This window comes from Paroedura picta, chromosome 10 (genome assembly GCF_049243985.1).
Source record: "Paroedura picta isolate Pp20150507F chromosome 10, Ppicta_v3.0, whole genome shotgun sequence".
NCBI classification, from domain to species: Eukaryota; Metazoa; Chordata; class Lepidosauria; order Squamata; family Gekkonidae; genus Paroedura; species Paroedura picta.
The window spans coordinates 30800717-30943949 of record NC_135378.1 but is presented as its reverse complement, the minus strand read 5'-3'; the positions used below and the strand labels follow the sequence as shown (position 1 = coordinate 30943949).

The window sequence follows — 143233 nt, the reverse complement described above, 5'->3', positions numbered from 1 at the left end:
CAAACAGGAAACCATTTCCTTGATGTGTTATTAAAATTTTCCATCTTCTTCCTTGCAGCCACTGATTGGATGATTAAACAGATTTGGAAATAGCCAGTTCTGATTCCGTTGCTGGCTTATATGTTAGAAATGAGTTAGTGCCTAGAGACTTTACAGTAAACATATAATTGTTGGGATTTAATGTTCTCTGTCCACAAGCAATGCATTTTAAATAAGTTAAAACAAATGCATATTGATTTTTGTGTACCTTATTCTCCAGTGAAGAAATAAAACGCTATAGAGAAGGTTCTTTTAGGATTGTTTGAGGTCCACCCCCACCTTCCTTTTCATTCACATTTTAAATCACTGGGCCTTTGTTGGGTGGTGTTATTTGTATTAAAGTGGTCTTTTGCATTTCACAGCTTTCCCTTTCCTGTAAAGGGCAATGATCTCAAAATACAGGCATAAACCACCAAAGCCACAAGCTATAAAGCAAATAAGCTTACACACATGAAGTCTCCAACAATGCCAGGGAGAAAAGCCAATTTAAAAGATGCACAACCCTAGTTCAACGAGACAAACACAGTTGCTTAAACGTCCCTTATTTCATTTTTCATTGCAAGTGTCAAGAGGTGCCGTGCCATACTGCAGGGCACAGTTTTTAGCGGTTCAGATTGCTCATAAACAGTACATACATTTGTCTCCTGCCATGAGTCAATTAGGTCCAAAGCCTGAACTCTTGTCTCTTTGGAGTGAAGAAGAAAAAATTAATGAAGGCCCTCCCAATCCTAACTGCTTTGAAAGATTCATGCACTACATCATGCATGCCTAGTTTCATGTATGATCCTCAGTGCATATTTATATCCCAGGAATACTGACTGTGTACACCAGTCCAACAGATAAGGGTTCTCCTGAAGAACAATGGGAATTGCCATTTGGAGAGGGGGATGAGAATTCTTTGATTCCAACCCCACTTACAGAATGGTGGGTTATTAGGAAGAATTTAAATTGGGTATAACTGGGCTCTCAGCAACAGACAACCCTGGGCAATAAACTGTTAACAACTGCAATGGGCATCCAACCAAATAAGCATGGACTTGTTTTGGGGGAAGATCAAGTAGTTGAGGAAACGATGCAGTTCATGATGTCATTTACACAGGGGAGAGAAGGAAATATAGCTGTTTTCTATGAATGAAACAAAGATGGATTCTGCCCTGGGAACAGGCTATCAAAACTATGTTTTACAGGGTTGGGGGGGGGGGGAAGAACTGAAATAACACAAGGTTTCCAGCTTCAAATATTTACATGAAAATGACAACTGTATTATATCAGTCAAATGCATTATTAGTCTAGGGGTAAATATAGGAATTTGTTTTAGTCTGTTCTTTGTCTCCTGTATTTTTAATATTGCAATCCTGTTGTGCTCATAGTTAAACAAGTGAGTGATACTTAACCATCACTGTGACATGGAGGAAAGTAGCTTCTATTCTCCCCTTGTTAGGAACATGATTTTGAATGAACATGCTTGTATTGTACAAATAATAAGATTCAGAGTGGATTTTGTATTTGCCTCTTTCTTCCTGCAGCCTGCTGCATCTCTCCACCCCCTTCCCTTAAGATATGTGTTGAAGGTGGCAGGGAGGACTGTGGGGGAAGAAGGAACTGGTGGAAATCACCACCTTCAGTCACACACATACCTCTTGGGTGAGTGGAGAAGGGGTAGTATCTCTGTTCTTCAGTTCTGGCTAAAATGTATACTAAAATCCGACTAGCACATGTAGCACATGCCATGGGCCCCGTGGCTCCAGGGGGCCCTTCACTCTGTGATTGTTACAAGGGATCATCATACTTATGCAGCTTGCAGACTACAAGAGCAATAATGCCAAACCATAAGATCTCTTATTATTCCCAGAAAAACTAGTCTTCTAAGGCAATGGAAATTTAGGGTTGTGAACAGCTGCTATGGATATTTTGAGGCAGGGGTGGGGTGGAAAGTTGTTTTGTTGTGTTTGTTTTTTTATGCTTCCTATCTTGGCTTCAGTCAGCCTTTCTCAACTTTTTTACCATTGAGAAACCTCTGAAACATTCTTCAGGCTTCAAGAAACCCCAGAACTGGTGCGATCGCACAGAATATGGTTGGGAAGCATAACTGTGTACACACCCATCTGGGTCTGCTCCCCTTCCCACCCTCTCCAGGCCCATCACTGGCTATTTTGGGAGGGGGTCAACATGACCATATATGGCCATATCACCTGATCAATGGTATATGGTCATATCACCTGACAAATTTTAAAAATATATTAAAAAGTAATTAATTCCTACCCATTCAGGAAACCCTTCCAGGGCTGTCAAGAAACCCCCGGGTTTCACAAAACCCTGGTTGAAAAAACCTGGCTGACTTTTTCCAGAAAATATTCTCAAGTGAATTGATACACTAGGTTATGAAGAAGAAGACAATCTCTATGGTGATTTGAGATTAGATTAGACACAGTACATTGATTATATGTGGTATTGTGTTCATATGGGTAACTGGGTAAGCAGTCTTCACAGGTGACTAACAGATAACTGAAATCCACAGAGCCTGATTCTGAAACTGGAGGATTATTACTCAAATACCAACCCAAAGAATATTTGTCCACCACTTCTTCCTCCTTTTGTGTGTGTGTGTGTGTGTGTGTGTGTGTGGTTTACCATTTATGTCCTGTGATCTCAAGAATACTGTTGCTTGAAGAGCTGATAAGCAGCACAGGAAGTCTAGGAGAGTTGGCTTGTATTGATTATTGTGACATTTGATCCTTGTGATAGTTACAGGAAGTCTGAACAGAATTTTCTGGACTGGAGATACTGAATCCACATAACTGTAGTGTTCTGAGCTGCCTGCTTTAATCTATAGGTTGATTTACGCTCATCTACTGTATTTGGAAACAATTACCTCAACTGATACGAATGCCCTGGGTGAAAGGTCTTCTGAAGAGATAAATGGTTTCGGTTGGAGCTTGTGACAAAAATCAGAAGACCAGTATTTCTCCACACAGCAGTTTTTCTTTTATAAGGACATGCACCCTGTTCATGAAAAGCAAGAGGGAAGATGCAAATTTAGAGAGAATATTTCCTAGCTGTCAATCTGAGCTTCGTAATTATGCAGGGTACAGTGTACTAAGGGCTGTTTTTACCTTGGTTCTATGCCAGAAGTTCCCTGTCTAAATATTATGTGATTACAATAAAAGCAACATGTAAAATCTGCTTTCTTTTGCTGCTGCTTCCTTACAATCACATACATTTGGCTGCTTTAAATATTTATGGCGGTTCTGTCATTTTAGGGTTGCCAGTCTCTGGGTAGTGACTGGAGAACTCCTGCTATTACAGCTTATCTTCAGGCAGCAGAAAACAGTTCACCTGGAGAATATGGGTGCCTTGGAAAATGCTAGGAACCTTGAAGATTGAGCAGCAGGATATGCTACATGTCAAAAGATAAATATTTATTCCTATTCATGTGCACACTGAAGATTTTCAAAACATCAATAATAGGAGTCTCAGAGCAGCTAAAACCTTGGCCAAAAATCTAGGGTGTGTTGAGTCTTCTGTCATCCCAGAACATGTCCCATTGCCATACAAATGGCAACAACAAATCTGGGAGCTCAATTCTGAACAGTGGAACTGAGCCATGGTTGAAGGCTTAATACCCTTCCTTGTATGACTCTGAGGCAGAATAAGGCCACACAAGTCTGGAATTTGTGTCTGATGAATAAAAAAGGCAACAGAGCCCAGATCATTCCTATATCACCAGAGCATGGGGGTGAGATGAGGCAGGGAGAGTTTGCCTAAATTTATGACAGAATATGGATCTCATACTCCAGGTGAGACCTGGGGGATCTACTGGAATTTTAGCTCATCCCAAGACTAAAGAGGTCAGTTCCCCTGGAGAAAATGGCCGCTTTTTGAGGGTGGACGCCATAGCATTATACCATACTGTGGTCCCTCCCTCCCCCAAATCTTGCCCACTCCCAGCTGTACCTCCAGTTCCTGACATATTTCCTAACCTAGAGCTGGTAACCCAATGACAGAAGCATGTTTGGACCAAGGACTTCACTGCTTGGACTTTTAGTCTCTCTCCTTCATCCTCTCTTGACCCAAGCTGCCTCTGAAGTGAAGTCCATACAGATAGCTCCAAACAGAACTCTCCATAAAAAGACAGTTCATTGGTGCTATGTTTTGTGGGAGAGCTAAATTTTTTTCTTTCAAAGACCCAGCAAGTCCTACATTAATGTCAAAAAACCCAAATTCTTCTACTTAAGTGACCAGAAAGCCAATGTGCTGCATTATATAATAATCCATCCATAGGCCCCAGAAGCAGGTGAAAAGGAAAATAAAGATGGGTTTTAAAATATCTCCCAAACTTCCTGAGCTTGTTTATATCAATTGTTTATATCTCACTTTAAGTATTTGGAAGGGGGGGGGGTGTTGTTTAAAAAAAATACACACACGTGTGTGAAACACCTTCGTCTATAATTTATGTGTATGGGAACATGGTTGAAACATGGCAGAATGCCAACTGGCAACAGTAAGATATGCTATTTTTAAAGTACTCTTGCAAGCGGAGGAAGATGCATGTCATTGTCTTCCAATATATCCATGAACTGTTGGTTGAAATTCATTTCCACAAATATATAGGCTGGCCCCATTCCAGAAACAGTTAATCATACCTATGGTTGTCCAGTTGATTTGAACAGAGTTTACAGTATGGTCCTCCAAAAAGAAATTACAAGCTTCTAAGTCCTTTGACTTCAATGGACCTGGAAGAATGTATCTCTGCTTGGTATTGCACCTTCAGAGATCAGACCGTTGTTGTACGTAAGAAGCTTACAGCCCAACTAAACCATGTTTCTTCATTTGTTTGCACCCATAGTCTAATGGTTAAGAGTGGTGGCATCTAATCTGAAGATCCGGGTTTGATTCTCCATTCCTCCACATGAGACCTGATGGGTGATCTTGGTCAGTGACAGTTCTCCCAGAGCTCTCTCAGTCCCACCTACCTCACAGGCTGTCTGTTGTGAGGAGAGGAAAGACAGGCAATTGTAAGCAGCTTTGAGACCTCTTGAGGCAGAGAAAACTGGAGTATAAAAACAAACATTTCTTTTTTCTTTCCTGTGTTCCACATAGCTACACAGCAGCTGTGGGAAACTGCTTCTGGGTAATTCTAATACAGATCTTACACAGAAGTTAAGAGGACGTACAAAACCTGAGCAGCTTTTCCGTCCTTTGCTCCCTTATTTAACAACCCAACCCACACTTTCCAGAGGAGGCCAGGAAGAGGCCCCTTTTGGCCCTAAATCGTTGCATGATTTCCAGTATGAAACCAAGGGAAGGAGGCCGTATCTCGGTGGACGCAGACTTTGGCTTTGGAGGAAAATGGATCAGAAAAAAGCTGTTCCAGCTAGGTCCTCCATGGCTTTTAGGCCCGTGAGCCATTGCCCCCGCAGGCTGCAACGGAGGAGTCCAGACCAATGGGCTAGAAGGTTAAAGGCTGTGATCTGAAAAGGCAGGCAAAGGAGACTGTAGCTGGCACGGTAGCCGGTTTCCTAAGGTCAGAAGGATGCTGGGACCGCAAGCACTTGCCGGTTGGCGTTTTGTACCCAGGAGGCTGCAAACACCTTCGTCACTTTGGAACTGATGCTGCCTTTCACCAAAGTCATCCTTGCCAGCCTTGGCATCACTTTGGGGGGTGCAGGCTTCTGAAAGAAGGGAGACGTTTTGGGTTTGTTTTGTAGGATCAAAAGAGCGAGGACAGCAGAGCCGCCGGAAGACTGAAGCTTCAACTCCACGGTGTGGTTCTCTGCTATTGTCATTCCAAACGGCCTTTCCTTTCCAAATGCAGCTTCCAGGAGTGCTTTTTCAAAGGGGGGAGAACAGCACGGACGAAGAGAGGCCATTTAAACCACTTCCTCTTTCTATTGTGCCAATTGAACAAGTCTCTACCCAACTAGCTTGCACTGGATAACAAAGACAGATTTCTGTACATTTACTCCAGAGGGGCTGTAAGTGGCTGTCGGATGGCCCCTCTAGCAGTGCCGTCCTGTCCCTTTAATAGACTCTCACCATGTGGGAATGCAGAGCTGAAGTTTTTCATGGCTGGATGTCAATTTCACCTGACATTTATTGCAGATCAAGCTGATGCAAAAGGATTAGTTAAGAGGGATCGGTTTTAATGTTGGCATCCCAACCCACTCCCTACAAACCATTCTCATCAACACAGTGAGTTTGGCTCATCACAAACTATGATCATGTTTGTTTGCTGCAAACTGTGGTCTGAGTAAGGGCTGCCAATCTCCAGCAGGTGTCTGAAGATCTTCTGCTATTACAACTAATCTCCAGTTCACCAGGAGAAAGGGGCAATTTTGAGGGTAGACTCTATGGAAGAGATGGCCAAACTGTGGCTCTCCAGATGTCTGTGGACTACACTTGCCATGAGTCCCTGCCACCGTGAGCCACAGTTTGGCCACCCCTGCTCTATATCATCACACCCCATTGAAGTCCCTCCTCAACCTCGACCCCACTCAGGCTCTGCCCCCCAAAATCTCTAGGTATTCAAACCCCTTTTAAGAGAGGAATACATATTTCAGAACAAATGAGCCTGGTTTGTTGGGCAGCCAACTCACGAAAGTTTCCGGACGGAAAGAAATTTTGATCCGTTCTGTAACATGTTCCCTGTTTTATAGTTTTGGCAGACAGATCCCTTCTGCTGTGTTGGATCTGGCTAGAAATATTGACCACACATACTTCCTTAAATTTTAGATCATAATGAATATAACAGAAAGTAATTTCCTGTATTTATTGGATGGATAATAGTTTGTTTAGATCAGGTGTATTGGAATCAAAAAAGATTATAAGATACAAACTATTAGATGGAACTCTTCCTGTTTTTATTTTTAATTGTCATTTTATATGTGTTTCATTTTTAGAGCTGATTTTTTAAACATTTTCGTTAACAGACTACCATCCTAAGAGCTCTAATTGGATGGAAAGGTGGGATAGACATCTTTCAAATAAATAAAACTTTGCATACATGTAGTTTGGTAAACTGGAACATAAATATTTCAAATAACTGTTCTAGCCATAACCCTTTATGAAGCCACTTTGTTCCACTGATAAATCACAAATTTATTCTCTATCCAGGGATGTTCTTTTGACCTCAGCATACCTACCTTGATATACCTTGACCTAACTCCATCCTGAAGCTCTTGTGAAAGGGAAAAACTCTGAACTTTGAAAGCCTTAGCTTCTGCCAAAGGCCGCTGCAACATCGTTTGCTGAGACATGGACCAAAGTAATGTTACTCATGGGCATCAGCATATATTTGGAATAACTGCCAATTTATCCACAATTTCCACATGCCATGTTATTGAGACAGAATATTTATTTGTTTGCTTAAGGAAATTTATATGCTGCCTCTCCAAAGAACTGGTAGAGATGGCTGACAGGTAACAACAAATATTAAACTATCAAAACAGTACAATTTATAGATATTAAATACTAACCACTACAACCAAGATAGAGGCATGAAAAAAGGATATAACAGCCACCAAGCAACCTACAAATATCTATGAAACAGTCCTCAGGGTAGAAGCAAACCATTAAATAGCTAAAAGGATTAAAGGATTAGAAGCCCCCCACTACCACCATCCCTGGTCAAAGTGGGGGATCTCCTGCCCTGACCTCCCATTGTCTTCCACACACTCAGTATCACTATGATGGCTCACTCTTGGTCAAGAAGGAACAATGGTAGCTCTAGGAATTCGCAGAAACAATATGTTGAACCCTTATGGTGAAAACTCCATAGTAAACCACAGAATTTCAGAAGATTCCTAGACCTTTTGCTGTTACTTATAGGTTTTCCCTGGAAGTGATGTCATCATGTTTGTGATCCTGCTTCCCACCCCCCACACACACAAGTTGCCAGGCTTGGGCCTGGCTATCCTAGTCAAAAGTCTACATCACTTTAAAAATATTTTTAAATTGTTCACCACCTTGATAGCAGACTCTGTGGCACTATCCCCTGCTGATGTCCCTCACCTCCCCCGTCTCCATCCTCAAATCCTCCAGGTATTTCCCAACCCCAAACGGTCAACCCTACCCATGTGGCAATTCTTAAAGAAAAACCACTGGCGTCACATTCCCATGGGTGTACGGTATAGTCTAATATGGCCCTTAGAGCTGCCAACTACTGATTATTTTTGCTTGTTTTGCAGGCATTAGTAGGTAATACTAATTTACATAAATGCTGTGAAAAGTCTAATTGGCCTGCTTCTGCACATCAAGCTGTTGTCAAAGGCACAAGAGAGGACAAACAGCATTGTTTCATGATCAGTTGGCAACCTCAAAATCAAGCCCAGTACCCTGATTTTCCAGCCCCAATTATAGTGGATTTGTTCCCAGAAATGGGGCATCCTCACTTGCCATACCTTTGATTCCCCCTCTCCCAATAGGTTTAACAGCTGTTGTGTGTATAGCTGAGTTCCCTTTAATAGCCATCAGCAGTTCCTGCAGTGGAGAAATGTCAAAGGCAAGACAAGCTGACGTGGTAAACCGCAGATGTGAGGCCTGGCTGTTTTCCCATGGGGCAACTTCCAGGTAGCAGCAGGAGCTCTGCCACTATTACAACTGATCTCTGGACAATAGAGATCAGTTCACCTGGAGAAAATGGCCCCTTGGAAGGTGGACTCTATGTCATTATACCCTATTGAAGCCCCCCCTTCCCAAACCCCACCCACTTCAAGCTCCACCCCTAAACTCTACGGGAATTTCCCAACCCGGAACTGGCAACCCTACACACAAGGTCACCCGCAGACTTGGCTGAAAAAGGACAGATGGCTCCAGTGTCAATCACACTTTATCTTGAAGCATTCATGGATTACTCTGTCTTAGTAATACCACAGAGTTCAATTGGACTTCCCTGGACATCAAAACAGGGGACAGAATTGCACCCTTTGGCTCTTCTTTGCCTTTACAACGAGATCAATGGGTCATCCTTTTTGCCCCCCACCCCTCATTCTAATGGCTCTTCGGTACCTCTCAAGTTCTCTTTGGGAGTGTTTCTTGCCAGGGTACAGCCTGAGGCCAGTTTTTTCCAAGCCACGTCTGTTTAAGAAACAGGTGGCAAGATGGCAGGCAGGTGGCAAAAAAAAAAGAAAAATTGTTTTGCACCACTCTTGAGCCAGTTCCACCACCCACCCAGCACTTGTGCACATTTTGCAAGTTGTTTACTGAACACATATGGCACAGGATTGCCCCCCAGGCGGCCCCTTCTGATTATCACCCTCTGTTGGGCTGAGTGGGAGCCAGCTGAATGCCACCCAAAAAGCACAGTGGAGACCAAGTCAAAGCCAAGCCGGCTTTCTGTCAGCTTTATCTCACTGATTCACATGATTTGGGGAAAATGCATGATTGCACGTATTGTAACCTATGGGTGTGAGGCTTGAATGACTAAAAGGAACAGGCCCCTAACTTGTGCTAAATGAGGACCACTACTTCAGGACAGAATCTAGCAAAGCATGTTAACCCTGAACGAATTACTTGTAGGGATATATTAATTGGGGTGATCTAACCTCAGTGGAGCTCCTCCCTTTGATTTTTGCATGAGCCACTGCACTTTGCTTGCCCCCTGATTGGAAGGAGGCAAACAGGAGCACAGACTCATGCAGAGATGCAGTTGGCAGCATCATCCTCAGAAATGACTGAATGACGTGATCTAATTTGACATGGAGACACAGAAAATTACCCCCAACAGAGGCAGATGGGCAAGGAGAAAGACCTGTGCACAGGGGCTGAATTCCCTCTGGCAAACCTACCTGCTTAGTTATTATCTTGGATCCTCCTTTAATTTTTTGCACGTGTTATGAAGGCAGTGTTTATCCTTTTTCTTTGTGTTTAGAAATATTAGGAAAATTAAATTTCATCGTATAGTTTTAATTTGACTTTTCAAAAAGATTTGTGCAACTGAAGTTATGGCCTCTGCACAAATTTCTAGTTCTTTTCCTGCTTGCTGTATGTTGCTCTTGTTGGAATTACCTCGTTTCACCTTTTGAGCAGTAACTTGTGCAGAGAGGTAGCAGACCATTTACTCTGTGGATGACTACCAGGGGCCCGTAGGAACCAACAGATAATTGATTAATGTCATTCTCGTGACACAACACCAGTGATGTTGACACATTCGGTACATTCACCTCCGTCGCACAACAGTGGATCCAGTCCATGTCCCATTGAAATCAGTGGCCAAACACACGAAATATTTGGAGGAGGTGGACTGCGTTGAACATTTTTCATCTCAGTCTTCAAAGGAGTCAGTAGGTACATGGAAAAGAATGAAAGAGACCAGGACATTTCAGGTGAATGATCTTAGAGTATCTCATAGCCCATCCGGCCATCCAATCCATAATGTTCTTCTACAAGGATGTCAGGGTCCAGTCTAATCAGTGTACCAATATCTGCAGCAGCAGAAGGGATCAGTTTCTGTTGCAGTAATCAATTTCAGGGACAGGGACAAACAGTGTCACATTCATTTTCCACATAAGGTTGTTGGTAATAGAGCACATCTCTTTGGGATCTAATTTGGCTGCTTTGCAGACTTTTACTAGCTCTTAGCAAGACAATTCCACACTCCTTTCTCCAAACAATTCTCTTAATGTGGGCATATTTGTTGAAACCAAGATGTTTGCCATGCAATTAAATCCCAAGTGAATGCAAAGAAATCCAAATTGCTGTACTTTTCCTATCTGTTAACCATTTTCATTATGCTGTGTTTTAATTTACCCTCCCACTTGCCTGTAAGTATGAACGGATTACTTCCATTCCGTGCCATTGTATCTGAAGAAGTGTGCATGCACACGAAAGCTCACACCTTGAATAAAAACTTAGTTGGTCTTAAAGGTGCCACTGGACTTTACATTTGTTCTGGCCAATTAACTGTTTCAGTTCCATCAGAACCATTATGGAGTTCAAATCTGGCAAATGGGCTTTGTAGGAAACGCTTAAAAATCTCTTGAATCTTTAGAACAACAAAGTCATCCTAGTGCTTCTGTGTGTGTCCCTTTATCTTCTGCAAATGAAAAAGAAACAGAACAAAGGGGAGTTTTCTTGGCTTGACTTTCATCATGGGTCAAGGACTGGGGATGGTAGGTGCAGACTTAAAGATCAGGGATCAGATTAGTAGTCTGCACATTCTTACCTAGGAAAGAGACTCACTTAACTCCACTGGGATTCCTTCCAAGGACACATTCTTAAGCACTAGCAGGATGACCTACAAATCTTTCAGGGGGTCAATTGTGGAACCATTGTTTAAGGGGATGTTTCATAGCCATTTTGCTTAGGGATATCATACATGTAAGCTCTTACAGGCCAATATTTGCTTGAACCAACTCCAACTGCTTTCCAGGGTTGCCAGCCTCCAGATGGGGCTGGGAATCACCTGGGTTTACAGGTGATCTCCAGCTCCCCTGCACTGGTGGTCTTAAAGCAGCGGCTTGGCAGTGGCTTATCATGGATGCTTTCGGCTGATCCTGCATTGAGAAGAAGGTTGGGCTAGATGGCCTATATGGCCCCTTCCAACTCTAGGATTCTATGATTACAATGGCTTATTCATTTATTATTTATTTATTGGATTTGTTAACTGCCGCTCTTTAGCCAGCTAACTCATAGCGGTTCACAACAAAGTAAAAACAGTAAAAAGACATAATAAAATTAACAGTTTCTAAATCTGATCCCCTAACATTCATAGTGAACTCAATAGACCAATTGTGGCCTAAAGTCTCAGGGCAGATGCTTGGATGAGCAACCTAACCTGCCCTGGCCTCGACCCTGGCCTCAACCAAATGCCTGGCAAAAGAGCTCTGTATTTAAAACATTTATTCCACTTCTGGAAAAAATGGCTGCTTGGAAAAGTAGGCTATATGGCATTATACTAGAGTTGCCAGCTCTGGGTTGGGAACTGCCTGGTCATTTTGGGGGAAGAGCTTGGAGAAGGTGGAACTTTGGCAGGGGAGAGACCTCAGCAGGGTATTATGATAGAGAGGCCATGTTTCTATATTGATTTATGTCAGTGATATATATATTATATAATTTCAATATTTTGGGAGGCATTGGGTCTTTTGAGTGGGCACTTCTTTTTTTTTGGCTTTGTTTTGCAGTGAGGATATCTATCTATCTGTCCGTCTGTCCATCCGTCCGTCCAGCCATCCTTAAGTTTATATACTCCTGCTCTTAATTGTCTTGCAGCAGTTCACAATAAGACAACAAAAACACAATGAAACCCCTAAAATATCCTTTAAAACATTAACAAGATGGTGATCAATAAAGATACCAATCTTCCCCCCCCCCATTCAGCACATGGGTCAAATAAGCTCTCTCTCACTGGGAGCTAGGGTCCAACACATCTTAAGAAGGTCAAACACACATTTCTCCTTGGTTTTGGTTGTTTGTTAAGGAACCCTACATTATACCCTACCAAGGTCTCTCCATATCCTAAGAGTCGGCATAGTATAGTGGTTAAGAGTGGCAGCCTCTAATCTAGAGAACTGAGTTTGAGTCCCCCTTTCTTTTCTGCATGCTGCCAGTTGGGTGACCTGGGAATATTAACGGTTCTCTCAGAGCTCTCTCAGCCCCACCTACCTCTCAGGGTGTCTATTGTGGAGAGAGGAGGGGAAGGCAATGGTATGTTGCTTTGAGAATCCTTTAGGTGAAAAGCGGGGTACAAAATCCAACTCTTCTTCCAAATCTCACCTACCCAGGCTCTACCCTCAAATCCCCTCATTGCTTTCAGTTCTTGCATGTGTTTTTCATTCTCAGACTCCACGATCAAGTCAGCCATTTAACTTACATTATCCTGGAGGACCCCTGGCTGCCAAAAGCAATCAGAGCCTAGTCCCCACCCTTGTGAATGGGGCAGCATGTTGACATTGACCTCCCTTTACACACTGGGGAAATGGGCTCCAAAAAGGCCGCTTCTGCACACAAACCACAGCAAAGGTGCTCTAAAAATATCTGAAGTGTCCTGTGACTCATCCTTCAGAGGTTGAACAGCTGACAGATGGTAAAGTATGTCCACTTCCCTGTTATTATTTCTGCTGGCAACTTTTGTTGGTTCTGAACAGCTGACTTTCCAGCTGATGTTCTGATCAAGCTGCTCACATACCCTATTTAAATAAAATTACCCCTTTTTGCATCCCAGGCTGATGCGTTGCTTCAGAAACCACTCACAGAATTACTTCCCAGTATATACAGTCTTGTCTAGATTGTAGAGAAAACTGGGCTTTTTCCCTGCAAAGAACAGAGCAAGGGACCTGTAGAAAGGGTACGACCATTCTCCCCCGTAATAAATCAGTGCCATATATACATTAAAATAATATACATTTTATAGGTTGGATCCAGTCGTTTTTTTCACTGAATCCCACCTAATCCCCCACCTTACAGAGGTCAGCCTGCACAAGGAACAAAACTATATGCAAGGAAAAGAACAGGAAAGAATAACAAAACCATTAAATTAACGCCGCCTGTCTTGTGAAAAACCTTTCAAGTGTATGAAGCTCTTTTTCAGCCTTTAGATGCAAACAGATGATAATTTCAGCATAGCCAGTGCGGCGCTGATTTCATTACTGGCTTCTTTTGGACAGGGCAGTATAGCAGCAGAATCCCTGGCAAAAGTGTTAAGTATCGAAATGTGCCAAATGGCTTGAAGGATGGCAGTTTTTCTTACTCTAGAGATGTTCTTTCCTTAGCTGGGTAACTATACGTTGCTTTTCTACTGCAACTACACCTACAGCAGCTCCTGGTGATGGTGGAACATTCTGTCAAATCACAGCCAACTGATGGTAATCTAAATGCACTTCCAATTTTGTGTGGGCCCTGGATGATGGAGTAAAATGGCCCTCTTTTCCCTTAGAAGCACCCCCTGGCTTCTACCTACACACTTTATATTTGGCCCTTCCCCTTTAGGATGCTTAGGGCTGATCCTGCGTTGAGCAGGGGGTTGGACTAGATGGCCTGTATGGCCCCTTCCAACTCTATAATTCTATGATTCTATGACCTTTTCTTCTTCAGCAACTCGTGTTTCCATTTCAGTTTGCTTATTCTAATAATACGATTTAGATTTCTTAGTTATTTTTATTACTTTGTATAAAACCAGAGAGAGGAAAATATGCCTTCTGTGGTTTTATTGGCATCATTTGTGTAAAAGAAATGCAAACATTTTTCTGGAGGAGCCTTGGTCCAAGGTTCTGCAGAAATGTTCCCCCTCTCTCATCCCTGAAAGGGAAAAGGCCAACCCATATCCCTCCAACATGCATAAACATCTTGAAGAACCATCTAACAGAGAAAAAGGAATTTAATTTTATCATTCAACATAAGATCACAGGGGCCATAGCTAATACAAGAAGAATATTTATTTTTAATACTGAGAAATGTATCACTCTGTTTTTATAAACCAAGAGTAACATCTCTGATGATGCTAATTTAATTCTCCAACACATATCACAATTCATATATTTAAGTGTTGGTTTTTTACATATGTTTTTTAAAAAATGTTTGATTGTCTTTTTTGAACAGTTTGTTCCCTTGAGGGCCCTAATTGAGAACAAAGATGACTGAATATCTATGTACCTCTATGTACCTCTAATTATCAAAGTGTGTAGCATGAGAAATAATTTCCAATGCATCTCAAAGTAGTTGTAGTAGTAACTGTAGCAAAACCAATTTGACAGCATGAACTCCAAGCTGTAGCATCCCAAGATGTCTGAGATAGCACTTTCAGGGTCAGTTTTGGCAAATGCTGTGAGACCCCTTTCAGCACATTGTTATTCCAGAAAAAAATAATGAACAAAGGTGATGGGATATTACAAAACATTTCTTTGCCTCACTAGAAGTGTTTGTAGTATGCACCAAAATAAGAGTCCAGCTGTGGGGAGATTAAGGTACAAAGAAAGCCTGAGGATTTTTTTTTTAGAACAATGGTTTGCACTCCCGTGAGGGACAGCATTTTAAAGGAAAGCCTCATGGTGTGGAATATCAGGAAACCAGGAAATGAAGGGTTAATTCTTCACTGAAGCAGAGAGCTTGAGTGACAGGCTGCTCCAAGCAGGCTGATTAACCAGCAACATCTGTTAGAAAAGTGATAAGAGAACTCTGTACTGAGGGAAGTTCTTCAGATTCTCCCTGTGTGGAGAGAAGATCAATCTGTGTCTTAGCTGTAAAACACCTACTCTGAGGAGATTTTGGTCAGAGAACACAGTCTTGACTAAATTGTCTGGATTCAGCAGAAGTTCTACACAGTTGGGAGAACTGGGAATGATATTTGGCAGAGTGATTTGTGTAGTGCTATGAGACTTCCAAATCAGGCCAAAGGAAAGGAGAGAAATCTTCCAGGGAGAGAATATGGATGCCTAAAAGGGGAACTATGCCATGAGGATTTCCTTAGTTTTTTGTGAGAATAACTTGTTTTGGACACCTCAGGAGTTAGAGGCAAACTGATGATTCTAAGGAAGGGAAATTGGAGGTACTAACAGAAGGTACCAGCCTTCAAGAGTTTATGCCAATAAAGGTTCTCTGAAATCCAAAATCAGTTTTCAAGAAAACAAGGGGAATTCAAAGGAACTCGAAGAAAATATTGTTTAGGTAATCACAGAAACAAATGCCTTTCAGTCTGAAGAACTCAAAAATTAAGAAAAGCATCTAAACTGCTCAAAAACCTGTATTTAAGATCTGAAAAACCGTACAACTGATTTTTATGTCAGAGTTTCAACTCAATCCATCCAAACTATTCCTGTACGTTAAATACAATTGTTTTTTTTCTCTCAGACTTTAACATAATCCCAAGTGCCATTATCAAAGCATTATGCTAGAGGAGGCTCCTACACTTTCCCCTGTTGTTCCAGGGCTGAGCTAAAAGCTAGTGTATCTGTCAGTCACAGAGTAGGACAGCCAGCTTTATTATTTTAAAACAAAGAAACCAGGCTACTTGGGCAGCTCAGTAAGGAAGGGAACAGAACCTTATTTTGGGAGGGAAAATTTTTGCCTCAGGGTGGGGAAATGTGTAAGAGACGCATCATACACTCCTTGGACACTATGATCATAACATTGACCACAAAGATTAGACACCAACAATCCATAGTTTCCAGTTACCCTGTCCAACACAATGCTTGTAAGACTTTTTTCCTATTATATCTTTGACCTGCAGATATTCCAAAAAATTATCCTTGATGTCCACTGAATTGCTGTTGAACAAAAGAGGGGGAAAGTGAGTGTCACTTGAATGGACAAAGTGTCCTGTGGCACCCTGGTGAGAGCTTAAAGGTAAAGGTAAAGGTATCCCCTGTGCAAGCACCGAGTCATGTCTGACCCTTGGGGTGACGCCCTCTAGCGTTTTCATGGCAGACTCAATACGGAGTGATTTGCCAGTGCCTTCCCCAGTCATTACCGTTTACCCCCCAGCAGCAAGCTGGGTACTCATTTTACCGACCTCGGAAGGATGGAAGGCTGAGTCAACCTTGAGCCGGCTGCTGGGATTGAACACCCAGCCTCATGGGTAAAGCTTTCAGATGGCTACCTTACCACTGCGCCACAAGAGGCTCTTTTGGTGAGAGCTTAGCATAATATAATAGTTGCCATTCTCCACATTACTGTGTTGTGGAGTTTGCAGTGTGAGAAAAACAAAACAGTTGTCTAAGATTAGGGACATGTGGCATGTACCCCATCCCACCCCACTGCACTGTGACCCCAGAGGTTTTTCAAGGCAATATTCAGAGGTCGTTTGCCATTGTCTGCCTCTGCAGACCAATCTGGACTTCCTTGGTGGTGTCCTATCTAAATAAGGACCAGGTCTCCATGATGCTTAGCTTTGGATATCTGATGTGATTGAGCTAGCCTGAGTCATCTATGCCAGATCAACCCATGTAGCATGTCATACAGGTACCTTGTGGAGTGGTAAAGAGGGTTTTGCAAGAGAACAGAAAAGGGGGGAGCCAATATAATTTGAACCTTGTCAGCAGGTCAATTGGAAGAACATTAAATAGTCCTGGCATCACTGTTGTCCAAGACGAACAATTGCAAAGGATTTTGTGACAGTTGCCCCCCCCCCCCCCCCGCCCCCAGCATTTCCTTGACATGAAATGGTTTGTAGAGTTGCTAGGAGAGCAAGAGATAAAGATGTGAGAGACGGCTGTCGAAATTCTACCTTACATCTGGCCAAGACTTCTGTTTTTAAAAACAGAGAACACTGAGGCCCTGGCACAAAAATTTCCAATGAATAATCTGGCAGGAGTAAATGAAATTGAAAGTACTTTGAGGAAAGGCCGGAAAAGAATTTCTTCACACAATAAATGATGTCATTACGAAATTCACTAGGTGCCACATGGTTTTATAAAAGGATTCAACACATTCCCAGAGGACAGGGCTGTTCATCATCACAGGTTCGTGAAATTTCCCGTTTATATCCTTCTGAAAACCATCAATACAGAACAAGACTAAATTGCGTACCAAGCATTGCCATCATTATGACCTCCCATCCAAAATCCACTGAAAGTACATAAGGGTTTTACTACAGAGAAGATGAATGATAGAGCAACCTGCTCTGTGTGTATCCAGACTAGTGGACAGCAGCCGCTTGGAGGCCAGAAATTCAGGCTGTGTGTCACTCTACATTTTCCAAGCAGGAAGCTGCTGAGTGTTGAATCTCATTTGTTGGGGCAGGGTGTTCCCATCAAGTCCTGCTTTCTCACTTCTCAGAAACATTTGGCTGACTATTGATGCTGGGTACAGAGATCTTGGACATCAGAGGTCCCCAATATTATTGATTCTGCGATAGTTAGATTAGGAACTTCCTGATGTTTTTCAAATAATCTCCTCCAGTGTCCTGATTGGCTCAATAGGAGACTTCCTGCTCCTTTGAGCATACTTCCTCCCTGCTTGCCTGCAGAACAGCAGAATGAATGCAGAACAACAGTTAGACAGTTAAGTTTCTCTCTCCTCTTTCTATTCAGAGTTGTTTCTCTTCTCAATAAAACTTTTATTCCTTAAAGCAGTTTTCCCCAACCCCCGGGATACGGACCGATACTGGGCTGTAGAGCCTTCGGTATTGGGCCACGGGGGGAGTGGCAGGCGCGGGGGCCGAGGGGCCAGTGGGTGCGGCTCCCTCCCCCCCTGCAGCATGGCGCTCACTGCGCCAGGAGCGGCCGATCGGCATGGCGCCAGTGCCGGCGGGTGCAAACACGCAGGCACGGAGCTGCTGTGCCTGTGTGTTTGCGCCCGACAGTGCGCCGGTGCCTGCTCCTCCCTTCCCCCCAGTCCCCGGGCCTCCCTCTCCCCCCACCCCGGTCCCTGGCCTGAAAAAGGTTGGGGACCACTGCCTTAAAGCATCTTGGTGCTGCACACGTGTTGCATATCCTGATCCTGCACTGAGCAGGGGGCTGGAATAGGCAGCCTGTATGGCCCCTTCCAAGTTTACAGTTCTATGTTTTATACTGTGCTAACAAATGCAGGGCCCAACTACATATGAAATTCAAGGCCCATGACTGGAATGCCAGATGTGGTTTTCAGGCCTGAAAAACAGCTGCACGGATGGCAAATAGGAATCAGGGCTGCAGTGACAAGGAAGGGAGGTTAACAGTTATGCTCAGGCTGTTTATCTGGTTAGAAATGGCCCAAGGAGGTTTTTAGGTACCTTTATTTGGCTGGGGAATATTTTAAAATGGGGAAACAGCATATGGGGGGGGAGTGGCATAGTAGGGTTGCCATGATCCCCTGGCCACTTATGGGGAATGGAGGGTAGGGTTGCTAGATCCAGTCTGGGACAGGCACCTCAGTGGGGTACAATGCTATAGAAACCACCCTCCAAAGCTTCCATTTTCTCCAGGGGAATGGATCCTTGGAGATGAGCTGTAATTCCAGGGGATCCCCAAGTCTCACCTATGTGAGAGATTTAAATGTATGCCTTCCCTGAGCTACAAGCCAATCCCTCCTCAACTGCTTTTGCATGGCAAGAACTATGTTGGGAGTTCCATCTATGGAACCACATTATGAGGAGGTGGACAAACTTTCTATAACTCTCAGGCCATTTTCTTGGGGTTGAAAGACAAAGAGGCATGGCCCGGTGTCTCTCTGTGGAAGCACAGGATGTTGCTATTAGGCCCCTTCATTATTGGCGATTGTGTTGGGTTACATGACAGCAGGCTTTGCTGTGCCCCTAGGATGGCCTATTTCCAGTAAGAGTTCTTATAAATGCATCCTATATGAGATTAACATCTGAGAAACTGAAATGCAATAGATTCCTTTTTGAAAGGCAGAGCAAGAGACAGAGAGAGGACAGTAACTTGATGCCCATGTGCCAATCTTTCGGGCTCTGCAGGGGTATTCCTAGTTGTGAAGCGCTACTTGTTTCGGCTGAGCAAACTGGGGATTGTTGCCGTTGTTAGAGCCGAGCGCTGTCTACAAATGAAGAATTTGGTTTTAGATTCAGATTTCTGGTTTAGGCTGTGCAATCCTGAGAGTGTTTCTTGGAGTGTTTCTTATTGAGTACAATAGGATTTACTCTCAAGTAAGTCTGCCTAGGATTGTAACATAAATCAAATTTCTAGCCTGGGGAAATCTCCAGATCCGGCTGAGTGGTTTGAACAGATTTCCCGTAAGTAGGGCTTTAGTGCTTTCTGTCTTTCTCTATGGCTCACAAAAGCAGGTGGGGGGATATGTAAATACATGCAAATGTGCTTAATTTGCATAACTGGCAATAGGAGCAAAGCTCAGCTTTTTGGTGCAGAATTTGGATTACGTTTTTCCAGGATTTCTTAAAAGTATAGACTAAAAGCAGAAATGACACACTGGGTCCCCTAAACATTTCTATCAAGAAGGCTGGCTGAAATAAACAGAAGCAGTAGGATGGCCTTGGATGCAGTGGGGCGCTGCCTCTGGAGCTCTTGCCACAAGAAATGCATCTGTGGCTATACGCAGCATTTGATTTTGAGAAAAGGCACTTAGTGGCATCTTTACTTATGATTTCTAGTACTTTGACTACCTCTAGAGAATTCTGGGAACTGTAGTTTGATGAGAGTCAAAGAATAAGCCCCCCAGGGGAGAAGGGCTCTGCTGGCTGCATGGATACCATGTGTTGGATGTAACCCCAAACTGAGAGAAGAAATTATTTAAACTTCTGTAATGCAGAAAAGCTGCTCTGTTTCAACTGTTCTCCTCATAAACTGGGAGTTAGTTTTTGCAGGGCTAAAGCCATCCTATCAGTGTATTTATTCCTGTGTGAAAACCTAAAACTAAATAACTGGAGGTCAACTGTTTTGCCATAGTATGTACTATAGCATCCCGTTGGACTGATTCCATTGAGATGATACCTTGAATTCTTCCTGAGGTCTTTCATCATATTAAAATCATGAATTTTGTACCCCAAACAATATGTTCACAATATTAAGCAAGTCAGGGTACTTTAGGGTAGGGAGGTATTAACTTGAGCAGAAAACTACCAGTTGTGTTTCATTTCTCAGCATTTGGAAAATGAAGGGGTGGGGGAAATCCCGTGTGTTAATTTATTCTTGAACAATACTTCCACCTTGTGGCTGATACAGAGAAAATCTAATTATTGTCTAAATCAGGCTTTCTCAACCAGGGTTTCATGAAATCCTGGCGTTTCTTGATGACCCTGGAAGGGTTTCTCAAATGGGCTTGAGTTCATTATTTTTTAATATATATATTTTTAAATGTGCTAAACATGTATTGGGTGATATGACCATATGTGGTCATGTCCCACCTACCTCCAATTACCAATGATGGGCCTGGAGGGGTTGGGGAGGGGATCCGGATGTGTCTGTACATATATATCCTTCCCAAATATATTCTGAAAAATCACTTCTGGAGTTTCTTGATGCCTAAAGCAGTGGTCTGCAACCTTACTAAGGCTGCGGACTGGTGGGGGGGAGGGCGATCCAGTGGCCGCGCATACGTGGCCGCTCTTGCACAAACGTGCATGCACGGCAGGTCTGTGCATGCGCGTTTGCACCATGCGCCACCGCAAATGAGCATGTATGCCAATTTCATGCATGCATGCAAGCATGCGGGTCCACACATATATGTCTGCACAATGCGCAGCTGCAAACTCGCATGCACAGCACTTCCGTACATGCACACATGTGCGAAACTGCCACACATGTACTTTTGCGGCCGCGCATTGCTCAAACGCACATGTGCAGACCTGCCGCACATGCGTGTTTGCGCCAGCGGCCCTGCTTCCCTCTCCCCCCCCCTCCCACAAAAAGAAGCTTGCCGGGCTGCAAGCTAATCGGCTGCTTTGGTGGCCGATTTGCTCGCAGCCTGGGAAGTTTCTCACTGCGGGGGGGGGGCGGGGAGAGGGAGCCGCGGCCCAGCGCCGGACTACGGTCCGGTGGTTGGGGACCACTGGCCTAAAGAATGCTTCAGGGATTTCTCAATGGTAAAAAAGTTGAAAAAGGCAGGTCTAAATAGTTGGGATATCTTCCCGTTTCAGGATAGCAAGAGCGAAATTTGCTCCCCAGTTAGTTGTACGACCTGAGTAGTCTGTTAAGTAGCAAGATAATGTCACACTGTTTAAGTTTGTCATTTCACACAACATAAATAAGCTCTGTGAGGCTTTGCTCTTTCTGGGGCTAGAAGAAGAAGAAGAAGAGTTGGTTCTTATATGCCGCTTTTCCCTACCCGAAGGAGGCTCAAAGCGGCTTACAGTCACCTTCCCATTCCTCTTCCCACAACAGACACCCTGTGAGGTGGGTGAGGCTGAGAGAGCCCTGATGTCACTGCCTGGTCAGAACAGTTTTATCAGTGCCGTGGCGAGCCCAAGGTCACCCAGCTGGTTACATGAGGGGGAGCGCAGAATCGAACCCGGCATGCCAGATTAGAAGTCCGCACTCCTAACCACTACATCAAACTAGTCAGGCTTTATTAGTCTGGAAAGGAATTTTCTCTCCATCTCATTGACACTTGGCGACATCACTCCTGCAGCCAGTGGGCTGCCAGCCTCCAAGTGGACACTGGAGATCTCCCAGAATTAAAAGTATCTCCAGCATAAAGGGAATGATTTAGGTGTATGAAATGGCAGCTTATGAGGGCAGAGGCAGACTCTATGGCACGGGTGGCCAAACTGTGGCTTCCCAGATGTCCATGGCCTAGAGTGACCATAAGCCCTTGCCAGCATTTTGCTGGCTGGGGCTCATGATAGCTGTAGTTCATGAACATCTGGAGAGCCACAGTCCCCTCCCCTGCTCTATGGATCACACCTCAACTGAGCTCTCTTTCCATCCTAATCCCCACCCTCCTCAGGCTGGGCCCCTATATCTACAGGAATTTCCCAACCTGGAGTTGGCAGTCCTGACAGGACACTGGTCATTTCTCTCCAACACTGTTATCTGTTTCTTTACCCAGCTTTCTCTTGCTCTGTGTCACAAAGGGTTCTCGTAAATGCATCCCAGCATGTTCACTTAACAGACCTCATCTCTCAAAAGTTAAACTGTCTGACTCCGTTATTAGTTCCAAATAGAAATACAAGAAGGTCTTCTCTTTTTCCTGTACCTCCCGTATTACATGGAAGAGATTTCCATGATCAAAGTATAGCCACATTAAGAAATATAGTAGAAGAAATATGGTAAAAGGTAGTCCACCAGGGTCATATGGAAGAAGATAATTCCATGATCAAAGAGGTACCTGCATTAAGAAATAAGATAAAATGCGGTGCCTGTGGTAAGGATTATAGTCAACCTTTATAGTTTAGGCCAGGGATACCCAAATAGGGGCCCGGGGAACCATAAGGTTATGCAAGAGCTCTCCAAGTGTTACACAGCATTTCCCAGAGGTTTGGTCAGCCTCTTAAGAAGAGTTGGTTTTTATACCTGCTTTTCACTACCAGATGGAGTCTCAAAGTGGTTTATATTTGCCTTGCCTTCCTCTGCCCTGTGAGGTAGGTGAGGCTGAGAGAGCGCTGGCAGAACTGCTTGATCAGAACAGCACTATCAGTGCTGTGAGGACCCCAAGGTCACCCACTTGGCTGCAGACTAAGAAGCCGGGAATCAAACCTGGCTTGCCAGATTAGAAGCCACTGCTCTTAATCACTACAGTACACTGGCTTTCAAAGGTTACCAGCTAAGTCTCCAGTGAAAACAATCAAGTACTAGCTAATCAGAAAGACCTCTACCCGAGACCATAGACAGTCTCTCCCAATTAGAGTAAACAATACTGACTTTGATAGTCTGATGCATGTGATGTACCTAGTAACATTTTCTCTTCTGCTCAACTGATGCCCACTAATGGAAATTATTAAAATACGGGCAGTATCCAATTGAGCCATTCAGGATACTGGAGGAGATTATTTGGAAAGCTCCTAATCTAATTATGCTAAATGTTTCCTCTGATGGCCCCTGCAGAATATTGTTCATATTCTATTCAATTATGCACACTGCAGATCTTGCCTATTTCAACCAGAAGAAGCTTTAACTCTTTCCTTGCTTGCTGTTTTCTCACAGGAAATCCCCCCCCCTCCTCCCTCACTGTTTTTACACTTTCTGGGGAAAATTTTCTGGTACATTTTTAAAAATTATAAGGTACCTCTTATTTTCCCCACAGGGATAAAAGCAGTCCAGTCCCCTCCCCCCATCCCCAAAAATGCTGTTCTTCTCCTTTATTCAATCTGGAAGGTGCGGTTTTTGTAACTAAAAACCCCTCTGTTTAGAACAACCACCAAAGAAGCCATAACATATAATTGAGCCTCGATGCTGCAGTTCTAATGCGCACTCACTGGGAAGATGTTGTTGGAAAAGATGTAAGTAAACATGTGCTGGAGCTCTTCGACGTACTCAACGAATGTGGTCTGATGGTTTTAAATAAACTGAACTGAAGCGCCTCCATTAGAGCCAGCTGTGCAGAACAGAATAAGCCACTTTGAATGAGAGAGTAAAGAACATCTGTATTATCTTTAAATTATATATCATTTATTGAAATATAAAGATCTTAATTTACATGTTTATAAAGACGAAAACAAGGACAGGGGCATTTGCATTACGCATTGTACCGACAATCGCTCCTTCTAGCTTGCTGTTCTCAAACATTTTTGCAACGCCACTTAAGTGGAGACTCTTGCATTCTTTTTTTTTAACATTCTAAAATATAAATTCCGGACATTTAAAAGTGCAACAGTTAGCGGCCTGTGGAATATATCACAGTTTTTTTTAAAAAAAAATTATAAACAAAGGCAGTGATACAGCTTGTCATACATGTTTTGGCAGTACTCTCAAAGTCGATATAAAAATACATATATACATATTGATCGATGTATAACATCACCTTATCTTTTGTCCCTCATTATACTGTAGGACCGTTTTGTACATTTTGCAGACCACGTTGTACAGAACAGGTCAGCCATCTGAAATGGGAAAGTTGTGTTTCACATGTAAGAATCGATTGTCATTCTACAAATACTGAACGGGCAGAAGTTGAACATTCCCATTACAAAGACTTCTCCATACCGAGCCACAAACAGAGAAAACAGTACACACTAAGAACATTCTCAGAAAACAAAACACAACACTACAATCCAGGTATTTTTTTTCAGATGAGTTATTTGTCAACAGGAACCCCCTTGCCCAGCTGTGTTGACGTCATAAAGTTGTCCAATGTGCAGTCTATTGCAGCATCAAGAATGAACATTTTCATAGGCTTATAAATCTGAGAATTGTTTTGGTCCTCTCCTGGAGCTTGGCTCCAGACTGAATAACCCCAGTCTAGCTCCTGCTAAACTGCGTTGCACACTTGTAACAGTGATGAGAGATGCTGGGAGAGAGTGGCTAGCAATATAGATCCCCCTCATTACAATGCAGGTGGGAATTCGCAAATGGATAGCATCCAGATGTGCCATGAGATGTGGGTGCATACATCATAAATGCAGGCATGATAAGCTGGCTACACAGCATTAAAAATTGCCAACAAAACAAAAAGAAATCAGGAAAGGGCTGTAGCTTATTCTCTAGTGCCTGTCGCATTGGTGGTGGTAGAACATGCTGTGAAGACTCAGCCAACCTCTAATGATCCCATAGGGCCCGGGTGGCCAAAATGCAGCTCTCCAGATGTCCATGGACTGCAAGTACCATGAGCTGGTAACTGTAGTCCATGGACATCTGGAGAGCCACAGTTTGGCCATCCCTGCCATAGGGTTTTCAAGATAAGAGACAAACAGAGAGGGTTTGCCATTGCCTGGCTCTGTGTAGCAACCCTGGCTTCTTTGTAGACTCTCAGCCTAGTGCTAACCAGGGCTGCCCTTTAGCTGCAAGTTCTAACAAGACTGGGCTAGCCTGGGCTGCCCAGATCAGGACCTTGAGTGGCTAGTATATTACAACAAGAAGAGCCAGTATGCAAAACTCAAGAAGACTTGATCCATGTGCAGCAAGACATGAGGACCTCTTTCAATACAAATGCAGGTAGGTAAAGGCATACATGTCACCAATGGTTACACAATTGAAATCAAGGGACCTTTAGGTAGAATAGAGAGCTACCTTGCTACCGATGCTAGGCAAGGCCCTGAATTACTCATGGTGCCAAAGTAGCTGCATATGAACATATTGTGTTGTGGCATTCCAAGTCTACAAGGAGTTATTTTACTCACAGTTTTCCCTTTGGAAACAAACCAGTCAAAAGCAAGCACATTAGAGACTAATAGATTTCAGTGGAAGAATTAAACATGGAACTAATTTTCATGAAAGTGGAAAGGTCTTTCACAGTGGCATCTTAAGCAGAATTACGCTCATCTAAGCCCTTTGACTTTAGCAATGAGAGTAACCACCCATCCCTGACCTGTACCTGATTGCTCCTCAGTACTGCACTTAGCAGCACTGAGGGGCTCATATTGCGCAGGAAACCCAGTAACTCTTCATGTTGGTCCAAGTCAAGCTTGATTGAGGCCTAGGCTCAGGCCTGGTGTCTGATTTCTGTACCAGGTCCAAGCCCAGGTTGTGGCAGTAATAGACTTTGATCGCGTTCAGAGTGGCTTTCCTACCATTGAGCAAATGCACTTCTGGACTGAGGAACTTGGCTTCGAAAGCTAACCACACAGCTCCTTGGCTGGTTTAGCCCTTGGTGCTTCTCTTTATATAAATTATAAGCACTAAAACTATGATGTCAGTGAAAAATGATGGAATCTCTCTTGTGCGCCACACTCTCCCAATCACTGTGTTTCACAGGACTGAATCCAGTTCCAGAGTCCCAGAGATTCTGACAGTACCACAGCCTAAATCACAAAAAAAGCTTCCACAGAGACACTCTATCAGAAACAGAAGAAATACAAGTTAAGAAATGGCTGGGACAAAACTCCTTGCCAGCAACACAACACATAAAAGACTCAGTGCTCTTAGGGCCACCCCACATATCACACCACCAGGACTCTGGATGAGCGTAAACTTTGCTTGGAAGAGAAGCCAATCCGGACAGCCCATCCAGTGCCCCTTTACAATACATGGATATTTCTGAACCCCAAGCTATTACTTCTGCATTATATTGTTAGGGGCAAGCTTTAAACCACAAATGTATGAAGGGACTCTTAAAACAATTGTTTTTCTTCTGATCCAATGTCCACTGAAGAGGCCATGAGAGATTCCTGTGGTTGCCCTTGAGAAGTAGACCTAGCAAGGACAAAAGATCCAGTTTCTTGCCATTGAAATTTGATGACTGAAGCTATAACTTTTCTCGCAAAGGGGCTGCATGCTTAATTGGCAATCCCATGCTCAGAAAACAAGCTTTTCCAGAAAGCACATTTGGTATATCAAATCCATTAGCCACGTGTAACTCCAAATAAAGTTTCAGGTGTGCAGCATATTCCATGAACACTCCCAGCATCTCTGCTGTTGATTGATTAGCCACACGTCTGTTATACAGAAACCTGGTTGCAAATAGGAAATTGTAAAAATAACTCCAACTGCTTAAAAGTGCCACTTACTCAAAAGAGGATTCACTAGCAATACAAATTTATCACATTAGGAAAACCATACTGCTAAAGATGGAATGTTATCATCTGAATTCCATAGAATACACCGAGTTTCTCCTATGTACTAAACTAGTTTTAACTCACCAAAGTTGTTAATCAAATAGAACACTTCTTTCTTGTAAATCAGAAAACTCTTTAGTTCATTAGTAAAGGTCTTCTAAACACTGTGTTTTTAATGAAGGACAATGAGTAGTTATAAACTATACTTAGTGATACTGAAGACAGTAGTAATAGGTAAACAGCTATTCCTCTACGGTTATTAAGAGTCACTAGATTTACTAAGCTATTGTATACAGTTTGGAAATGTCTATAGTTCCCTTTTGTTTTGGGAGATTTTTTTTTTTTGCATTTGCTGTGAACGGTTAAGTGTTACCCAGTACCCATTCCTTTGCGTTCCAAAAGTGGTTTCTTTTGCATGTACTCCGCCTCATGAGATAGTTCAACAGCAGCTTGTGATGAAGACTGAAGAGGGGAAAATATGTAAATCCTTGAGTGGTCTTCTGGGGAGGGGGGGAAGGTATATTTCATACACATCACAAAATATCCTGGTTAAGGACAGATATTTACACAGTTACATTGGTGATGTTTCACCATAGTGGAAACTTTATCCATCTGAGTCGTAAATGCCCTTGAAATGCAAACTGGATTGTCATTGATCTCTTTCTCTATCCACCTCCCTATTAAAACCAGAAACAATACTGATACGTGGCTGAAGTACTGCAAAATTCAATACTTCAAAACTGGTTTCCAAAAGTGATTTCCCGAACCCAGGGCAGGATTCTTCTGTGCCTCTGATTATTCCAGCTGAAGTTGCCATCTCATAAAGTGGTTTTCCTTCAGCAGTCTACAAGTCCACGAGTTGTAGGTTGAACTTCTTTGCCATTGCTTCTCACAGCCCCAAAGATGTCCACCACTTCCTTTGGAGCTACAGGAAGCTGTCCTCAACCAGTTCTGAAGAATCCATTCCTATGTCCTCGATAATGTCAATATCGTCAATGGTCTCGTCGTCTTGCTTGATAAACGTAGAACTGCTGGAGCCAGTTTCAATGGCGCTTTCTTCAGATGTCTGGGAACTGTTCAAAGAGACCACAGAGGAAATTCATTATGAAGATCAACATGCACTGTGGAAAACACACTTGAGATCTCTGGGACCAGCAGACGTCCTGTATAGGCATTCAGCCAAAGCATATCCATAATTCTGGAATCAGAGAAAAGCTCCCTGGTCTGTCTTCAAATGCCTCTGGGGAACTTTTTACACATCAGCTTGCGAGGGCTAAATTACAAGCGATGGTGACTATGGATCCATCCTGGGGCTGCCAGTACCATTTTAAAACAGCCAAAAGATGCCGATAAGGAAGCATAAACTAGTTGAATTCAGCGTAGTGAGCTGACACACAAGGAGTCTTCAATACAATATCTGGTAATAGTTCCTAATGTGTTTCGCTACAAAGCACTTTGTCAAGGGATTCTACAATCTATTAGTTTGGTATGTAATTGTTTATAGTCTAGAACGCCTACAATCTTTGAATAACTGTTTCTGAAACTGTTCTCTTAAGCCACTATACTGGCTATTTAAAAAATTAGACTATAGACAATTACATATCAAACAAATCAGTTTGTAGAATCCCTTGACCAAGCACCGTGCAACGAAACTTGTTTTGAACTGTTAGACAGATATCATGTTGAAGATTGAAAGCTCCTTGGGTGTCAACTTACTACGCTGAATTAAATTAGTTTATGCTTCCATATTGGCATCCCAATATCCTCCATTTTGGCTATTGTTCTCGTTTTAACCTGGTCCCTCCCTTCCATCCTTGTATTGCAGTGCCATTTTAAAAGCAGGCCCAATCCAGATCAGACTAGTAACAGTGGCCCCAGGAGCTCTTGTCCACCCTCCCCACACACACACATTTTCAAGTGCGGAAACAGCTCCTGGGACCACCATGCCATACACTCAATGTCCATTGTCACTGGTAGGCTCTGAGTTTTCCTACTATTGTCACTGGTAGGTTGGCTCTGAGTTTTCCTCTGGCATGTTGTACATGTTGCAGAGGATTCTGGGGAGTGTACTGTTCTAGATTGCACTCCTCATTCAGATAGCCAGCCTCGGGCTTCACCATGTGGATGGTGGATTAAGTAGAAACTTTGCAGACTTCTACTAAGGTTGCCAAATCCATACAAAACGGGTCCAGAAGGAGTCCCCCGTTTTCCAGACACACCTCAGCCCTCCAACTCCCCTACAAACTTAACCCAAACCAGAACTTTTTACTGCAACATGTTTTTTACTGCAACATATTTTACTGCAACATGTTAGCATCACCAGTGACATCAGCATGTTGTGTGAGAGGGGGGGGGTGAAACTTTATGGTTAGAAGCAAATTCTAGAGTTTTGCATAAAAGCCAGAGTGTCCCATCCCCCCGACATCTCTGATGTGCCAATATCACTTTTGAGCAACTTTAGCACATCTTATTGTTCCTGGAAAGTTCCCCCCATCCTCTGCTGGCAGCATTGATGTACCTGGCAACCCTAACTTCTACATCTGATCAGAAATTGGTGGGAAACAGGAGAAAGAATTCACTATTGTCCTCCCCTCTGAGAGGGGAGGACAATTCAGCAGATAAGTTTACCCACTAGCTTCAGACTTTTCATGGATGGTAAATTACAGTGGTAAGCATGTGCTTACCAAATCACTAATCATTGGCACAAACATCGGTATGTATTCCCTTGCACAGGTGAACAAGGCCAGACTGCAGTCAACGCTTACCTGTGCCTATTTCTTTTGCCAAGTTCATCATCAGAAACAGGGTCAATATCAGGCAGGGGGATTATATAGCCGCTGTCAGCACTGAGTCTTTGCTCATCAAACCCGCTCTCTCGGTCCTTCAGTTTGTCTTCATTCTTGTAAGTGACGCCAATGTAGGCGTTGTCACAGTCAGCCCTCATGCGCGTGACAGCAGGGTGGTCGCTCTTCAGAAAGTCCAAGTGAATCCTCTCATAACTCTAAAACATTGATTTTCACAATGTCAATTGGGATTGCTTATGGCTTATGGCACTTTTCCTCATCGTCCTATACTTTTGCCAATTTTGACGTTTTGCATTAAAAATATTTATTTTTATTCTTATATTTTGTCCTTCCCACCAATCATGGCAAAGACCACACCAGCCAAGTAGGCAGCCTTCTCTTTAAAGCCTTGCTTACTACTGTCCCTCAGGAAATTTCTTAAAGAAAAAAATTGGGGCAATGAGAATTGTTTGCTTTCAGACAGCCTTTTAAAACTTTTGACCATGAAGGAGCCCCTGAAATTGTCTTTAAGGCTTTGAGGAGCCCAGAAAGTGATGTCAGTTGGCCACGCCTTCTTGACACACTGCCATGCCCCTGGAAGTGGCATCACCATCTGCATTGACAGACAGGCTCAAAGAGGTTGAGGGAGTGGGGTGAGACAGGAGGTGACTTAAGGTAGGAATAGGCATGCAGGCTCAACCCCCTCCCAGAAATATGTATACATAGAAACCATGAGAGAACTCACTCACACTTGGGAGAGGGGACAGGGAGCAATGGAAGCAGCTGGCTCCTAGCTTGTGGCCAAGTCCATTAAGGCAGAGGGGATAGGCCATGGACCCTCTCGAGAGCTCTGGTGGATGACCCCTCATTGGGAATCCCAGTTTTAGGTTCCATGTTGAGCAATTATGCACCCCCATGCTTGACAGGATCAGGTGCACCTTTGGGGAGACCCAAGTGGCTATGCATACCTCTGTGTTTCAGACCATGTGTGATTATGCCTCAGGAACACTGGTTACCTAAAGGTTCTATGAGTAAATGCCTGTTGTTGTAAATAATCAAATGTGCCTATCTGCATGGAGCCCTGGCTTGATCTCATCAGAGTTCAGAAGCTAAGCAGGGTTAGCCATGGTTAGTACTTGGATGGGAGACCACCAAGCATTACTAGGCAAAGGGAGGCAATGGCAAACTACCTGTGTTCCTTTGCTTTATAAACCCTCCAGGGTTACCATTAATCAGCTGCAATTCAATGGCATTTTTAAAATCAGCATAGTAAATATGTAGTACATACCCTCAGGGGAGGGTGGTAAATAAATAAATAAATAAAAATGCCAAGTAAAAGATAATGTAACATTAACAGGTCCAAAGCAGCACAGTGGGTTAAGAGCTAGGAACCAATAAATCACCTAATTTTTGTCTCTGCTTCATTCTCTGTTGTGCCATGCTATAACATCTAAATATTCCAATGAGATCTAAGAACCACTGGTACAAGAGAGTAACATTTTCTTCTGGAGTGAAACCAAAATTCCAAAAGAACAAACCTTCTTGTATTCTCCAGGCAACAGATTTTCAACAATTTCACTCAAGTGGTAAAAGGAAGGTCTTTTCTCAGGTTCACTGTTCCAGCATTTGACCATGATATCATACCTGTGAGTGGTATGGGAGGGGGGGAATTAGCTGAATGATCCAAGAGCTGGGAAATGGAATAAGCAAACTTACGATAGAGTGATAAGGTAAAGAGAGAAGTAGCAGCAAGAGAGAGCCCACAGCATGTCCCCCGGCTGAGGGGTGAGCTCAGCACCCAGGGCCCCAACTAAAATTACCAACAAATTGATTACTGGCTCAGCAGTCATTCTTGCACATTCTTGCTGGGAGTCAACTAGAGTTACTAACTCCAGATCTGGAAATACCTGGAGATATGAGGACGAAGTCTGGGAGAGTACGGGGTTAAAGAGAGGAAGGGCCTTGGTGTGGTGTCACACCATACAGCCCACCTTCCAAAGCAGCCATATTCTCCAGAAATTCTGCATTTATTTATGTTTTAATAAATAATAAACAAGTCATTTGTGTAGCCTGGAGATCAGCTGTGATCGCCAGCCCCACCTGGAGGCTAGCAAGCCGAGCCTAGTGTCTGCTGAGCTGTCTACCTTTTTAAACTATTCATCTGTAAACTTTTAAACATATAAAAGTAATGTTTTTTAATCACTCACAATGGCCTTGGAGTCTGGGGGAGGGTTGAGGAGTGACATTGTCGGGGTGAGACGGCCAGTGCCGTGCAAATTTGGCTTCAGCTTCAAATTTGTAGAACCATCGTTTTTAAATCTCAGGTGCAAACAGAGCTGGGGAAAGTTATTTTTATCCCTCAGTCAGCTGGCAGTTGTGGGGAACTAAGTTGGGTCAGGCTTAAGCCCCTCCTGCCCGCACACTAACTTAGAGGCCTGTGATGCTTGGAAGCTTAGTTTCCTCACAGCTCTTGCAGGGCTGAGGAAAAAGTGACTTTTTGACTCGTCAAAAAAATGTAACATCTTGTTTGGATCCCAGAGCCACCAAGGATGAGGCACATAGGGCCAATGCAACAAGAAAGCTTCCCATTCATCCCTATGACATCCATATCATACTTGTCTCCTCCCAATGGCACTGAGAAACAGAAATACAGGAGAGGGGCATAACGAGAATACGTACACCTCATTGGTAGCATGGTCAGGCTTTGCCATTCGATAGCCACTTTTAATTTTGTTATAAAATGTTGAATCAACCATCATTCCAGGATATGGAGTACCACCTAAAGACCAGCAACAAAGGGTCATTAATGACGGCTTTTTAGAACATAAACTCCAAGTCAGAATTATTATTGTTTCTTGTTCCTGGGGTGGCCAAACTGTGGCTCTCCAAATGTCTATGGACTACAATTGCCATGAGCCCTAGCTTGCAGGGGCTCATGGTAGCTGTAGTCCTTGGATATCTGGAGAGAGTTTGTCCACCTTGGATTTATTCTATTTATATGCCTCCTTTCCCTGAAGGCTCAGGGTGGTTTACAGGATTAAAACACATAGGATATGTCATCACCATCATAAAATAATGCCATTAACATTTAGATTAAAACCATTCAAATACAAAACATTAGCTGCAGGTGTCATCCCTGTTTCAGGGGTGGAGGATGGGCATATTATTTCAGTGGTGTTTCCAATTGGATGGGTTCTTGGGTTAGGGAGGCCAGTGCTCATGATGGCCTCTTCCCACCTCAACCACAGGCCTAGAGGAACAGCTCCATCTTACAAGCCCCATGGAACAGATTGCCCGTTATTAATTGATTTCATGTAGATAATGAGGGTGCCTACCAAGAGAGAATATTTCCCACAGCAAAATGCCATATGACCAGACATCACTCAATGTTGTATACAGGTTGTCAAAAATACTCTCAGGAGCCATCCATTTCACCGGAAGAAAGGTCTGCAGCGGGAGGGAAAGTCAACAACAATGATTGCAAAATGAGTCTTAAAGGAGATGCCCAGTTTAGTTCACCAGCATAGATTTTTATTTTATTTACCTCTCATTCCCCAAAAAGTTTCCAGTAGATGTTAAACCTACACCTACTCAAAGAGGACACCCAAAGATAACTGAGGTTTCAATGTGACAGTAGCATAAATCTCCAACCGGACTGTTTGGGGGAACTGAAAGGCTAATGAGAAAGAAAATCTCCCTATTATTTTTCATTCAAATCTCGATGGCTTTCACCCCCAAAAACTGACAAATGGAACCTTAAAAACTGTACCGGGATGCCCTTCTCTAGTAAAAGACTAAAGCATACATACACTGCCTTTGGAAACGTAGTTCGAATCATGCATGATGTCTCTGGCCAGGCCAAAGTCGCAGATCTTCACGATTTTCCCTTCAGCCAGGAGGACATTCCGCGCTGCCAAGTCACGGTGCACACACTGCAGAGTACAAACATTATATTAATAAAAATAATAATGCAATGCCACCGGCACACTTGGGGCTTATTTACAAGCCACAGTCCCTTCTGTTATCATAGACACTCACGTTTTTCGAAGCTAAAAACTCCATTCCCCGTGCAACTTGGTACGTGAAGCTCAAGAGGTCCAACAAAGTGAGACCTTCAGAACTGTCATCAGAAAGAAGGTTCTTCACATCTGGGTCTGTTGAGTGGAGGGGAAATGGATGAAAGCATTTGTGATAGGAAGGCATTTGATAGGCAGCCTGTTGAGCCAGTCACTTTGAATTGGCCTTGAGGATGGGTTCGGCCTTCAGCTCAAATATGTATCCATTTTGGATTTTATGAGGGGGTAACTGCAAAGGGCTCCTCGAGAAAGATTTAATGGGAACTGCATGGGGATAAAAGGAGGCTGCTCCCTGCTGCCCCCATGCAGCTGCCACTCTTTCCCTGCAAGAATCTAATGGCCACTCACTTCTGCTTTGCATGAAACTGGGTCAATGTCATTAAAACAACACATTCCCCTTCAGAACAGGACTTCAAAACAAGCCACTCCCTTGTGCATTTGCATCAGTCAATGTTAGGCAGTGACTATTTTTTAAAGAAAAATTCAAAAGCTATAGTTAGCATTTGAATCCCCTTTTGATTATAGACCTTTCCAAGAAATTGTAGGATGAAAGATGTACCACCTACGTATTATGCCACTTGTTTTTGCTTTATTCCAGTTGTGGTCAAAACCCCAAAGGGATGATTTAGAAATGGCAAAGCCTCGTCAACTTTCATTTGTGTAGTTTCATTTCTGTCCCACTTAGCTTTGCTGAGCACAGGGATGTTCCTTCGCAAATGTTCCTTGGGGGGCATCCAATACCATCAAAGGGCAAATGATCTCCTCCGGCAGAAGCTGCTATTTTGGAAAAACTCGGCAGCAACAAAACTAAAACCTGCTCGTTCCGTTACCCGGCTTGCATAGCCGGACACTAAAGCAGGTTAGTCAGTGCCAATCAAATCTGGGTCTGGAAAAGTATCTGGCATCAATGACCGGAGGGAACCAAGCCTTGTTTTGAAGGCATGGATCAGATTTCTAAAGGAAAGGGATGAGTTAGCCAAATTGCCCTCTGCCAGCCTTCAATTCGGAGCTGTTAGTGGATGGGAGTGGATCCCAAGAAACAGCTGGGCCAAAGTGCTCCAAGTCTTGCTAAATATAAAGGTAGCTGAAATGGCAGTGCCACATCATCTGATCCTAGCTCTCCCAAGGCATAACAGGAGTGACAGTACAAAACAAAAAGGGTCAAGAGTAAGGTAACTTCAAAGGGCTTTCATCAGATTCTTGGATCTATTGTAGGCTTTGTTTTGATTAGAATATTGAATTTTACCACCTCCAGTTTCAAGGGAAGATCTACAAATGCTTCTAATTGATAAGTCAAAGCTCCTTTTGCCGCTTTAAAGGTACAGGTCCCAGGCTCTGTCAGCCTTCCAACGAAGTATATTTTTTTCAATGTCTTTTTTCTTAATTTTCCTTTAGAACAGTAGTTGAAAATTGTAAAGGCCTAGGCCTCAAGAGTCCTTCCAAAGAAATTATTATTAAATTTATTCTCTCTAGTGCAACTGTGTGACATTCTTTAATATGGCGATGATTTCTTAAAATAAGACCACCCTACCCCGACTCCTTTTTGTTTCATAGAAGCTGGCAGGAGACCACTAACAGGCAGTTTTCTCTTTCTCTCTCTCTCTCTCTCTCTCTCTCTCTCTCTCTCTCTCTCTGTGCAATTCCCCCAAAGGTCACTAAGATCATCTCAACAAAACCTGCTCAAGATTCGTTATTCAAGCACCCTGTTTGTTTCTACTATGGTTTGGATTTCTTGGAAGTATAGGATAGTTTTCAGTATTTGAGGAAGATAGGAAGAACCCCCATGCACACCCCCGTGTCTGGGCAGACCTGGCAGCCCTAGAAGACAAGAGTATTCCCTGTGCAATAATATCTCCAGTGACCTTTAGAACAGAAAATACCCAATGTGGATATTAACACAGAGACAGCTTAAGAAGTAATTAGCCTGGCATTCCAGTGTAAATGCAGATTTTACTTTGACCTACCCAACATAGATTTCTTCTTGTACGAAGCAGGCCGGTCATACAAAGACCTTTGGATGTCGGAATATTTTGACCTGTCTTTCCTTTCTAACATGGGCACATACTGAGTTGTTTCCGCTTGTTTCATATCCATATATTCACCATTATTTTCAAAAGATAGGATCACATAACTGGAATAAAAAGCACAGCAGCAGTGTAAAGGAGCTATTGAATGGTAGGGTTTAGGACTCTTCGTATACCGCACTCAGTTCTATATGTTGGAATATGCAAGATCTGTTACATGCATGATTCAAAATCATATGAAGGATATCCTACAGGGGGCATCAGAGGAGATGTGTATTTAGCATAGTAAGAATAGGAACTTCCTGATGTTTTTCAAATGATCTCCTGTATTCTGTCTCTTTTGGAGACTTCCTGCTCCTTGGATAGATATCAGGAAAAGAATTTTCACAGTCAGAGTAGTTCAGCAGTGGAATCAGCTGCCCAAGGAGGTGATAAGCTCCCCCTTACTGGCAGTTTTCAAGCAGTGGCTAGACATCTACTTATCATAGATGCTTTAGACCAAGAGTGGCCAAACTGTAGCTCTCCAGATGTTCATGGACTACAGTTACCATAAGCCCTTGCCAATTGGCCATGTTGGTGGGGGCTCATGGGAATTGCAGTCCATAGATATCTGGAGAGCCACAGTTTGGCCACTCCTGCTTTACGATGATCCTGCATGGAGTAGGGAGTTGGACTAGATGGCCTGTAGGGACCCTTCCAACTCTATGATTCTATGATAATAAAGAATCTACTGTCCAGTCTTCCTTGCCTTACTAATGAGGAGAAATGCAATCAGAACAACCCCAGAGATACTGTGCCTCAAAAATCTCTGAAGTCAGATTTGCAGTTCTGGGAGGTTCAGGAAACACAAGTGATTTGTATGACTATGACTCTTAACCTCAACTGAATGAAAGATCCATTTGCTGAAAGAGGACGGTCTTTTTAGGAAAATAAGTTTAATTGATGTCACTTGATATGACTTCCAAGATACTCTGCAGCAAGAAAGAGGTTGTACTTGGGAAGTGAAATAGCTCATGAGGCATTACATCACAGAAGCTCCATATCCATTCCTGTTTCACTGGAATCCATGCAATTTATTTGAGGTATTTATTCCTGAAATTTGCATATTTTCTCCTGTGGCTCATAATACCTTTCCAGGCAGCATAGAATGCTGAAAAAGGCCTTCCTCCAAATCAGTTGAGGTTCAGGGGACAGAGACTGGATGAATCATCAGAAGAACACCATGCAACTTGTTTCTCCTTCAGACTGGCAAAGCTGGCTCCTCCCCCTAGTTTTTAATTCCAGAGAGGGATAGGTATACCATGAGGTAAATGCAGAGCAAGCCTTCCAGATTGGACTCCTTGCTCTAAAGACTCATGTGCATCTTCATCTTCCTACCTCAGTAGTTTTGGCACAAGAGTCTGCATATCACTGCAATTATCAATATGGTTACTGTCTCATTCATGCATATATTTGGGTAAGTTCATATGAATAAATAATTGCAGGGACAAGCAATGCTTTTAAAAAAGACGTACCTCCTGTTACTTTCATCAGCTGAATTCATTCCAAAGATGTCCAGATCTTTTTTGAATTTTTCAGGGTTTCGGCTCAGAAAGTTGTCTCTGTTTTTATGCAGGTAGTTCACCAAGTCTCCATAAAAGCAATATTCCGTAATGATATAAATTGGACCTAATGCAGGAGACAAAATAACAGCATTTTCTGGGGCGGGCAAGGAAGGGCAGTAAAATCACATAGTTTCTAGACCCTATCACCACCCTATAGCTCATTACCTCAACAGTATGACTACCCTCACTTTGCAGAGAGTACAGAAGGTCAAAGCTCGTACAAAAAGAGTTTTTGATTTGTACATCCCGTCTCTTTAAGGTTAAGGGGGCAGCATCTATTGAGACGACGACGACGACGACGACTACTACTACTACTACTACTACTACTACTACTACTACTACTACTACTACTACAATTCATTGGCTGCCCCACCCTAAAATAGGCTCAGGGTGGCTAACATCAATAAAAATACATATACAAATATAAACATTCAATGTTAATTTTCAAAATTCTTAATCTAAAAACCTTCTTGATTGCCCTGGGTCTTGCAACTTACATAACAAATATACAAATTCTGGAACTGGCACTACATTTTCATTACTCTCTCCCCCTGGCTAGCAGTGGTTAGGATCCTTCCTACATTAAGTGCTATCTAAACTCTTGCAAACACTTTCATGAAGTCTAATTGAGACTATCTAAAACGAGCCTCTTGTGGCGCAGAGTGGTAAGGCAGCCGTCTGAAAGCTTTGCCCATGAGGCTGGGGGTTCAATCCCAGCAGCCGGCTCAAGGTTGACTCAGCCTTCCATCCTTCCGAGGTCGGTAAAATGAGTACCCAGCTTGCTGGGGGGTAAACGGTAATGACTGGGGAAGGCACTGGCAAACCACCCCGTATTGAGTCTGCCATGAAAACGCTGGAGGGCGTCACCCCAAGGGTCAGACATGACTCGGTGCTTGCACAGGGGATACCTTTACCTTTACCTTTAATTGAGACTATCTAGATCAAGCCATTGCAACTCGTGAATCTAAGCTAATAGAGTCTCACATTTTGAGGCAGGCTAACAACAACCTTTAACAACAACAGCCTGACAGGTTTCTTGTGGTCCCTGGCAGACAAAAGTGCTCCAAAATGTTTATTGAACCCCTTATGGATTTCCATACATGGCTGATGAGCTGGGCTGCATTTGACCTGACTGCTCAAAAGTGGTGAATATTGTTAATTTATAAAAAGGAGACATGTAGACAATTTGTACAAATAATTAGGGAACAAATATGATGGTGTAGAGCTCAAGAAATATTTGGCCTAGTGATCTCCTTTTCATATGAAGAATTAGTCTATGGCCATTGCCTCTACACCCTTCCTCACTCTGAGGTAAATTTTCACCTCCCAAAAGAAAAGGGAAGTCAGAGGAGACAATTTCCTTCCTTTTTCAGCAGTGAAAAAATCTAGTTCAATCCAAGCCATTATATTTACCAAAACACACGCACAAACACACACAATACCTCACTATTTTTTCTTAAAAGTACTGAAGTTGCTTTTTGCAGCCTTCAGTTTCTCCTTTTCTTTTTCTTTTTTGCTTTCAAACACATTTTAAAACTGACATCAAAACGTATTGAAGTTTGTTTGAATTTACAGCCTTGCCTTCACAAAAGAAAGGGCAAACGATGACCATATTGGTATTTAATGTGGACAGAGCTCTCAAAACATGAGCTCTCCATAAAAATGATGAACAGCTGGCAATTCTAGTCAATATATTTCTGAGGCTTGCAGCAAGCCAAATACCTACACAGCCAAAAGATTATGGGTTGAAACCACAGTTTAGCTTTGAGCAGGGCCACTGAGGGTGTGTTTGCCAACAGGACAGACACAAAATACAGACACAAAATCGCTACATCTTTCCCCTTCATGTATTGGTATACTTGGATCTGTAGTAAACGCATAAGACAGCAGGTGATTTCATGGTTGCTAGATTTCAGATTGTGGAATAGAAGAATTTGGCTCTGTCGTGCTTCACTTTACCCCAGATCATTTAGAGAGAGCATTGGCGGATTCCGCACAAGCAGTAAAGGCCAGGGTGGCATCTATATGGAGCCGGGGCTAATCCCTATGTCCATATGATGATGGTGCCAGGTCTGCAGGGAACAAACAATGCCCTGGATGGTTTAGCAGCAATTTAAATAACAACACTAAAACTCCATTTATAACCACCCTTTAACTGCTATATTAGCAATATAAATTGCTACTACAATGTTCTGTTTCTTCCATCAACTCATTCCAAACTCCTGGGGACTCCTGAAAAGGCCCTGTTCTCATCCTGATTTCCTTGGATGAAACCTTTAGCAGAGTTCTGTCTATTGAACTCAGTGGACTGCAATGGAATGGGAGCAATTCATAAAGAAATAGCATTCGTTTTCTAGACAAGAAATGCCCCAAGCCACACACCTTGAATTGTGTCTATAATCTTACTGCTTTCTTGAACTGAAGGTAGCACGCAACTGTACATTCCTACATCGAGCACAGGGATTTTGAACCAGGGCTCCATGAAAGCTCCCCAGGAGGTTCCCCAGCTCTTCCTCTATCTCCTACTTTAATGGACTGAACCAAATTTTGTCCTGGTTCTGAGGCTCCTTGTAGCCTGAAAAATATCTTAAGGGCTCCTCCATAGTCAAAAGGTTGAAAAAAGGCTGAATTCTAGCATGTGGAATTCACTTCCATGTTTTGATGGCATTAAAGGACAGCTAACAAAACCTACCTGATTTTGTACAAGCTCCTAACAGGTTCACAATATTCAAGTGGGGCCCAAGGTGGGTCATTATCTTCAATTCAGACATGAGAGCCTGTTTTTCACTGGATCTAGCTGTGGCTGTTGAAAGACACAAGCAGAGAAGCTAATTAGAATGCTGAATAGTCTTTTAATGCTAATAGCAAAATACAGGTAGAATAAAATAATACATCATCCTCAGTATGATATCTTGTCTGCTATTTCCTTAGGCTAGAGATGTACTTATGGTGGGGGGCAAGCCCTTCTAGAAAGCAAATGATCCATTTGCTCGTGGATCTTTATTTTGATAACAGTGCGGCGGCTGCCTGGCGTAGCAGCTGCCATACATAATTAGTCTTTGTGACATTGGGGGGAGCCACATGCCAGTTAATGATGCTTCCCAAGTCCCAGTTCAGACATTTGTCCCATTTGTCCCACGTGGGTAGTGAGAACAGATAACGGCACTTACGCTTCAGCATTTTCACAGCCACCTTCATCACTGGCTGAGACCGGCTTAATCCATATGCAGTTCCTTCAACCACTTTCCCAAAAGCTCCGGAGCCAAGAATCCGACCTGTGGACAACAAATTGCTCTTATTCACCGAGAAGCCACCTCATAGCTTATCTTGCTGCCTGGCAGCTCTTCCAGGTCTTGCTGTTGGTATGTGCTTGATAGTGAACCCAAGGGGCCTATTTGCTCTGCTCAGTAGAATATTGCAGTTCTTGGTTTATTGTACACTGACTCTTCCAGTGAAGCAAGAGGAGTGAAGCATGTTTCTATGGCTGTCAACACCTGGGTCCCCCTGAACCACTGCCCCTCTGAGCAATGTTCAGACCTGTGGGTCTCTAAAGCTGCATGCCTACAAGAAACCAGACCTTTTCTTTTAAAAAATAGGAAAAGATTTATTAGATAACAAAAGAAAAAAGAATTACTACTAGGCAATACAGTCTGCTGAATTAAATAGGACAAAAACCCCAATAAAACTGACTTTTCCATCCATGGCATTAATACTTGACATGGCAGTCACAGAATTCCAGAGTTCAAAACTAGAGGCTGAAGTGTTCTTCGATGACTCAGCATAGCCCAGATCTCTGTCTCACAAAATCACTAGCTCCATAGCGCCTTTCCTTTGCTCTCTAGCTCAGTTTGTCCCTCTAGCATCACATGATGCTCCAAATCCATCCAGAGCCCACATTCACAGGGACGCTCTAGAAGATTACATCATCACTTCTGCTCCTTCCTCCCATCTTGTGGACAGAAGGACTTCAGAAAACCTAATTATCACATTCTTGACTCTGGACTTGAAAGAGATAAGAGCCTGTGGACAGGATGGATGGATTACGGACTGGCAAAGCAGGAATAGATTCTGCTGGTATTTGCATTAACAGGGTGTTCTGCCTCACAATGGGAAATTTAGACATGGACATCTCTGGGCTAGAATATTCTGTTTGAATTTCATCCTTCCTACCAAGAAACTCCAGGTAGTGAGCAAATTTGGCTGAGAGAAAAGGATTGGTCTAATGTTCCCCAGAAAGTTTCACACGTCATCTGGATTAGAACTTTGATCACTAAGGTCTGTCACCACCACCCCACACAATTTCAACCCCTACAGACTAACCCCCAGACAGTTCTATTTACTTGACTAGGATTGCTCAAGCATAAATCATTTGTAAGTAACCCCCTCAATTAACTAACTATAGCTTGGTCTTGTCCTTTCCACCTGTACTGGGCTACATTTGAGACTTCAGACCAGTGGCTTTCAAACTGTATTCCACAGAATGGCTCCAGGAATTCTCAATGCAAAGACTGGTAAAAATGGATGAGCTTATCTGAAAGATAACTTTCCAGTTGCTGCCCATCTTCCCCTATGACTCATGGCCACATGGGAGGTGTGTTCTGTGGTTCACATGGGATGTGGTCCAACATACTTGGGAACAAAGGGGATGCTTGTGTCATGCCCTTACACACCAGAAGCACAAACTTTATACCATCCTGGTGTTACTGGTTTGGCAGATAGAAACTATTGCTGAAAGAATCATGCAACTGAAAGCCCAAGACAACCAGGACCATATTCTAAGCACCACTAATGTCTTAACTTGCAAAAGGTTTGTCAGAGAGTGGGGAAAGCCTGTGAAGTTTAGTATATAAATTAGTTTCATATTCAGAAAGAGATTTTATTGCATTTCTGGGAAATGCAGTAAATAGACAGGATCTTTGCCCGGCATCCAAAGTTAGGTGGTTTCCAAAACAGGATTTCAAATATCCTATCTTCTGATAGAAACACAAAGCGCTAATAAGAAATGTATGCAGATCTAGAATGAAGCAGAAATGGAAGCAGCGAGTGGAAAGCTCTGGGTTCTAATCTGAAACTCTTCCAAAGGTCGGTATAGGAATTAAATGCTGGTTTGGGAGATACAGGCATTTTCATGTCTGGTGTGATTGTACTGGCAATCCCAAAAGAATGGCTGAAGAGCATTCTACACTACACATTTCAACCTCTGCACAGGCTACTTTACATGTTCTGATTCCCATCCAAGGAACTTTAGTTCAATGAACTATTATCCAGCTAGCTGTGTGCAACCAAGGAGTCATACCCACACCCTACCACACTACAATTTCCTGAGTGATATGGCTGAAGACGTGAGAATTAAACTGGCTTCAGACTAAGTTACATTTATAGTGAAGGCTCAACCCTTTCAATTTATCTAGAACCCAAGAACTTTCACTTTGACATTTAGCAAATCACTAGATCTTGTGGTTATAGAGAATCCCCTGAAAAGCAGCTCAGAAAGTAAGTTAGAGGCACTTTCTCCAGTCAGCGAAATTGAATTTTCTCATAGCACATCTGCAGTCCTTTCCAAGACACCCATGTGCATGTTTATGTACAATTCCGGTTGTCTGTGCTAATGGGCGTTGGCACCAATCCTAGCTTTGTACAACTAGATCAGATCATCAATATTAAAAATGGAATGCTTTCTCTTTGTACCAGTGTATGTGTACAAACCAAGCCCTCTAAACCTGGCCTGAAGGTTTGTCCTATAAAACTATCTGCTTCAGATACTACCAAGTTCACTTCCCACACAGGAACTGTCATCTGGCATCTTGTGACAAAACCCTTTCCCCCTTGGAGCATCCAGGATGGGACAAAGCTTCCTGTGACTTTTCAAGCCCACGGCAACATGCTAAGCTTAAACCCAAGCTCCAAAGTCCTTCTGTGGCTGAAGGTCTGCACGCCACATGGCAGGATGCAGGCACACCATAGCACTGCATACTGCTGGTGGGAGATGATGAGATTTATATGGCAGGGCAGGCAATCCCATCATATCAAAAGCTATGTGGCAGAGGGAAGAAATCAGAATCACACAGAGCTGGAAGAGACCACAAAGGGCCATCCAGTCCAGCACACACACCCTTCTCAGGGACTTAAAAAACATACCCTCCTGACAAGCACTCAGTCAATCTCCTCCAAAAAACTTCCAACAAAGGAGACTCCACCACCCTCCAAGGCAGCATATTCCATCCACCAACAGCCCTCACCATCAGAAATTGTTTTCTAGTATTTAAGTGGAACCTCCTTCCCCATAATTTGAACCCATTGCTTGTCTCTAAAGATGCAGTAAACAAGTTGGACCCCTCTTCAACAGGTCTACCTTTTATGGAGCAAAGTACAGCTATCATGTCACCCCTTGCCTCCCTCTTCTCCAAAATACACATTTCCAACTCTCTCAGCCTCTCCTCGCAAGGGATGGGTTCCAGCCCCTCAACCATCCTAGTCACCCTTCTCTGAACAACTCCAACTTGTCAAGATCCTTCTTGCAGTGTTTTCTCTCTTAATACACTGACTTCGTGGGTGTAAGGAATGATTGCTGTTGGGAAGCATCTGCTTTCTCTCCTCCGGCAATTCCAAGCAGTGCAGTCCAAGAACTCTGTCACCCCTTCTTCAGAGGTTAACTGGGCCCTTTCACTGTCCAGTAGTTACAATACTCAAATCTCTTCCTTCACTTCAGGGAACACCATGAAAAAGCATAAAAGGAATGAGTTATGGGATTGTTTTGTACTCAATGACCTTTTTCTGTATGTAGAAAGAAAACTTTACATGTCTGCACTTTGTAAACATTGTTCACTAATATGCTTGTGAAAGCATTCTAAATGGACGGAGTTGAATGTCCAGTTCTCTATGCACTCAGCTTAATTCTGCCCCCCTCAAAGTGCAACTAGGGTAGAATGTTTGGGTTGACTGATGCCCTGCATGCTTTTCTGTTTATTGGGGAAAATTCAGAGAATGTGTGCCGCTCTGAGCCAGCTTAAAAATCTGTTCCCCATAATATATTTCTGTTAAGGCCTTGGAGAAGGAGCATGTCTCATGGCTTAAGTGCCACTCAGCACTTAACACCCACCCAGGGCAGCTGTCCCACCCCCGAGTGCCTTCTCCTCCAACCAACCTGCCTATCTGTCCAGCAGCCAGCCAATTGCCTTTCACCCCCCACCCCTGACCACCCCCTCCTCCTTCCACTTCCCTCAGAGGCTCAGAGGCTGCAGATCCCTGCTGTGTGAGAGCTGCCCTTGCTGGTGAGTTCCCTAATGGCTGCCTGCAGCCTTTCCTTGTCCTGGGGGGGGAGAGAGGCCTCTTGCAGAGTTCTTCCACTCCCACCCCCCCACCCCCAAATCTAGTGCCTGTTGTATTCCTGAATGCAACAGGATTAGCTCCTAGTTAAATAAATAAAATAAAACATTCACACGATACCAAGTCCTCATGGCCATCATGATGACTTTGTATCATGTGACTCAGCCATATAAGTAGTTGGTACTTTGGGGGCTGTTTGCTAATGTATAAGTGACCATTTCTTAAAAGGACAAATTATGGCAATGAGGATTAGATTACCTTTCTCAGCCTTTTACTGCATGAACCTCTTACTGCAAATTTTCCCAGCAGTCAAGTGCAGTACCTGTCTTTATGCACCATTCTTTTTTCTCTAGTGTATTTATTGTGCAGTTGCAACCCAAAAATGTAGACCTGTCAAGCCTGTAGGGAGAGTTCTCACCACAGGACTGGCCCCTTTGGAGGCTCTGTCAGGCTGTCTGCACCCCTGCAGAGGCTGCAGGAAAAGTTCTCCCCACAGGATCAGCTCCTTTGTGGGCTTTTATAAACAGCAGTCCAGGTTTAGTGATTAAATCATATATTGCTGAACTCACCCCACTTGTTAAAAAATACCAAGGAAGCACCAAGGAAGGGGGAAGGGTGGCGGAAGGTGAATATTGGGAGGAAGGACCTCAATGTGGACAATGAAGAAGTAACTTCCAATCATGGGGAAAGGGCAATCTGAGGGAATGTTTAAGCTTTTGAATTACCTATGGCGTGGGAGCAAAGAAAGGTGAAAACCACCATAAAACCATGCTTAGAAAAGCTGGGGAAATAGTGACAGGAAAGTGAACTGAGTGCTGAAGCGAGGAACATAAATGTAGAAGGGAAGATAAAACCAAACAGATATACAAGGTGAAAGCCAGGGAAAATCCATAACAGAGAAGCAAACCGAAGGGACATGCCCAGCAAAGGTGTGGGAAAACACCAGTGTATAAAAGGTTTCACTGAGACTCAAGGTAGATTGCAAACTATGATAAAAACTATTTTAAAAAAAACTATGCCAAAAAAAGATATCACTGGAGCAGTCACCCCCCCCCAAAAAAATGTATTCTGAAAATCATTAATAATTAAGAATTGCTGTTCTATATACCAAGATCTGCAATAAAAGCCCTACTGTCTTCTATGGTGTCTGTTTTAAGCTATGGTGAAGTGCAGAAGGACTTTACCATTTGAAATGCTAATACAAATCAAGCTGCTCCAGATTACAAAGCTAAATAATGGAGCTTCCAGTTACCATACTGAGCTAAAACTGAAGTCATCTTCTCTAACTGGAAATCATTCTTTTAATAGATTAGTATCCTCAGGGAATATTTGGTACGTCAACAAAATGTTGTGCACATTCAACAGAACTGAAGTTGCACGTTACTCATGCATATACTCGTAAATGAGAGTGTTTTAAAGTTTACTTGAAAACTCGTGCTAGTGAGTCAGAAAGACAGGGCCATCACCACCTCATCCTTGGTTTTAATTACTGTTTCATGTACATAATTAAATCCAGATCACAGTCCAATTTGATTTCCTCTTAAACCAATGGCTTTAATTAAGTTCTGTTTTTCCTGACCCATAATCCTTCCAATATATGTGTTGGAGAGTAAACCACAAATGTTTCTTTATTACTGGAATCATCTCCTTTTATATCCAAAGGAGAAATATGTGTAATGACACATCCAAGAAATATTTTTCTTGTGTACATTCTGTTAGATAAATATAGCACTGTTAAAATTGTTGGAATATGCAAGCTCTGTAGTGTGCATGATTTAAAAAACACATCAATATCCTACAGGGGAGATGTGCATTTATCATAGTTAGAATGGGAACTTCCTGATGTTTTTCGAACATTCTCCTCCAGTGTCATGATTGGCTCAATGACCGTTTATGCACTGGAGGTTTCATGCCGGGCTGCAGGCTGGAGTTTTAGTCATGGCAGGTTGCCCCACCTCTTCCTGCACCCACAAGGGGGAGCATTTGGCCCGGTGCACCTCATCTGCCCCCAATTTGTGTTCCTGCATGGGAGCTGGGGCAGTGAAGTTCCCAGTGCATAAATGGACAATAAGAGACTTCCTGCTGCTTTGAACACTCTTCCTCCCTGCTTCCCTCCACAACAGACAGAATGAATGCAGAGCAATAGACAGTTAGTTAGGTGTCTCTCTCTCCCCACCCCCTCGCCTTCCATACAAAATTGTTTCTCTTCTAAATAAAACTATTTTATTCCCACAAGCAGCCTTATGCTCTGCTGTCTTTGCATATTTAAACTCTGCCAACAAAAATTACTGATGGGAAGAGAAGGATGTGGAAGACAAGGGTGAGGTACTTTTTAGCGTCAACATGTTCATAATTTCCTAGTGGTGTGCTATGTTTGTCCATGGGACGGAATTCACAGAGTACAAGATGCTGGGGACTTCAGGCCCAACCTGTAAGCTCAGACACACTCATATATTACTGGGGACTGCAATAGCATGCACGGGATATTTTCACCACCACCACGCTGTCACCTTCACTATTACTCCAGACAGAAATGAGTTATTTGGAATTTGGAGTTGTTGAAGAAAACCTCATGGCCATATTCTCTTCTGCAACAAGCCAAATAGTGCCTTCCCCAAACTGTTTCTATTTGAGGTAACAGTGCGGGCAAAAAAGGCTAAAATTCTTTTGGCAAGCAGCAACATTCTAAGTGGAGTGGGAACAGAATATTCGAGGCAGAGAAGACCATCATGCAAGTCATACACACATTCCTTATGCATTCTTCAAGCTCTCAAGGCATCCAAGCCACCAGAGCCTCCAGCCAGTTGTCAGTGCTCAGCAGGCAGCCAGATCCCGCCCCCCCCCAGGCAATATTCCATGACTGGAATGCAACACATGCTCATCAAGCCAGGACTTTTTTCTTCTTCCGTTAATCTGCAACATAGTATCTTTCTGTTTACATGGAGAATTCCCAGTTTTTGTTACTCTGGGGATTGGCGTAGTGTAATATAGTGTAGTGTAATGCAGTGCAGTGCTGTGTAGTATCCCTGAACCAATGGCATAAGGCAAAATATATTTTCATAAGATGAGGGCAGATGACCCAGCTGGGGTCAAAGTCCCAACTGTAATGTGGGTCAAACTGGATTCACCAGAACTGCATTTCGATGTGTCACATCTCCTTAAAAGAATGTAGCTTTTAACAGATCCCACCATTGGCTTTTGGTCAGTATTATTCAGGCTTCTCTATTTCCTCCTCTCCCTTTAGTCCCCTCTTTATCAGAGTTCAGATCGGTCTTTTTCTTATGTCATTCTGTAAAGCACCATGTATTCTGATAGCACGGTCCAACCCTGCAAAATAAGCAGAGCTGCACCCATTGAAATTCATCGGTCAACGGCTTTGAAAGGTTGTATGGTAGGGTTGTATGGTAGATTCATATGCAATGAGGGAGAATCCTTTTTCTGCAAATGGAGGAGACACCTTATGGTCCTTACCCAGCACTAATCCATCCCTGGGAAACTCCCATCTTGAGTCATAGGGCAGCTGCATGGGATCCACGTAAATGTACTCATGGCCATCAGGACTGATGGACTCGATGACTCGCCATCTTATTTCATATCTTGGCTTCTGCAGTGCAAAGAAACAAACAAACCACCATATGCCAAATGTTAGCTCCATCCCTCCCGAATAAGAGAATGGCCCCTGACTGAAAGAAGCTTGTCCTTAAAGTACCTGTTTCCATATGATGACCAGGACGATCAATGAAATGATTACAATCACTAGCAGCACAAGGACTGCAGCAGCCACCGTCAGTTCAGATCTTAAAGCTGTAGGAAAAAGGAAAGACATGACTTAGGTTTTTCATCTTCAGCAGATGGATGGGAATTTGCCTTAATGATACAAGAGCAATGCCAACATCATTTTTTTTAAAATAAGAAGAAAGGTAAGCAGGATCTCTGTTGGCTTTTCTTTTAAAGAACATGGTCACTGAACAAGCTGCTAACAGATGTCTTGAAAGAAAACCAGCAAGAATGAGCCTTCAGGAATTACTTAGCTCAAAGAAAGTCTTACTATTAAATAACGTTGAGGTATAAGTCTCATGAGCTCAAAACCAAAGAAATATGCTGGAATGAAAACTCTCAGAGAATCATGCCTATATCCATGTTCATTCTTGTTTATATACTTTGTTTTATAACTGGAGATGTTCATCTCTGTTTTAAAAAGGAGATGACAACATTAAGGGGCTTTGAGTCTCTTTGGTTTGAATCCCATGGACACATCTGTTCCAGTGATTTTGGTGCCTCCCTCTGCCAGAAGACACCTTTCCTTGATGTAGAGCCTCCTGAGCCAAGTGAAAGGACATTGTACTGAATGAAGGCACTACGGTCAGCAGAGAAGATCTAAGGAATCCAACAAGGGATGCTGGGTCTCCCATTTCAGCAGAAGACAAGAGGTCTTACTTGACACCTCAGAACCTCTGTGGAGCAGCAGGAGGAGAATGAGGAAGGAAATAAGTGCCACACGAATGCAGTGCCAACCCAGAAGTGATGTCACAGCATCAGTGCAATGACAGTTTCATTGCCCCACTCCCAGAATCTCTGGCCAGTTGCCAACACTCAGCTGGCAACCCTAGATCCAACCCATTCATCCTAAAGTGAAGATAAGCTTGAGCTTAAGTTCTCAAAGGGACTTACAAGGGCTCAGCTCTTATTGGCTTGTATTCATCTTTTAATTAGCATCTGCTACTTCCTGCTCTTCTTGAGATTAAAGACCCATGTGATACCACTAGTTCCTCTCTTCCCCCGCAGCGGAAAGCTGTAGAAAATCACAGATTCGTGGAGGAGACATGGCAGGAAATAACACCAGCCCCAATACTTTGCATAACTCTCCAGCTATTCCAGCTATTGTACTAAATATTTTTGGGGCATGGAACGTGCAATCATTAACAGTTACCCCCTCCCTTCTGAGGTCAATGAGCATAGAAGGGTGTAGCTACTTGGGATGGCCCTATTATAGTAGCATAATCTTTCAGAGATTTGAGCAGCCAAATAAATCCTTAATCCACAATATTTTTATGCACAGAAAAGAGGAAGGAAACCTTGTGAACGAGTTAAGAAACCTAGTTATAAAACAGTGATCATTCAGAGCAACAAATAGGCAACTGCAGTTTATTCAGGTCAGTATATTGATACATTGTGAACATTGCTTTGGTCTGCTTTTTCCTATATTAATATTAATAATGAGTTCAGTATAAAGAAGCTCAATGATCTATGCAATATATTGTTTACAGATCACTTCCAAACCTTCTAAATCCACACCAGAAGTATCATGCTATATGGCTTTTGATCCAGTTTATTTTTAAAGCTGTATTTTTAAGAAGAAGAGTTGGTGTTTTAGACCCTGCTTTTCACTGCCAAAAGGAGTCTCAAAGCGGCTTAAGATAATGGTTATTACATTCAGATGCATACATCATTTCAAAACAGGCTTGGATCTGGAGGAGATGACAATAGCAGTCCTAAAATGTACATAAGGCTAAGAATGCTTTCCTGGGAATTAATGCCCTACTACAGGGATGGCCAAACTGTGACTCTCCAGATGTCCATGGAAGGGGGTCATGGTAATTGAAGTTCATGGACATCTGGAAAGCCAGTTTGGCCACTTCTGCCCTACTAAGTAAAGTGGGCTCTACTTCTGAGTAGGCCCACTTAGGCTTGCTCTCAAAGTTATCAAGTTAACTTACTAGGTGCCACAAGTTTCAATTCTCGCGTAACGGTACCAAGGTCGTTCCTTGCCATGCATCGAACGGCCAGTGTTTCTTCCACTTTCTGAAAGGTCACCTGGCTCTCAACTGCGTTTTTCTCATCAAGGTGAGTATCCATAGTAATGTCTGAGATATTGTTAGTCAGAAGTGTCCATGAGCTCTCATTGCTGCATCTGGAGATGAGCAAGCGCAAATAGAGTGAGGATTGTCATGAACATGATTACAAGAAACCACATCGAGCTACTTTCTGTATATAAGAGCAGATTTCTTATGAAACATCACATTTCTCCCTCTCGGAAGGTTTCACAAGTTTCTCAGTCCTTATTACAGGCTGTTCTCAAAGCCTTAACAAAGATTACCAGGAGTCAGAACAATGTTTCCACTGTAGCCATATCTGGACTTGGATCCAATGAAGCATTTCCATAGGTGGAATGCTTTCTACCCATGCAGTGTGATTTTCTCACCTTCTCCTTCCTGCTGCAGCCCCCCCAAAATCCCCCCCCCCGAACAGGAGCAGCATGGGGACATTTGGGGCTGTAACGGGTAGCAGGTAGCTTTGCCCAGTTACCAGGCAACTTCCCAACCCACCTCCACCCCCTGGGCAAAGGGGGGAACCAACTGTACCACAACATTACTTCCATTCATGTACCTGGATATCATGACATTGGATGATACTCTATGAATGTAACCCACCTTTTTTTCAACCTTTTGACTATGGAGGAATGCCTAAAATGGTTTAGTTTATTTTTTGTTTTGTTTTGTTTTTTTGTGCTTCAAGTAACCCAGAAGTGGTGTCATGCCCTTTCAAAGAAGTGGATGCAGAAGGAAGATGCAGGAGCCAGCCAATCAACCAATCGTTTACTGTTTCCATTGTGGAGAAAGTGACTTGGCATGTAGAGCAACAGGGGAAGTGGTCTCCAATGACATCTAATGATGTCAGCAGACATCCAAACTTCTGGGAAAGGCCATGTAATCTCTAGGGAGATCTCACATAACCTCAGGGTTCTCAAGAACTTTGGGTGAAAATCCCTGGTCAAAACCACAGAGAAATGGCTAGAGTGCCCCATAAACCTGTGACATCTCTTGGGAAGTGACTGGAAGCGATATTGAGGAATCAAGTGCCACTAGTTTTATGAGTCTCTGCCCCCCACCAGAAGTTCCCAGGGGTTGCCAGCAAAGGTTGGACAATGCTAATGGTGGGAGGTGAGAAAGTTGTGCTCTGTAAGTGGAAATCATTGTGTCCATGAAAGCAGTTCTGTGGATCCATGGCCTTGAGACCCTTCTAGCTGTAGTTTCCTTCCACCAAGCATAAACTGGTTTTGATAAGGATATTACCCAACTGCTGAGAGATTATTAAGAACTGTTCAATTAAAAAAACTATTTACAACTAGTTGGACGTAAATAATACCACCCATTAAGAACACAACCGTATCCATTATAATCAGAAGAGGAATTTTGTTCGTTGAAGTCAGATTATTCCAGTTAAAAATTCACAAAGGATTTGGATCACACCATAAAGCTGGTGCTATTCCCAGAAGAGGAGCTTTGAACAGTCTTACCTTTTAATGTCCTTGCAAACCAGCCATTCCACATCTGGGAAGGGTGTCCCTTTTGCCAAGCATTTCACCGTCTGCACAGCTGAGCCTTGATGAATATCCACCAGGTCCTGAATTAGAGCTGGAACTGGAATGGAATACCTCAGGATGAATTTACGAGGCCTCTGCTGCGCTAAAGAGACCAATCACTAGCGGATGACTGGCAGCTTCCATCATTCCTTAGGACATCAAAAGTTTTTGAAGTTTTTGAGTAAGTTAAATAACTGGAACTGTCATGGAAACGTGCAATGAAATTTAAGGTCTTTCCTGTTGTCCTACATTGCTCACATAGTTGGGTGGTCATTTGTATTGTCTTGGCAAGATAATGTGTTTGTAACCAGGTGGGGAGGAACATTAATTACTGGTTCATTTGGTTACATGTCCTGGAGCACCAATTTAAGAAGTGAAAAACTTCCCCATATTTCCCATGTGGTAGACTAGTGGTCTTGGGGGCAGCCTCCAACTCTTGGGAAATCTTCACAGGCTGGAGACCAGACATGAGGAAATCTTGTCTTATTCTCAATCAGCCACAATGGAGTAGTCTGAAGGCACATGACCCTTATGCCAAAAGTGGCCTGGATAAGACCCTGCTTACAAATCATAGGGAAGGCACTCTGAGCTGCTTGGAGAACAACAAAGTGCAAACACACTAAACAAAGAGAACAGATGACAGCAGCAGGCATCTGTAGGGATTCCTCCCTTCTCACCCTCCCCCCAAAAATCTTATTTTGAAAAAAGCCCTGGAAAATGTTGGCTGACATCATTTCTCCGCTCGTCATCCATCTTGTGCTACAATTCTCTACTCCTTTTCTGCACTCCTTCCCCTTTCCAAATTAAATTCATGTGGAGGGAACAATTTCTGCCAGCCAGGCACAACAGATGTCTAAGCACAACAACATCTGGGGTTGAAACCACTTCCATCCATGGACAATGAATTTGCTCCTAGGTGATTGGGTGTAAGTATTGTTTGAATCGCATGCTGCCTCTTGAGATAATACAAACGCTGAAAACAGTCATGGATCTGTAGAAGAAATAATCTAATTCTATCACTTAGGCTGCAACTGTGCACATGTTTTGGTCTAATGTACACAAAAGGAATGACAAAACTGTTCCTGGACTGAATTGTTACAGACTACAGGTGGCGGTGAAAGGAAATCACATGAGTAAGTGCTACTTCATGCAAAAAGCTCCCTGCACAGAGAAAACTAGATGTACAAGTGGATCTTGTGTTCAAGGGTTCTAGCTCACCCTTTCCCCTGATCTACTAGCTTCCCATGCGCAGTAAATTATTCTCACATGTGAGTGTTCGACATGCAACCTCTTTTCAATCCCACTGAGAATCAGCATGATAGAGCAGGGAGAGAGTTAGACTTGGACCAAGGGCCAGATTCCTGTGCAGGTGTTTTAGCCTCTCAACAACTCTGTGAGGCAGGTGACAGTGGCTGAAGGTGACCCCAAGTGCAATTCTAAGCAGAGTTAGCCCCACCACACACACACACACACAGTATATGCACTGAAGGCAATGGACGTGCAAGGTGAGTTTTTTTCTGATCTGAGTCTAGCATTGTGCCCAACATAACTCAATAAACTACATTTGGTTGCTAGTCAAAGATTCCAGGCTCCAGATGGGACCTGGGGATCTTGTGGAATTACATTTTAGACTACAGAGACCAGTTTCCCTGGAGAAAATGGAGGCTTGGGAGCATAGAATCTGTTGCATTGTACCCCACTGAGGTCCCTGTCGTCCCCAGGCTCCATCCCCAAATCCTCAGGAGCTTCCCAAACTTGATCTGGCAACTTGATCTTGATCTAACCCGTACCTCCCAGGGAGGACCTGGCAAACCTATTGCTACCCAATGGATTGTGGCCTGTTTAAACATACTCCAAATTCCATAATATCAGTTCCACTTCTGCCTCTCTATTGTAAATGAGCATGGATTGTAGCCATTGTATAGCCTTACCTTGTACAAACAGAGAGAAAGTGTATTTTTGAAGTTCATCTTCATTCTGTACTATAACAGTATAATTTCCATTGTCTTCTTCCTTGGCACGAATTAGTTTTAATACACTTTGGTACCTATGAAGATAAAACCCTGCATTGAGTCTTGCAAAATATCACAGAAGTCTCCTTCTAGGCAAAACTAAGAGCCTTATTGGAATCCAGAAGGCGTCTAAGGAAAGACTCACTACAATGAAATGTCACCATTTTGAAGTTTCAGCCTTTGTCCATCAAACACACCTTTGGAGAGGACATTAGCCCAATATTGAGAAAAGGGTATTGTTAGTGAGGAGGGTTGTTATCTGAAAGAAAAGGACGAATCTAATGACTAGAAGAAAGAAAAGCTGTTTTTTATATACTTTTCACTCCCAAAGAAGTCCCTTACCCTTCCTCTCCCTACAACGGACACCCTGTGAGGTAAGTGGGGCTGAGAGAGCTCTAATATAACTGCTCTGTGAGAACAGCCCTAAGACAACAGTGACTAGCCCAGGGTTACCCAGCTGGCTGCCGGTGGCTCTAGACACATGGTGGGCTGGTCACAGAATAAGGGCAACCTTTTCCTTTCCTTGAGGGGACAAAATACCTTGAAATGGCACTAGAAAGGTAGAGAAACAGCCATACAAGCTCTGTTCAGCTAGTGAGATATGACACATGGAGGTAATAAGCCAAAAATCATGCTCAAAGACAGGGGAGAATCAGTCCAGAGGCATCTCACAAAGAGTTGCAGAGTTTCCAAAGGAAAGAACAATCAATATCTGTGACTGGAACACATGAACACTTTATAGACGCATGCCTCCCCTACAAACATTTATCCATTTTGGCCAGGTGAAGGGTTATGGCTTTCCTCCAAAACAAGCTTGAGAACATTGGCTGTATTAGGCTGCTCTGCTAAACCACAGGTTTTCTTCTGCATTCCTTTTGAAAGGCTTCCTTTTATTTTCCAATTGGGGCTGCTTTTTCCAAGAGGTGAATGGAGGGAAGTCTTTAACAGTGGCATTCCCTGATTCTTTCAGGAAAGAAGGAATGCCCTCCTACCGCTTGCACCCTACTGAGGAAAGGATAGGAGATTCACGCAAAGAAGGCAGAAGCAGTCATTCAAAGGGAAGACAGCAGGGAAAGAAAGGGCTGAACCGTCCTCCTGGTTGAAACAGCAGCCTGAGTGAGTACCTCTGGAAAGGGGGGAAGTCTTTTATAATGGATATATATAATTATTTTTATTTTATTTTTGAATTCTGCTCTTCCTCGGTTGGCTCAGGAACATGGAATTTGACATCAACATGGAATTTGACACTTAGCCTTCCTCAAAGGTCTACCATCCTCATTATTTTCTCTCAAGAAAGAAAGATTGTATAAAGCTGTTTACACTGGCAGTGTGAATTGGGCAGTATAAAAATCTAAATAAAAATAAAAAAATAAACCCCAAAGAAAGATTAGACAAAAGAGCCTACACCATTCTTAGTTTGGGGGGGGGGACAAGAGCTGTAGTATTCTCTTGCCCCCACTCAATTCCCAATACCGGATTTTAGTGAACTGAGGCCCAAGGTTTTGATTCAGAGAACAGAATGGCCAAAACCTCTACAGCAGGGATAGTCAAACTGCGGCCCTCCAGATGTCCACGGACTACAATTCCCAGGAGCCCCTGCCAGCATTCGCTGGCAGGGGCTCCTGGGAATTGTAGTCCATGGACATCTGGAGGGCCGCAGTTTGACTACCCCTGCTCTACAGATTCCTTCGCAAGCATTCCTTACCTTGTTTCATTCATCTGCTTGGAACTGGTGACAATTTCCGTGAGGTTTTCAATCAGAGTCCCATTGTTCTTCAGCCAGAGCATTTTGGGAGCTGGGTATGCATAGACATCAAGTATGAAGTTCTTAACTCCGTGTAGATTGACATCTTCCAGGAGTCTGAAATGAGGCTCCAAGCGAATGAACCCTTTTTCTGTGGAACAACAAATGTTTCCATAAGTATCTCTCAATAATGAGCCATTGTCTTGATAAACTGGGAATCGTGTGTCAACAAGAAACAAGTGGTACCATAAACGGTGATTACTATTTTCTGAGTTTTTGTAACATCATTGATCACATGTTGGGCAGCACATTCATAATTTCCCGTGTCTTCTACTGAAGCATTTGGGATATTCAAGGTATACACCAGCTTCTGGGAGGGGCTTTTGATGTCTTCAACTTTGATTGTGCCTTTGTTCTTCTGCATTTAGAAAAGCAGCAAAATAAATCTTTGTTAAACAAGTTAGCAATGCAGCAAATAATCTGGCCCTCTGAAAAACCCTTCTCTGCTCCTCTGCACACTTCAGGGACAGCACAGTTCCAGATCTCTAGCTGAGATCTAATGGCCAGAAGAAGTTGTTTTTATACCCTGCTTCTCTGCTTTAAGGAGTCTCATAACAGGTTACAATCACTTTCCCTTCCTCTCCCCATCACTCGCGAGGTAAGTGGGGCTGAGAGAGTCCTGAGCAAACTGTGAGAAAATGAGACTTTCCCAGCAATAATGACTGGACAAAATCTTTCCGGTGCTTGAGTGGACTGGTATGACCTTATCATATATATGAAATAAGCCTTCAGTTTGTACAAATAGGACAACTTGGATTTGTTCTCTCTTGACATGGTTTTCTACTGAGACAGCTCTGGCGGACATTCTAATTCTTTCCATCCTTCCACTGGGTACCAGAGGGAAGAATACATGGAAATAGCATATGTTATCTTGGCAACCACTGTGTGAGGAGGGTTAACTAAGCTGTAGTGTGACCAGCTCAAGACCAGGCTTTGCAACTGGGGAGACCTGAAACATGGTCTTCTTTGTCCCTATCTAGCACTTTAACCAACATAACTAAGAGAAGAACCAAATTCTCAGATTGTGACTTGAAGTCATTTGTGGGCCATGCAGGAGGATTAACATGTGGATGACTTTAAGAACACTCAATTTTGGCTCTGTTATGTCTTCCAGACTGCATGTTAAAGTGGGCGTTATGACTGTACAGCCATAGGCCCATTTCCTGTTGTCCTCATATGGTCCTCATCTCCTCATAAACTCTTGTAAATCCCTATATGTTTGCTCACAATGAAGTCTTGGTACTGAGTATATGTGACAAGAAATTTTTCTCTATTCATCTGTCTTGATTCCAGGAATTAAAAACAACTTAAAAACCCCACCCAAAGCTTTCTCCGGTAATTTATTCAAGAACAAAAGAGGTATTTACCACTTTCCCTGGATAACTCCACTCTAAGTTCACCAGTTCATTATCAAAGACCACACAAGATACATCAATAGCTTCTCCAGTTTTATACACAGTCTTGAGGGACCCAATCTCAACAGGAAGCTGTGAAGTAGCTGGAAACAAAAAAAAGGGGGGGGGAGAGAGAATTAGGAAATGTTTGAGAAATCTTAATGCACATCACAGAGGATTTTCTGAATGCTATGATCCTAGTCATTTTTGAGGGCAATTCTTTGGGCCATTTCGCACGGCTTCAAAGTAGCAGAATGGTTGCTATTTGGAAACGCTACTAATTTGCCATAACCCACGACGTCGTAGACAATCTGCAACAATCCTGAAACCAATCAGCAAAAAGCGCTTCGTTGTGGCGCTTTCAGGGGAATCCAGAAAAGTGGATTCACCCTCCGGATAGCGATACACTCCTGCAACCAATCTGCAACAGTAGCGCTAAAGACCTGTGCATTACCATTGTTGCTGGTTCTTCAAAGTCCCTCCCCCTGGCTCTCTCCTCCAAACTTCCGGCGAAGCGATCGCCATTTTTTTTTCTCCGAGCGAGCGGGGATAAACGCACCGGCGAGCCTCTTTCTGTTTAGAGGCTTCCCTGGCTTCAGTCCTTCACCTTTAGTCACTAAGCACAAACCACTGAAAAACCCGTTTGCTGAAATAAAGTCCCTTTATTTTTTACAAATAAATTCAGCCGAAAATCGGGACCGTGAGGGGGGGGGGGAATTTTTTTTTATCACTCGAGGCAGCGTGCAAACGATCATACAATCAAACGACAGCTCACATTAGGCAGCTGGATGGGTCTCTCCGTAGCAACGAATCTACCTAGATTCGTTGCTATGGGTCGTTTTTTTTTTTAAAAAACCTTTCTTAAAGGGAAAGGGGCTGTTTGGGAGCATGCTAACGGCTGCCCATTGGCTGCTTGACGGCCAGGGGCGGGACGAGCTTGGCAATAGCGCTTCCTTTCTAGCGATTTCTGCCGAGACCGGAAGCCTGTGGGAAACGCTAAAAAACGCAACTGATTCCACTACAAAGGCAGGTATGCATAACGACGAATTCCACTATTTTAAATGGCGATTTTTCATTCCGCAAACAATTTGCAACAAAGATCCCTGTGCGAAAAGGCCCTTTGTCTTAGTGAGGGGAAGGAATAAGTCTGTAACAATAAACCAGTGGTCCTTTCAGAAAGTTCCATTCAGGTATTCCATATTACGAAAGAAGAATAAAGTTACTTCATTGGTCCGTGATGACTTTTAAAGTCTGCTCTGCTCTAGTACCTCTTAAACCTCTCCACATGTGGCAAACAGCTGTGAGTTTGTCAACTATGAGCTATAACCCTGGTGATGAGGAATAGCTGAGAAAAGGGGTCACCAACATCTGGGGAGCGATCTGGGCTGAATAAATTTATGCAACAGTTACACACATGTTGGAAGCCCAGGAGAGATCACAAGGTAGGGGGATAAATTACTCTGAAACTTCCTCTTGACAACCCAGATCCTCCCCCCTTCCAGGATCCTATCAGGTTTTCAGGGACTGAGCAGCTCACATTCCATACTATGGCCTGTCCCTACTACACTTAAGTGACTTTAGTTGCTTGTTCCGAGGGCAGCTAGCATAGTCAGTTCCAATGGGGTGGTTGGGAGATTGTTTTTTTTAAAAAAAAACACACACACATTTAAGCACACCAAAGTGGTCCTTTGAATCTGCAGAAACCCCAGCGTTTTCCTCTGCCTTCATAACAACCACTTGACCCTTGAAGTTTGTCCAACAAATAAGCAAAAGGCTCACAAGGAATCAGGAGCAAAGAGGGCAAGAGGTTTCCCCCCAACGTAGACATGGATATCTCCTCTCCAGGGTTTTATAAACTCTCAGGGCTCAAGGAGCCTTGTTTTTAAATGGTCACTCAACTGCTAAACATATTGCAACACCTCAAACAACAGTTTCAGACCTGGTGAGCATGATTTCCCCTCCTTTTATTTAATTAAAAAAAAACATTTTTCTTTATGCCTGGGGAATCCTCAAGACCTCTACCTTGTCGGTGGGTGACCTGACTTTGCTGCTTTCCCAGTAGGCCCAAGCCACTCTGTTGATTATAGAAACAGGCTCAAAAGAGGTCCTTTTCCTAATGCATATATAGCAGGAGCAGCCAAACTGTGGGTCTCCAGATGACCACGGACTACAATTCCCATGAGCCATGCTGGCAGGGGATCATGGGAATTGTAGTCCATGGACATCTGGAAACCCACAGTTTGGCCACCCCTGGCATGTAGCAATGCTTACCTCCCCTAAAGCATCACCAGTTACATCCTTCAGGGCACAAGAGTCAAGCTCATTACTTCAGTGGTCCCTAACCTTTTTATCACCGGGGACCACTCAACCCCTTTTACTGAGGCCCGGTGGGGGGGGGTAGTTTACTCTCAACCACTGCCCTAGCGCTCTCTGATCGCTATGGTAATGTTTAAACATCCCTTCAAAATAAGATACAGACACGCCACAACAATGAAGTGTGTGGTAAAGGGCTGGGGGGGGGGGATGAAGTAGAGGGCCGGGGAGGGGTGAAGGCGTCCTTCGGGGCCCACCTCCAATTAGTCGAAGGACCACATGTGGTCCGTGGCCCACAGGTTGGGGATCGCTACATTACTTGACCCTTCCCTTGAGAAAGTATGTAAAGGAGTACCTCTGTAAACATAAACAATGAATTTACTGGAGAAGACCTCTACTGCCTTAACAGTGGTCTTGCACTCATAGGAGCCCGCAGAGAAGTTCCCAATGAAGCCCTGTTTGCTGTCATAAAAAGCATAGATGATTTTTCCTTCGCCATTCAGGAGAGTCACTTGAGCATTACGATCGCTTGTACGGCAAGGGATGATGGACGACTCATCTTCATCGGTGACAAAAATGATTTCGTCTTCAGGGGACGTCGGAACAAAAGGGACTGCTGGATCTGTTAAAAACAAGAAACATGAAGCTTGAGAGAGATTGCCGTTGCTGGGATGACCCTGCTCAGCTGAGTGGCGGGAGAGAACTGAGAGAGACCAGGAGGGATACTCAGGCCAGCCACAGCAGCTTGCCAGACAAGGCGATGCTTATGAAGCAGACCCACACACACACGGGGTGCCAATTTTTGCAGTTTCAAAAGATATCTCATTCATGGGTATAACCCGTTGTCTATTTTGAAAGGTTAGAGCTAGAGACGAGTGGATCAGGCAGTCAGATTGACTGGGCAGTAAAAGAAGAAGAGTTGGTTTTATACCCCACTTTTCACTGCCTGAAGGAGCCTCAAAGCAGCTCACAATTGCCTTCCCTTCCTCTTTCCACAACAGACATCCTGCGAGGGAGGTGGGGTGGAGAGAATTGTGACTAGCCCAAGGTCACCCAGCTGGCTACATGTGAAGGAGTAAGGAATCAAACCTGGTTCTCCAGATTAGAAGCCGCCACTCTTAACCACGACACTACGCTGGCTCTCCTGTTGTCATATTGTCAGCTGTGATACTGTCAATCCTGAGGTGTAAAATAATACCAAAGCAAAAACAAAGAGGCCTGATCGGGGTCAACTGTATACGGCACTCTGGTTTCTCTGTGCTCTGGATCTAACTCAGATATTAATTCACTTGTGGACAGACTGAGCAGATGGAAGGAAAGAAAAGCTCCTTTAACTTGAGAATGTGTAGCATTCCTCAGCGAAATGCTTTTCTCAGCTCTGCACTTGTCAGAATCCCCTGTATGCTTTGGGCCTTCTTCCAGTAACAACTCAAAATATATAATAAATTAGTTACAAAGAATCAATAATCATAATATGCTATTTTCCAATGGGAAGAAGAGATTGTGGATACTGATACCAACTGATGCTGTGATGTCACTTCCGACTGTGTCCTTGGAAATGACATCATGGCACTGATGCAATGCAGTCCCTCCCCTTTTACTCCTACTGCTCCACTGAGCATGGACCTGGAGTGTGGTTATGGCATCAAGGGAGCCCTTTGAGAGAACTTAAACACCTCAGTAGAGCAAAACTGATTTGCTACTTCCATAAGTGACATGTTCTGTGTTTGGCAGTCCTCCCTCGCCTCAGCTGGGCATCCCACGGCTGGCTGCTTTGGGGCTCCATTAGGGCTCTTGTGGTGCTGTGGCTGAGCTGGGCTGCTCTGCTGGTGCCAGCTCCGTGGCTTGGCTATCCTGCTCTGCCGCGGCAGCTGTCCCAGCCTCTGCAGGCACCAGCTCCATGGCTTGGCCAGCCTTCTCTTCCTCTGCAGTGGCCCTGACTCAGTGGGTGGCGCCCCTGAGACTGGGCCAGCCTCCTCAGCTGCCGCCACCGTTGCTGGCTGCCTTCATGGCGGCTGCCACTCAATGTCTTCTGGCATGCTCAGTGGGCAGGACTTACAGACTACTTCTGATCAGACTACTTCTGATCGTCCATCTCAGTCTCCTTGAACTGTCAGTGCTAGAGAGGCTGCCTTTGAAATCCACTAGACTTGATTCTCTCCCTTCCCATCCCTGCCACTCCCCAATGAAGGAGACATCAGGTGAAGATTTTCCACACTGCCAAAAAAAAAAACCTTTTCCAAACAAAGATGGAAGCAGAAGTGAAATAAGGTTCCACACAACAATCACTATAGTACTATATTCCCCTTAGAAATCTGGTACTGTCTGCCCCCAAGAGCAAGGCACTACTGTAGTCAATCTCTTTCGAAGGTCTCATTCTCTTTATTTCCCCCCACCCGTGTATTCTCCTCATTCCTTTTCCAGGCCGACTTCTTCTCTCCCAGCATCTGTAAACAGCCCGTGGCGCCACGGGCGCCACGGACTGTATAAAGGAGTAAGGGGTAGTGGGGAGGAGTTAGGGCGGGACCGGTCCGGGATAAAAACTCGGAGGGGCCAATCAGGAGCCGCGAAGCGGCTCCTGATTGGCCCCTCCAAGTGTCCATCCCGGCCCAAACAGACAATGGGGAGCCGCGCGAAGCGCGGCTCCCCATTCCCTGCTTCACTTGCAAGGGAGCACCCGCCAGCCGCGCTTAGCGCGGCTGGCGGGTGCTCCCTGCCCGGCGGCCTGACGGCTCGGGAGGCGCAAAGCGCCTCCCGAGCCGTCAGGCCGCCGGCAAGGGAGCACCCGCCAGCAACGGACCTCTCAAAATGGCCGCCGCCGCCGACAGCCAGCCGCCGCCGCCGCCGACAGCCAGCTGCCGCCGAAAATGGACGCTGCCGACAGCCAGCAGCCGCCGCCGGCCAGCCGCCGCCGAAAATGGCTGAAAATGGCCGCGGCCGCCGCCGCCAGCCAGCCCCCGCCGCCGCCGCCTGCCACCCAGCCGCCGCCGAAAATGGACGCCGCTGCAGCCTACCAGCCAGCCGCCGCCGCTGCCAGCGAGCCAGCCGCCCAAAATGGCCACCGCCACCGCCAGCGAGCCGCCGCCGCCGCTGCCGCCGCCACCCCCACCTGAGCCGCTACCGCCGTGACCGCCCCGCTGCCGCCCATCAAGACAGGTAGGCCGCTTCCCCCCAGCCCCGTCCCCACTGTACCCTTATGCCGGCCGGAGGGGGGAGGAGGATAAAGACTTCTGCGGCCCCACAGCTGCGGAAGCCTTTGGGAGTCAGGGGCAGGAGGCCGTGCCCATCTAGCGCCCATTTTATTCCAGATTAAAATGGGCTTGATTTCTAGTTAATGAATTAATGGTTAATCTTCAGCTCTTTTGAGCAGGGGGGCTATTTTTTCTCACTTTGTAATTATCCCAAGTCACTGGCCATTTTTCTATTATTATTTTTATTTCATTGTTAATCATCATCCTAACCTGGTTGCAAAATAATAATAAAATCGATGACTTGGGATCATTGCAAAGTCAGTTCGCTGGTGCACACAGATAATTGTTCATAAGAGCCATCTGGCAGAAAATAGCACAAAACTGATGAGACCAGAGGGAGAAGGATTTTAAAGAGACAGAAGCACTGGGAAGCCTCAGAAACACCTTGACATTCCCAAGGAACAGGCCGGGGCTATAATTGTATTTTAAGGGGGGTGATTGCCACAAATCAGGCCTCTACAGGCACTACAACCAGATCAGATCATGTGGGCAAGGGACATTTGTATGGCATTAAAGAACTTCCGCTGAGAATACCATGATTTCTTGAAACACCACTTGAAACCTACTCTCATAGAGTAAAAAAACTCTCATAGAACAAAAAGGACTCTCAGCAAAAAACTCTATGGCAAAAATGTCTTCTCCTGTAGAATTTTTGCCCAAATACCAAAGGGTCACATGGACATCACCAGTGTGATGATGTCACTTCCTGTGTACGCCAGAAATGATGTTGTCACATCCCTCGCAGCCTTGCCAGGTCCTTCCTCCTCCTGATAAGTCCCTCCATTGGCCAGCTGACTGGTTGTGGGGGATGGGGCCTGGTGGTGAGGGACCCCCACCTCCTTTAGGGGAACTGGAAACCCTGTCTGGTTGTACTAATATGTCCTACAGTGTGTAGGACATTTTTTAGGGTACATATAGAGTTTACCCAGAGTGACATGTTGTGTGATGCCCTCCCCCCAACTGAGACCTATGGATCCTTTAGCCTTCAGATGTCAGAGGTCTGGGGAATGCATCTACTTTGGATATACAAGCAGGTTTAAGGTACAGTCCCCTCATGTGCATTCCAGATGAAGCAGTCAACTGTCTGATTATTCCAAAAGAACATAAATCAAGACTCCTTTGTTTGAACCTGAACAGCACCTCACGCCTTCCTGCTATAACTACCATAAGGTGTTCACCAGCACCCTCAAAAACTACTTTGCAATGCAGTTCCCATGTGACTCAGTCACAGAACCAGCAGAAGCCTTTACCAGCTAGGGATCCTTTCTCTTTTAATTCCAAAATTCCTTCCCTATTTATCCCACTGCACTTTCTGACCCTGTGTTGGGCAAATCCTTACCTATCTCATTTCTCTAGCCAGATTTGGTCTGGATTAGCCATGTGGGAGCAACAAAATTTGGGATTAATTGGAATCTGGCATTTCAGCAAACAAGATATTAAACACTAGGACTATATGCAAATTGTACTATGACAATTGCTCCCTGTCTTATGACCCCGGCTTCTAACTAAAGGGTTCCATCTTTTAAAAGCTGTTTTTATTGTTTGCTTCTAGCCTAAAGACTGTTTTATAATAGCTATCCATTCTAGGCTGCTCTTTTTTAATGCCATTCTTTTGTCCTGGCTTCTTTTCAATTGCTTTGTTTTGTCATTTTAATTATGAGCTGCCTTGAGCTGGTCTCTGGAGAGCCAATACACAAATATTCTAGGTAAAGAAATAAGCCTCCTCAAGGAACTCACCTGGCACATAGACGTAGATCTCCTTCCCTTCCACCTCCACATCTTCTTCTTGAGAATGATTGTAGTAGCAAACATATAATCCGGTGTGAGTGGCTGAGGCCTTGGTGACTTCAAGCAAATTCACAAATAGGCCGCTGTTGTTCTCTTCGCTTCGGACCTCGATTGTATCATTTCCGTCAGATATCGGATGTTGCCAACTCAGTTCACTTTCTCCAGAGCATTTCAGGGTGAAGGGAGAATTCAGCTGTACCACCATTTCCTCCTTGTTTGGGAAAATAGTGGGAAGTGAAGACTGACAGGAAGCAAGGCACAGCCCTGTGAAGACAAAAGTGAACCTTGTTACTTCATAATATGTGAGGGGGAACAGATAACATTCAGCCAATTTAAAACAGTAGCTAATGTTTAACGTAGAGGCCATAGTTTTGCGGTAGGTGGAGCATGGAACATCCATTTTGCATGTTGAATGCTGGATTTGCAACCCACAGAATCGGAGAAATTCAGTTGCAGAGCTGGTAAACCTACATGACATGTAGGTTAAGGGCCCTCTGTCAGACTCATTAACTGAGGGCTTTTCACAGAACATTCAGCCTCATCGTTTGTTTGATTTTTTTGAAATTATACATAAAATAACATGTGACTAGTGAAATCCCACCAACAGAGGGAATATGTACATGGGAATGTGAGTCCTGCTTAAGCGGAACTCTTCATATATGGGGCATAAATGACAGGTCAGCCAGACGTGTGCTATTTGCTCCCTCTGTTTCTTGGTGCCTCCAACCCAAGCAAATAAGGCTTATGGAACTGGTTCTAGAGATCTTGTGCTGGGGTTGGTTTGAGGATTTAAATACAGCCTGTTGATCAGGGGTGGAGTGGTTAAGTTATGGGCAACAATAGATTCTTATATAATTTCATTTTTTAATTTTCATTTATTCATATATTTATATTCCATCCTTCCCAGGGGCTCAGGGAGGTTAACATATAACTAAAAACATACAATGATATAAATATTTATTTATTTATTACATTTGTATACTGCCTTCCCTTAAGGCTCAGGGCAGTTCATACGGAAGGAAAAAAAGAACAGTACAACAAACTCTGTGATTATATCAAATAAAGGTAACAGTAATAATAATAGCAATAAACAGAGAAAATAACATTCTAACAAAAAACAGTAAACATTCTAACAGACCCATGGTTGGTCAGCATATGGGTTCAAGGGAGGGAAGTTCAGAGGCCCAGTTTATGTTGTTTGGCTGAGGTAAACCTCAACCAAATGCCTGGTAGAGGAGCTCCCTTTTGCAGGCCCTGTTGAACTGGTTAAGTTCCATTAAGGCCCTGATCTCCTCTGGGAGCTCATTCCACCAGTTGGGAACCAGGATAGAGATGCCTCTGGCCCTGGTTGAGGTCAAGCGGACTTCCTTGGGGCCAGGGATCACTACCCAGTTGGGTAGAGCGCATAGCTCTTTGAGGGGTGTAGGCAGAGAGGTGGGTTCCTCAGGTATACTGGGCCCAGATTGTGTATGGCCTTGAAAGTAATTACCAAGACATTAAGCCTGATCCAGAATTTGACTGGTAACCAGAGCAATTGTTTTAGAATAGGCCTGCGCAGAGTGAGTTGCAGAACTCTAGACTAGAGGTCACCAAAATCTTAAGTTATTATAGCGTTTAAAATCCAGAATTTGCCTAGGCTGACTCCTGCTCAGAGGGGAAAATAAGGGGTGCCAGATAATAATTAATTAGATACAATTAGGTGATTAGGTAGGGAGGTCAGCAAAATTCAGTTAATTTTCGTGGCCTCAACCATAGGCCCAACGAAACGGCTCTGTTGACAACCCCCGCAGAACTGTCCATGGTCCTGCAGGGCACTGATGTTACCAGGAAGAGCATTCCACCAGGCCAGGCCAGGGCAGAAAAGGCTGAGTCCTTTGGGGCTGGGGATCCTAAGTAGATTTTGATCACTGGATCTTAGTCCTTTAAATTAAATACACCATTTGTTTCTATTGGTCTTCTCAAGTCAAAAGTCATTGCATTTTCAGGGTGCGATCCTAGAGATACTGCCTTGGAAATGAGTCCTGTTGAACACCTTCCTAAGTAAACATGCACAGAATTGGATTTTGACCACTTTGGACAGAGTATCCTAAGGATCTCACATGCTGCATAATTCCAAGCCTAGCAATCATGTTTTGCAATGGAAATGTTACCTGCCAGGAGATACCCCAGGATCAGGATAACTCTTTGAGAAAGACCCATTGTGATGGCGAGCTGAAACCAAAATTAAAAAAGACAGTGTTAATGTCATTATAGAAAATCACCTCAATCTATACACTCTTTTTCTATCATTGGTTTTGCATTACCATCCAAATTAGAACCTCCATCTGTGACCTGTTAATTTTTCTATTCAAGAATGAACCCTCATTACACCCATGAAATTTGTTGTTTCTGGAGGGCACAGGCACAGTGTCTTAGATAACATACGGACTATTCTTCTGGAGCAAGTCTATGTTCAGTTCAGCAAATCAGGTATACGAAATGTTCTTAATAATGTGCAGCATGACCCATACAACTTCATCCCAAAGGATGCTTTGGTGAGTTCAATGGACCCTGCTCCCTAATCCTTGGGTCCTCATCTCACCAATCCTGTCTGAGGGGGGGGAAACAGCACCACCACAAAGAGGCTGTTGTGGGGGCTTGAGTCAATCATGGCTGTCGGATGCAGGGGCCAATCACAAAACATTGGGAGGTTACAAGCCAATGGAGGCAGCTACTGCTAAAGATAGAAGGACAATGCCTCCTGGGTTGAAAGTAAAACCTATTGGACATACTGGGATTTACTTCTAAGTAAACATGCACCATACTAGGGTATCTACTACACTGTTGTCAGCTGGAAGAAGAAGAAAACAACCATCATAATTTGCTCCTTTGGTTTTCTGAACATTTGTCATGCTGAACATAATAAACAATACTAGACTGGGCTCATATTTATACCTTCTTTCATTTCCTTAAGCCAATGACAAGCAATGTATTATCACACTCACACAGACACACACACAAGCCCTGCATCTTTTGCAGAATCAGTCACCCTAAATCAATGCCCAATCTCCCATGGATAACAACAACCAATATCCTTTTCTCTGTGTACCATGTGTGATGTACTGTCCATTGTAATCAAACAGCCCATATGCTATTATTCTAAAAGCCAAACTCCATCATCTCTTTTCCAGCAAAGTTTCCATGGGAGACAATGGGGATCTGCAATTCAGACATGACAGAGTACAGGTTGGATCTGGGATCACAACAACACCCTGTGTCAGACATGGGGATGTCAGCCTCGAGGTGGGTCTTGGGGATCCCATGGAATTATCGCTCATCTCCATGTGACAGAGATTGATTCCCCTGGAGAAAATGGCTGCTCTGGAGGGTGGGCTCCATAGCATCATACTCCACTGAGCTCCCTTCCCGCCCCAAATCCCACCCACTCCCAGCTCTACCCCAAAGCTGGCAACCCTAGTCTGATGTAGCACATTGAGTTGTGGGCTCTCCTTGATTCCTGTGCAGACTGCACCCAATTTGGATCAGGGCTACAGCATGCACAGAGAATGGATTTGGGCCTCCTTCTCCCCATGCCATTGTTGTAATAGGTAACAGTCCAGGGAGGGGGTGGAACTATCTGGAAAAAGCCACATGTTCTACGGAACATAAATGGGCATCAGCCAAATAGTGCCTCTGGGACTGTTTCAACCTGGGGAGGTGGAGCAAGGGGCAGGCAGAAACCCATCTCCATGTGTATTGAATTAGTCTCCACACATGTGGAAACTAAGCATAACCACGACTCAACGTCTATTTGAAATCTGAGACCCCAAACCCAACACGTGTTCTCCATAGTGTACAGATCAGAACCACTGGGAATAGCTTTGGCCTTGGAGAGTCTTTACAGAATGCAAGTGCAATAACATCTTCCCATGAGGCCTCGCTGTTCACAGGAAATGGCCAAGTATCCCATGGACGCACGAGAGGATCTTAGCAGAGCTTACTGAGTAACAGTACTTCACAGACTCCCTGTAGATTGGCAATCCCTGTATATATGACGGGTGTGTCATGTAGCCAGGAGATCCAAGGGGTGTCTGGTAGCCGGGCAAGAGATGCTTGGAGGTGGTTTGCCATTGCCTGCCTGCATGCCATGACACCTAGTGTTCCTTGGAGGAACTATCACCCACATTTTGCCAGGGTTAACTCTACTTAGCTTCCAAGATATGAGATCATATTTGCCTGGTACATCCAGAACGCATTCCACACACATTGGTAAATGCATTTCCAATGCACTTTAGAAGTAGATTTTCCTGTTCTGCACAGGATATGCCAGCTGCAAGATCACACGGAAAGTGCATGATTCAACATGTGTGGAACGGGCCCAGGTCAGGACTGTGGGGCTTGGAAACAAGGCAGAAGCAACATTTTGCAAGCAAGCAGTCTTAAACCCCCCCCCCAATAAAAAAAAGCCTCATGGGCAACAAATCAGTATCACCCAACACAGTAAAGTCCAGGTGAGAGAATATGCTGATCTTATGGGCGAGATGTTATGGTGTACACGAGGTGGGTGTCAAAAGCGATGGATGTGGCAAGTGAAGCCCATTAAATGGTCTCCATCCTAAACAGCACAAGCATGCACAATGTACATGGGACATACTGCACAGTAGTTTAAGACCTTTTCCAAAATGTTACGGCCAAGTACCCCATAAGCTCAACAACCACATGCAATGGGAATGTGCAATATGTATGGCTGCTATTTTATGTGACCTGTGGCCATGGATGTATCAGCCATGCGTGCGCAACCTTCACCCTTGCAAGCGGATCTCTGGATCTTTCAGTGTTCATATTCATGCAAATCAAGACTGTGCACAGATGGTAAAGGAGACACGTGCTACCCCTATTCACAAAATACAGGGATAGCACATATCAGGAGGATTGCAGCTAGTGCATACCCCTCGAAAGCACTGAGCGTTTCAGCATGTGGGGCTGGAATATCCAAGAAGCATTTTAATGGAACATCAATGTGATGAAGCAGAGCAGCAAGGGTAGACCAGATGGCAGAAAGACTCACACCGCTGACTTCGGCGTGGCTACACTTGCATAAGTGGCAACCTGCATTCCGCAGCCCAGACTGACAACCCACCAGCAAATGGACACAGGCCCAACAACTGCAGAAACTCAGCAGACGGCATTCCTGCAGAGACAAGTCATTTACCTTGGGTTTTCAATTAGCAAGAATGGCCATGTGTTTCTGCAAGGGCCTCCTTTGCAAGGGCCTCCTTTGATAACAGCCTCTTGGACTTCAAAGCCTTCCTCCCCCTTCTTTTATCACAGGTCTATCCTGTATTTTTCCTAGATAAAGAACCCACAGGACATATATCTTAAAAGAATTCCCCTACCCCTAGTTGATTAGACTTAAACTTCTTCACACACTCTAAATGGCCACTATGGTCTCTATTTGCAACCTAATGCTCTAAGTTGATTCAGAAGTAGGATCCATCAGCTTGTATATTTGTTCAATTTTTAAAAAGAGGGGGGGGGATGAAGTTGGAGTTTTCCAAATCAGATTGTCTGGAGATTTCAAAAATAAAAAGCATTAGTACTATCAGCTGCTAGATACTGAGGCAGGAATGCCAGCAACCTGGGGATAAAAATGCCCTGCCCTTGTGATAGAGGCTTAATGCATGGATATGAACAGCCAAAGGTTTTGGTGGCATGGAAGTAAATAGCATAACCTGGTGAATAACACCCCAGTCAGCCTCTGTTAAAGGGACAAGGAGATTTTTTTCTTTAGACCAGTTGAGACAGCCAGCCTGGTGTAGTGGTTAGGAGTGTGGACTTCTAATCTGGTGAGATGGGTTTGATTCCCCATTCCCCCACATGCAGCCAGCTGGGTGACCTTCGGCTCACCGCAGCACTGATAAAGCTGTTCTGACCAAGCAGTAATATCAGGGCTCTCTCAGCCTCACCCACCTCACAGGATGTCTGTTGTGGGGAGAGGAAAGGAAAGTGAATGTAAGCCACTTTGAGACTCCTTCTGGTAGAGAAAAGCAGCATATAAGAACCAACTCTTCTTCTTCTTCTGATAACCCTGAATAGAATAGGATTGGGGGAGCTCTCTCTCTAAGAAGGTAGTTAGCACATATATAAAAGAGGTGTTTTAGAATGTTCTTAATGAAAACACCTTTAAAGCTGAAACAGATTTATGGTTTCAATAGGGTATACTATAGCCTTGGAGATGCCAAACCCAGATTGCTGAAATAATACATCTGGGAATTAGACATTTTTGTACACTGATTCTGAATCCACTTAAGACTCTTACAGGATATGAATAAAAATTTGGGTCCCAAAGACTTCCTGCTGGGATTGATCAAATATTTGTGTAGTGACGGACGCCATAGAACTGGGCATAGCTTTGTGCGTTGCAGCTAGAATATGCATAACTGGTGCCTGGGAATTTAAAAAAATGTGTCGTTATTAATCAACTGGGAACATTGCCCTTATGACTAAAGGGACCTGTGGTGGAAGGGAGGCAGAGGGGTCTACACCCCCCAGATTCATAAAGAACTGGGCTTTGTAGATAGAACAATGGAATGTGGAAATGTCTTGGTTCTTGAGACTAGTCGTCCAGAGTTCTGAGAGAGTTCTGAGCATCTGGAAGAGTGGGTGAAGGAAGATGAGGACTCCTCTGCTGAACTGCATAGTTGGGGAGGAGCAGAGATCCTCACAAGTGTCTCATTTTCTGATCAAGGGGTTAGAGTCCCTTTAATCCTTTATCCTATAGGTGGAAATGACAACTAAAGGAAGGGCAGGAGAAGGGCTATGAAATTATGAATGTTCTCCATTCCCATTTTCACTGGCAGACAAGCTGGTTGGATCCAATTCATAGAGTCCACGACAGGTTAGGTCACAGCAATTTGCCTGAAGTAAAAATTGGATGTTTCACCCAGAGTATATAGAGGTAGCTCAGTGGATCTTTCTTTAGCCTGAATGCTCACTTTGAGATATAGGGATGATGCCAGAAAAACTCAGTTCAGGTGGGTCGTCATGCTGGTCTGAAGCAGCAGAACACAGTTTGAATTCAAGACTAACCAAGTTTGATTCAAAAGGTAAGCTTTCATGTTCCAAGCGAAAGCTCACACCTTGAATCAACCTTTGGTGGTCTTAAAGGTGGCACTGGACTCAAATTTTGTTCTAGGAAAATTAGTTTAGGATTGTAAAAATACCATAGGCATTATTTCTATTACCGTAAGGTGTTCCTATTTTTTAAGGGTGTTCCTATTTTTAATAGCTTCAATTAGGTCTTCTGCTTCTCAAGACAGTAAAGGAATTAATGATAGGAATTAATGCCATGAGCAGCAACCCAAAATAAGTCAAATAAAATCAAACAGAAATTCAGTCCCACTTTAAAAGGCTAACCCTGACCTGCGTATGCCAGGCTCTCCTGATCTTGTCAGATCTCAGAAGCTAAGGAGAGTCAGCCATGACTAGTAGGATGGGAGACCTCCAAGGAATGCCAGGGTCCGTGACTGTCAAAACCATGACTGGCTGATGTTTTTGCCATTTTTTTTTCTGTTTACCATCCTTTACATGTCTCTGTCAATTCCCATTTTATTGTAGTGTCTTTGATCCCACAGTCAGTCTCCTGAGATCTTAGGTATGAAATCCCACTTGCCGTCTCCTTTGCCTCTTGGGCCTTGAAGGTGGAAGAGGTCCATTTTGTCAGCAAGGCCCATGGGAGGGGCTGTGGATCTGAGTGCTTACATAAGATCCCCAATCTTAGCAAGGCCCCCTGTGATGACCTGATCAAAGACTCAATAAAGTATTTTCTTTTCCTAAACGAAGTCTGGGCCATCCGTGGTCTAGGCCCAGCATATATGAGGGACCGCCTTTTGCCCTATATCCCCCGCAGGGCTTTACGCTCTGCGGGGGCTAACCTACTGGTCGTTCCCGGCCCCAAGGAAGCCCGCCTGGCCTCGACTAGGGCCAGGGCCTTTTCGGTCCTGGCCCCAACCTGGTGGAATGAGCTCCCGGAAGAGCTGAGGGCCCTGCGGGAATTACCAGCATTCCGCAGGGCCTGTAAGACGGAGCTCTTCCGCCAGGCTTATAACTGAGGCCGGGCGGAAAGAAGATCAGCCCCCCCCTCACAAACTGGTGGTAGAGAGCGTCACCCCCCACCGTAGATGAGGATGCGGAGAGCAAATGAGTAGGCTACGCCATCGCTGTTACAATTATTGTAAATCATTGGTTTTTATTGTCATTTTATGGTTTTAGGGGACGGGTTTATGTAAGCCGCCTCGAGCCTTCGGGGGGAGGCGGGGTATAAATATAAATATAATAATAATAATATAATAATACTGGGAGCATCTGTGGAGTCTCACAGAGACCTGGAAACAGGCAGCGACAAACCACCTCCGAATGTCTCTTGCTTGGCTGCCAGACAATCCTAGAGTCTCCTGGCTGTACCAGCCGCCTGCCGTATGACAAATAAACACATAAACAGACTAACCAAAATCATTCCTGAGTCTGAGCTCACTGCCTTAGATGCCTGGAGAATGCACATCCCTAGGAGATAAATTTAGACATGCAAGATACAAGTCACCAAAAGGTGGAAGTAGCACTTTTGGCTATGGAGAGGGGCCACCTAGAAACAATAACAATGACAAGCAAATTCAATCCATTCAAAGTGGCGGGGGGGGGGGGACACCATTCCGCACTTTAGGCAGATGGGCAGATGAGTTGGCATCAGTTGAATTGACTCCACCTTGCAGCTACCATGGTGCGGTTTTAGAATCCCCTCTGAAGGAATGTGCCTCCCCTTCTCCCACTGAAAGATCTCCCATCACAAGAGCTCACCAGTTTTCTATAGCAGCAATTTCTATGAGAAAGTTAAGCTTCGTTTACATCAGAGCAACCTGCTTCTGGGACAACTTGTATGGGATTGGCCTGTGCAAAATGCTTAACTTTGGCTGGGTTGTCCCCTTCTCGTTTAAAATGGAAATTATAAAATTATTGCTTTGCTCCTTCAAAGCATTCATCTAGCAACCCCCTTATTAGTACAATGTGGCCCAAGTTGGCGTTATCTAGTTCTGATTCTCGGCCGGAGTTCTTTGTCCCTTGGGAGAAAACGCTTACGCAAAGCAGTCGCTGTTATTTGTCCTGATGATCCTAATTTAGGAAAGGCAAATCTTATTTTCTAGCAACATTTCATCGTATTTTCCCTTCCAGCCTCGTCTCATTGTCTGCGGAGTCTTACATACAAACATACGGGGGAATATATCAGAAAGGAATTTGATCTCAATGACAGGAGGCAAAGAGTAGGAAGCAGTGGGCGGGTCTCACAGTGGAGGGAAGCAAGCAATGGGGTCCCCACAAGGATCAGTCTTGGGGCTGGTACTATTGATTTGTTCTTAAATGGTCTGGAAGTAGGGGCGAGTAGGATGGTGGCCAAGTTTGCAGACATCGGACAATGATTCAGGCAAAGAGTGGCTGTGAAGAGCTCTAAGAGGACTGCCACAAATGGGGTCGTGGGACAACAATGGGGCAAGTCAAATTCCATGTTGGTAAATGTAGGATGATACCCATTGGGACAAAAAAAACACCCCAGCTTGAAGGATAGGAGAATGGGGTCTGAACTTGCTGAGACTGAGAGGGGAAAAGATCTTGGGGTCATAGTAGGCAGCTCAAAGAAAGGGTTGACCCAGTGTGCAGTAGCAAAGAAACAGGCAAAAACAGGCAACAGCAGGCAAAAAAGAGCATAAACAGCCACTGTTGTCATGCCCCCATAGAGACCTATGGTGAGGCTTCATTTGGATTACGGCCTACAGTTCTGATCACCGTATCTCCAAAAGGACATTGCAGAGCTGGAAAAAGTACAGAAGAGGGCGACCAAAATGATTCATAGGGTTGGAGTACCTTCCCTAAAGGCTGAAGAGTCTGAAGCTCAGTTTAGAGAAGTGGCCACTAAGGTTAGAGGTTTATAAAATAATGCATGGGGTGGAGAAAATTGACAAAGAGAAATTTTTCTCCCATACCCACAATAGTAGAACTCAAGGGCATCCCTTGAAGCTGATGGGCAGTAGGTTCAGGACAAAAGGAAATACTACTTTACACAGATAGATCCAAGCAGCATAAGTCTATCATTGGCTACTAGCCATGGTGACAAACGGGAACCTCCACATTCAGAGGCACTTAATCAGAGGATTATCAGGAGGCAATATCTGTGGGCGGTTTCAGCCTCTGTACCTGGGAACTGGTTGGCCACTGTGTGAGACAGGATGCTGGACCAGGTGGACCATTGGTCTGATCCAGCAGGGCTCTTCTTACATTCTTATGGCCTGCCATATTCAGGTGGTATCAAGAGGTAAGCTTTTCTAAGTTGACAACGAAACTCATAGCAGCTCCACATGAACATCACAGTAACATGCCATACCAGCTGCTCTGCAATTCCCCAGATGGAAATCTGAGTAATTATTCAGAAACAACTCCTGCCAGGGTTACTCCCAAGTAAGTATACATACGATTCCTGCACGGGCAAACTTACTTGGGTGTAGATCCCATTAAATTTAATGGGTCTTAATTCTGAATAAAAATATGAAGAGTGGGACCGTGCAGAACATTTGCCCTACATTGGCAACACTTCTTTGTAAGAAATGTATCTGATCTGTCTTCTCTTTATACAACTGCCGGTTCTCGATATTTTGTCTTTTCGCCAGTGGTACTCTTGTGCAGGATGAAAAGGAATCCGGGAATGAATTCTGGAAAGGGTGTAGAGATAATGAAAGGGGACAAGGGATATGGGTGGAAGCGAGACAAATGCAAGGGGAAGGGATCTCCTGTCTGCCCTCCCTCCTAAAATACTAAATTTCCCACCTGTGAAATTTCATGGGCTGTTAAACAGTTGTAAACAACTTCCTGGTCTCCCAACTTGGGAGATCTTCATGAATTTACGGCAACAGGCCAGATGGTGGCAGTGTTGATCCACACAAATACAGTTATGGTCTCCTCTATTCCGGTCAAATGGTGGAAAACTGGAAAGCTTTCGACTCTTGGGTGGCAGATCAAGTTTGGAGCCATCCAAATGGCTGAAATAATATCTGGTGGGAAACTGTAATTTTAAAAAATGGAAATCACTCGCATTTCTGTCCCACTTGTCTTCAATTCCACAGTCCAAGAAACTGCCCCCGCGTGGATTAGATGGAGATCGGAAACCTTCCCGCTTTCGGTGGCGTGATCATAAGATCATCCTAACATTTCCAAGGTTGGTGGGCAAAGAGACCCTCGCAGTTGGCCATCGCTCACTATCAAGTTTTGCCTGCCCCCAGCAAACGGGGCCGCTTTCCAAGGAAACGTCGAGAACGCCCAGTGAAAAGAAAACCATTTGAGAAAAGCTCCTGTCTGCTGAAAACTTAATTGGAATATGTGCATGGAGGCCCCTGAGACTTCCCAGCCATGGCCAGGGAGCACTCAGGGATGCCAGGGTCACAATGCAGAGGCTGGCGATGGCAAACCACTTCTTGCCTTTAAAACCTTCTGGGGCTGCCATAAGATCCGCCAGCTGTGGATCAGATTGGGACTGGAGCCCCAAGCGGGTGAGATCCTGGTTGAATGCCAGAAAAAAATGGAAACTTATCCCCAGCACATGTAAGATGCCTGTTTAAAAGCTTTCCAACCTGTGACTGCGCTTGGATTGGTTAAGAACAGATAAATCATTGTGACCTGACGCTCCTAAGTCTGTGTGCCTTCTCATCTACATTATGGTCCACACTAATGTAGATCTGCTCTAGGTATTCCACTCCATGGGAGCCCTGAGGGATGTGTTGATCTCGGTTGTATAGAAAAGGGTTGTCTGATCCTATCTGTGAAAACCCTGTCGCTTTCTGCACGGACATTTCTTGATAATCCCGCTCTCCAGGACTGCTTTGACAGGGATTGTGCTTAAAATCACTGATGTGACAAGTTCATCTTGTGCACTAACAGGCAGATGCACCCGTGCAAATCACCACCCCATACCACAGACAGCATATTAAGAACTGGCACAGGGAAACTAGTCTTGAGTGCAACCCTGTGCATGTTTACTCTGGAACAATTCCCACTAAATCCAGTTTAGAGCAGCACCTTAAATGCCCCGAGATGCACACTTATCACTGCATCCCACGCTGACATCTCGACTTCCTCAGAACATTCTTACGTTGCTCAACTACTACTTAGGTTACTAAAACGATTGCGCAAACATTGAATCTGTTTTCCTTTACCCGGCTGAGACTCCAGGACAAAACATCGGCCAGACCAAGCTGCCTTCCAAAAAAAGCACTGGTTGGATAGAAAGGGCGGGCCAAGCAAACGGCAATTGGGAATCGCCTAGGCAGCTGAGTTCTCTGTACCATGCCCCCCCCACACACACACACACAAACCCATGCACATCTTGCTCTCTGGGATGGGGCAAGGCAGGATTGCACGGGCTTCCCCACACCAGCAACACAGGAGGAGCGTTTTTAAAGATCGGAAGCCATTCTAGGAATTCCTGCACATATGCGAGCCAACCCTTCGCCAGTCCATTTGATCTCAAAAACAGCTGGGGAAAGCCCTCTTCAGCTGGAAGAGAAAATGCATCCTAAACCTTTTGTGCAAAGCGGAGAGGGGGGGGAGGTTGCAACTGTGTGTGCCTGGATGTTTTGTTGCTTCCCCCCCCCCATCTCCGGTGTGAAGGCCGGCCCCTCTGGAACCTTTGCCTCTTGCAAACTGTTCTTCTATTAGAGTATGCCACAAGGCCAGGGCGAGGGAGGCCAGGGGTGCCTGCTGGACACGGAGCAGCACCATGTGGCCCAGGCACAGCGCCCTGGTCTGTTTGCTACGAGGGGAAGCAAAGCAAAATATATTCCAGAGCAGCCTGCCAACTTGATGGGGGGGAGGGAGGGGGGAGACCAGGCTTTCCCAAACCAACATGTGGAAACCTCAAAGCAGAGACTGGAAACAAAAACTGTTCTGAGACACTCACATGCTTTCCCTCTTAGCTCTTTCCCATAACCCTCTGAAGGGGAAATTTCAGCAGAGCTGTTGCCATGTATTGGGAGGGGAAGAGCGCCTCTCTGCAGGGAAGGAAGCAATATTTGGGGATGTGACCGACCACTCCTATGACGCCAGACTAAAACAAGTCCCCCATCTTTCATTGCTTCTCTAGCCTGGTTTCCAGATCGGTAGCCCTGAACTGGTTAGCCCAGGCAAGCCCCATCCCTGCCGATCTCGGAAGCTAAGCAGGACCGACCCCGGCTAGTATTTGGATGGGAGACCTCCAAGGAGTTGGGTGGAAGGTCCTCCGAGGACCTGTAGGGGCCATGACAGGGAGGCAGGAAATGGCCAAGCACCTCCCAATGACCCTCACACACATGCCAAACAACAAATAAACAGTCCAGTTTTGCTTGGTCCAGGGATGTCAGCCTTTTAGTGACCGCAGTCTCCCGTCAGCACATTGGAACAAACCCTTTGCAAAGCCAGCAACATACTCAGGGGCCAATCCTCGAGGGCAGAGGAGGGGACAACCACGCATGGGCCAGGTGTGATGGGAAGAGACCCAGGAAAAGACAAGAGTTAAAACACGACTCCTCGCCACAGTCGCTGCTGGCAACCAACATCTGCCACAAGCAGTTCTCCATTCACTCTCTTGATCGCAAGCCTATCAAGAGACAAACCTTCAAATATCTGCCCCCCCCACCCAGTATTTGATGTAAGCTTACAACAGGATTCCAGTGATCTAGCTAGCATTTCTTCTGCAATGAAGAACATTGAGGGAAGGAATGGAGGCTGATGGTTTGTATCCCCAAACCCCTGTCTTCTAGCACAGGGGTAGTCAACCTGTGGTCCTCCAGACGTTCATGGACTACAATTCCCATGAGCCCCTGCCAGCATTCACTGGCAGGGGCTCATGGGAATTGTAGTCCATGAAAATCTTGAGGACCACAGGTTGACTACCCCTGAGGTTCCCTCAGCACTAAGTAAGTATGTCCCAAGGCCCCACAGACCAGACCAGCATTCTGCATCCATCCAGGTGTTCCCAGAGCTGACAAGCCTGACCCTCTCCAGTCCTGGAAGCAAAACACGGCTGACTCTGGCTAGCATTCAGATGGGGGACCACCAAGGATCAGGAGGGAGTTCCTCCAAAGAACAGTAGGGGTCATAGGGCAGAGGCAGGCCACGGCACCACCACCTCTGGACATCTCTCAGATCCTCGGATCTCCGCTCCATACAACAGTAAATAAATACGTACATAACTCAGAATTGACGGCAAGGATCCCACTTTGTTTAAATCAAGTGAAAGGAAATGGGTGGGACCCCCATCCTCCTCCTGAAACTCCTTGGTGCGAGGGATCAGGCATGTTCCCCATGGGGTTGCTGGCAAACAGGAGGTCCCAGGTGTCCCATTTCCACGCCCTGAAAATATTGTTGTGACCCTTCCCACATGGAGATCAATTTGTTCTGCACGGGCTCAGGGGCCACCTTATCAGTTGTGACTTCAGGCATTGAACCCCAGTGCCAAAGACAGGCTCTGAGCAGGGCAAACACAGTGATCTTACAGGGCCGTTCATGGATAATGGTCCACCATGGTTAAATGGGCATCCTAGAAGGGACTTCTAAGGAATCTGCGAAAAAACTAAAGCTATGAATGAAACGTGGATTTAAAAAGCCTTTCAGACTCTAGAACAACAACAACAACACGTGCCTGAAGGGGCAAACTGCCGGTTTTAACTAACAAACTATAATGGCTGCATGGAGTTGGCATGGCCAGATCTTGCCAAGGGTCAGATCCAAAGCTTGAACAAAGGCTGAGTCCAGGAGCACCTTAAAGGTCAACTCAGTTTTTCCAGGTGCAAGCGTTTGTATGCACAGCACACTTTGTCAGGCAATGAAATGGGAGTTACAGGACCACAAATATCAAGGGCTTGACAGAAATAACAAGCGAAGTTCTCTTAGATCCAAATCCTGTATGTTCTTTCCCCCAGACTGAGCCACCCATATTAATTATCCTATCCGGTTACACAGAGCTTTTGACATGTTCAGAGATTTCAAACATTTGGTCTTTCGGGAACAGCATTGCCAGCTCTGACCGGCAGCCTCATCTCACGTCTTTCCCATGGCCCAGGCGCTGATCCTTTTCATTGCGGGTGCCTGGGGTTTGATCCAGGCGTCCTCTGCAGACCATGCAGATAATCTGCCACTGAGCCGTGGCCCCCTTTCCACCCACGGAACTTGCCAGAGACCACCCGGTGAGCTCATGCCAGAGGCTAACCGCTGGGTCTCTCCACGCTAGCACTTTGGATGTCAAGCCCGTCTCCCAGGGGCACCGTGAAGACCAACCACGTTTGAGTCAAGATCTAAGCTTCCCTGTGCATGGACACGAAACCTTGGATCTTAGATAAAGCTCTGTTGGTCTCCGAGGTGCCACTGACTGGCCTCTGGTCTCCTCCGGACCCGACTCCCCCCCCCCCCCCCGCCTCGTTCCAATTTAGCAGCACACGACCGGGCGTCCTTCGCCCCAACAGCCGCTGGGGGGCAGGAGAGCACCGCGATGCCGGAGCGGCCCGGAGGCTGCAGTGCCGCAAGGCCCGGAGGCCGGCGCGACCCAGCTGGCGAAGTTGTAATTGCAGCCGAGGTCGGCCTCTCCTTCCCTCGGGACATCCGGGGCCGGCCCCGTCCAGCCGACCCACCCCGCCACATCACCCCCGCGGATCTCGCTCGCTCGCTCGCCTGCGCTCCTCCCGAGCCTTGGGCCGGCCGCTGGGGCCGAGAGGGGATGGAGCTGGGCTGCCTGGCGTCCGTTCCCCCGCCGGGCTTGGCTGGTACCGGCGCCGGTCGTGGCCTGGGCGCTGGGAGGGGGCAAGCAGTCCGGCCGCCTCGGCAGTTCTCTGGGTGGAAGAGCCGAGCTGGCAGAGCAGGTAGCGCCTCGGGCAGAACTCGCCGACTCTCTGGCCGCCGAACTCGAAGCCAATTCCCCCCCCCCCGTCCCCCGCTTGCTAAAGAGTGGTGGGGATATGGAAAGGGGGACGGGTCACCGGCGGCCCGAGCTCGCCTTTGGGAGTCTCTCGTCCGTTTCGAAGGCATCCAACTCGCCCTCTGCCCCGCTCCGCCTCCCTCCAAAGGCAGCGGGCGCAAAGGCCAGGGGCGCGTGGAAGGTGCCCCTCCGGGAGGTGGACGGAGAGAGCCAAGGGGACGTTTAAGCCTCCCTCTCCGTCGGTTCCCCTCCTGCCCGTCCTTTTACGCCGGCCCCCGCTCCCGGGCCTGAATTAGAGATGGCACGTCGGAAGGTCGTCGGCGTCGCGAACCGTGGACTTCCCTATTGGTCCCAAGACGCCATCCTTTCCCTTCAAACTCGCACATCCCGAAGGAGCCACGGACACGGGGCCTCAAGCAATGCGCGCCCGGACCGTCCATAAATCTTCTTCACCCTATTTCCTGTAGCCTATGAAGGAGAGGGGCCCGGAAGAGTCCCTTCCGCTCCCAGGGCTCCACTGGGGCCCTTCCCGGGGCTGCCGGGACCCCTGAGCAGCGCTCTGCTCGGGCGGTGCAGGGAAAACCCCTCTCTCGAAGCCTGCTCTTGATAAAAATCCAGAATTTCTCAAGCCGGAGTGGTCGGGGTTCCTGTCCAAGGCAAGCCAGAGGGGTTTGGAAAGTCCACAAACAAAACACACACAAACGCTTCCTTCCAAGCACTGCGGCTTAACTGACTCGAGGACCACGTCTCCATAAGCTCCTCAATCACTTCACTTTGGGAGCTCTCCAAGCTCGCCTCTCAAAATTGGGAGCCATTTCCGGGAAAGCGCAAAAGGGGGCGCGCAGAGAAAGGAGAAAAGGAAGCGCAGCGAACAGAAGGGCCGGCTGTTCCGCGAACTTTCTCTTCGGGACAGTGAGAAAAAGCAGCTCCCTCGCCTCGCCGCCCCCCACCCCCCATTAGCCTCCGCCGTCGGGGCCGAAGGGAACTCCGGCTGGCTGCGCATCACCTGTCCCAAGCCCCGGCAGGCGGACGATCGATTCCTCCTGGCGGTGGGGCAGGAGGTGGTCGGGGGAGAGACGGGGCGGGGGGGGGGGGCGGTGCGCCTTCCCTGCGCGCAGAGGGCAGTTTCGTCCGCCAGGCGTCCTGGTCCTCCCTTGTCGGTGGAAATGGCTAATCCGAGCGGGAGAGCCGTTGAAAGTTTCGGGGGCAACTGGGCTTCCCCACTCCTCCAGCAAATCAGTGGGCAAATCCAGCAAGCGCCCGGGAAAGTCGGCCCGACGGCAAGTTGCGAGGCTGGCTGGCTGGCTGGCGGTCGACCTTCCCTCGCCTCGGTCTCAGGGCAGCATTGGGGAATTCCAGACTGGGTCCATTTTGGACACTGGGGAGCAGGAGCCCAAGACAGCGCGGAGGGGCGTCGGCGGGCAGGGCGTCCCCGAGCCTTCCCGTTCAGAGCCGTCCAAAGGAAGACGTCCCAAGGTCCGCTGCGTCCATCCTGCGGTCCCCCGTGCCCCGTCGAGCGCAGTGGACGTCTTTGCAGCCAGAGATGTGCCAACCGACCGCGCCAGGCAGAGGACGGGGGGGGGGGGAGGCGACTCCTCCGTCTCTCTCCCTCAGCTCCCCGCCCCGAGCCCCTTTCAGCTGTCCCGCCTCGTCCTCTGCATCGCCCACGAGCGGCTGGATGGTCCCCGTCCAAAGAAAACGTCGAGCCGCGCTGCGAGGGGAGCCGTTTCCTGGCGCGCCCGCCCAGAGCTCTGCCGAGGCTGCCCAAGGCGCTGCGCAACGTTACCAGCGCACCAGCAAGCCGCCCGGGCTCTTCCCCCCCCCCCCCGCCCCGTTTGAAACGCCAGCCGGGTCCCACTTGGCGTGTCGGGAGGTCCCGAGCTAGGCTGACCGAGGGCGGGGGACGGGACCGCATCACCCCCAAGCTGCTGTGGACGGCCCGTTGCCCCCCCCCCCCCGTGCCTTTCCCTGCGCTTCTGGGGCTTCCAAGCCAACCCCCGCCCCGACGCCAGGGAGGAGAGGGAAGCGGGCCGGGAGCGCAGAGTCGGCGGGGAGAAGAGGGGAGCGAGGGAGGCAGGCAGCGAGGTCCGGCGCGGAGAAAGCCCGCCCAGTCTCCTGGCTTACCTGGCTCAAGAGGCTCGGGGTGGGTTGGCCGCTGCCGCTCCGCATCTGCCGCGCACAGCCTGGCTGTAGAGTCCCGGGGCGTTTGGCCAGAGCCTGGTCCCCTTTCCTGCTCCGTGATTCATCTGCAGATGATCCCGGCTGTTTAAACACACAGACGCCGAAAGGGGCTTCACTCCAGATTTTGGGGCACGGAGGCGCGCGCACGCACACCCCTTCCCTCCCTCCCTCTTGTCCCTCCCTCCGCTCTCCTGCCGCCCGCCCCCGAGTCCCTCCTCCCGGCCCAGCTGCAGGAATGCGGCGCGGTGGCCCCTCCGCGGCTCCGCCGAATCTGGGAGTCATTAGCGCGGCCAGGGCAGGAGAGGCGAGGCGAGGCGAGGCAGGCGGCGTTTTTCCGCCGGCGCCGCAGCCGCCCTTCAGTCCCGCGCTCACCCCAGCGCCCAAGTCCCGGGCCAGCTTTCCCCGCTGCCCAGCGGTCCGGCCGCCAGTGGCCGGGATGGGGGTGGGGTGCCTCCCCCCACCCACCCATCCACCCCCGTCCGCTCCTCTCCCCTGCATCGCTTCCGATCCGCTCCCGGGTCTCCTCCTCGGAAAGGGCAGGTAGCCACACGGCGCGCTTGCAGCCCCCCAAGCCCCCCGCCCCGTCGCTTGCTGGCCTCGGCCGTCCTGGCTCGGGCGCGCTAAAGGGGCGACGGGTCCCGCCCTCCCATGCGGCGCCCCTCGCCCCCCCCCCCGGGGCTCCCCCAGGTGCTCCCTTCTCCACCGGGATCTCTCCCCGCACCCCCTCCCCCTCCCCCCGGGAAAGGCGGCTGTCCCTGCGCTGACCTGGCGGGCTCTTCCTGGGCTCCCCGAGGGCGCTCCGTGCAGGAGGCGCTCCTGTCTGTGCCCGGCCGGGGGCGCGCCACGGCCCCACCACCCGCGTCCCGTAATTGATTCAAGGCTCCAGCCTCTCCTGCCCAAACGAATCATTTGCTGCGAGTAAATAGCTGTCAGGAAATGGTCCCCCCCTCCCGTCCGCGCGCGCCACGCCTCCTTCAGAATAAGAGCCTCCCTCGTCTGCTCGGCGCCCGGGGCGCCGCGGCGGGCCTCTTAGGCAGGCAAGGGGGCCAGACTTCATCGGGCTGGGGGGGGGGAGAAGAGGGGTGTGCGGGGGGAGCGAGGGGGGAGCTTGACCATTTGGCTGGGCCTGGGGCTGGGCCTGGGCCTGGGGCTGGGGCTGGGAGGGGGCCATTCGCGCAGGCAAGGGGGATTCCGCCCCCTCCCCCTAACTGGCCCCCCAAGTTATGAATGGAGCCCCGGTTGGCCTCCGCGCCCAATCCCAGGGCCGGTGGGTCCGCTCCGGTCCACTCTGGCCCTGGCCGCTGGCCGATGATCCGGAGGACTTGGGGCTGGATGCCCTCTTGGGCAGAGACGGCGGCAGGGACGCTGCAGCCAGCCTGGCGCCTCTAGGGTGGCACCTCTAGGCGCCCTCGGAGCCCCTCCGGAGCATGCCAGGACGCAAAGGAAGGGACCCGAGAGACGGAGGGCGGAGGAGGCGCTCTCCTTTGCCATCGCCTGGCCTCTTTCATGGGCCTGGAGGTTCTCGGGAGACGGGCAGAAGGCCTTGCCGGGGCTGCCGGGGCTGGCTCGCTCCCGTGCTGGATACCTTAACTCGGGACGGCTCTTCCCCGGAGGCTGGGACCCACCCTTGGAGACTTCCCCCGAGTCAGCCGCTCGCCACGTCGCGGCCGGAGCCACCGTGTTGGTGGCTGAGTGGGACAGGCGCGCGGGGAGCCTTCGGCGGGCGATCCTGAGCCGCGCCAGCTAGAAGACGCCGCCGGGATGTCCAGTCGGCCGCCAGAAGCGCTCCGGGGAGCCCGCTCTTTATTTTCCGCCTAGTTCGGAGGCGACGGAACTCGGGGGGCGCAAGCGGAGCGGATGGGGGTCGCTGTTCCCCTTCCGAGGCCAAGGGGGCAGTGTCGCTCCAGGAAAGAGGGAGAGCGCGCCGGGCAGGAGGGAGGGGGCAGACCCATCGGATCCGTTTCCAGGCGGGCCTGGACAGCAGTAATCCCCCCCCCCCGCCAAGATCCCGGCGCAGGAGTTGGCAAGCCTTCCCTCTCTCTTCCTATCGGCAAGGGCCGGGCAGTGCCGAGGCTCCGCATCTCTCCGGTGGAGCCGAGCTCCTGAAAGCGGCCGGGAGTGAGAAGCGACGTCCCGCGGAGTCCTGCGGGGGCGCTTCCTGTTCTGGTTCCGAATCCAGGGCTGGGGGCGGGCGGAGGGGCACACCGGGAGACAAAAGCCTGAGAGCGGGACGTGCCCGAGACCTGCCCCGGCTGGCCTACCCTCAAGGGGGGTGGGTTGGGGGTCTGAAAGAAGGGTCTCCTTCCCAACGGACACACGTCGGAAGTGAAAGCCCGCAGCGAGGAGGGCAGGAGCGCAGCGGCGAAGGGTTGGGACCCGGCGCGCTCCCCCCAAGGAAGGCTGCCTGCCTCCCCCTCCCCCTTCCCCGCGGGCCTCCTGGCCCCTAGGCAGGGCCTGACCCCGGGTCTCCTGCAGCGCCTTCGGCTGGGGCGAGCGAGCGCCGCCGCGATTGCTTCCACATGTGCAGGAAATCGTCGGAGGCCAAGCTCCGACTGGCCCCGGGTTGGGAATGCGCGCAGGAGCCCGCAGGGCTTGGAGGCGGTCGGTCCGGCGCCGGCGGAGGAGGGGGACCCCGAAGGCACCTACGCGTTGCGGGCGGCCGGACGGCGAATGGCGCATCCGGGACAGGCAGGGATCGGGTACCTATTGGGGGGGGGGGCGAAGGAAGCCGCGGGCGGTCGAGGCGACTGGGCTACACCACACTTTTCCCGGCGGCCGGAGAAGAAGGGGGGGGGGGGTCGCGATCCTCTCCCAAGCCCGGCGAGATCCCGCAGGCTTGGAGCTGGCCGAAGGGGCGATGCCTTGGAAAGGCTTGCGAAGAAGGGGCGCGCAAGGCAAGCCTCAGCCGTCGGGTCCCGCGGAGAAACCAGAGCGGCGCCCTTCCGTCCAAGCCGCTGCTCGCGAACAGAGCAAAGGGTGGGGCGGTCTGAAAGCTGTCAGCCTATCGTTGGGGGTCGGGGGGGGAGAGAGGGAGGCGACGGCTTCTTTCCTCCTTCCCTCCCCCCCCCCGTGAAGATAAAGGCTGGAAACTGATAAAGGAGACTTTTGTTGCCGTCCTTCTTGTCCGGGCCAGATGTGGGGAATGAGCTCTGGGAAGGGGGAGGGGGCCAGATAAGCGGCAGAGGGAGGAGGGGGGAGGGGACCCCGAGCAAGGCGGCCGAGGCGGCTTCTGGTTGCAATTAGGAGCCTGATTTGAATAATGCCTTTGTTGTCATCGTCGTTAGCGCCGTTTTGCTAGACTGCTACACGTGTCCACGCGGGGGCGGGACTCAGGGCATCCCAGCCCCGTCCCTCCGGACTGTTGGCTCCCCCCCCCCCCGCCGCCGTCTTTCGCAGCTTGCCCCAAATTGCAGATCGGCGATCCTGCGCCCGATCCACCGAAAGCCTTTGCAAATGCGATTTCTTTCCGTCCCCCTTTCTCTTTCTCTTTCCCCCTCTCCCTCCTCCCCCCACCAGCTCTGGAGAACTTCGGGAAGAGCTAACGGCGCTCTCCTTTAGCCTCCCCGTTTAGTCCAGCTTATCCGTTCACGAAAATCAGAGCAGGGGGGAGGGAACTGCAGCAGCCCCCTGTCTTCCCCAGAGGGACCCGGAGAGCCCTTTGAGCGCGCCCTGTTCGTGTCAGATCCTACAGGATCCCCTGACAGAGATGTCGCCCCTGTAGGATCTAGCTCGGGAAGAGGCGAGGGAGATCCCTCTTCGAAGGGCAGCCTGTTTCTGTTCTCCTTCGCGTTGCGGGGAAGGAGGGGAGGGAGAGGCTGCGCCGCCAAGCAGGGCGAGATCCACACCAGATGTGCCCTTGGGCAGAAGGCCACAGCTGTCTGCGTGCCATTTGCTGGGAGCGGCGTCCCACTGCGAGGCAGCCGGTCCCCCTCTGGCCCCGGTCGCCGCCATTGTCCCCAGGAACCGGCCAGGCCCGCGCGGCGCTGTGATCGCGCGGAGGGCCCCCTAGGGAAAGTGCCCCCCAGGCGCCACTCGCATCCTTGACGGGCTGCCCAAACAAACCTGGGGGGGGGGGGATGTGGAGAGCTGCAAATGTGGTCCAGCACCTTAAAACGAAAACCAAGCCCAGAGGAAACTCATGTTCCTCAGCCCCCCCGAAGTCTGACGCGGGTTCCGTGGCGTTCCCTCCTGAAGCCGCAGGACAAAGTTCTTCGAGGGGGGAGCTTCCGTGGGCGCTTTCCCCGACGGGGTACCGTGCACGGGAGTCCTGGAAGGAGCGGGAAGGTTTCCGACACCGCAGTCAGAAGGCGCATTTCCCCACCCTCCAGAGGAAAGGAAGCCTAGCCCCGGGAGCCCACCAGACCCTCGAGAGAAGTCCCCCGGGGGCACCCAGGTTGAGTGGCAGGACTTAGTCTTGCCTTTGGATGCAGGCTCGACCAACCCAATCTAGGCTGCTGCCTTCGGGGAAACTCAGCAAGAGAGTCCCTTGGAAAACTATGTGGTGGGTTCGTGCACCAAGCTGTCAATTAATGGATTATGTACAGGGGTAGTCAAACTGCGGCCCTCCCGATGTCCATGGACTACAATTCCCATGAGCCTCTGCCAACAAACGCTGGCAGGGGCTCGTGGGAATTGTAGTCCATGGACATCTGGAGGGTAATTAAGTGATGGATTTAGAAGTCTCATTCTGGAGGCTTGAAGCCTGTGGAACCTCATTGGGGAAGTTGTCAGCTGATGCTGGTGAGCCTTCTTGTGCAGGGTGAATCCTTTTCCTCCCTTTCATATTACAGCACTGCTTGTCCCTGGTCTTTAGAAGAAAGAGATGGCTTCCTCCCCAAACAGAGGTGCTGCGGTGACAGGGAATTGGGGGACGAGGGCCCATTGTCTCCCCTCACCCTGTGCACAAGAACCAGCGATTTACAGGGACATGTCCAGATTAAAATCTCTCCACCCCATTCCACCCCACATGTCGGAGTCCAGGTTAAAATCTCCCCACCCCACCCCACTAGGGCAAATCCCTTCTCCTTCACAGATTCAGGTGGGTCTCCGTGTTGCTCTGAAGTAGGAGAATGAAGTTCTAGTCCGGTGGCAACTTGAAGACCAACCAAGTCTTGTTCAAGGGATAGCTTGGGTGTGCGAGCACACTTCCTCAGAGCCATGCACACGAAAGCAGCTGCCTTCGGGGTACCCCTGACTGGACTCCGACTTCCTCCTGCGGCTTGGGCTCCCTGGTCATTGAAATAAACAATACAAAACCAGAAAGGGAACAGAAACCCAACCTTAACAAAGTCAGGAACTCAAAAGTTGAGCTATAAAACAATATAGAATTTTAACTATTTTTTATTAAAGTGCACCAATATTAGGTTAAAAACAAAGTAAAAACCATATTTAAAAACGATTCAGATCTAACTGCACACGAATAGACCAAATGCGTTTCGACCCTACTGGGTCTTCCTCAGTGGTCAATATCTTTGAATAATGCCCTCTTATCTAATCTAAAACCAATTATTATAAAGTATAGCTGTGTGGTGAAGGGAAAGTGCGGTGAGGAAGACTCAGTAGGACTGAAACGCGTTTGGTCTATTCATGTGCAGTTAGATCTGTATCGTTTTTTAATATCATTAAAATAAACAAACGGGACTCTTCCTTCAGAAAGCACTGTGGGGCCAAGCCGGATTTCACTGTGCTTGAAAGGGCTGACCTGCAGCCCTTGGCTGGTGCGGATCCTTGTTAAGCTGAAGTGATTTGCTGTTGCTGTTGTTTGGAAAAGAAACACGACCCACAGCCGCCAATTCGCTGCATCAGGCTGGCGTTATCCATCAACCTCTGCACTGGTCCTGAAGCATCTTCAAGCTGTGCAGGGTGGAATTAGATTGAAAAGCCCCCTCTAAAGCAACGGCCACAACAACCACCAGAAATCTCAAATCGGGACAGAAATGTCTTTGGAGATGGAGGGGATGAACTGGAAGAGCCATGGCATCTTCTCAGAAATCCCTCCACCAGCAGCACCTCTGCATCAGGGGAAGTCAACCTGTGGTCCTACAGATGTCCATGGACTACAAGCCCCATGAGCCCCTGCCAGCATTCGCTGGCAGGGGCTCTTGGGAACTGTAGTCCATGGACATCTGGAGGACCACAGGTTGACTTCCCCTGCTCTACAGTACGATGGGCTGGTGACTTAATGGCAGAGTTCCCCATCTTTCCCTTTCCCCACGTAGCCCGTGTTTTTTATATGAGGTGGTTGCATAGTCACAGTGTCCTGTCCTGATGTGAAAATCATCTGGAAGTTCCTGCCTAATCTATGCTAAATGCACATTGCCCCCGATACCCCCTGCAGAACACCCTTCATATTCTATCCAATCGTGCCCGGGGCAGACCTTGCAGAGTCCAACCTCTCCCACTGGTGATGGCTTCCCACCAGGACTGGAGAAATATTCAGGGCACAAAGCCACCAAGCTGAGAAGCTGCCGGGACTGGGCAAAGTGTGGGTGAGGCTTCCTGCCTGGCACCTTTCAAAAGGCTCACCTGGCTCCGGCACCAGGGGAAGGAATGCTCCACCACCTTGGCCCAGGACACCATGCCTGCTTCCCATGGAGCCTGAGAAGGAGGGCAGGAAATTGGCCTCCCCAGCCCCCCAAGCACTTGGAAATGGGGGGCATGCTCCAAGAGGAAGGTCAGCCACTCTCCCGCCTTCCTCGCAAACAGGCACTCTGCCTCTGAGTCCACAAGGGCCGGAAGATGGCGAGAAGGAAGAGCCCAGCCCAACATTGTCAAGGGGAGGCTGGAGCCCCCTTTCCTACTGTTGGTGAGGCCAAGATAGGGCTGCCAGATTCCCCTGAGGAATGGGGGGGTGGGCAGGACTGCCAGCTCCAGCTCGGGAAACCTCTGGGGATCTGGGAGTGGGGCCTGGGGAGGAGAGCGGCCTCTGTGGGGACTTGAGGGTTCCCAGGTCTGGGCTGCAAAGTACCTGGAGACTCTGAGGGTGGAACTGGAGTAGGGCTTTCGGGTGGGGGGGGAACTCAGTGGAGTATAATGGCATGGAGTCTTCCCTCCAAAGCAACCGTTTTCTCCAGGGGAACTGCTCTCTGTCGCCTGGAGAAGAGCTGTAATTCCAGGGGACCCCCAGGTCCCACCTGGAGGCTGGCATCCGTAGGCCAAGGGCAAGGGGAGACTTCCTCCTGCCCCGTCCTGACCCTTTGGGGCTCTTGTCCTGGCAAATAGCTTTCTCTTTCTGGCTCTGTGGCCTCACCTCAAGGGTGAGAGTGGCAGGTCTGGCGGCCCTTCCCTCCCTCCCTGCAGGGGCTGTGGGCTCCCTTTGTTTTGGCTGAAGCGCAGGGGAGGGGCATTGCTGCCCCTTAGCTTGCTTGTTGGGCATGTCCTCCCCCACCGCCGCCCCGCCTCCTCTCACCTCCCTGACACCATCGATTAATGTTTATGAACTGAACGTGTTTAATTTGTAAATAGGGGAGAGGGAGGGGCAGAGGTGGGGAGAAGGGGGGGACTGAAGGGGGGGTGGGAGACCCATCTACAGCCCAGCCTCTCAGGCAAGCTGGAGCCTTTTGTCTTGGCTCCCTCAAAAAATCTGGCTTCAATTATGGTGGCCCAGTCTAAGTGGTTCTTTTTTACGTCTTTATTTATTCTGCCGCAAAGAGACTGGTACTCCTGGAGCCATTTCCTTCTGAAGCCCCGCTCCTTTCCCTTTCCAGCCTGCTGTACCTTCTGGAATGTGTCTCCAAAGCTAGCCAGCTTCTTCAAAAATCTGGGGCAGTTCGGCTGGTCTTCCTGTTCCACAACACTTTTGGCAGCTGTGCAGGGAGAAGGATATTCTCTCTCTCTCTCTCTCTCTCAGCTCTTCCTCAAAACTGGGGCACAGAGTGGGGGAAAGGAGCGCCTGTGGACCCAACCTCCTGAGCATCACCTGGTCCTTCGGAAAGATGTGAAGGGCTTCAGACTCTCAGCGCACATCAAAGCAAAACAAAAAACGAAACCCCAAAGTCTTTCCCAGCTGATCTCTTGCCATCTGGGAGAGGGGACCCACCCAGCAACACCTTAGCCTTTCCCTAGTAGCAGGAAATAGCTGGGGAATGGAGATGTCTTCTTTGAGCTACACGCAAAAGATGGCTCTGAAGGGCAAGGAGCAAACCACATTCCCCCCAGTCAACAAGCATCTAAGGATCCCCCCTCCCTCAGCATCAGAGGCAAATGGAAACTCTGGAGCCTGATGATGGTCTTTGGAGCAACTCCCACTTAGATTATGCAGCAGGAAATGCTAATTTGTTTAGACCCTTTCTCCTCCCCATTGTACGCGGCCAAATGGAGAAAACGGAGCACTCTGGAGTAAATCAGTAAGTAAATTCACCTTGCATATTTTTTAAAGAAATGTGCATCATATAAAGTTAGTAAATAAATACACTGAAATTACTCAGAGCCAGAAGATGTGGCAATTTGTGGCTTTCCCATGTACTTCACCGAATACTGTGGTGACTGTGGGTAGATACAGCAATGCTCTAGAGCAGGGCTAGTCAACCTGTGGTCCTCCAGATGTTCATGGACTACAATTCCCATGAGCCCCTGCCAGAAAATGCTGGAGGACCACAGGTTGACTACCCCTACTCTAGAGGACAAGACACAAAATCTGTCTGTCACCTTTATCTAGTCCTCTGAAGAGTTTAGGTTAGCATTCATGGTTCTTACTTCCTTTATCTTTGCAAAAATCCCCTGAGGTAAACTAAGAGCCAGTTTGGTGTAGTGGTTAGGAGTGCGGACTTCTAATCTGGCATGCCAGGTTCGATACCACACTCCCCCACATGCAACCAGCTGGGTGACCTTGGGCTCGCCACAGCACTGATAAAACTGTTCTGACCGAGCAGTGATATATCAGCACTCATTCAGCCTCACCCACCCCACAGGGTGTCTGTTGTGGGGAGAGGAATGGGAAGGCGACTGTAAGCCGCTCTGAGCCTCCTTCGGGTAGGGGAAAGTGGCATATAAGAACCAACTCTTCTTCTTCTTCTTCTTCTTCACCAGCACAAGCAATGAGCCTCAGCCAGCAAGGATCTGTATGATCAGGGCCCCTCCCCTTCCCACCCACTCCAAGCCCACCATTGGCGATTTTGGGAGTGGAGGGGGGGTGTCAGTAAACATAATCATATATGTTCATATGACAATACATTTTAAAATTTAATATATATATATCAAAAATTACTTAATTCCCACCCAGTTGGCAAAACCCTTCCCAGGGCCATCACCAAACCCCAGAGTTTCATAAAACCCTGCTTGAGAAAGCCTGAGAGCATTAGCTTGGGACCAGGGGAGACTGGGACTGAAATCCCTGCTGGCCATCAAGCTTACTGTGTCCAGTCATTTTCTTGTAACCTAAGCTGTTGTGGTGGCAATAAAATGGAGGAGGGAAAGATCCATGTATGTCACCTACAGCTCCTTGTAATAAATAAAACATGAGTCCAATTGGACCTTTAAGACCACCAAACATTGATTCAGGGTGTGAGCTTTTGAGTGCATGCACTCTTTCTCAGACAAAACGGAATGAGGATCATAAGAGTAGAGGTATAAGGCAAAAGTAAATTAGAGGCAAATTAGCAAACGGTGTCATAATATCCAAATTATGTGGTTTGCTAATACTTTGCTAAAATAACGAATCAGTCCTTTTGAGTTCAGTTGCAGTTTGCAAAAATATTGGAGAAATAAAAATGTCAAGGTTAGTAATTAGTGGCAGACTCTTTCCCAGTTGTAAAAAAAAATAATTAAAAGAGACTAGTTGTTTGCTGGGCTGTTGTGTATTACCAAACTGCATAATTTGGATCTTATGACACAGTTTACTAATTTGCCACTAATTTACTTTTGCCTTATATCTGTGCTCTTATGATCCTTGTTCCTTTTGTCTGAGGAAGAGTGCATGCACTCGAAAGCTCACACCTTGAATCAATCTTTGTTGGTCTTAAAAGTGCTATGGGACTTTTTATTTTCCTAATTCAGATCAACACGGCTATCCACTTGAATCTATGTTGAAATAAATAGTTCAGCGCACTAACTGCACCCTCTATCTTTCTCTTGCCATGTAAATAGATTCAAATGAGTAGCCGTGTTGGTCTGAAGTAGCACAATAAAATCAGAGTCCAGTAGAACCTTTAAGACCAACAAAGATTTATCCATGGAAATAGAATCAATCAGAGCCTTCCTTCTCCAACAACAGAGAACCCACAGGGGAAGAGGACCACAACCAGAGTGCTCTGTGTAGCTGGAAATTCTACATACTCTTTCAGCAACAGCCCTCTTAGTGCTTCTCTTCTTCCATGGGTTACAGCAGTGGTCCCCAACCTGCGGGCCGCGGCCCGCCGCCGGGCCGCAAAGGCCATAGCGCCGGGCCGCGGCTCCCTCTCCCCGCCCCCCCCCCGCAGTAAAAAACTTCCCAGGCCGCAATCTTGCGGCCCGGGAAACTTCTTACTGCGGGGAGGGCGGGGAGAGGGAATCAGGGCCGGGGTGCGGCCCGATCCACGGGTGCGGCCCGCGGGCATGGCCGGGCGCGGCGCGCGGGCGCAGCCCCTGCGGGCGCGGCCCGATGCCCTGCCGGTCCCCAGCCTAATAAAGGTTGGGGACCACTGGGTTACAGTTCCTTCTGTCCTGTGCTTCGGTTGCCAGAGATGGAATATTCCAGAAGGCAGCCATTTTGGTCTGAAGTAGAACAGCCAGACCTAAGTCCAGGAACATCTTAGAGGTGAACAGGATTTGGGGGGTATAAGCTTTTAAGAGTTAAAACTCCACTCATCAGGTCTTGGTAGCTTACACCCAGAAAACCTTGTTTGTCTCTGAGGTGCTCCTCAACTCAAATCTAGCTGGAGATGGATAAGGGCCTTCAAAGATACCTTTACTCTGACAGGGACATCACAGTTTGGTGTAGCGATTAGGTGTGTGGACTTCTAATCTGGCATGCCAGGTTCGATTTTGCACTCCCAGACATGCAGCCAGCTGGGTGACCTTGGGCTCGCCATGGCACTGATAAAGCTGTTCTGACCAAGCAGTAATATCAGGGCTCTCTCAGCCTCACCTCCCTCACAGGGTGTCTGTTGTGGGGAGAGGAAAGGGAAGGTAACTGTAAGCCGCTTTGAGCCTCCTTCGGGTAGGGAAAAGCGGCATATAAGAACCAACTCTTCTTCTTCTTCTTCTTGAAGCAGTCAGCCACATGCTCATAGGATTTTCATTCTGTGAAAACCATGCTAATGACTTCCATCACACATAATTGGTGGTGATGGATGCAGGAACAAGAAGACAGATCCCTATCTAGCTTTTGGGCATACAGCTCTGGCTTTATACCTTGAGTCGCCATTTGTCTTCTTCTGATCCTGCAGCAGTCTGCTGCATCTCCCCTTCCTTTATTTCCATTCCCCTAGTGGGGAGGGGCTGCCTTTTTATTGGGGGGAGGGCAATTAGCACCTTCCGTTTGCTAAACAAATGGCAACTGACTACTTTCTGAATTCACATCTTGGTGGGGGTGGGTTAGTAGCAAGTAAATGGGGGGAAAGACATGGTTTGTTTTATCAGTGCTGAGCAAGGGACATACAATCATGCGGGGAGAGCCCCAGGGAGATATTAGTGGTAGCACTGTCTACTGGACGGGGTAGTTTTCCCTGCACAGAAGCAGCTGGCGAGAACAACCTCTTCCAATAGCAGCGTTAGCAAACAAGTGTGCAGTATGAGAAACCCTGCAAATAATGAGCCATCTCATCCAGAGGAATTATAGCATGGATGTGATATGGGGTCGAAATATTTGTCATAGAAGTTACTGAAGGAGTAAAATTAGCTATTATCCTAGAAGGACAGGGACAAAGCAGCAAAGGATATGGCACTCATGTGGATGGCCCAATTGCCACTCCAACCGCATCTCGGAGACCCAGGCATGACCTGAGCCCCATGGGGAGGGGGGTGTTAATCTGCTCCTTTTGTTTTGACACCGTATTTTGACAGGGCAGATAGGGGGATGTTTGTTCTGACAGGATCAACAATGGGAAGAGCATGTAAGTGAAGCTCCCAACCTTGTTCTTCCCAGAGACAGGAAAAAACTCCCTCCTTTGTGAGGACAAAAGAACACAAAAGACAGAAGGACACCAAATCTCCACCGTTGTCTGCGTTAAGCCTGACGAGGCCGGGCAGCTCCTGTGTTGATGTGCTCACGCGGATGCTTGCGCCGGCTGCTTGTTTTGCTTCTGCTTTGCCAGCCCCTTCATTCTGTTTGTTCAATATAATTTGGCTCTGAATAGCAAGGGCCCAGTCAGGGGAAAGAGGGAAGACAGAACTGAGCGAGAGACAAAAGAAGTTAAAGACTAGTTGTTCCCACCCCTTCCCTCCCCTTAACTTTGTTTTACTCACAGCTCCACTGCAACTGATTGTACTCATTGTCTTACTGTGGGCTGCTGTTGTAACCTCAACATATTTCCCTTGCTGCTGTTGCTGTTGCTGTCCTCCTTGTCTTTTAAACGGAGGGGTTGGTTTCCTTCCTTCCTTCCTTCCTTCCTTCCTTCCTTCCTTCCTTCCTTCCTTCCTTCCTTCCTTCCTTCCAATGCTCTTCCCATACGCCTGAAGTAGTTGAGTGGTTTTTGTTTTGGTTTGTTTTCTTCCTGCAGGAAACAAGCTTAGTTTTTTCCTTGTCTAGCCCTGGGGTCTCACTCTTCTGGCAGCTAGTTTTCTCTGGCCCTTGAGCAGACCCAGCAACTAAGCTTTTGAATGAGGTAATGGATCCAGCTGAAATTGCTTTATGTTATCACCAAGGCTTGGAAGGCACACAAGCACACACACGTGTCCTAGGGTCCAGAGGAGTCCTTCCCGGCCCTGCAGATCCTGCTAAACAGATCTACCCTCCTTCATTGGGGCAACTGACAAGTGATGGGCTAATAAAAACAATGTTTTTTTTTCAATGCAGTAGATGTCATTTTACGATATTGTTTGGACCTCCCCAGTCCCAGGATGACAGAAAGTTCTTGGCTGCTGTAAAAGGTCAAGTTTCCTGTGAGGGAGAAAAAGTGTATGTACTGGAGATGTACACGGCTTTTGTAATTCCTGTTGATTTTGGAATATGTTGGTTGAGTGGACAGGAATCAAACAGGCGTGTGAGTAATGTCTCCCGCAAGCAGCCTTAATGCACCTCCAATACCCTAAAGTCACTATCTTAAACTCCTATACTTAAAACTGTTTCTCCCTCTTTTTTCAAATTAAATTCACAGCAAACTGCCTGTTCCAGCATCCCATCACAAAATGCTCAGATCCCAGTTTCCAGGTGGGAAACCTGGAAAAACCTCTCCCAACAATCATTATGAAGATGCATTTGCACTTAGAGTATGTTAGTGTAGTAGTTATGGTGTCAAACAAGATTCTCCCAGGTCTAAATCCCCATTCAGTCCTGGAAGCTTGTTGGGGGACACTTGGCTTGTCTGTCTCTTTGTCTGCCCAGCCTGTTGTTCTGGAGGAGAGGAGGATAGATTAGGCTGCCCCAGAGTCCTCAGAAGACCGATGGGATAAATATGTACTAAAAAGCCAGCTTAGCATAGTGGTTAGGAGTAAGGACTTCTAATCTGGCGAGCCCGGTTTGATTCCCTGCTCCTCCTCCACATGCAGCCAGCTGGGGGACCTTGGGCTTGCCGTAGCACTGATAAAACTGTTCTGACCAGGCAGTGATATCAGGGCTCTCTCAGCTTCACCTACTTCACAGGGTGTCTGTTGTGGGGAGAGGAAAGGGAAGGTGAATGTAAGCCACTTTGAGACTCCTTTGGGTAGAGAAAAGTGGCATATAAGAACCAACTCTTCTTCTTCTTCATAAATAATAAATATGTGGGAGCTCATGATAAGAGTGCTCCATTATTTTCCTGAATGCACACTCAGCTCAGTCTGACAACCTAAAAGCTGATGCGGATTCTAGTGGGAGCTCTGAAAGGATTGTTGACATTAAGCTGTTCTGGAATACCCTTCCTGCATTAGCAGAAAGAAACTCTACCTTCCCCACCCCATCCGTTTGGGGTGGGTGGGGGCAGGAGACAGCCACGATTATCTGGGCTTAGTGCTACACTAATTCCAGGCTTATTCCACACAAGTTGGATAATGCACTTTAAACTCCAATGCACTTTAAGCCTCTGCAAAAGCCCATTGAAAGTGCATTATCTAACTTGTGTTAACATTTGTCTCTTGCGTGGCACTCTCCAAAGAACGTCCTGACGCTTCCTTGACAAGCAGGCCCTTCTGGCTTGTCATTGGGGGCAAGAGAGAAGGGAGTTTGTGTGGTGAACAGAACACCACACGGAGGACAGAATGCCAGAACTCATTCCTGCAGCTTAGTGCCTGCAATACAAGACATTGTGGACAGCTCTATTAAGAAGCAAAAACAAGAACATGTCGGGAAGTTCCTGAACTTTCACAGCATTAGAAGTTTGATCAGCCCACATGTTTTCTAGCCCCCCCAAAAAATGGTAACCTTACCTCACCAATTAAGAAGAAGAAGAGTTGGTTCTTATATTAAGTCTTGATACCCCATGATACAGTTTTGTATGGACCAAAGTAGTGATATGGTAAAAATGAAAACACCTTTACCAAACTGAGCATGCTTACATTGCAGGCCTTATATCAGGGTAGTCAAACTGCGGCCCTCTAGATGTCCATGGGGTATAATTCCCATTATGGCAGGGGCTCATGGGAATTGTAGTCCATGAACATCTGGAGGGCTGCAGTTTGACTACCCCTGTCTTATATGGTCCCTCCTTTAGGTGTCCATACCCAAGTGCACACGGCTGGCAAACTCTTAGCTCAAGGTCTAGCAGGAGATCTGTGGCATAGTCAGAGATTAGGGGAGTGAGTTAACCATCCTGTGAATGGAACAGAGAAAGATACATAGGTCAACCCACCACACATGTGTATGAATGGCAGTCAAATCTTGTCCCTAAGGGGGAAAGGTATTGGCTGCAAATAGCCCTCCAGGTGGCTTTGGGCATAGGGCATTCAGTCCTAGTGCTCTGAGATGCATTGTTAGTCAACTAAAGGCTTATTAATATCCTCTGTGCCGTGAGGGTTTCCAAATGTCATTGCATGAACATCTGTTAGATGATGGAAGGCAGGAGGAGAGAGCAGGGGACTTGCTCTATCTATGCTGTGCTGCTGGTGAGGTAGCATTGCACAACGGAGGCTGGGCTTAGCGGCTGTGGAGGTTGTCGGGTTTGTTGTGGTTTGAGCAAACTTAGAAGAGGCCTGTCTGCATGCTCATTAAAGCACACGTTCAACACCACCACCTCCACCACTGCACAGCAATGCCTATTGTCTGGAGAGCATCCAAAGTGCAGAGAAAGAATCAAAGGTGGAGGAGTTGAAACCATTCCAGAGCCATATCCTTCCCCAGGGGCCCTGCGTGAAGCCGCCAGAGGGCACTCGAGTCAAAGTGAGTGCCGCGAAATTAGTTCAAGACGGCTTGGCAGGAGCCCAAGCGAAATCAAGTGAACTGTGGACAAGGTATTCGAATTTCACCTCTGCACAACGCAGCACACCCCACGCAGGGTAAATGCAATGTTTGTGTGCCACTTCTGTTAACATTATACAATGGAGGGGCAAAGACTCCAGCTTTTAAAAAATATATTAAAAATCCCAACCTCTTCTGGTGGTAAATGTCTCTCATCTCCAGCCAATCCCATTTTATGGACATTTTCTATTTACTGTCTCAAAGAACTTTGTTGATTTTAGCTAACTTCTGTAATGGAAGTGTTGTGGATGGGAGAAGATCTCTGGGGAGGATGAGATATGATTACTTCCAAATGTCTTTCCCCAGTAATATGATCTCTAACACCACAAGAGAGCCAGACGAGGCTGCTGTTACATCCCCCCCCCCCCCCCAACAATATCCTGTAAAGTACAGGAGACGCGAATGAATACATGGCCAAAGAACAAGCTTGCCCAAACCAGCAAGACAGATTCACCCCACCGGGAGTTTGATAAATTCTTGTTTTAAGGTAAAGGTAAAGGTATCCCCTGTGCAAGCACCGGGTCATGTCTGACCCTTGGGGTGATGCCCTCCAGTGTTTTCATGGCAGACTCAATACAGGATGGTTCGCCAGTGCCTTCCCCAGTCATTACTGTTTACCCCCCAGCAAGCTGGGTACTCATTTTACCAACCTCGGAAGGATGAAAGGCTGAGTCAACCTTGAGCCGGCTGCTGGGATTGAACTCCCAGCCTCATGGGCAGAGCTTCAGACTGCATGTCTGCTGCCTTACCACTCTGCGCCACAAGAGGCTCCTCTTAAAATTCTTGTTTTAGTTGCTTACAAAAATAAGGTGGAGGGATGGGAGGGGAGTCAAATGCTGGCAGGCTCCAATATTTATTGGGGTGGGGTGGGGGGTTGGTGGGGGCTGCATCGGCCTCAGATATTTGCAGGCTACTTAGGCCTGCTATAGCAATTGGGCTGCCCTAAGTTTCCTGGGGGGAAATGCTCTGTCAAAAGAAAGTATCTAAGTTTATTGAAAACTATTAAATAGAATAGCATCCTTCTGCAGAATTGAAGAAACGGCTGTGAAATTCTTATTGGCACCAGCATGAACAGCAATAGAATAGAGGTGTCTCCAAAGATGGTTCAAAAATACAAAAGAGCAGAAAGTTCAAATGGAAACATGCCATTGTATCAAGAGGAGAAATAGAAAGTCAATGTAGAAATAAGAAGGTTCTTTCTTTGGGGAGCGGGAGTCCCACAGCCTAGTGGCTCCTGACAATATGTGTTAATTGCTCTTTCCCCTGGGTGGCCAGGGCTTGTAACAGCCCTAAGTTCTTTCCCATGTGTTAGCTTTTTATCTCTTTCATCTAAGTGGACTCCCATGTTGACTTTGGAAAGCAGGAAGTTAAGAATAGCTTGTTCTGCTAGAAGTTCCATTGGTTAGCTGGGCGTGGTGATAGCAGTTGGGAGCAAATCTTACTGTTGCGAAAACAACAATTCTGGACAATGGTTGATTTAAGTGTCATCTTGTCACAGAAATCACTCTGAATCAATTGTGCTTTTTATCAGAAACGTCTTGCACAATATTTACATGCAACCTATATTCCTAGCTTCTAAATGGAAATCAGGCCCAATTTAAGCAAATTGTTTGACATGTGTTGAAACTATTTTGCACTGGACATGTGCTCCTCCACACTCACAAATGCTCCTCCAGTGACCGGCGGGGAGGAATCCTTGAAGACAGGGAACTACAATGAAAGAGATCGAGCTTGGTCAGAGTCCTTCTACCTTGTTTTCTTCCTGCGGGCAGGATCCTTTTTGTTTCTTAATGGGTGAGCATTCAGTGACCTGATTCCCCACTGCCTAAAATGGTACAGCCCAGGAGCAGCTTCATCTCTTGATGGTCAGAGTTGTGCTTTAGCTACTATGGACAGTTCATGCCTGCAGTCAGATGGAGGACGGGCCCATTAGCTAAGGTGACTCAGAAGAACCTCTGCATAGCAGAAGAAGAAGAGCTTGGGTTTTGTACCCTGCTCTTCACTACCTGAAGGAGTCTCAGAATGACTTCTAATCACCTACCCTTTGTTTCCTCACAACAGACAGCCTGGGACGTAGGTGGGGTTGAGAGAGCTCTGAGAGAACTGTGAGCAGCCCAAAGTCACCCAGCCAGTTGCCTGTGGAGGAATGGGGAATCAAACCTGGCTCTCCAGACTAGAGGCTGCCACTCTTCACCACTACACCATATTAAAAACCCTCCATATCACCTCTGAATGCCAGTGCTAGGAGGCAGCATGAGGGGACCTCCCCAGAGTGGAAATAAAATGCTGGACTAGATGGACCACTGGTCTGATCCTGAAGGCTTTTTCTGATGGCTCTCCGGTGCACAAACCAAAGATTGGGGCAGATATGAACCGTCTTATTGTCAGGCTTGCATGTACCCTGCTTCTAACCTCAAGAGCCAGCGTGGTAGTGTGGCTGAAGAGTGGCAGACTCTAATCTGGAGAACCAGATTTGATTTCCCACTCCTCCACATGCAGCCAGCAGGGTAATCTTGGGTGAGCTACAATTCTCTTAGAGCTGTTCTCTCAGAGCAGTTCTGTTAGAGCTCTGTCAGCCTCACCTACCTCACAGGGTACCTTTTGAGGGGAGAGGAAGGTGTTCATAATCCACTTCGGACTCCTTTGGGTAGTGAAAATCAGAGTATAAAAAAGCAGCTCATTTTTTCCTTTATCCTCCTCCTCCCTCCTGTTTTCATGCAGTGAAGACAGAAATCTTCTATCAGTTGTTATGACACAGGAGTGCCGAGGTGAGCTCTCCCCTCAGTAGCCCGGATTCTTAAGAAGAATTAAATTGTCATTAAGCCCTCCAGTAAATGGGAATGAAACAGGCTCCTGTTGTTAAGCTATCCCCATTTGGCCATTGTGATGGGCTGGTGTTCCACGGAAGGCTGCCAGTTTGGTGTAGTGGTTAGGAGTGCGGACTTCTAATCTGGCATGCCGGGTTCGATTCTGCGCTCCCCCACATGCAGCCAGCTGGGTGACCTTGGGCTCGCCACGGCACTGATAAACTGTTCTGACCGAGCAGGAATATCAGGGCTCTCTCAGCCTCACCCACCCCACAGGGTGTCTGTTGTGGGGAGAGGAAAGAGAAGGTGACCGTAAGCCGCTTTGAGCCTCCTTCGGATAGAGAAAAGCGGCATATAAGAACCAACTCTTCTCCTTCCCCTTCCCCTTCCCCTTCCCCTTCCCCTTCTCCTTCTTCTCCTTCTCCTTCTTCTTCTCCTTCAGAACTTACTGTAGTATGCATTTAAAATGAAATACAGTAAAATAAAGCAATACAGACATGCACCCATATATGATGGATCTTCCAAATGTCATTTTTAAATGTTACAGTGTACAGGTCTTAAATCTCTATCCTGAATAGCGTTGCCTATGCAGTCACACCTCAGGATTCAGAGAAGAGCCCAAGAGGCTGAATGTGTGGATATTTTTATTTGTTTAGCTCTCCAGCCAGCTCTGGTGGTTTCATTTTCATTCCAGTTATTCCAAATAGCTAGGGGGAATGCTAAAGGCAACATATTTTGCATAATGTAAACCAGCCTGAAAGCACCCTGGTCTCCATGCTTTGCTTTCCAACTTCCGCATCTGCCAATTTAGCAGAGTGCTCAACATCCCCAATGTCTTGGGAGCCATCTCTGGATCCAAAAGAAGCAGTAGTGGTTTGAGAATGTGAAGGTTTCCGAAAGTAGCATTTGACGTATCACTAGTCATGGAATTGTTCCGTTGCTGCCTTGGGTTTACGTGTTAATAGGGGCTAAAAGACGGCTTCTTTGTTTAGGGAAGCTTCACGCTTTTGGGGTTTCTTTTCTGAAGTCTGTTTCAAGTATCTCCTGCAGCAAGAATGTGCAAAATAGAAAACTCCAGGGGACGAAATGCATCATTTCTCTGTCAGGCTCTAAAGATCATCCTTTGTTTAAATAAGAACTTGTGTCTTCTGGGACAGCTAACCGGGACCTCTGTCCCATACTTATCCGGTCATGCAGTGTACATCAGCCTGCGGGAAGAAAAAAAAAACATTTCAAGTGCCATTACACAATTTGGCCATATTGGTTTTGGAGCCAAGGAAATGAAAGCAATTTACAAAGCATTACAAACCTGGGGCTTATTCTGCAAGTGCTTGGGCCCAGAACATACACAGTGGATGCCAAGTCTGTGGATGATACCAAAATATTCAGGATGGTGCAAACCAGAGCAGGTTGTGAAGGCCTACAGGAGGCTCTCTCTGTATTGGGTGAGAAGGCAGCAATGAGGCAAATGAGTTTCACGGTGGGCAATTATACAATGATGCACATTGGAACAAAACTGCCTAACTATAACGATACCACAAAAAGAGGACGGTTCGAAATGAATATGATAACAGAAGAAAGAACCTACCCTAGGCTGTAATAAACATTTAAACAATTTAACAATAAAGATAAATAGAAATATCTTATCTCTTCTTTTAATTGTAATAGAACAACCAAAACGGCCTCCGGATTTAAACTGTTTTCAAAGCAGCATTTTCATCAGGGGTTGTTTTTCCTAAATATAAAAGCATACAATTAGTACATGCTTGTTGACAAGCAACCACTGATGAAAATGCCACTTTGAAAATGGTTTAAATCTGGAGGCCGTTTTGGTTGTTTTATGTCCATTAAAAGAAGAGATAAGGCATTTCTATTTGTATTTATTGTTAAATTGTTTAAATGTTAATTATAGCCTAGGGTAAGTTCTTTCTTCTGTTGTCATAACTATAAATATATGCTGATGGGATTTCAGCAATGGCGTATTTACAGTATGGTGACTGGGGCTCACGCCCCGGAACCCTGTTTGTGGCAGGAGCCATGCTCACCTACCAGTTTGTGCTTAGTGACACCCACCATAGCAGGCAGAGGTGTGCAGTTCTCCTTATCTCAAACAGGATTATTACGGAGCTGGCTATGCACAGAAGATGACTCAGATGAACACGGGGTTGGTGTTTTTTTTCCTATGAGAAAAAGCTGAAGTCTGGAACTTCCCAGTCTAGAAAAAAGATGACTAAGGGGGCACAGATAAATCAAGATGGGTAGCCATGTGACCTGTCTTTAGCAGCAGAAAAGAGCAAGAACACAGGAACACCTTAAAGACTCATAAAATTTATGGCTGGGGAGGAGCTTTCATGAGTCATTGCCCTCTCCTTCAGATATATGTGCTAGTCTTTGGGGTACACATGTCAATTGTTAACTTTTCTCCCTCTCCCATAACAGTAGAACACAGGAGTGCAAGATGAGATGGATGGGCAATATATTTGAGATAGACAAAACTAAATACTTCTTTAATCAATAAGTAAATTAATGGTTCAATCCACAGCCAATGAATGGAGTGGTGGCCAAGAATGTCGATGGCTTTATGAGGAGACAAGAGCCATCAGTAGCTCTCATCAGTACTAAGGGAACCTTCATCTCCAGTAGCACCAAAACCATGCATAGGAGGGGGCAACGTCAGGGAAGGCCTCAGTCTCTGGTCTCTGTACCCTGTTTGATGGCCCTCCAGGACAACTCTTTGGCTGCTGTGTGGCTGCTACGTAAGTGGATTCTGCCTTTGAGGGCTTGCAAAATAGCATTGCTGAGGTTGTGTGGTGGGATTGACCTATCCTGCTTTCTTGCTAGTAAAGGGCTTTGATGGCTGACTTGATATACTTTACTCTACCAGCACAGACAACATTTCAGAGGTGCTTCATATGCTTGGGAAGACCTGTACAAGCCAAACAGAGTTCACCAGTCAAATATGTTTGGCCTGGCAGGCATGAGCAGCCTGCCTGTTTTTCTTTCTCTCAAAAACGGGTAGTTGGCATGTTCTTGGCAGGCCACAGTATGTTGCTGGTAAATTGGACTGGACGGCTTGAGCCACAAGTCTTGCCAGCTTGCAATAGGGGAAATACATTAATTAATTTGTGTCTAGTTTGCAGACAATACATGAGGGCTGTGCTTATTGCACAGTTGTGGCCTAGAGTGAGTTTATGGCCTGTGAACCAAATGGAGGCTATAGGTCTTTTCTTCAAATTTCTAGATTCCTCAATCAGCATGTAAGCCAGGTTTTCTCAACCAGAGTTTCATGAAGCCCTGGGGTTTCTTGACGGCCCTGGAAGGGTTTCCCAAATGGGTGGGAATTAATTCATTTATAATATATTTTAAAAATGTGTTAAACATGTCTCACAATATGACCATATATGGTCATCTTGACCTTCCCCATCCTTCCAAAATAGCCAATGATGGGCCAGGAAGGGGAAGGGCCCCAGGTGAGCATGTCCACAGCTCTGCTTCCCAACCCTATTCTGCATGATCGCACCACTTCTGTGGGATCTCAAGGCCTGAAGAATGTTTCAGGGGTTTCTCAACAGTAAAAAGGCTGTTGAGAAAGGCTGATGCAAGCAATGGCTTCCTGCTTTGTGCCTGCTGGGATACTTTTCTAATACTAAATATCCATTCTCTGTGGATTGCTCAAAAGAAGTTTCAAGACTCTGGGTTTGGAATATGAATGGATGGGTCTGTACCAGACAGAGACAACAAGTGATCTACTCCAAATGCAAAAATAATCCATAAAGGCAATGCAGCAGTTCCTTCTTCTTGGTTCACACCGTTCCTTCTCACTTAACAAGGTTCAGCCAGATGTGTGAAAGGGCTCCTCAGAAAAGCCCTGCATTTGAACGGACACTGGAGCAATAGATATTTGATCTATGGTGTCTAATATGTGAGGCGTCATTCATACCAGATGAGAACCATGCTTGTGGGCATCTGTAAACCTTACCTTGGTGAGTAATGGATCCATGAAGCCATGCTCTTCGGAAGGCAAATAAAAAACATGGGGCAGGAGGAATACACATGCTGTAAGAAGCATGTTTAAAGGCTTCCGTGCTCCCTGAGTGTTGGGAAAGAGATAACCCTATATTACAACATTGGTGAAGTAACCTTATCTACTCTGTCTCATCTGGATTGTATTGCACAAGGAGCCAATCTGTTTGCTATTATCTGCCACCGTGAATAAAGTATTTGAAGTCGCAGTGTTGTGTCCAGAGGAATGCATGTTTGTAAATCTAAAGCCTTCTCTCCCCAGAAAACGGTCTGGTGGAAACTGGTTTACATCTAGAAAGGTGATAAAGGAATAGTGTGTAATCTTTCCTTTTGGCTTGCAAATTCAAAAGGGGGGGAGAGGGATTCTGATTGTAAATGACTGTTTCCTATCGATTTAAATAAAACCAGCATTTGATAAAAGGTCTGATGCATTCTAGAATGAATACTATGGAAGTTTAAACAGCTTGTGACAGGGGTAGTCAAACTGTGGCCCTCCAGATGTCCATGGACTGCAATTCCCATGAGCCCCTGCCAGTACAAAGTCATGTCCGACCCATTGCGACCCCATGGACAATGATCCTCCAGGCCTTCCTGTCCTCTACCATTCCCCGGAGTCCATTTACGTTTGCACCTACTGCTTCAGTGACTCCATCCAGCCACCTCATTCTCTGTCGTCCCCTTCTTCTTTTGCCCTCGATCGCTCCCAGCATTAGGCTCTTCTCCAGGGAGTCCTTTCTTCTCATGAGGTGGTCAAAGTATTTGAGTTTCATCTTCAGGATCTGGCCTTCTAAAGAGCAATCAGGGTTGATCTCCTCTAGGACTGACCGGTTTGTTCACCTTGCAGCCCAAGGGCAGTTTGATTACCCCTGGCCTATGAGGTAAATTCCACCTCTGGTTAACTTGGCTGCCCCAGTTTTATTGCAAGTGGAAACTGGCTGACCTTGTTTCGAAGCCCATGGTTTTCGTCATGGGGCTCCATTTAGTTTCTGACATTTATCTAAAGTTCCTCCATGTGATTTATTATAGTTTTTAAGTAATATACGTTTTCTAAGCAAATACGGCTGATTCCACCCAGATCTTCATTTTCAAGCTGGAGTAGTGTTTGGGGGACAATCCACACAATATCACCCTCTAATGGTCCCCTTTCCAAGTTATCAAAATATGTCCCTGCCCACATGGAGACTGTTTCATGTCTGCAGCAGCCAAAGAAACGCAGCCCTCTCCCCTCCAAAGAACACTGTGATGCGAGCGGTGAAGAGCCTTGGCAGAGGATACGCTCCAGGGAACTCTGTGGACGCATGTTCCATTCCTTTCCTGCAGCCCTCTTCTTCCTTCCTTCCCCAGTGGACATCCAAGGAAAGAACCTGGCTGCTCCACTCACATCTGCCAAATGCCTTGTTTGGCTTGCTTGGAAGAGGGAGCCCTGACAGATGGACCAAGGGTGGTCCTGTGGGAAGGGTTGAGCTTTGGCCTGAAGCACCTGCCTTTTGCTAGGGGTCTGGGAGAGGGGGGTTAGTTAAAGAGTTAGAGGCCAGGATTCTTGTGCGCAATTCTTGTCCCTTGGTAGAGACTCCTTTCCTCCCAGAGGACTGGGAAAGGAAATTGTAGGAAACCTGACCAGTGGAAGTCCTGTTCCCTCTGTACAGTGTAAGTATCCATGCCAACAGCACTGAAACCACATGAGCCTATTGCCAGCTTGGTGCAGTAGTTAAGAGCGGTGGGCTGTAATCCAGAGAACTGGGTTTGATTCCCCACTCCTCCTCCACATGGAGCTGGCTGGGTGACCTTGAGCCAGTCACAGTTCTCTTGGGGCTCCCTCAGCCCCACCTACCTCACAGGGTGTGTGTTGTGGGGAGAGGAAAGGAAAGGTGATTGTAACATTTTTGAGACTTCTTTGGGTAGTAAAAAGTGGTGTGCAGAAAACTAGCTCTTCTTCCTTTATCCTCCTGTGGAGGCCACCTATCTTTCAAAAATACATTTTAATTGATTGATCTTATGCTTCCAGACAGCAATGTCAAACATGGTTATCAAACTATTCACTCTTTTTTACCTATCTCAAAGAATTGGAACAATATTGTCAGGGAATCAGTGAGTTGAAACTTAACCCACATAAAATTTCTGCACTCATCCCCACTTAATACAATTAGCAAACACAGCAAATCATTCACAGTCTTTCAGTGCACAAGCTGTACAGCCGTACCAATAGCAAAGCAGCAGAATCCAAAAACATTCAGAGCAAACCAGGCTAGCCGAAAAGATGACCTTTTAGGGAACCCAGAAAGCTTCCCCTCCTCCCACCTGCAAGCACCAATAAACTAGTCATATGCAGACTCATCATGTCTAGACCCCTTTCCAAGTCTTTCTAGGAAATGACAAATTCATTGCAACACTTTGGAACATTCATCCGAAAGTTTCACCATTCCAAAACTTCATCCAAAGTCAACTCACCGTGACGTCATCCTCATCATATAAACAATGGCCATATGAATGTTCCCCTACAGTCAGGTGACCAGGGACAACATAAAGCAGGGGTAGTCAACCTGTGGTCCTCCAGATGTTCATGGACTACAATTCCCAAGAGCCCCTGCCAACAAACGCTGGCAGGGGCTCATGGGAATTGTAGTCCATGGACATCTGGAGGACCACAGGTTGACTACCTCTGACATAGAGCATGGCTCTTGTTTATTGATTTAATTTATCTTCCTTCACTGATACCCCACTTCTCTCCCCACTGGGGACTCAACATTCCTTGCCTGATTCTTCTGCTTCTCTATGTTAGGTTCACAAAATCCAATGAGGTCGAAGGGATTGAGATTGTGAGTGTCTCAAGGTCACCCAGGAAGTTTTCGTGGCTGAGTGGGGATTCAGTCCTCGGTCTCCTGCAACATACTATGATACTATAACTTGTGGGGGTCTCCAACCATTTTGAACGTGTGGACATCTTTCTAATTCTGCTGTAAACCTGGATCTGAGTTTTTAATGATATCTTTGTGTGTCATTTTAAATCTTAATTATGCAATTTAGGTAACTAGTATTTGTGTTTTATTCTTTTTGGAGGATTTTTTTGTTTTATTTTTGCTTGCTCCATCTTTGGGCTCCTGACTTTCCTGGTGTGATTGAAGAATGGACCGCAAAAGGCATGGACATACGATGAAGGCACACAGAGACATCTGAGTAGTAACTTTCAGAAAACACTCTCTTTTCCTTCCCTTTTACTGGAATTTCTTGCACATTGTGCCTTTTAAAACTGAAGGTGACATTAATGGCAGATGGATTAGCGTAACAATAGCGAGAAAGCCATCTAACCAAATTTACTTGAATGTGAACTAACATTTAGGAAATTATGATGACCAGAAAGCAATATGTCAGGAAAACCAGTAAGTGATTCCTGTTTAACTAATTGTAATAATCACCCAAATTGCCAATATAGAATCAAATACTCCTATTTTTACATATTACATTTATATGTAATAAAGGTTTTCAAGCTTTTATCACCAGTATCATATTTAATGTGCTATTTTGGTTTGGGTTCTTTGTACTCTCACCGTGTACCATTGTTGAAATTCTGAACTGTATCCAAGCATCTGCAAATGCACAGGCACAGTTCCCTCGGACTCATGTATATCTCCTCACATCCACAACAGCATTTCTTTCTTTCATCTGTGCGCATGGCCAAACCAGACGCAGAGCCATGAAGGAGCATGAGTGATTGTTTTTGATGGTTGCTCTTTTTTCCCAACAAGCAAACAACAAAAAAAAGAATCCTACCCCCCCGCCGCCCCCCAGTCCCAAATGCACAGAGCTGGGTCTGCAGGGATGGGTCCCTCCTTCGTGACTCTGATATCACTTTCACATGGCGGAATAAGGCGGCTGAAAGAAGTGCACTGGTCAGCATTCATTCGATTAAAGTGGGGAGCTCATAGACTTCAGGCTGATTAAGGCTTCGCAAAAGTACAGTTCCATGGTTCTGAAGCATGCGGTCCTTCTGTAAAAGGAACTCAACGACTGCACAGTTTTTTAAAAAAGAAAAAAGCACAAGGGTGTTAGGCCATCCGAGGAAGACCACACAAGATTACTTTATTGAGACTGTAATGGGTTACCTTTGTGCCATTCCCATTCTCATTACAATCAGTGCCACGAGAATGGATTCACGTTGAGCCATTTTCTGCTCTAGTTGCCCTAAGAATGAAGCATTTAAACCTGCATACAGTCTTTGATTGGCCGATCTCTCCTCCTGTACTCCCCTTTCATGAAGCCCTGGCAGCTTGGACTAGTGAAATGGCCAGAGGGTCCTTCGTAGGGAGAGTTTTGTCTTATAATTTCCTTTTCTCCTTTCCATTTTTCACCTTTCTCTTCAGTGAATATAACCACGACTTTAGGAAAAGATGAAGAAAGCGTTCCCCCCCCCCCACAATCCTCCCACTTGAGCTAACTTTGGTCTCTACAAGAAAGGGCAACCACTTTTGCTGCCTGGTGTGAAAACAGTTTCACTTGGACCATTGGGTTTTCTTGCCCACTAGATGGCTCTGGGGCTAGAGAGGATGTTGCCTTAAAGATTCATGCCCATCTGGTCTCCCTGCTCCTCATCACCTCTTTTGGGGCTAAGTCAAAAGGGGTACATAATACATAAGCTTTTCATTTAAAAAAATCTTAGCAGGGTTAAAAGGCATCTGTTTTCCAACACCTTTTCCAAGATGAAGAGCTGGGCTTTTGCACCCCAATTGGTACGACTCAAAGGAGTCTCAAAGCATCTTATAAACACCTTTCTTTTCCTCTCCCCACAACAGACATCTTGTGAAGTAGGTGGGGATGGGAGAGCTCTGGGGGAACTGTGGATGACTCAAGGTCTCCCAGCAGGTAAGAGGCCTACCCCAGCATCACGCTATTCACTGTTGGTGGTGACATGTCACTTATGGGAACATAGCAGGGAGGCATAACCAGCTGACATCACTTCCTGGTACCTCGAAGCCTGAAAAATATTTTAACAGTACCTCCACAGGTTGGGAAAGGCTGCCATAGGCAGAGCCTGTGTATGCTGAACTAGATGGGTACTGAAGTCACAGTTTACCTAACGTGCCAAAAAACTTTGGGCGAGCCCTGGCCAGGCCACTATATCAAGTAAATTTGGACTTGGAGGTCATCATCCAAAGAAGGTTGGGAACTGCTGTCCTAAACTTGCAGTATTGTGTTCCTGACCACCCCATGCAGTTAACCGAAGGACAAATGGCTGCAGTGATGTGAAGAATAAAACTGCTACTACAAGATTTGGGACAAAAATACTTGGTGTTTTCATCATTGTTGTGTGTAGGTCGAAAAGTATTTAAGTCTCCCCTAGAAGATGCTAACTTTGACCTATAACTGAAATAGATGGATGCTGAATGCACCCAGATGGGTGCATTCAACAGTGGCATTTTATATAGTCCTACCAGGAGCCTCTTGTGGCGCAGAGTGGTAAGGCAGCAGACATGCAGTCTGAAAGCTCTGCCCATGAGGCTGGGAGTTCAATCCCAGCAGCCGGCTCAAGGTTGACTCAGCCTTCCATCCTTCCGAGGTCGGTAAAATCAGTACCCAGCTTGTTGGGAGGTCTGCCATGAAAACGCTAGAGGGCGTCACCTCAAGGGTCAGACATTGCTTGCACAGGGGATACCTTTATCTTTACCTTTGAACAAACTGACCCAAAGCATAACACAAACCTGCTCAGCTATTTACCCAGAGCTGCCACCCTGCATGAGAGAGTGATCGTGTCTGACTCTGTCAGCCACAGGCGATGAGAGCTTACAGCCCCTCCGTATCACTTGTGCACAGAAATGTTTCATAATGAATTGTTATGCTTGCAAACTGGGGGCCAATAATGAGTGCTCTCTTGCACAAAGTGTTTTTACATCTTTCTCCGCTTGTGTAAGAGACCTCCGAGCTTCATGGGCTCCAGAGCCAGAGCTTATTTATGAACACCTGAGTACACAGTATCTCAGCTTTACCATCCTAACCAAATGCCACATAATATAATATATATTGGCATGCTCTAAAGCAGTGGTCCCCAACCTGCGGGCCGCAGCCCGGTGCTGGGCCGTAAAGGCCATGGTGCCGGGCCGCGGCTCCCTCTCCCCGCCCCCCCCCGCAGTAAAAAACTTCCCAGGCCGCAAGCTTGCGGCCCGGGAAGCTTCTTACTACGGGAGAGCGGGGAGAGGGAATCAGGGCCGGGCCGCGCATCGGGAATGCGCGGCCTGTGCGGGTGCGGCCCGCGGGCGCAGCCCGATGTGCGGGCACAGCCCACAGGGGCGTGACCCAATGCGCGGCCCGATGCGCGGGCATGGCCCCCACAGGCACGGCCTGCGGGCGTGCCCTGCCGGTCCCCAGCCTCAGAAAGGTTGGGGACCACTGCTCTAAAGTCACCTGGTTGGCCAGCGTTTGAAATTCAGTATTGGACTAGATGGGCCACCAGACTGATCCATCATCTCAGTCTTGCTTTTATCACGGTTTAAGGATATTTTGTACACAAGGACCTAAGACGATAAAGTGAACAGGAAATCCCCTGAGAGATTGGAGGGATCTCCTATGTCCTTGGCCTAGTCTGTATAAAATAGATAATGCACTTTCAAAGTGCTTTCGCAGCTGGATTTTCCTGTGCGGAACACTCAGCTGGTGGCTGAGTCCATTGAGGCAGGAGGGGAAAGGCTGCGTGGGAGGGAGGGCAGTGGACCCTTGCTTGGGAATCCCTGGTCTATGATGATTAACGCAGAATGTGTGCTCGGATTAAGTGGGGAGCTCAATATCCTTGAGCTGTGACCCCTTCAAGAGCTGGCTCCATTTGGAAGGGCCTGCCAGACTCTTCCACCAGGCATTTGGTTGGGGCCAATGAATGGGCAATGTCATGGGGTTGGCCCCCTCCAACAACAGCCCTGCCCTGGAAGAAGAGAAGCCTCTACAGGCAATGGCCCACATACACCAGCTATGATGGAATCAAATGACATAGCTTTGACTGTTTTAGATGTTGATCTGTATTATACTATAGTGTTAACTGCCCAGAGCCAGCTTGCCAGGCGGGGTGATCATACAAATCAAATGATCTAATCCTAAATAAATAATGCGAGAGGTATAGCAAGGCCTTTCTCTTCCAAGACCCCCTGGTGACGTCTACTGGCTCATTCCACAAGACTGAAAATGGTCTTGGCCCAATGGTCCAGCAGCCCCCTAGAATTCTGTGGCTCAAAATGCCCCCCCCTCACTATGGGAGCTATTTACATCCATAGGGGATGATCACCCAGCTCATCCTACCTCTTGGACAAGGAAGAAGGGCTCCCTCATGGGTCAGCCTGTGCTGTCAGGCGAGGCTCCCCACCTAACTAGACCCATGAGTGATGGCTGCTGCTTGGAAGGCAGAGGCAGGGGACCTGGGGGAAGCTCCCCGGGCTATTCGGAGGGGCTGCCAGGCCGTTCTCAGGCAGCGGCGGGTCGGAAGGAGATTCATGCGGCTCTGCGGGTCCCCCCCCGCCCCCCCTGCCCCGCCCAGCGCAAGCTGCGGGCCATAAATCAGGCGCCCAGCTGCAGCCTTGCCCCGGGCCCGTTGCTGGCGGCCCTCTGCAGCGCCGGCCCACGTGCAAAGCTGCGCCTTGGGCTGAATGGGCCGCAGCGCTCACCTTTCAGCCGCCGTCCGGGGGGCAGCATCTTTGCGACGGGCCAGGAGCGAGTTCGGGACCGGGTGGGGGTGGGCTGCCCCGCCGGGGGCTTCCCGCCCCCCTTTTGCATCCCGCCCCCTCTGAGTCGACGGAGGAGGACACGGATGGGCCGCGCGTGCCCCCCTCCCCCCTTCCGCGGTTGCCCTTGCTCGGAGTTCACCCCCCCCCAAGCGCCCTCGGTCCGCGCCCAGCGCGCCTTTTCACGTGGGAAGACGGCAATATTGTTCAGGTGGCCGGACCCCAAAGCCGCCATCGCCCACTCCTCTTCCTTTCCTTTCCTTTCCTTTCCTTTCCTTTCCTTTCCTTTCCTTTCCTTTCCTTTCCTTTCCTTTCCTTTTCTTTTTCCTTTCCTTTCTCCTTTCCTTTTCTTCTTCTTCTTCTTCTTCTTCTTCTTCTTCTTCTTCTTCTTCTTCTTCTTCTTTAAAGAAAACAAGAAAAACGAGGAGGGGGCGAAGAAAACTTTTTTTAAGGCACAAACAATTAATATATTCGCGTTTCCTCCCACTTTCCCAATGGGCTACCAGCTGCAGGACTCCTGAATAGCAAGCTTAATTGTGTTTTGTCATGCAGAATACCTCCCCTTTCTCTGCGGGGACAAAAGGGCACAAAGGGGGAGGGGGGGCCGGCCCTGGAAGACGCGGAGCGTTTCTTTCTTGGCTCCGACGAGAGCTCATTTGCATGGATCACCTCTTCGCCTGCCAGACCCAGGTAGCACCCCGCAGCCGCCACCCCAGCCCCCCCCCCTCCGCCCTCCGCGCCTAATGCAACGCGGTGGCTAGTTCTCTAAAACAAAAGCCAAAAGAGCTTCATGGCCAACCCCTCCCCCATCGCCCCCTTGCCCTCTTTACCCAGCCCAATTTAGGTGGGACTCTTGAGAAGCATTCCCCCCCCCCCAATGTCCCGTGGTCCTTTCCGTGTCGCTCTGGGGCGCCCAGGGAGCATTTGAGCGGCTGGACAGACGGGCCTCTTGGACGACGCGGGGAGCGAAGCGGAGGCGGCTGGAGGGCAGCCGGCCCGCGTCGGCCTTGGGGGCAGCCTGTCCCTTCACCTTCGTTTCGGCACAACCCGTTGCGGGAGAGTTGGGTCGAAAGCCAGGCTTGCTCGCGGGGAGCCCGGAGAAGTCTGCTTGGGGACGGCCGGCCCCGTACTTCGGTGTGTCTCCTCCCGATGCCTATCTGGGTGCCGAAGGAATCGGCCAGTCGAGGCGCTCCGCTGCCCCCCGCCCCCCTCCAGCCAGGCCTCCCGGGTCGCCTGCTCTGACCGGCAGCAGCTCCCCGGCGCCAGGCAGGCAGCGCTCCTTCGCCTAGCCCTCGGGGAGGAGGCTGCGCCCGGGAGCTTCGGCGTGCAAATCAAAGCCAGGCCTTGGCCGTCGGTGGCCCGAGATGCGCGCTCTTCCACGTGGGGCGGCCTCCTTCGGCATCGGCGCCTCGCAGGCTTCCTTGTCCTCTCCGCCTGGCCCTTGCTGTACGCCGCCTCCGGCCGAGGTGCGGCGTGACTGCCGGTGCCTTCCAACCACTGTCATCATCACCACCCAAACAAGAGGCCCGGGGTCGAGTCTGGGAGCTGAAGAGTGAGGGCCATTTCGCACAGAGCTCAAAGTTGCTATTTGGTTGCCGTTTGTGAAAGCGCTACTTCAAGTAGCGAAATGTAACTAGCCGTGCCCGTAACGCACAGCTGCGGTTTTTGCGGAATTTGGCACTTTCACTTCTCGCCACTTTCGTAACCCACAGGCTTCCGGTTCTCCGTCTTATCGCTACAAAGGAGGTCCCTTTTTAGCGCTTCTGGCCTCCCGTGCCCGTCAATCAAACTGCAGGCACACCTTTGACCTCGACCCTGAAGCCGAACTTGTCGGGGTTCCCTTTTTTTTTAAAAAACCCAGGAAACCCCGTAGCAACGCGTTATCGTCCAATCATTGGCGCCCTTGGAACGTGTTTTCTATTGTTTTCTAGGAACCAGATGCATTGACATGTTTGATTGGTTAATCCCCGCCCACAGTACACGCCCACAGGTTACCTGCTTATATGCACCTGGGCAGACACGCGGTCGGCCTCACTCTTTTGTTTGCGTAGCCTACTGCCCGCAGCACAGGTCAACGTTGCAATGGAGAGGCTTATTTTTCAATTGCTGGCTTACATGCTCGCGGTGGTCCAGCGCATGAATATCGCCTTGTCGCGTCGGACGTCTGCTATCGCGGAGTACCGAGAACGGGTGGCCGGAACGCTGACCAGCAGCAGAAGACGTTCTGTAAGGGTAACCATGGCGGCCAAGAAACGCTGGCAAGCTCTGGCAGAGGTCCGGTTCCCCAGACAGTTCTGGGTGGACGAACGATCCTCTGACTGGTGGGAGAATTTTGTGTGGACTCGCTGGGATGATGACCACTGGATTGCCAACTTCAGGATGTCGAGGGGGACATTTTTTGAACTCGTGGAGGCTCTACGTGGACGCATGGAGAGGCAAGTCACTGGCATGCGGCGCCCCGTTCCAGTTGAAAAAAGGGTGGCTGCCGCATTGTGGTACTTGGCCACCCCTCAGTACTTCCGGACAGTAGCCCAGCAATTCGGACTCGGAGTCACTACGGTTGGCGATATCCTTAAGGAGTTCTGCCTCGCCATGGAGGCGGAATTGTTCAGCAAAGTCGTGTGCCTCGGAGACCGGCTTGGAGCGGTGAGTGTCATTCTATCCCCTTTGCCCTTTAAATTTTTTTTCTTGTTTGACAGGTCAGCAACGAAGACGCGATACACCCCACGCTGACATGCCATGGCTTATATTCTTTTCTTTCCCTTATTCCAGAGTATGGACGGGTTTGCCAGGCTTGGATTCCCGCATTGTTTTGCGGCCGTCGATGGAAGCCACATCCCTATCCGTGCCCCCGGGGGAAGCATAAAAGAGTACGGGAACAGGAAGGACTTTTGCTCTGTTCTCCTGCAAGGAACAGTGGACTTCTCCGGCCGGTTTATCGATGCCGAGGTGGGGTGGAGTGGCAGGAGGCATGATGCCCTTGTTTTCAGGGAATCCAACCTCAGGAAAGCCATGGACGAAGGGGTCTTTGTTCCAGGAAACCCCACCGCCACCATTGAGGGCGTGCGTGTGCCGGCGTTGGTCCTCGGGGACGGAGCCTACCCATTACGACGCTGGCTCATGACTCCCTACAAGCGGCCAAGGACGGACGTGCAGAGCCACTACAACCTCAGTCACTCCCGGGCAAGGAATGTAGTGGAGCGTGCCTTTGGACGTTTGAAGTCACGGTTCCGTTGTTTAATGTCACGACTCCATGTACATATTGACAATGTGACTCCGCTGATAATCGCATGTGTGATTTTGCACAACATATGCGAGGACAAGGGACATAACATCCCCTTCCCTGAGGACGAACCTGAACCTGTAGTCCTTCAGGATACACAGGACATCCCTGAAGCAAGGAGAAAAAGGATATATGCTGAGGGGTGCAAGGTTCGGGACGCCATAGCCACCCACATCTACAGAAACAGGAGGCGTGTTTAATTGTTTTTCCTACTCTGTTGTTGAATAAAGTTTTGTGTTCTTTGTTTAACCTTGTCTTGTGCGGTTTGTGTACTTTGCCAGCAAAAAAACGGGGATTCTCTGGTCCAAAAGCACTTTGACAGCCCTAAATGCTAACTCCCCACTGAAATTGACAAACACAATACGGAAGCGCTGAATGGGGAAAGTTCGGGGAGGCGGGTAGCCAGGAAGTATTGGCGACCCCTGTCAAACCGGAGGATCAATCCACTCATGTTCCAAGGAATAATTTTATTGGTGGGCAGCTTTGATACATTTAAAAAACGGGGTGGTCGATCGGAGCAACGCACGTTCGTTCCCTAACCGTCATTCCGAAGATGCCGAAGCCACGGAAGGGCTCCTTCTGGCAGCGCGCCGAGGCTGAGGCACTTCTGGAGCTTGTGCTACAATCAAAAAGTGTTGGCCGCCTAATGGCCAGCACCCATTGCCACACCAAGGGTGCCTACCTGGTGTTGGCTTCAAAGCTGAGGGAGAGGGGCTACGTCCGGACCTGGGAGCAGGTCCGGACAAAATTCAAGCGCCTTAAGCTGGACTTCCTAAACAGTCTGGAACAGTGGGGGGGGATCCCGCAGCCAAGTGGGAGGACGGTCTTCCACGACCAGATGGTTAAAATATGGGAGAAGGCTGGGAAGCCCCCCCTGGACATGAGGAGGCATATGGGTGAGTGCTGCCCTCGTTGTGTTTTGCCCTTAAACATGCATGGAATGACTAGCTGCCTCTTTCCCCTACTGTCCCCAATGAAATTCGAGAAAGTATTTAGATGCTGTCAACCCCCTCAGACTTAGCCAGCCAGTACTGTAGAACCACTTTGGTTATGCGCTTAGACTCTAACTGTGGTGTGTCCACCAGCTGTGTTTCATCTCTGTTTTGTGTGCTTTTAATTATGATTTGTCTTTTTCTTTGCCCAGCCACACAATCACCATCCAAGCTGGCAACAGCACCTGAGCGTGAGGAGGGGGAGGAAGAGGGACCTTCCACCTCGGGACAGGCTGCAGGTGAGAGTTTTATGCCTGTGCGGGAGACCCATGTGTGTGTACCCCCATGGAGCCATATGGGAGCCTGCTGTGATGCTCCCATTTGAAGTGTTATTAAATTCTTTGTTTGATTTCTATAGCTGAAACTGTGGAGGCAAGGCTGCGTGCCATGGAGGCCAGAGTTACTTCCCTGGAGGCTCAAGTGGCAGAGCTGAAAGGGGAGATTGAGCAGCACAGGCAACAGAGGGAGGCGGAAGAACGTAGGTTATGTTCCCCACTGCCCAACTCATCTCACACTGTGGCTAAGGCCACTTAAAAGTGTATGCATGTAAACTAAAGAAATTTGAAAATATGTGTGGTACTAATGTGTACTTTTTCTCCCTCCCCACAGTTAAGAAGAAGGAGGACGAAGAGCTCTTCCGGCGCAAAGTTAGGGGGACCGTGGGACGGCTGTGCAGGAGAGTTAGGGCGATGGAAGGGGCTGGGGAGGGGAGCGGTGGGAACTGAGCTTTGTTTCCTGTTTGTGTTTTGGGGTAGGGGTTGGGGGGGGGGCTCCAAGTTTCATTCCCTGATGTTTTTCCCCTGTTAAATGTATACCTTTGTTAAAAAAAATAGGTTTTCCAGGGGGGTGGGGGGTGGTGGTGCTGGTGGGGCTCCAAGTTTCATTCCCTAATGTTTTTCCCCTGTTAAAATGTTGTTTAAAATAAAATGTTATTACAAATTTTATAACAAGACTCCAGTGTGACTTCTTAAACTCGCACATATTTAACCCCACACCACACTCCTAAAACTCCTTGAACTAACACCCCTCCAACCTCCAACCCACACAGCAGTACCACAATATACACAATCACTAGAGAGGCCGCTTTCAGCCTTGCAGATTCTACAGTAGGGTACACAGAGACAGAGTCAAAAATATAAACTTTATTCAACAAACAACAAAACACAGATAACATGAAATAGAAAAAGTGGGCAAAACTAGGAGGGGGAGTACTTGTCTGCTGGTTTAATTTTTCTCTTTCCGAGAATAGTCCTCCTTCTTGTTTGGGTGGAGGCATTCTGAGAGGGAGTTGGTGGGGTGGGTGCTGGAAGTGGTGGTGTTGGTGTGGGTGGTGGTGGGGGGGCGATTTGTGGAGGGTAGGCCCTTTCCATGACCGCTACTGCCCTCTCCATGAGTCTCCTTATCAGTCGCACCTCCTCCACGCCTTCGCGTAGGATTTGGTTTGTCTCTCTAAGGACTGCCCTCAATTTTCTCCCCTCCTGGGCAATGAGTGTGAGCATGGCTTGGTCAGCGGCCGCGGCACGCCGTGACTCCTCATAGCAGTGCTCAAGGAGCCTCTCTCCCACGCTTGTCAAGACGGAGACGCGCCTCAGCCTGCCGCGTTCCCTCGTAAGCCTCTCCTCTGCTGGGAGCGCACCTCTAGGTGGTGGGCTGCCTGGAGGCAGGGGTGGTTCCTCCTCCTCATCTGAAAGAACCTCTGTTGGCAAAAAATGAGAAACAAAACTGTTAGTAACATCAAAAAAGTCAAAACACACCATGGTGGACATGGTGTCCTTTTTTGTCCCCGTGTTTTCCTGCCAAGAATTTAAACAATCCCCGGTGAGCACATGGCTATTGTTTGTTTGCCCATGTTGTGCTTTTACTTTTGCCTACTTTCACAGCAGGACTCTCAACAATTAAAAGGGAGCACATGGTTAGTGCCTAGCGACATTGTCCTGCAGCTATGGCTCGAAAGGAACAGGTCATGCACGCTCACCATCTTGAATCTGTATCCGCCTGCGCCGGGCAGGAGGTCCAAGCACCCCAGGCTGTTCCTCCTCCTGTGTTCCGGGTATGAAATCTGCAAAAAAAGGAAAAAAAACAGATCTAGGACCAAAGGGTGGCAAAGCCAGCTTCAAAGCCTACACCAGCAACGCAGAGGGACTCTCTTCTTTCTCTTAGCAGTGCTGCTGCCCTGCACAAACAGAAAAGCACAAAGCAGTTAAAACAGCCCCCCCCCTATTTTTACTAATACTTACCAATGTTAGTTGATGCCCCCGAATCACTATCCACGTCAGGTGCTGCTGGAGACTCTAGGGGCCCCGTCCCTGGCAACTGTGTCTCTGTGGACAAGAGCAGAAAATAGTGAAAAATGAGCAAGCATACACCATGAACCACAAAGCAAGCTCCCAAAGTAGTGAGCCAAAGTACTGCAGAAGGCCTATGGGCGAGGCATGCAGCAAATATTTTGGGGCTGTTGGTTAAACATTACCGTTTCAAATACTAACCACATCAAGCACTCCACAGCCAACCATCTTATTAAATCTTTTAAAAATTAAAATTAAATTATAAAATTAAAACCGTTTCAAATAGTAACCACAGCAAGCACTCCACAGCCTATCATCTTTTAAAATCTTTTAAAAATTAAAATTAAATTATAAAATTAAAACCGTTTCAAATAGTAACCACAGCAAGCACTCCACAGCCTACCATCTTATGCGTTGCAACGAACACACGAGAAAACGATGCCCAAACGTCAGAACACACATTTGCTCAAAAGGAAATATAAAATAAAAAGAAAATCACTTACCGGAGGCAAGGGGCGTTTGCTCAGGAGCCTCCTCTGGCTCCCCAGGAACGATGGCGATCAGGTCCAGCGTTACCGATTCCGCGGCTCGTTGCTGGACGGGGGGTGGAGGGCGAAAGCTGGACGAGGTGCCCTCGCCGGGATCCTCCTCAGCGGGTGGTTCCTCGACCGGGGCAGCCGGCTTCCGAACCACCTTAAGGCTCCGGCCGACGCGCTTCGGCCTGCCGGATCCTTCCCCGTCTCCGTACAGCTGGCGCTGCTCCTCGAAGTAGGGGCAGGTAACCTTTTCGTTGCCGGAACCCTTATTATGGTTCACGGCACGCATGTACTCTGCCCTCATTGTCTTGGTCTTCGACCGGCATTCAAGGCCGGTCCTGTTGTGGCCCAGGGCGCGCATCTTAATGGCCACTTGTTCGAAGACCTCCCTATTCCTGTGGGAGGACTGGAACGCGTCCTGGATTTTCTCCTCCGAGAAAATCCCGATCAGGTCCCTGATCTCCGCGTCCCTCCAAGTTGGGCCACGGCCGGTTGCAGGGACGGACGAGGCTTGAGAAGACGATTCCATGTTGCTTTCGCTAGTAGCTGAGCAAAATGGTGGTGGGAGGTGCAGGGTGCAACGGATCATATACCTTCCCGCACACAAAGACAAAGGGACTAGCCGGCTCCTGATTGGTGGAGGGCAGCAGGGGACACGCACATTGGCCACATCAGGTCACATGTCACGTTCAAAACTCCTCGCGCGGGAACAGGATCTGCTCCTAATGGCCAGATTGGCGCCCTTGTTGTTTGACTTAACGCATGCGCGTATTCGTTTACACGCGAGAAGAGCAGTTTGAACATGCAGCGGGAGCCATTTTAGGAAAATGTCCGCCATTACACAAACGCATGCCGGTGTTCAACCGAGAGCAAGTGCGGCAGTACTCGGCAGTTCCCCAATAATATTCACCAGCCACAGCATAAATCAACCAAACATGACATGTTACTGGCGTACGTTCGTTGGCACGCTCAGAGGAATGATTTTTAAAATGAACGGGGGACGGCGACTCCGCTTGCCGGAGGTCTAGCCGCCAATGGAAGGGGTTGTCCGCACCCAAGCACAAGCACGCACCGGGAACCACACAAAGACCCACTACACATAAGCCGCCCCTCATGATATCACCACGAATCATGTCTATTGAACCCCTGTAAGCTAAGCAGGAGACCGCGAGCGGCGACCGTTCGTTGGCACGCTCAGAGGAAAATTTTTTAAAATGAACGGGGGACGGCAACTCCGCTTGCCGGAGGTCTAGCCGCCAATGGAAGGGGTTGTCCGCACCCAAGCACAAGCACGCACCGGGAACCACACAAAGACCCACTACACATAAGCCGCCCCTCATGATATCACCACGAATCATGTCTATTGAACCCCTCTAAGCTAAGCAGGAGACTGCGAGCGGCGAACGTTCGTTGGCACGCTCAGAGGAAAATTTTTTTAAATGCTCCCTGTACGTTGACTCCGCTAGGACTGGCCGATGGTAGACGGGGTTTTAAGCTTTGGGCAAATTTTGGGAACGTGACGGTGTGTGCCACTGTGCTTGTGAAAAACTCTTGTGGTGTCCGGGCAGAATTTCCGAAAGTGATCGTGCTTGAAAGCCAGTCGCTGTCCCGTTGCCTCGTAGATCCCCGCTCGCTCGGAGAAAAAAAAAATGGCGAACAGTTCGCCGGAAGTTTGGAGGACAGGCTCGGGAGGAGGGACTTTGAAGAACCCGCAACAATGGTAACGCACAGGTCTTTAGCGCTAGTGTTGCAGATTGGTTGCAGGAGTGTATCGCTATCCGGAGGGTGAATCCAGTTTTCTGGATTCCCCTAGAAGCGCTACAACGAAGCGCTTTTGGCGGTTCGGTTTCAGGATTGTTGCAGATTGTTTACGACGTCGTGCGTTATGGCAAATTAGTAGCGTTTTCAATCAGCTACCATTGTGCTATTTTTAAGCCGTGGGAAATGCCCCTGATTATAAGCAACTTTGGGACTGCTCTGGTCGGTAGTAAAAAGCGGGATATAATGCCAGCTCTCCTCCCCCTCTCTCTGTCTCTCGTGCACACGCCGGTGCAGTTGCCCACTCTGCCCTGAGCCGTGGGCTGGGCTCTCTCTGCCACTGGACCGGCGTGGAGCAGTTCACCCCCCCCCCCCGCACGGAAGATCGGGCGTCTCCCCCTCCCCACCTTTTGCTCTCTCCCCAGCCCCGCCCGCGCTCCTCAAGAGCCCTGCCCTGGAGAGGCCAGGCAATCCCCGTCGGGGAAGCCAAGCAGGGCTGACCTCGCCTAGTATTTGGATGGGGGACCACCAAGGCGTTGGGAGGCGTGATTTCCTTGCAGGAACACTCACGGTTGTCATGAGGCGGGGGCAAGCAAGCCGCCCCCCCCCCACGTCTCTTGCCTGGAGGCCAGCCAGTCCCACGCAGGCCAGGCCCTGCACAAGCGGAAGGCACCCCAAGCGTGCCTCGCCTGCTGCCCACCCCCTCCGGCTCCCAGCGACCTGCCTGGCGGTGCCCTGTGGCCGGCTGCATCCGTCCTTAGCAGCAAAGCCCCAGGCTCGTTCGAGACCCCTTCATTGCCTCTCTGGCCACGGGCTTGGGCAGAAAGTCTCCAACCCCCACCCCACCCCACCAACCTGGAGAAAGGCAAGAACGAGAGACACAGAAAAATAGCCTTTGGGATCCGGCTGCCAGACCCTGCAGATTCCTCGGGAGGAGGTTGCAGGAGACTTCTCTTCCTCCCCATGCCTGACTCTTGGACAGATGCTAACTGTTGGAATAGACAATGTCTGGTGTACAAAGATGAGAAGAGAAGAAGACCCTGAAGGGGGCAGCAAGTGGGCTGTTAGATAGGTCAGAGAGTTCAGGGCCTTTCTCTCCTATTAAGTGTGCTTTCCTGTCTGTCCCTAGATTGCTACTCTTAGGGCAAGATCCTGCTTCTTCCCGGAAGCTTCTCAGCCTCTTCCTCTTAGGTAGCCATGTAGAGCAGACACCTGTCCCTATCTCTCCTCTGCACTATCTCACAGTATGTTGTTCTATAAATAAACCCTTTTTTCTCCTTCATCCTAAAATGCAGTGTGTGCGGATCTTTGACTTATTTACCCTGCTAACACTAACCAGTGCTGGAAAACCTGGGACTCCCAGCATAGGTCAGGGTTAACTCGGCTAGTTAATAAAAGAATCTCTTTTCTGAGTATCTGCCTAGCGCTTGATGCAGCAGGGACTCTGGATCGCTCTTCTAGTGTTGAAAGCAAGCTTGGTGTGGTGCTTAAGAGTGACACACCCTAATTTGGGGAGCCGGGTTTGAATCCCCACTCCTCCTCCACATGCAGCCAGAAGTTACTGGGTTACAAGTGACTGGGGAGAAGCAAGGACCTGCAGCAAGTAGCCCTGGATTTTATGATGTTCCTGAGGCAAATCTAGCAGGAACCCCAGGTGCTGATGCTGTGAATGGGGAACGCAAGGCTCTACACTTTACAAAGATGCACCAAATAGCAACTTGGACTTAAGAAAAATTGTCAAAATTACATTTGACAAATGATGGTTTCTTTCAATCAGAGGATGGTTTCTTTCAATCAGAGGATTTTACCATCTACTATTCAGGATACAACTAAATAAGAAGGAATGGTATGGATTTCATTGCAAGCAAAAAGTTTTCTTGTGCCATGGAAAGTTTTTTGATGATCAATGATCAAATCATGACAATTTAAATTTGTGCCAAGCCAATAAATATCACAGCTATCTGACAACTGTTGCAACAGAGGCAGAAATTGAAGACTTCTTCTATACCACTATTCAAGACACTTTAAAACAAGTACCCAAGAAGGATGTCATTTAAATAATGGGTGACTTGATTGCAAAAGTTGGCACACAAGCAAAGGGAGACATTACTGGCAACTTCAAACGTGGAGAAAAGAATGATGCAGGTGATCATCTGGCACAATTCTGTCATGAAAATTGGTTTTGCATCACGAACACTTGGTTCAAACAGCATAAACATCACCTATACACTTGGACATCACCAAATGGACTACAGAGGAACCAAATTGACTATATCATAACCAGCTGACAATGGTCCAGTTCAATCCTTCCTATCAAAACATATCGAGGTGCTGATTGCAGTTCAAATCATGAACTGTTATTGGCTAAAATCAAAACCACACAACATCAAAAGAACATCAGGGATAAAGAAGTTCAATGTAAATGGAATTCCACTCACAGTGGATGTTAAAAAATCAATTTCAATTATTGGGTGGAACAAGGAAAATACCTGATGAACTATAGCAGGAAATTCAATCAACTGCTGTTGAAAGAGCAGTCAAACACATACCATACAAGAAGACAGAAAAAAGAGCAAAACGGCTTTCAAATGAAACTATAAGAATAGCTGAATGTAGAAAAGCAGCAAAAGCTGCAGGCAAAAGGGAGGAAGCAAGAAAATTAAATGTGGATTTTCAAAGGGCAGCAAGAATAAACAGTGAATCTTACCGGAATCAGAAATGCAAGCAGTTAGAAGACTATTACAAAAGGAACACACAGGAAATGCTATTGCACAAGTAAAGAAGTTCTGAATGCCATTTGCTGCTCACAAAAAATGTTCCAGTTACTGTACAATAGCTCTCATTTCTCATGCTAGTAAGATCCTGATCAAAATTATACAACACCACATAGCAACAACCATTGAAAGAGAATGTTCAAGCTGGCTTTTGATGTGGACATGGCATTTATGATCATATAACAAACCTGCGCTGGATTTTGAAAAAGTCACAGGAATAGCAGAAGGATGTCTCCATCTGCTTTGTTGACTACAAGAAAGTTTTTGAATGTGTGGATCACAACAAATTGTGGGATGCCCTGCAAAATTTGGGGGAGCCAGTACATTTGATCAAACTGTTGCCATCGCTCTACGTAAACGAAGAAGCCATTGTACATACATCATTTGGTGACACTGACTGGTTCAAAATAGAGAAAAGAGGGTGCCAAAGTTGTATTCTTTCCCCCTTCCTGTTTAACTTGTATGCTGAGATCATCATGACAGAGATTGAACTCAAAAACTGGATTTAAGACTGGAGAAAGAAATATAAGTAATCTTTGGTATGCTGATGCCACTACCCTCCTGTCAGAAACTAAGGAAGGTTTAGAACAGCTGATTACAAAGGTCAATGAAGTAAGCAAGAAATTTGGCCTTTTCTCTAACACAAAAAAGACAAGAATAATGACCACTGCCAAAAAACAGACAAGTCACAATAACCATTGATGGTGAAGAGATTGAATGTGTTCAAGAATTCATTTTTCTTGGATCACAGATTGATAAAAGTGGTGATTGTACTATGGAAATAAAATGTTGAATTGTTCTGGATCACTCAGCGATGATAAGCTTGAACCCAGCATGGAAAAGCAAGGACATAAACCAGACTACCAAATCTAGATTAGTCTGATCTGTCATATTTCCATTAGCTACCTATGGTTGTGAAATCTGGATGATGAACAGTTTGGACAAGAGAAGAATCAATTCATTTGAACTCTGGCGCTGGAGAAGGCTTCTACAGGTTCCATGGACAGCAAAAGTCACAAACAAAGAAATTGTACAGCGAATAAAGTCTGATGTATCACTGGTAGGCATAATCATGAGACTCCGTCTCATTTAATTTGGCCATATCATGCAATCCAACTCAATAGAGAAAGCAATTATGCGAGGATTGGTCAGTGGGAAAAGGAAACCTGGCCGACAAAAGGCATGGTGGCTGGACACGATTGGGATGGATACTGCCCAGAACATTGCATGGCTGAGGGAGGCGGTGCAGGATCAAGGATCATGGTGACAGTTGTGCCATGGAATCACCAAGAGTCATACACAACTGAATGGCTAACAACAACAACAACAACCTATTTGCTGTCAAATTCTGAGCAAGTTTTGGAGTTTGCCAGAACTTTTCTGCAGGTCCGTCCTTTGTCAATCACCTGGGTTGTTCAAAGCTGAGCCAAACTGGGTGTCCTGAGCCTCTCAAACTGCTGCCCTTCCAGCAGAGCCTTCCTGCCTAACTGACTTGGGGGGCAGATGGAGTTGCCTGTGCCAATGGGAGATTATTAGCCCCACTTTCTCCACAGGTCACCTCAGATGCACAGCTTATGAGTTGGAAGAACCCTAGTTTTACACAGCTCCCAAGTGCTGCATTGTCTTGGCAAAACAAATCCTGCCAGTCTGGTCCTCAACTCCCTTCCCTTAAGAGGATTTTTGCCCTGCAGTGTCCTGACGAGTGTCATCTTGAAGTGCCCCCCCCCCAACATTTCCTTTCAGACCTGGTCTCCAGAGAATTGGAGTCACGGATTGGGAACAGCCGAAGATTCAGACAAAGTCATCAAAGCACTCTGGTTCTTGTCTTCAAGTGACAGCTCTCCTTTCTTGGCCCGCTTGAAATACGCCTCCAGCTTTTCAGCTTCCCTCTATCCATCTTTGTCTCCTCTTCAGGGGGAAAGAGAAAAAGAGTTCAACATAAAGGAGAGCCTGGTTTGGCAGTGCCAACCTCGGCCTGGCTGCAGATTGAAACGGTCACCCCTTGAACTAATCTAGGGCGAGTTACTTTCTGCAAGGGGATGTGGTTGCACTTCTCCTTCATTGCTCTCCTTTGAAATATGTATCACAGCCTAAATCTACTGCAGTAGAGCTTGAATGACTTCAAGGGCCTTTTTCAAATGTGAGGAGAAGATACAACTCTTACATAAACTGCAAAGTCCTTTTCTGCCTGATATCCTAAATACGCTTATCAAGAAAATAAATCATGTTGAATGATGGGAGTTTCCCCAGAATGCACATTTAGGATTGCACTGTAGGCCTCCTTGACTTCAGCTTAGAAGAGATCCTGTGTGTGCTTGCATTGGAGTAAATATGTTTTTGAGGGTGTTTTGTTTTAAGATGTGTTGGATTAGATTGACACTCTCCTCCCCCATGACAGTGGATCAGGCTTGTTGATTTTTACAAAGCTCTGCAAGTCCAACATTTGTTTAACCAAGTCCTCTGGTCTTTAGACTATATGGGTGAACTCTGACCCCAGAGGGAGGGTCTTTCTTTTCACATCACTTCTAATATTCATGAGTGCATTTGGACTGAAGCCCTCGTCTTCTCGATGAAATGAATAGAACAACTAGAATCCTTGTACTGAAGTCACTAGATCAGAATGACTTTTGTAGACAGGGCTTTTTTGTATTTCCATTCGATGTGAAATCAGAAGTAGCCCCCCTCCCTTTTCTAACACACATCTTCCCCTGAGAGCCAGCTTGGACTCATGGTTAAGAACAATGGCTTCTAATCTGGTGAGTTGGGCTTGATTCCCTGCTCCTCCACATGCAGCCAGCTGGGTGACCTTGGGCTAGTCACAGTCCTGTTAGAGCCATTCTCACAGAGCAGTCCTGTCAGAGCTCTCTCAGTCTCACCCACCTCACAGGGTGTCTCTTGTGGGGAGAGGAAGGGAAGGCTGTTTTGAGGCTCCATTTGCTAGTGAAAAGCAAGGTATAAAAACCAACTTCTTCTTTGCTCCCAGCCAAAACTTGCAAGTTTTCATTTCTATTACCAGTTTATAATTTATAAGTCCAGGTCATCATTATGTTCAGACTAGAACAACATATTGTTTATTATTATAGACATATAGTTAATAACATTAACTTCATGAGGAAATCTGGGAGCCTGAATTATAGCCACTCTGTTATACTTTCTATTATATATCTTTATTGATCTCAGTAGGGTAGTTAGCTGTGTTATTTTGCATCTCCAAGGGAGCAGAATTTATTTGGATAAACCAGACATAGAACCTTAATTGCTGTGCCAAGCCAGTGATTTGGGTATACTGGATCAATTTGGGATGAATCAAAATCCTACCAATTTTTTTTAGTGTGTACACTGTACATCCCTAATGTGCACATCCCTAACACTTTTTTTGGAACATCCATTGTGTTCATACGTGGTCGGCATCTCCATACGTGAAAACTGGATTGCAGCAGACAACTAGCTAGTCCCTTGGCAAGGGCTTTCTGCAGCTGTCTTGGAGGCTTAATCTATATTTAGAATGCAGGCCAGCAACTGTGAAACCCTGGGCCAAGTCTGGCATACATGAGATGCCACATAACCTTCCGCCTGCCAGCCTAAGTTCAAAAGAGAAGGACAGGAAAATGCCATCTGGCAGTTCACTTGAGAAGCTGGTCTGAATCACAGGTCCCTTGCTGGTCTATGGGGCCAAGCAGGAAACTGTTGACTAGTGTCTGGTTCTAAGTCCTGGCTGAAGCCTTCTAGGGAGGACCTTGCCATGGTAATTCATTCCACAGTCATCTCGAAACTGAACTACAGTAACGCGATCTATCCAGGGCTACCTTTGAAGGTGCTTCAGAAGTTGCCAGTGGTCCAGAAGGTAGCCGCCAGATTGCTGACACAGAATACCCATCCTACAGCAGCTGCATCAGCTCCCAAATAGTTTAAGGTACCAATTCAAAATGTTGTTACTTACCTTTAAAGCCCTAAATAGCCTGTGACCCTCATACCTTCAGGATCATCTCATCGGCATGATCCTCCCCATCTTCTCTGATCTTCATCTTGGAATTTATTGAAGGTCCCAAATCCATGAGCTGCCCGTCCGGTATCAGCAAGGGCTAGAGCCTTCTCAGTAGTGACCCCCATCCTGTGGAACCCATTGCCAAAAAGGTGCTTGCCTTGTGGGCTTCCACAGGGCATGCAAGACTGTTCTTTTTCAGCCAGACTTTGTGTGATTGTGATCCACCAAACAACTGACATGCTTCTGCTGTGTCTTCACCATGTATACATCCTACCCTGCTTGACAGCGAATAGATTTTTAACCATTTTATATTTTAGACTAGATTTAAAGCCCATTTTATCAGCAAATAAAATGGGCGCTAGCGGGGGGAAAGGTAGGGTCGGGGGGCATTGGCAGCCAGGCATGGTCGGCGTTGCTGAGGCCTCCCGTGCCTGGCAGCCAGACGTACCTTGGAGTCGGCTGGCCAGTCCAGGAAGCCAGGTGGGTGTCGGGGCGATGGCGGCGATCCACAGGCGACGTTGTAGGCTGCCGTTTATGCGGGGCAGCACAGTCGCACCGGGCCAGGTGCGGCGGGACGCGGCAAGGCTGCTCCAGCGGCCAGGAGAAGGCGGCAGCGCTTTGCGGCTCCTGATTGGGCCCCCCGAGTTTTTATCCCGGACAGGGCCCGACCTAACTCCTCCCCACATGCCCTTACTCTTTTATTCCTCCCGCTCCTCCGGAGCGGGGTTGGGGGTTTAAAGATGTTATTTATTGTATCTTTTCCTTGTTTTTAATGGTGTATTTTCAATGCTTTTAGTCACCATCCATCCCATATGGGGGAGAGGGGTATAAAGAAAGAAAGAAGCTGATGACACAAGCAGTCCTTCGGGACAAGAATTCCTGATGTCCTGGGACAGAGGAGAATGTGGGGCAAAAGAAGCAGGACATATGGTAGAAGTTGAAAGGGGCTGGATTGGCTTGAATTCCACACAACCTCATTTGAACATAAAGTCTTGTGGCAGGCATCTTCAGTGTGAAGATGAAATGTGGGAAGACCAAAAGCAATCATTAAAGTGTCAGTAGGACCCAGTGTATTGTAAGAGAGGGGTGGGGGGCAGATTTTGATCTCAGGCTTGTGGAATGGACAGAAAGGGTTTTCAGAGCCTCTCCTGAAGTCAAGAAGTTGGGGCATCCTCATTATCTCACCACCACTGCAACAGCAACTTTGCCAAAATTATTAAGTGATAAGTAAAGAAAGCTGATGAGATGGGTTTTATTTTAAGAGAAATACACCTCTTTGGGAGTTTGGACCAGAAAAGGTTATAGATATTAACCACTACAAGCAACATTACAAACAAGAATGGTGCACACATTTGAACCTAAAATATAAAACCCTGAATGCTGAACTATATAAACTATCCTCTTTCTTGCCCCAATACATTTTTTAAAAACCCTGACCTCCCATTTTGCATACTCTCTGTCTTCTGACCACTTCCTTGTCAAGAAACTGGTGTCCTGAGACTCTGCAGATTTCACGAACTGATAGGCAATAAACACCACTGGAAGAATTTCAGATATTACTTCCATGTGCACCTGAAGATACGACTTTGCTTCTAAGGTGCTGTAAGGGCAGTGGAAAGGGATAAGGCAGGGGGTTAACACAGCCAAGGTCTCTGGACTGCTAAGACATTCTCAGAGGAAGAACCCAACTAGGGACTGTGGGAAGATTTGCCCTGCTCAGTGTCTTGAGTGCAGAGTAATGCAGAAGCAGGGTAGGCTGAAATTGGGATGGGCCAAGTCAGGAGCCCTTCAACCAAGGCTACAGACTATCAAAGCAGCTGTAGACATCTGAAGCAAAACTGCAGTTGTTGGGCTACTCTGGGTCTGGGGCTGACTGATCTGTTTCAACTCCTTGCATTGGCCCTGTTCACCTCTGCCTTTTCAGAGAGATGTCTCTTTGAGTATGAGAATCCTCCAGGGGATTGTCCAAAGTGTGACCTTCAACATTTTGGGGGTAAATGCTACATTAAGTCTATAAGTAATAATGCACTCACTCTTTACTTAACGTGCCAGTTTGGTGTAATGGTTAGGAGTGCGGACTTCTAATCTGGCATGCCGGGTTCGATTCTGCACTCCCCCACATGCAACCAGCTGGGTGACCTTGGGCTCGCCATGGCACTGATAAAACTGTTCTGACCAGGCAGTGACATCAGGGCTCTCTCAGCCTCACCTACCAAATAGGGTGTCTGTTGTGGGGAGAGGAATGGGAAGGCGACTGTAAGCCGCTCTGAGCCTCCTTCGGGTAGGGAAAAGCGGCATATAAGAACCAACTCTTCTTCTTCTTCTTCTTCTTCTTCTTTTTACTACCATTATTTGAAATAAAGCTAAAATAAAACATATCTAGACCAGTGTTTGTCTCAAAGCGTCCATGGAGGCAATTATTAAGAAGTCCATGGGCTCTGAATGCAGTGTATGACTTCCCCACAAAACCTCTACTTGCGTGATTTACCACATGCAATTTTATTTTTATTCCTTTCACTACTGCCTGCTTCCATATTTACGCAGGTGTTTTACAGTCATAAGTACGATGTTTAACGTACGGGGTGCTTTCATGCATGCTGAATAACGCAATTCTTTGGCAAGTGGGTTTTGCCACTTCACACAGTAAAATCCAGTTGTAAAGGGCATGGAAAGTAGATTGACAGTGCATTATTTAGTGTGTGCAAAAATGCCCTACAGTGATTTCTAGCATACACTGCTTTCAAGTTACTATTTAACTCATGCCAGCCTTAGAAAAACTGAAATTATCAATCAGCCCATTTAATAACAAACAGAAGAGGGAACTCAGTATAGGAAGCCACTTGATGCCTACCAGCTCAGAGGAACGGGCCATCTAGATGAACATTGTCCACTTGGTCTGGCATTGACTCTCAGGAATCTTTCCTACCCCCTGATTTTCCACATGTGGCAAGAGACCCATGTTGTCATATGGTATGAACACTTTACGCTGACCTCTTCTGAGCCAGACCACTGGTCATTATGCCCTCCTCTGACAGGTATTGGGGTTGAACCTGTCAACCATCTGCGTGCAGTGCAGTTGCTCTGCTGCAGAACCACAGTCCCTGTTTCATAGACATGAATGTTTGCTGTAAAATTTGCAATGTCAACAGAGATCCTGTGTGAAGAGATTAAGTCAATAACTGCATCCCACTCACCACTTCTGGAGTTGTATTGCACAATGGCACTAGATGAATAAGTCTACTGAAGAGTTTTCCTACCTTTATGCAGGTTGTGTAGACCTTCCTTGGACAGTTTTGGAGGGTAGAACTGGTTCCAAAGCTTATTTAGTTACATTTGAAATTGTTTGCAGAGTGCAAAGCAATCTCTGTGTGTATGTGTGTGTTTCTGTGTGTGTGTATCTCCACCTCTTTATACATATGGGCCACATCAAGAGTACATGAACTGCTGTGCCCTGTCCTACAGAATATAATAAAGGAAGCACTGTTCTCATGGGTGCCTTCATTACTTTCAGAGGGATGTACTCAGGGCCTCTCAATGCAAGTCACAAGTAACTGAAACATATTAAATTCAGGTGCACTGTATCAGTGTAGATGGTGAAATCAGAATACTTGGGGTTATGCAAACAGACAAGAATGGCCTAAAATCCAATGGTTGCAATAGCCTGCTAAGGATACATTTATAGAAGCAAACTTGGTTAAATGTTCATCTGAAGTGTTTCACAAGGCACACTGTCAAGGACAGCGTGGATCCATGTTTACAACGGCTTCCATGCAAGAATTCCCCCTTTGTTCAAATGATTCCAGATTACACTATTTTATTAAACCAAATTAGAGGTCAAGAATGCAGATGATATCAAGTGCTAGAACCTCACCCCTGAGAAACATGGTTGTGACCTCCCTTCAAGTCCCTGCTTGGGTGTTGTGGGTCTACCTGGTTGAACACCATGTGGATCTACCTGGTTGAAACTCAGTCCATTTCAAGAGGACTGGCACCTAGGCCTCAACATGTCAGAAAAGCACCCTCCTCAGCAGTGAAACTTGCTTCCACACCAGAGCTCCTCCTCTTGATACATTTTTTTTTTGCATGCAACTTAAAGAAGGGATAGACAAAAGTTCATGTCCTTTCAGCATACTGCTGGCTGATTTCCAGAGGAACACCTAGCTTCTCTTGGATCCTGAGACATGTGAAAGGATGCATACAAGAGGGATCTTGAGCTAGTCCTCACCATATTGTAGCAAATATTCTGGATTGCTTTGAGTCCAAGGGGACCTTTAAGACCAAGGAAGTCTAATTCTGCGTATAAGCTTTCCTGGGCATGCACATTTCTTCAATATCTGATGAAGTGTGCTTGCAAAAAAGCTTATGCTCCAAATTAAACTCGGTGGGTCCAGTGCCCCTGGGCTCAAACTTTGTTCTTTTGCTTCAGACCAAGGTGGCACTTCTGGTTAGCAGTGTGTACCAACATTTTTTTTGGGGGGGGGGAGGTTCCTCCATAGTGTCATGCAGGGTGCTTAGAGTCATGATAAACACCCAAACTTCAACGACTTGCTTCTGAATCATGAACAGGAATCCAATAGGAGTTCTTAGCAGAAGCAGAGTCAAAACTGCCTCAATATAATCCTGTTCCCCTTTTAGACAAAGGGAAGCCCTTTAAAAAAAATTCGCAGAAGGTTCATCTTCAGTTTGCCCTTTGAAATACAAAAGTGTTCTCTCACTTCTTGTCTGACTCACTTTTATTTAAATAAATATAAATATAAATTTAATATAAAACTATTCACAGACAAACCAGAGCATCTGAACTACCCTAATTTGGTGTCTTTCTTTTTGTAAAGGGGGGAAAGAGAGAGTTTTAGGCAGCTCCATGTTTCACTTTCTAGACTCTCCCTCCCCCCCAGGGGTGACAACCGCCCCCCCCCCAGCCCGGAACTAAGACCTTGGGGAGGGGAAAGAGATGGACAAGGTATTCCCCTCACAGGAGTTGCCAACAACTTGCATTGATTTCGGGAGGGGTGTCGGGCGAACCCAGAGTTGCAACAGCTTTGTTACTTCTGTCCCGTTTTATGGGAGCCTTCCGTCTGGCCATTCAGCCGCCTGGCGCTCCTGAGCGTGCTGAGCGGCGTGCTCCCAGGGCCCGCGGGAGCGGCTCACAAGGGCGAGATCTCCTTCTCCTCGCTGGGCGAGGCGGGCGACAGAGACTCCTCGTCCTCGGAGCGGGGGAGCCGGCCCGCGTTGCCGGAGCAGCTGCAGCCGCCGTGCGTGTTCCTCTGGCCGCCCTTGCCTTCCTTCTTGTGCTTCACCCGCCGGTTCTGGAACCAGATCTTCACCTGCTTCTCGGACAGGTTGAGGTACGTGGCGATCTCGATCCGCCGCAAGCGGGACAGGTACATGTTCGAGGAGAACTCCCGCTCCAGCTCCAGCAGCTGCGTGCTGGTGAAGGCCGTGCGCATCCGCTTGCCGTTGGCCAGCTGGCCGCTGTCGGCACCGCCTGCAGGGGAGGAGACGAAGAAGAAGGAGCCCCCGTTAAGAAGGACGGGAAGAAGCAGCAGCAGCTGAAGAGCTGGGCTGTTGTTGTTTTTTGGTACCCCACTTTTTACTACCCGAAGGAGTCCCAACACGCCTTCCCATCGCCTTCCCTTCCTTTCCCCACAACAGAGACCTTGTGAAGTAGGTGAGGTTGAGAGAGCTCTGAGAGAACTGTGACTGACCCAAGGTCACCCCGCTGGCTGCATGTGGAAGAAAGGGAATGAAGGCCACCGCTCTGAACCACCACCCCAAGCTGGCTCTCAAGAAGCACAGGGGAAGATCAGCTAGATGCTCCAAGCGATGCCTGGGCCCATGCTCTGCTCTCTGCAATCATGAGGACTGTTGACTAGCCGGAGTGATCAGTGCTGGAAGTGCCCAAGAGAAGCGCCTGCCTCTCAACCGCAGCCTCCCCACCACCACCACACCGTCTACAGCAGGGGTAGTCAAACTGCGGCCCTCCAGATGTCCATGGACTACAATTCCCAGGAGCCCCCTGCCAGCGAATGATGAGCGAATGCTGGCAGGGGGCTCCTGGGAATTGTAGTCCATGGACATCTGGAGGGCCGCAGTTTGACTACCCCTGGTCTACAGGCTTGGCAGCTGGGCCGATATTTCCCCTTCTTGGGGATGCTGAAAGTCTGTCTGAAACTTGCTGCGGATGCAGGATTGAAAATCAAAACAAACAACACTCTGTTTTCAACAGGTGAAGAAGTGCTCTTTGAAACTCCCAAAAGCTCCTAATTCTAATTTCATCAGCCCTGCTGCACTCTCCGCACTGACTCGCTGTTTCCTTTCAGTCACATTCGCCTTCAGTCTCAGCGAGAAAGGTGCACTACACATGAAGAAGAACTGGTTTTATATATACTCCCCGCTTTTCTCTCCCCAAGGAGTCAGAAAGCAGCTCACAAACACCTTTCCCTTCCCCTCCCCACAACAGACACCTTGTGAGGCAGGTGGGGCGGAGAGAGCCCTGATATTACTGCTCAGGGAGAACAGTTCTAAGAGAACTGTCCAGAGTTCACCCATCTGGCTGAATGTGGAGGAGGAGTGGGGAATCGAGCCCAGTTCTTCAGCTTAGAGTCAGCTGCTCTTATCCCACACTGGCTCTCCAAAGTAAAATAGGAAGCATGAACTCAAGAAGCTGCCTTTAGCTGAGCCAGACGAATGGTCCAAAGTCAGTCTTGGCACCTCTGGTTGGCAAGGGTAGAAGAAGGAGTTGGGTTTTATACCCCACTTTTCACTATCCAAAGGAGTCTCAAAGCAGCTTACAATCCCCTTCCCTTCTTTTCCCCACAACAGCCAGCTTGTGAGGCAGATGGGGCTGAGAGAGCTCTGGCAGGACTACTTTGTGAGAACAGAACTATCAGGATTGTGACTAGCCGAAAGTCACCCAGCTGGCTGCATGTGGAGGAGGAATGGGGAATCAAAGTTGAGTTGGTTCTTATATGCCACTTTTCTCTACCAGGAGTCTCAAACGGCTTCCAATTGCCTTCCCTTTCCTCTCCCCACAATAGATACCCTGTGAGGGAGGTGGGGCTGAGAGAGCCTTGATATTCCTGCTCAGTCAGAACAGTTTTATCAATGCTGTGATGATCCCAAGGTCACCCAGCTGGCTACATGTAGAGGAGAAGCGGGGGAATCAAACCCAGCTCACTTGATTAGAAGCTGCAGCTCATAACCACTACGCCACTCAAGACTGAAGCTTGGACCTGTTATGAAATCCCACTGAGCAATGGGACACTGGTTCCAAAGTTCCTCAGACACTGGTTTAGGCCGGGCCTACTACATGGAACCAAGTCTGAGTCCAAGGGCACCTTTAAGGGCACAGATTGATTCAAGATACAAGCTTTTGTGTGCAAGGAGAATACCAAGGGTCCCTGCACAGGAATGGTTATATCTTCAATAAAAGTTATTTAGTCTTAAAAGTGCTCCTGAGCTCAAATTTTGTTCTGCTGCTTCAAACCAACCCAGCCACCCATCTGAAATGTATCCTACACCTGAACTGCAACATTATCGCAGTTTTACACATCAAGGCAAAATCTAGGACCATTGATTCTGGGGAACCCAATTCTCTGAAGATCCCAGAGTTCCAGTGAAAGTCAGATTTAGAAAGTCTACCCTGAATCCTACTAGGGTCCATTCAAAAGGCTGTAATCTCAAGAACCTGTTTTAGGATTGCCCCTGAAGTCTGGGTGAAAGATCATCCTAGAGGAAGACCCGGTTTGGAGCAGAAGAGTGCCCATCTTTTCTGGAGCCAGTGCGTGCTTCCAGGCCTGGACTTTGATTCCTCCAGCAGCAGACAAGATGCGGCCAGAGAGATGCACTTCCTGGCTCCATCCTGACTCACCAGTCGCCTTTGCTCTCCCTGCCCCTGGCCGAGGGGTGGCAGGGAGACAGTCATACAGCTAGAGAGATTACCTTTAACGGCATAAAAGGCAGTCTTACAGAAAGCAATGGGGTTACTCTAGCAGCGCCTTCTCCACCTGTATGGCAATGGAGCAAGCCCAAAGAAACCGCCGGGGCTACACTTAAACTGGGAGGACTGCAGTTGCGCTGCCTATAGGGCCCTCGCTGGGAACCCACCGAAGAGGTTCTTTGCAGGAGAGGGGAACGCGGGGCAATTTTCCTTCCTCCCTGGATCCCTACACCTGTCGCGCCAAGGACTCGAAATCGTAACTTACTGGGCGGAGAGGACTGGGGCTTTCAGCGGGATGCCCCGGTCCCGACTCACCTGTCCCTCTGCCCCTCGCCCCGCCCGCCCGCCCGCCCCACCCGGCTGAGCCCGCCGCCAGGAAGGTCGCGGGGGAGGGCGAAGGGGGCGGCGGAAGGTCCTACCCATGCCGAGGCAGTGGAATCGCCGAGGGTCGCTCATGCTGTAGGCGGCGGCCGCGCAGACGGGTGGGTGGCCCAGCGCATGTGCCGCCGCCGCGGCTGCCTGCTGGTGCTGCGGGGCAGGCGGCTGCTGGGCAAGGGCCATCCGCGGGCAATAGTGGGCTTCTCCGCCGCCGCCGCCCGCCCCGACGGGAGGGAAGTGGCCCTTGAGCAGGGGGATGGCGGCCGCCGCCGCGCCTCCTCCTCCTCCTCCTCCGGCGGCTCCCCCGGCCGCTCCGGCGCGGGCCGAGGCATGCAGGTGCGAAGAGACGCAGAGCGGGCAGACGCAGAAGGTGCCGCTCTTGCGCGACGGGCAGGCGGGCCGGCCGGCCACCGACAGGACCAGGGGCGCGGGCACGCCCAGCGGGAGGAGGAAGTCCGGCCCGGGCGGCGGAGGCGGAGGGGGCGGCGGCGCGGGGGGCTCCGGCCGCGCCGCCGCCGAGTCCTTGACGATGAGCGAGTCCACATAGAAGGAGCGCGACATGGCCCGGCGGCGCGTCCCTCCGTGCGTCCGTCCCTCGGGGCCCCAGGCGCTTCTGCCGAAGCCCGGCCGCCGGCCTGGAAGGCCCTTATGTCTGCGCGCCGAACAAAGGGGGGCTCCGCAGAGGGCTGGCCCTCCGAGCACCCCCCGGACTTCCCTCCCGCCCCCTCCCGCCCCGCTCGCCCTCCCGCCCGCCTCCTTCTCCGACGACCTCCCCTGGATCTCTCCCCCCCCCTTCTCCGGCGACTTGGGGCGCGGGGATTTGTAGCAGCTCCTCCACACGTGATGCGGGAGAGCCGACGCGCGTCTCCAGCGTCTTCGGGAGCCCGGGCGGGGGACGGGAGGGGGAGCGAGGGCGGAGGCGTTGCGGGGCGGGCGTGGGGGGGGGGTGTGAGCATTGAGCGCATTCCCCTGGGACGCCCTTCCCTCCTTCCGTCCTGGCCTGGACCGCTCAGCCCAGTCCGTTCGCGCCACCGCCGGACTCCTGCTCCTGCTTCGCGGTTGCCAACATACAGCCCAAAACGTCAGCCTCAGCCTAGGACGGGGGAGCGGCTCTTGCCATTAGGGCGCCTGGACTTCTTCTCCCGACGCAGTCTATGCCGACAGTTCCCTGAGTGGGCCTTAGAACCCCACGGAGGTCCCTGCCGGCTTAGACGGCTCCGGTTCAAGGGGACAACCCCAAAAACAACAACAACCCCTAAACAAACCTCACGCCTTTAGAAACACTCTGAGCACTGTTGTTCTCTGCCCCTCCAGTCCCCGGAGCCTACTAAGGCCGAACAGCGGTTTTGTAAGAGAAAAGGCTTCTCGTTTCCCGCTCCGGATTCCCTTCCGAGCCCGCGAAGTTTCGCGTCGAACCCCTCAAGTCCCACGTTTGCCATCCGTGATCCGCGTCAAATGCTTCACACGCCGACCGGGCCGGGACTCGCCCTCCCCTCCAGGGGCAGAGGCTTGTTGGGACCATTTGGCAAGTGTGGTTAAGAGCTGGGCGGGAGGAGAAAGCGAAGGAGGAGGCCGCTGGGATTTGCCTCGAGGCGAAACTCTTTTAAGCGTCCTGAGGGGAGTGGCGAAACGAGGCAGCCCCCGGGAGGACGGAGGAGAGGGGTTTAAAAAAAGACACCTGGCTTTTCACTACTAAGAGGTGTCCCAAAGCGGCTCCCAAACACTTTCCCCTTCCTCTCTCGGGGTGGCTGTGGCCGGGAGAGTTCTGAGCGGTCTGCCCTGCAAGTCCGTTCTCTGGGAGAACGGACTGGCCCAAGGTCACCCAGCTGGCTGCATGTGGAGGAGGCGTAGGGACTGAAACGCGGTTCTCCAGGTTAAAGTCCAGGTTAAAGTCCGCCGGCTCTTAACCGTGACACCAGGCTGGCTCTCAGGGCCTTGTGCTAGGAGGGGGACGGAGGACCCCGTCTAGACTGTACCCCCTTCGGCTGAACTCTAAAGGGTGCGACGCCTCCTTTTGGGTGCGCGCTTGGAAAGGCCGGCGTCCGCTCGCTTGCTGGACGGCGACCCTTTGAAACCAGCCGCGGGCCGGCCGCTCAGCCCAAAGGGCGAAGCTTTGCCTTTCCCTCCCAGTCATTCCACAGTGCTGCAGTCCTACTCAACGGGAGTTACAGCGCCGTTGAGCTAAACAGGATTGACCTCTGAATAAAGGAAGCCCGGAAGAGTTGTTAGGCTGGCCCTCCAAGCCTATCCCGTGGAAAGGCAAGAGAACAAGCCATTATATCTGAAGAAATGCGCGAGCATCCCAAAGGTAATCACTGAAATAAAAACGTGTTGGACTCCAAGGTGCTCCTGGACTCGAATTTTGTCCTGGTGCTACGAACCAACGCGGCAACAAGCCTGCATCGTCTCACCTTCCGAAGTGTCCCTCTCAAGGGGAAAGTAGGCGCCTTGAGTCCAGCTGGCGTTTATTCTCTAGCAAAAGCAAAAGTCCGCCTGTTTAGGCGATGGGTGTAAAAATCATTAGTGCCCCTTGCAGAACAGTTCTCTCGGAGCTCTCTCAGCCCCTTCTACCTCACAAGGTGGCTGTTGCCGGGAGAGGAAGGGGAAAATATCTGTAAGCCGCTTTGAGACTCCTTTGAGTAGTCAAAAGCGGGCACCTGGGGCCGGTTCCCACCTTTCTTTTTTGAATATAGTAGGGGTGGGTGGTCTTGCCGAACTGACCATTAATGCAACGGGCCATGAGCCTTAAACCCCACTGGACGGTTCTGGGCACAAGCAGAAGAGTTTCGAGTCCAGCCCTTTCTAGAGATCCCCGCACTGCCCTCCTCCCCTTTAAAAAATCTTTAATGGAAAGAGAAATCGCCGGCCGGCCGGAAGGGCGCTGCTTTGATCTCCACCAAGTTCGCCCAGGCGATCTAACCGAGGGAAATTGACTATGCAGCGAAAAGGCGCGCTCGGCGATTCCTGAGCATTTCAGATTTCATTAGGGGCGAGACGAGCTGTTTCTCAGCATATTAGGCGATTCTCCAATGACCTGTTTCATGGGAGTTTAAGAAGCGGTGTATGGAGTTAATGGAGGGATGATGGTCCGCCTCCTTGTCGAGATTAGAGCTCGGATCTAGTTCCGCTCGACTTGGGCCCGGGGCAGTCACAAGTCGTCTGGAACACGCAACCTCCCCCCCCCCACCTCCCCGCAATGAAACCAGAACTAAGCGGGAGGAGAAACCAAGAGGATCCTGCACACCGCGGCTCACCAGAGCATCCCCTTGAATCCAGCAGGACCTACTTCCGAATAAGCACTCGCAGGATCGAGACACAGAGTCCCTTCTAAAAGACAGGGGCCCCAAAGAGACTCCCAGGGGGTGTTGGAAAAATGGATCCCTTCCATCCCCTTTTTTAAAGTGGAAGGTCAGCAAACAAAGATGTGGGTGGAAGTTCAGGCGCAGTATATACCTGATGCTCTGGAGCGGCTAGTGAGACCCAAGTTCGAATCCCTCCTCCGCCCACGGAAGCTTGCCGGATGACCCTGCTGTGGCCAGTCGCTCGCTCTTTTCAACCAGTGTGAATCCAATGAAGCCCAGCGACCTTTTATTCAAGGGGCAGAGTGCATGCGCACTTCATCAGGCACAACAATGTATCTGAAGAAGTGTGCATCCACACGAATGCTTATCCTTTGAATAAAACCTGGTTGATCTTAAGTTGCCACTGGACTCACACTGCCGCTTCAGACCAACACGGCTACTCTCCTGAATCTAGAAAAAGAAAAGCTGGCTTCTTCTTATCTGGCTTTTTACTACCGGAAAGAATCTCGAAGGGGCTTACAACCAGCGACCCTTCCTCTCCTCACCTCCTGGGAGGTAGGCGAGGCTGAGAGAGCTCTGTGAGAACTGAGACTGGACTCAAGTCACCCATTTTAGCTGCATGTGGAGAAGGAGAGGGAATCAAATCCGGTTCTCCAGATTAGAGGCTGCCGCTAGTAACCACTACAACAAACTGTCTCTATCTCCCCTGGTTATGGTGAGGTGAAAATGGAGCAGAGGAGATCGGCAGGTCACCCTTGGGGACAAAGGCATATACATTGTCCATGCAGAAAATAAATCCGCCCCCCCTTTCAGGTTTTAATGGGACATGCATAAGGGGGAAAGCCTTATTGTTTTCCTAAAGCCATGATTTCACTCCCGAGGAAGCCCTTTCCGGGGTTTATGGAGAGGGTGGTGGGACCAGGCAGTCCACGGGAAGCTTGTGCCTCCCCGCCTTTTTTCAAAAAGCTGTCGGCTCTTCTCCCGTAGCCTGCTGAGCTCGGATCGGAAGGAACCTTTGCCTCAAGCTCTCCTCCACCCGAATCACCTTGGCCTTGCTTTGCTGGACAGGCTTTGGGTCGCCGGCCATGCTGCCCTTCGTCGGGGGTTCTTCGGTCTCGCGCGAGGCCTTTGTGCTCCGTGGGGACTCGCGGCAGAACGTGACCGACTTGACAAGACCAGGACATTGGCCCTTGGGGGGTGGCAAGAGGACCGGGGTCACGGAGGCGGAGAGCTCCGCACCAGGAACTAGATTCTCTGCCTGCTCCGAGTTCCCCCACCGGCCCCGATCCCCCGACCCCCATTTCTCGGGACTGCGGCGGTCGTCCCAAGGGGACAGAGTCGGCCATTTGCGCGGAGAACTTCGACGGCGAGCCAAGCTGCCTTCCACAGAGGTGGCGGCGGCGGTGGGGAAATGGGTTGGACGCCAGGCCGGTGCCAAGGAAAACCACCGCGGCTGCGGGCCGAACCTCACGGCGGACTCCGAGCGGGGAGAGGAGGAGGAGGCGCGGAGAGCCAGCCGGCGCTTCCCGGTGGCAGCTCGGCCCGGGCAGGACGGCGGGGTCGGGGGGACTCGGTCTTCCGCGCGGGATTTACGCGCGGCCACGAAAGCTTTCGGGATTGTGGCCGAGGCCGGCGCTGGGGCTATTCGAACGCGATTAGGAGTCCATTAGAAAGTGTTTACGGGGCGGTAAACAGGCAGCTATGCCAGCAATGCGCTAATCCACCGTCTTGTGACAACAATGAGGCCGCCAGGGGAGGAGGCCAGGTCAGGCCTGGCCAGGGAGCGAGGCGGGGGCTGCGCTGGGGAGGCCCGGGCGGGGGGGCATACCCCACCCTAACCCCCACCCCGCATTCAGGAGAGAGACGGAGGAAGAGCCCACGCGCCCCGGCAAGGAGATTCCATTCCACCTGTGGCCCCAGCCCTTGCGCTTGGTGTGTGCAGCGGCATCACATCGCAGGCCGTGTGGGGCGACCCAGCTGGGCTTTCCGGGAAGGAGCCCTTGAGGGGTGGCTGGCCATTGCCAACCCCGGACTTCCTTGGCAGCCTCGCACCCCAAATGCCAGCCGGAGCCAACCCTGCTTGGCTTCCGAGGTCTGACGGATTTGATTTCGAGTCTGACCTGGCTTAACCCTGACCTGGATAGACTAGGCTTGCCCGTTCTCGTCAGATTTCGGCCCTGGCGAGTATGTGGATGGCAGAACACCAGGAATGCCAGGGTGGTGAGGCTGAAGCAGGCAGAATACCCGTGGACAGCTCTTGCGCTGTGGATCAGCTCCGATTTGACTCCCCCCCCCCCCAAAAAAACCTGGCTTCTAATATCGGACCGAGGGGGCGTTTAAGGAATCTACACCCCTCCTTCCCAAATCACCTCCCTGATCTCGAGACACAACGAGATAACTTCGCTATGGATTCTGCCTCCTGTTTCTTTAGCTAGAGACTTTCTATATTACCTTTCTGGACACTCGCTCGAGGCAGCTCACAAGGAAAGTCAATGCCATCAACATCACACAAAAACAATAGGAACTATTAAAAACAAGCACGGAAAACACAAGTGAGAGACACGAAAGCAGTATGCAGCCACCACTGAGCAGCCTTTTAAAAGAAATCCCATAAAACAGTCAGAAAACGGGGTTTAAGAGCACATCACACCGTGTTATGTAGCATTGGAGGGAAGAAACGACCTCCATCCCGAGGTCCCTGGACTACAAGTCCCATGAGCCCCTGCCAGCTGTTGTGTGGAGAGGAAGGGTAGGCCATTGTAAGCCTCTTTGAGACTCCTTCTGGTAGTGAAAAGCGGCGTATAAGAGCCAACTCCTCTTCTTCTCCTCTACCTTTTTCTCTTCCTCCCCTTCTTCCCTTTCCTCCTCCTCCTCCTCCTGCCACGAGTAGACGTGCATGTGTGAACTAGCCAAGCCCAGGGTGGAGGGGATCAGCAAGAGTGACTCCCCATCAGATGCTGCAGCGAGACCAAAGAGGGACCAAGAAAGTGGGACAATGGAAAGCAACTCCCTGAGCCCAACACACCTCGATCCCGGGGGCTGCTGACTTCCTGCGGCCAAGCGAAAGAAGCCTTGGGGTTAC

General features: G+C 47.6%; 3 protein-coding genes across 5 annotated transcripts; all 3 read right to left on the bottom strand.

Annotated features, from left to right (window-relative positions):
- Window positions 1–23947: 23947 nt before the first annotated feature.
- Window positions 23948–83824, bottom strand: PDGFRA (platelet derived growth factor receptor alpha). Of its 3 annotated transcripts, none has more exons than XM_077301972.1 (24): window positions 83656–83824; window positions 82834–82971; window positions 66899–66959; window positions 64698–65012; window positions 60065–60331; window positions 57370–57500; window positions 56189–56360; window positions 55904–56093; window positions 54118–54233; window positions 52121–52244; window positions 50541–50734; window positions 48533–48627; window positions 48295–48427; window positions 40668–40772; window positions 40190–40300; window positions 37408–37561; window positions 35834–36000; window positions 33832–33947; window positions 33603–33725; window positions 33129–33240; window positions 32473–32572; window positions 31332–31437; window positions 29776–30011; window positions 23948–28083 (listed from the first exon to the last, which is right to left on the bottom strand). In XM_077301972.1, the coding sequence occupies exons 1-24, from the start codon at window positions 83797–83799 to the stop codon at window positions 27936–27938; spliced, it is 3558 nt and encodes a 1185-aa protein (XP_077158087.1). In that variant the 5' UTR covers window positions 83800–83824; the 3' UTR covers window positions 23948–27935. The 3 variants fall into 3 exon arrangements, with proteins under 3 accessions (XP_077158087.1, XP_077158089.1, XP_077158088.1); XM_077301974.1 differs by having other exon boundaries at window positions 82834–82955; window positions 83656–83771; XM_077301973.1 differs by lacking the exon at window positions 82834–82971 and having other exon boundaries at window positions 83656–83814.
- Window positions 83825–118321: 34497 nt separating this feature from the next.
- LOC143819871 (uncharacterized) lies at window positions 118322–121958 on the bottom strand. Its single transcript, XM_077301971.1, has 4 exons — window positions 119983–121958; window positions 119432–119515; window positions 119170–119253; window positions 118322–118890 (listed from the first exon to the last, which is right to left on the bottom strand). Exons 1-4 carry the CDS (start codon window positions 120602–120604, stop codon window positions 118391–118393), a joined length of 1290 nt encoding a protein of 429 aa, XP_077158086.1. The 5' UTR covers window positions 120605–121958; the 3' UTR covers window positions 118322–118390.
- Window positions 121959–130874: 8916 nt separating this feature from the next.
- GSX2 (GS homeobox 2) lies at window positions 130875–137523 on the bottom strand. Its single transcript, XM_077301970.1, has 2 exons — window positions 136891–137523; window positions 130875–134017 (listed from the first exon to the last, which is right to left on the bottom strand). The coding sequence occupies exons 1-2, from the start codon at window positions 137408–137410 to the stop codon at window positions 133677–133679; spliced, it is 861 nt and encodes a 286-aa protein (XP_077158085.1). The 5' UTR covers window positions 137411–137523; the 3' UTR covers window positions 130875–133676.
- Window positions 137524–143233: the final 5710 nt, after the last annotated feature.

Excerpts from the sequence above, each read along its gene's own strand:
- PDGFRA (XM_077301972.1), bottom strand. The coding sequence starts at position 83,799 with ATGATTCGTTTGGGCAGGAGAGGCTGGAGCCTTGAATCAATTACGGGA. Across the intron at positions 57,501-60,064 it reads CATTGTTTATGTTTACAGAG|CTACTTCACAGCTTCCTGTT; the intron begins GTACTCCTTTAC and ends TTTTGTTTCCAG. Across the intron at positions 28,084-29,775 it reads GGCAAAAGAAATAGGCACAG|TTCCCAGACATCTGAAGAAA; the intron begins GTAAGCGTTGAC and ends CTCTTTGAACAG.
- LOC143819871 (XM_077301971.1), bottom strand. The coding sequence starts at position 120,604 with ATGATCCGTTGCACCCTGCACCTCCCACCACCATTTTGCTCAGCTACT. Across the intron at positions 119,254-119,431 it reads GGGGGCATCAACTAACATTG|ATTTCATACCCGGAACACAG; the intron begins GTAAGTATTAGT and ends CTTTTTTTGCAG. Across the intron at positions 118,891-119,169 it reads GCGGATACAGATTCAAGATG|AGGTTCTTTCAGATGAGGAG; the intron begins GTGAGCGTGCAT and ends TTTTGCCAACAG.
- GSX2 (XM_077301970.1), bottom strand. The coding sequence starts at position 137,410 with ATGTCGCGCTCCTTCTATGTGGACTCGCTCATCGTCAAGGACTCGGCG. Across the intron at positions 134,018-136,890 it reads ATTCCACTGCCTCGGCATGG|GCGGTGCCGACAGCGGCCAG; the intron begins GTAGGACCTTCC and ends CCTCCCCTGCAG.